Genomic DNA, 110,556 nt, shown 5'->3' with positions numbered 1-110,556 from the left:
TGTGGCGTGGTTACCAAGTTCTTTGAGAGTCTGCTCAATGGCCAGAACTAGTTGGCACTGGAATAAACATGAAAGACTCAGAGAGTCTTTTCCACTTTAAAGAGATTGATCCCAGCTCTCCACGGGGTCTTGGACTGAGGCCATAACGTTACTTTAGTTATAGTGCAGAACACTGCTCTGACAGCTTGTATTCCTCCGATTCCCTCATTCTCCAAGTCAAAGGATGATGGAGGACCAAGTTCTGTTGTCAGGTACACCCAATGATTCCAGCAGCCTTGTCTATACTAGCAAAATGACTGCTTGTACTGTATAACAGCTGTTGCAGTTATGTAGATGATGTAGACAGTGCTCTTACCACACTATCATGCAAATATGCTCCGAATATGTCCTGGCAGTTAAAACGCCAGAGTCCCATCTACACGGGAGGACAAATTCTCTGATAGTATAACTCCCCTCATGTCAAGGGACTCATAGCACCTAGAGCAGTTTAGCACCCAGCAGCTGCACCATTGCTGGCTCCTGCTCTGTTGTGAGCATTTGTTTTTCTATTCTAGATGCACCAAGTGACAGCAGAATCTGGAGAGACAAGGTGGGTGAGGTAATCTCTTTTATTGGACCTTCTGGCTCAGTTTTTCTAGCTGTCAGCCCTGCATCTTCTACCTGGCATCAGAAATTCAAGCTGTGTTCTCCCAGCCCATTACATCACCTTACTTCTACAGTGAGAATTAAGGGGACAACTTGACTGATGCTGCATGAGGCAGATTGGAATCCAGCTTGCTCCCCCATTGGCATTACTGTCCTTGGCTTTAGCACTTGGAACAGGAAACTAATTAAATTTGAACTGGTTTAGTTATACCAGTTTGGTTACATTGGTGCAAAACCCAGGCTGCACACACTTAGTTCATTTCAGAAGTGGCTTATTACAGTTTAGCTTAAACCTGTTCCTAATCAATCTCCTGCTAAGCCAAAACAGACCTGGTGTAAACCAGAGTCCCCCACACGGCCTTTTGCACTAATTTATGTAGATCAGTTTAAAATTGCACCTGTCATTAAACTGGTGCAACTCTGCATGCAGATGAGCCCTGAGTAATAAGACATCCTGGTGCTCCCTGTTTGCTTACTCAGGTTAATTTTGCAATCCAAGCTCTCGCCCTATATCTTTGTGCAAGTGGAGGGGGGAGAGGGGTTGGGGACAAAGGACAGGAATAAAATCCCAGACACAGAGGGCACCTCGAGAGAAGGCACAGAGGGGAGTGGCACAGGATCAAAGGCTGAGTGCTTTTCTAGGCTATTTTTGCACTTTGATCTGCGCAGGGCACCACATTTCTGACATCTCGGCATCTACTGACATCAGAAGTGGGGTTTCGCTGCTTCTGTGGCTGTAGTATTTACCAGTCCAGGCTGGTCTGTTTTGTTGCTTTGGTTGACAAAGGAAAGCAGAAGAACTGCGAGGATGACGCCTTCTGAGCTCAGGGAGGAAGCTTTGGCCACAGAAGGGGATTTCCAGAACATCAAGACCTGGCTATGTAAATCATGCACTCAGATTACCCTGGCAGCATGAGAGGGCTCAGGGACAGAGTGCGAGGGAGAGGGATGATTTGGAGATCAAGTAGGATGGAGGCAGGAACTGAGAGGGAAAGAAGAGAAGGAGAATGGACCATTGAGGAGGTGAGAGAGGGAAAGAAGATGTGTGGAGGGGAGAAGTGATAATGGGAGGAGGGGAGAGGAAGGGGACAGGACTATTAGAGGGAAGAAGAGAAGAGAGTTAAGGTAGGCAATTGCTTCTCCATACCTTTTGCAGCCCATGGCCTATGGAATGCACCAAGCTATTTAGGCTCATGCCTAAAGGGCAACTTCCTCCATGACCCATCCCATCATACTGGGGCTTTTACCCTTTCATTTAATCAAATAACTCCCCCCACTTCCCAGAACGTGTACCAAGGATCTCCACTACCCAGCCAGCAATCCTATGGGCACCAAAAGCTTTGGTGGCATGATCTGATCGTCAGTGATGGGCATAGACTGAATATCCAGCCAGATTACCTTCAGGACCTAGCCAGAGATGGAGCTGGGTGGTGTTCCATCAGCAAGGAGGTCATCATTCCATTCCCATGACTGTAGGTACTTGAGACCATTTGGTGGCGAACAAGAACTGTGAAATCAAGATGAGGCATGGCCAATTCTATGGGCCACATTCTGGTGCAGCTCTAGTGATAGCAGCAGAGCCATATGCAGTAACAGAGAATTTGGTCCCAAGAGATCTCAGATCATGTTTTGCTTTGCTTTAGCCTTTAGCTATGTCAAGCCTAAATTTTCAAGGTCAAGTAACACACAGGGGATTCTCTAACCCCAGAGACTCAGAACTGTTTGCCATCCAATTGCCTTTAACTGGACACGACAACAGGAAACAATTAACAATCATCATCTTCTGGAATGTCGGCACCGCAGAGATGAGCAGGTTCCTGGGACAGCCCTGTGTGGGTGGGGAAGGGGATTTGTCCCATGCACTGAGAAAATTAGGCAGTAGAGACACAACTGAAAGAAAAGGAGTACTACTGGCACCTTAGAGACTAACCAATTTATTTGAGCATGAGCTTTCGTGAGCTACAGCTCACTTCATCGGAAGCTTATGCTCAAATAAATTGGTTAATCTCTAAGGTGCCACTAGTACTCCTTTTCTTTTTGTGCACACAGACTAACACGGCTGCTACTCTGACAACTGAAAGAGTAACACAATGGCATAACATGGTCATGCCTTTACCAGCTTTCTGCAGCTATACTTGTCTGTAAATAACCGGGCCCCGTGGCCAATACACCTCCAGCAGGGACATCAACTTGGGACCCAGCTCTAGTTTCCATCCACTGTCTCTGGTGAGAACAGGTCCCTTTCTGCACAAGCCAGTTCCACGGAGCTGGTTTGTGATGGTGGACCGTTAAAACTGGTACAGGGAGTTTTGTGTGAAAACAGGCGTCAAGAAGGGTTGTCAACCCTCCAGAATTGTCCTTGGAGTCCAACCAAAATTGGCAACCCTAGAATCAAGATTGTTTCCTCCTTATCTGTCTAGTTTGGGAGGGCTGAAAAGCCAGAGAAAAACAAGAATAACCTACTCACTCCCCACCACATACAGAGAAACATGCTGAAATCACTGCTCCAAAATCCAGCTTGCTGGTGTTTTAGTGCACTCAGATTTCTCCAAAGTAGCACAGTTGGTTCTGGCCAGAAGTCAGAAGCTTAATAAGGCCACAGCATGGAATGTAGGAAGAGGGGCTAGGCCCCAAAGCCAGCCTCATGCTGAATACATTCGCCAGACCTCCCAGAGTATGTCAGCAGCAAAGAGGACCTGCAATAGCCCTGGGAACTGACCCAGAGTGAAAGGTCATCCATTTGGGACTCAGATCGCTGGCTTTGGGGGTTTTTTAAGTGTTGCAACAAATGAAATGCAATTTTGCTTTGCCTGGAAACAATCCATCACTGGCAGTGATGCTGCTGCAGAATGCAAAGCAGCTGTGTGTGTCTGGCCCTCTCTGTTCTCATACTTGTACATGAACCTCTGGCCCTCACAGACAGTTTCCTGTGGGAACACCAAAGGCCTTGTTTTCCTGGCGAGGGGGTGGGGGTGGGGGTGGAGGGGAGAAGACAGACCCAGACCTGCATTCATACCTCACCCACGAGTCAGCTTTTGGGTGCTTCCCTTTTTTTATTGTACCCCTCCCCCCTTCCTTCTATAGCGCTGTGGCTCTTAAACCATTAGAAGAGCTTTCCTGTTGCATTTATTTCTGTGTTTGACATGGTTTTCCCCAGGAATTGAAATTAGGGGGGGTGTTCAAATTTTCAGGGGGGTGTCAGGGCCGATGAGGGGTGAGACTGTGAGGGTGAAGGTGGGCTGTATGGCACCATAGTAAAAATTGAAACATGTTTCATGACCATTTTATTAGATTTTTAAATCGTCACACAAATTAAAGTTGGCTACTCAAGCCTTCTATGAAGCACATCATCTACATTCTTCTTGGTTTCTTGTTATAATTTTGCACAACTCTGTTAATGAACTTCTTGAATGCAATGCGTTCATCTTTGGTGGCTTCTCGTGTGTCCGGTACTTCCAGTCCTGCAGTTGATATGCTCATTAGTTCATTCCCATGATCAGGCAGAAGTTTTCTAAACACAAAATTCTATTCAATGATGAAAAAGAACACCCCACTGTGGCTGTTGTGACTGGGAGTAGCAAGAGATGAATTCCTAGTTCTTTCAGCCCAGGAAACACCGCATAAAGATCAGGTCGAGCCACTAATGATGATAAAAAAGAAGTTGAAGTCAAATATTCATTCATTCGTCGTAGGATATTCCACTCTGTATTCAAATTCTCTATTCTGTCCTGAGCACATGGGACCCCCATTGCTGGTAGTGCCTCACTCCACTCAACTGTCGGTGTTTTATAAGACAGGGATCTGTAAAAGCTACGTAGAGGTTGAGTAGAATCTAGAAATCGCTGTTGTAGATTTTTAAGAATCTAGTTTGTGTACTTTTTCAGTTGTCTTAACAAACACTTCTTGTCCTCTTCACTTAAGGATTCAATATAAATGCCTTCATTAGTCAACTTCTGGACTGAAGTCTTTGCTTCTTCCAGTATTTTTTCAATGGATAGCTCTCTGATTGACCCAAACGTAGCTTCTATTGCTGGACAAAGATCTACTAGTGTTGTAGCAGATGCCTGGATAGCATTGTTTAATGACCCAAGTGGTTTCAACAGTAGACTTAGAAGAGAGGGAATGGCAATAGTCTTCTCTAAACATAGTAGCAAAAGTAATCCACCAGCCTCACTACTTAGATCCATCCCATTTTGGTAGATACTTTCCAAAGCCAGTAATAATGGCTGCACTAATTTTAAGACAACAGCCAAGGATCGCTCATGAGAAAGCCAGAGGGTTTTCCCAGGTTGGACTAATATGAACTTCAGTTCCAGTGTATCTTCTATATTTTCCAAGATATTCAGGCTTTTTGGACTCTTGTTGAAAAAAGAATATAATGAAGACATCAAAAGACATTTAAAAAGCCGTAAATTGAAAGAGTCTGCAGCTCATACTAGCGCTAGTTGGAGTAGATATAGTGTGTATAGGAGAGATTAGGGTAACACTTTTCTCTGAGCAAAGCTTGTACTCCACTGTGTCTTCCAGAGAAGTTTGCAGCTCCATCAAATGCACAAGCAGCCATCTGTTTGGGGTCTAACTGACAAGCATTTAACTCTTCTAAGATGTGGGTTGTCACAGATGCAGCCAATCTGTCTTCTATAACTTGAACATCTAGAAATGCATGTACTGGCCTACCACTGACATCAAGATAACGTACACAATGACTTAATACTTGACGACCATTTGCACTGGTGCATTCATCAGCCATGTATGCAAATTTTTTGAATGTGGTGAGAGAATTCTTCACTTTTTCAACTGTTGAGTCTTTCGCTGTTGCACCACATGAATCTAGCCAGTCAGCTGAGTTTCTTGCAGAAAGATAATGAGCATTTGCTGTTCTTGTTCAGAACTAGTGTTCAACTTCAGGATGAACAAGTGACAATGCACTTAACATTGGCCTCCAGTTTGTAGTGTGTGGTATCTCTTGCCTAAATAGAAAGTATGATGCCACAGTCATGTTTGTTCGCATGAACTGTGTTGTGTAACAGCCTCATTAACACTCACCGGTGTTGTCCTTGGTTAGTGGAGACTGAGTTCAGAGGTGCTTTCACATGAGTTCACCTCCCAGGTGGGGGGCAAGAAGGCACCTTGCTCGCTCCTCCAGCTGCTCACTGTTTGCTCTGGCCTCTGTTGTTCGTTGTGCCACCGTTCACTCCATCGCTCTGTTGCCAATGGTCCTGCGCCGTCACCTTCTGCTGCCACCTGCCACTGTGACCTCTGTGAGTTGGTCTCTTGAGGTCCCACCCAGCTCTCAGTGATTTCAGCTGAGCTCTCAGTGGGGGAACCTCGCTGCTAGAGAAGACTGGGCCATCTCTTCCACAGAAACACTGTCCCACAGCAGGTCTGAGCACTTAGACCTGATTCTCAGTGATCTCAGCTGTAGTGGTCACTGAACACAACAAAAGACTATCTGTGGAGCCTAATCAGCTCTGTCTTTAAACAGTGGAGAGGGGCAGGTCAAACAGTACTTGTGACTCAGGGAGACCATCAAGTAAAACACCTGTCCTCACCCTCTCTCGATGCCCTCAATCCGCACAGGCTAAGTACAGTTCTACTGCCCTTTACTCAGACAATAAGAACATTTCTCCCCCCCCCTCCCCCCCGCCCCCCGCATTCAAGTGATTTGTAACCCAACCCCAGCCAAAATCTGTCACTTGGGCAACACAGCTCTATTTGCTGGATACCTAGGTAGATTAGGTGTGAATGTAAATACAATCTGGTCCTGAAGCCTTTCCCCCCAGCCCCCAGCTCATCACTAGCTGGCAGGGAGAGCTCATTTAGACTTTGCTTACAAATCATAATTTGAAATTATTAGGTTGGCCAACATCACCAAAATGAATGCACTGATGTGGTCATAAAAACAACAGCTGTATAAGGAAGCTAGTCTATGTTCATACTTTTCAAATCTCTTATACTTTTTCAGATACACGTATTTTATCATACACTGTATATGCTTTTAAAGTGTGTATTAATGTTTCAATTTCAATTCAAATTTCCAAACAATCACTAAATTGGCAACACTGCATGTAACTAGTTCACAAAACTGGGGAAGGGGGGGTGAAGTAAACACCCCCATGGGTAGGGGGGTGTAGGGAAATCCCTGCATGGCCCTTTTCATGTATTTACTGGAGGCAGGGAGAGAAGCTATTTGGGGTGTGACAGGTGAGAGACGAAATACCACCTAGGACCGATGACGCTTTCCTGGTTACAGGTGTCCATTGAATTACCAGAGGTAACTACCAGAGGTCGCCATTTGCCTTCAGAATCACATACCCTAGTCAGGTGAGGTCCTGAGAAAGGTTTCAAGGCTGGGAAAGTTCAACCCATGGCATCTGAGCTTAGAACAGGCTCAGCTCCAATGCATGATGTGGGAGAGAGAGGTGTACTGGAGGGATAGTCCCGGCTCTCCTCTGGAGGCCAGGACTAAAATCCTAGATGGGTGAAGATGGCCTGGATTCAAGGCTTCTCACCTTCAAATATCTCCATTTGTAAAGGTCACACACACTCCCCCGCCCGCAGACTTGGCCATGAGCCTCACAGGACCAGGATAGCAGGGGCTGCTAGACAGGGACCTAGAACAAGAGTAGCAAGAGGTGCTGCCAGAGGGGGATCAAGATGCATTTAAACCCTGCGCAGGGGAACCACTATGCTTGGCTCAGGCTGCTTCAATTAACCAAATGCCATCCTGTTTGCTCTTGCGAGCACCTTGCAGCAGAGCCTATTCCTTCCCTGAGGCCTTGCATAGCATCAAGAAGTCTGTCAGAAGTTAAATAAGATCACTTCTCCCCCGCACCACCCAATTTCCTGCACCGCAGAAAGTGCCAGTAGTTTACGCGGTGACTGAGTTATCTTTTTGGTACACAAGAAGTCTTAAACCTTGGAGCCCAGAGGTTGTTACTCCCTCATTTCCTCGTCATTCGTTTCAAGTGGGTGCTACTGCACTTTTGGTTTCGGTTACACTTCTCACTGCAGAAATAGCTGCACTTTTCCTCACTCATCCATGATGATGAACAAGGACAATTTCAGGGGGGCTGCCTGGGAAGTAGAGAAGAAGGTGGAGTTGGATTATTTCCCAAAGCACTGGAGGGGAGGGATGAAGAGGGAAAATATTCCAAATGCAGAATGAATCCTGTAGGACTGTGCTTGAGTTCCCCAAACCACTACAGCACTCCTATTGTTCGGGGGAGGAGGGCAGGGATGGGGACCCCACCTCCGACATACTCCAGGCCACCAGGAATTGCTCCCTCCTGGCTTGGGATGCTTTTAGGGGCTGCTGAGCTTCCCACAGTGATGGGACATTGATTTCATGGTCTAGGTCTGCAACGAGGATCTTTGGAAATTCTGCCACCAGCGAGTGCTGGGTACTAACCAGCACTAACAACAGCAGGAGCAGACATGGAGCTCGGGGTGTTACGGTTAGTGCAGATGGTGGTTACAGTGATGATGGCTTGTTTCTGCTGGAGCTATAGCTAGTGGAGCTTCGTTACCACAGCAGTAAGGGCCAGATAAGGACCTAGATCAATAGATGGATGCCCTGGGGCTAAACCGTCAGTGGCAGGGGTAATGTCAGAGAATCGGTGTTGCAAAGGGAGCCCCTTTGAGGAGGATTTCTCCCTCCTATCACTGAGTGACTTTGGTGTCCTCATCCACTCAACAGGGAGCAGCCAGGACTTAACTTCATAGCCACGCCCTCCCAGGGAAATTCCTCACACATGAAAACAAAGACACTGGTCTCAGTGTGTCAGGTTCAGCTGGAATTTCTGGCAGGCGGCGGAGACTGAGTTTAGGGCAATCTCCTCCGAGCACAGGGCCAAAACAAACAGACCTCCCAGACCTTTGGGGATCATCTCTCTATGCTTGGCTTGCCAGTGAATGGAAGCAGCTTGTCTCTAGTTGTGCAGTTTGGGGTGGCCCCCAGCATATGCAGACAAACAGGCCCCACCCTCAGGAGTCAGAGTTACACAAGGATGCTGTGCCCAAAAGGGCAGTGGAAGCTCACCATCACATTTGCCAGCAGTTGCGTGTTGCTGTCAATCTTCCTGTTTCCAAGCGAACAGAGACACTTGACGTGCTGCTCTGGATTCCTCTTCCGACAGAGGTGTCATATCTAATGACACACCTTCTGACAGAGGTGTCACATCTCCACCAAGTCAATGGAATTACTCCGAATTCACCCCCCGGTGACTCAAAGCAGTAACTGCCTCACAGCTTCCACGGATAGATGCCTACTTAGAACATTCTTGATGAGCAGCGCGGAGGAGCGAGTGGGTCAGAGCAACCACTAGACCTGCTCCGTTCTTGAGTCTAACCTGCTCATGCCCACAGGGCTGACAGGCCCAGCACTGAATTGAACTTCATACAATAGCTTTAGCCCCTTTTAAAACATCCTCCTGCAAAATGCTCTCAGCTCTTCCCAACAGATGGCAGCAACATGGGTTAAATGCCAGCTGCTACGTTACGTGGCCCACCCTCAAGCCAGCTGTGTTTTAGGGATTATGAGCTTGCATTGCAATGTTGTCCCTCCGCTTGGGTTGCCTGTTTGTTGTACATGGGGTGGCAGGGTATGGTAAGGTACGAGGAGAGTGGGTTAAAAATTTTTTGATGGAACAGTTTTCCTTTGGAAAATGCCCTTTTGTAGAGCCCTGCAAATCCACGGGTATCCGCTTTATATCCGTGGACCATTTTTGTGGATAGCCACTCGGATGCGGATACAAATTTTGCATCTGCACAGGGCTCTGATGGTAAGAACTGGGCAGGCAGCTGTGAGGAACTGTGGTGCGGACCCTCCACCTGCCCACGGTGTGGGGATGGGGGCGAGGGGGCTGAGAGCAGCCCCCAGCCGTGTCCCTGCCCCCCAGGCTCCCAAACCGGCCAAGGGCAGGTGGAGGGTCAGCGACTCCTCGCTGGCTCCCCCCAGCTGCCTGCATAGCAATCCCTGCCCCGGCTCTGGCGGAGGGGGAAGCAGAGGGGGGACGGTGCCTCGGAGCCTCAGCCCAGCCACGGTAAGCAAAGCCCTGCAAATCTGAGGATATCCACAGACAATTTTTGTGGATTGTGGCCCAGATGCGGATACACATTTTTGTATCCGTGCAGGGCTTTACCCTTATGTCCAAATTGTAATGTTTTGCGGGAACATGTCGATTGCAAAGAATTTTTGGTGGCACTATCTAAACAAATCATTTTGACGTTCTTGTTTTGATAATTTCAAATTTGATAATAGGTTCCACGTTATCATTTCATTTTGATGTTGATGTTTTAATTATTATATTTATAATAACAGTTGGAAGTTCCAAAAAAAATTTCAATTTGGAAACATCAATTTGGCAAAAAAGTTTTGACATTTCAATGTTTCTTTCCCCCCAATTCAGAATGGAAACAATTTCCAAAATGTTGGAATTTCCTGCAGAATGGATATTCGAATTTCCAACCAGCAACACTTACTAGGATCTGAGGGCAATTTTAAAATAAGTAATTGTTGGGTGCATATTACAGGTTTGGCACATGTGCTTTGAATGCCCCATTAGCAGCTTGTAAAGCACATCAAACCATGAATGGGATCAGAGGTGAGGGCAGGAAGGTCAGATTTTTACTTCAGCTTCATTGTACCAATAGCCACACAAATATCTAATATCCAGAATCGTAACCACAGTCCATTCCATAAAGGTACAGAGATCCAGTCCAGATTTTTCACAGAGGAAAAGGGAAGCTTACATAGGCTATTGCCAGGGAATGAACAATGGGTTTAATTAACCAACCTCTTCCCAGTTCAGACAGATCCTGGACTGGATTTCTGTTTCCATTTGGAGCAGACTCTGGGTCACACAGCACTTGGAGAACTCCTGACAGCTCTGTATTTTGGAATTAAACCATGAAGTCCCTGGATGGTTTTTGCATGTACCGTTCCCGCTATTTCCCTTGGGTATTCCGTTCCACACGCCACCAGAAAGAAAAAAGACAGATTTCCCACAGAAAATACCCATGGGAGTGAAGGTAGCAGAGCATGCAGCAGCCAACTTGATCAGATGACAGAACTAGGTGGCACTCAGCCTTACACAAGATTCTGAGAAGATGGGCTCTCTCTCACATGAAGGTCTTGCAACAAGCGAACTGGAGTCGTTCCATGGTCAGCAACATTAAGGTTTTATTTCTGTGGTTTAAAATGTTTCTTATATCACAGTAACTTCCTGGGTTAGTGACACATTTGGACACGAGTCATCTTGCACCAATTCAGACAATAATTCCCCCCCACCCCCCAAATCCCCACCCCTTGACCACCTGGGTGGTCTGCACTGCTTGCAATGTTACACTCTTCTGCGGTACATTTTTCGAGGTGAATCTTCTTCCAAGTGGAACTGAACGTCCTCTGAAGCCCCCTAAAAGCTACAGTGACATCTAGGCTGTGTGAACGTGATGGCTCAGACACAGGGACAGGCTTTCACAGGGCTCCCGGGGCAGCTTAGTCGTCCCCTCCGCAAATGGCCAGCAGAGCTTTGCAGTAATCGCCAGAGGTGTCCTTCTGCAATAAGGAAACAAACGCCAGAGAGAAATGAAAAGCCAGAATCCATCTGGATCTCTGCCTCTGCAAATCAGTCTCACCCTCCGGGAGGGAGGAAAATCTTGTGTCAACCGGATAAGGGGAGTGCAATCTGGCCCTTGAAGCATTTTGATCTCCAGCAGAAGGCAGTGATCAATACTGCTGGGGCCCAGACATTATGGGGACAAGCCTCTTAGAAGTACCTTAGAAATTTTCACTCACAATGTTCACTGCCTGCCTGGTACATTTAAAGCGTGAATGGACAAAGTGCCGGTTACCATCCAGCAGGGCACAAACCTGGATCCCCTGGCAGATGGACTAGCTGGCTCCCCGAAACAGTGGGGGGCCAGACTTTCTAAAGCACCCAGCAGTCACCATGGTGACACTAATGGCCAGCGATTCAGAAGAGCCCAGGACATTCCCCTGCAGTCAACTTTAAGGGCAAAGGCCCAGCTAAGAGGCATATCTTTAAAGCCTGGCCCACTCCTGGTCAATGATAGGGACAGCGCCCAGTGGGAATGTGACAGGGAAGTTCCCGCCTCCGCCTCACCTCAATCATGTGGTGGAGTGACTTCTCATGCATCTCCTTGAACACACGCCGGATGTTCAGCAGATCGATCTCGCTCCTGGACACCATGATCCTGGTGAGGGTTCTCTCATCGGTGCCAATGCCCTGGCAACGTGGGGAGAAAGTACAATAAGCAAAACGGGCAGGGCGGGAGCACGGTGGGGTCCCCTCCCACCGTTCCTCTAGCTGATAAATTAGACGAGTTTCCCAAATCTTCGTGCCCAGGGAAGCATGGTAGCAGTGACACTGTCGTCGGACATAATGCGGGGCAGAGGCATTGCACCTGGAGCAGCCAGGCGGATGCTTCACCTGAACCCACGGAACGGAAAATACCAGCCACTGCTAGAGGGCCGCCCCAGCTCCAGCCAGGCTGCAAAGTGCAAAGAGGGCCCAGTTGCCACGGGAACCCCAAACGGAGAGTTTATGTTCACCTTCATGGAGTCGTAGAGCTTGTCGGCAAAGAAAGCCGGCTTGTCCTTGACGCTCCGCACTGCAAGCAGAGAGAGACAGTCTGGAAACCGTGCCGAGGACCAAGTAACCAGTCCTGCCCCACACCCCCAGCAATAGCAGTAAGTCTCCAGGATACCCCAGTGGGGGCTGGCATGGGGGAATCAGTCCCCACAGTATAGCCCCTCTAACAGCTTTTGCCTTGGGGGCACTGTTTGCTCTCTGCTTGGGTATTTCAGAGGGAGCAACCATCCACCCTGTATGTTAGCGGGGCTGGGATAGGAACGCAGGGGGAAAACTTGATCCCAATGAAATCAATGGCAAAACTCCCATTGACTTCAGTGGGGTCAGAATTTCACCCTAGATCCCAACTTCACAGTTTAGGCCACTCTCTAAGATCTCTCCCCGCCCAAATCCAGGCAGGCAATTAGCAGGCTCTGAATTATCCAGCTGCCTCATCTCCACTGAATGGAGAAGACGGACCAGAACCAATCCCCGATTTTCTTTTGTTTGCCCCTAGTATGATTTTGATTATGGCTTTCATACAGAAAACAAGAGAGAATAAAAGACAGCTTTCCCGATACCATGACAATATTTAAATAATACAATCCCTTCCTAACAATGGGCCCTGCCCAGTTCCCACTGCGGTCACTTGCAAAACTCTCCTTGACTTCATCAACACAGGACTGGAGACTATAGTACAGCACCATGAACTCACTATGGCCCCGATCCAGCCGAACACTCAGGGAGAAAAGAGGCGCCCCAGAGCCAGCCCTAGAGAGGTGTGTTACGTGGGACTGCAGGTCTTAAAGTGGATTGTGATTTGCGTAACCTAGTAAAGGAACCCCCTGCATGGGCAATGGCAGAGAGCCCCACAGGGCCATGCACCATCCCATAGTGGGCCAGTGTACACAGTAGAATCCTGGCCCCCCCTTACCCACTGAGCACACAGCGGGAAACTGACCTATGGCCACGAAGGCATCCCTCACGTCTCCAGACATGTGCTTCCGGATGGTGTGTGCCACGTCATGGTTGGTCATTTTAATGAACTCTTGAAACACTAGGGACCGAAGGAGAAGAGAGCAAGTCACAAGCCAGAGCATACAAAGTCCCAGCCCCCGAGTCCTGAGGCTGCTCTAAGTTCTGCTGCAGGCCAAACCAGCCTCAAGTTGACCCCAAGATTGGGGTGCAGGGGAGCAGGGTACAAAGCCACCTAAGCCCCTCCTTTGCATCCTGCCCCAAGCCACACGCCCCTAGGACCTGAAGATCAAGCCCTCTGGTCTGTGTTAGGAAAGGCTAAGTAGGTGCCAGAAGGAACGGTTACAAAACAGCACATGGGTATTTCCTAAGGCAGGCGCAGTTGGCAACCAGGACCCAAAGATGCAGGGTCTGCCACTCTTTCCCTCGGGTGAAAGGAAAATTTCCACCCTCTTATCAGGGGCTGCATCACTATGGGCGAGGCCATCGAAAGCTCACTCTTCCAGGAAGCCGCGATGTGATCACCACAGGTCAGATCGAAGAATTCACGACTAGTCATCGGGCCAGATGCTGGGGATTAATGTGCTCCTACCTCTGCGGAGATGGGGGTAACTCCGGGTGCACAAAATGCTCAAGAAACGGGTTTCCAGGGATGTGGAGTCGCCGCTGGAAACATCGGATAGTTTCTGCAAAACCAAGCAAGAGTGAAGGAGGAGAGGAGACAGGGCAGAGAGCAGGAGGTGGCATGCTGTACACCCTTTCTTCCTGGGAGAATTGGTGGAAAAATTTATGTCCAAAAAGCTTTTCAGAAGGAAAACAGCTTCTTTGACAAAACTTGGGATTTTCACACAATAAAGTCCATTTCTCTGGAAAATAGTTGGGTTTTCACTGAAAAACAGGAAAACCCAGACACAGAAATATTGTGGTTTTCCACAATCTGAAAATCTGAAAAATTGCAACACAAAGGATTCCCCCCTGTTGTTTTTGTTGAAAATGTTTGACAGGGAAAGTTAATTATTTCCCAACCAACTTGGCTCCCTTGGTTTGATTCTGGTCCAGGGGGCTGAACTTGACGTCCTGAGGTCCCTTCCAGACCCACATTTCTGTGATCTTGTTTTACTCAGGCCTTGCCCACACACAAACACTGTAGCGAACGATACCCCATGTAGCTAAAGAGATACACCTCTGTGTGTGTGTGTGTTGGTGCAAAGGTGCTTTATTCCCGTAGGGAACGGGAATAGCCTATACTGAAGTGAAGCCCCTTTATCTCACCAGGACTGTGCCCACCCTCGGGATTGCACCGATTTCACTATTTCAGTAGAAAGTCACACTGCAAATAGCAATAGTTAACCCGCTCTAAAACCGTGCAGGCCCACGAGTCTCAAGTCATCAGTGAGCAGCGGTCACTCCTGAGCAGTGCTGTGGTCCTGACTGGGCTGCACACAGTCAGAACGGCCCCGCTGGTGTGACCTCGCACGCATGTCGGGTGCGCCATTTTGAGAGCCAAATGGCCTCCTCTGTGCGGCAAAAATGCTGGTGCCACTTCCCCATGCTCCTGAGACCCGCTCCCTCGGCGGGGCCTGAGCCTAAGCTACTGCAATCCGGGGAAGTTTTGCCTTTGACTTCAAAGGGAACAGGACTGGCTCCCAGCTGTTCCACGTCTAGGCTGGAAAGGATCCGATCTCCCTTCTCCTCCCCCTAGTGCAGGACCTTCCCACTTAGTGTGGACCCTGTGTAAGCAGCTTCCATTCAAGCTCCCAAGTGCACCTTGAGGCCTGGCCAGGCTCTAAGGTGGCGGTCCCAGAGCACATCCCATGGGGCCCCGTTGGGCACGGAGAGGCTTGTCGGTCTGTCTGGAGTCTGCAGACGCCTCTGTAGATTGCTGGGAGGGCAGATATAAAGCTTGGGCTAGTGTAAATCAGGAGTAACCCCATGGCAGTCAATGGGGCTACGTGGTGTACAACTAAACTGGGCCCGGGGGCATCATTTCAGAAGAGTTCGGGAGGGGAGGGGAAAGTTTGTGTGAATAAACCAAGGTGTGGGGGGAACTGCCCCTGTTCCCCACAGCAAATGTCTCCCCTGCTTGGGCCCACAGTGCTGCTCCCTCTGAAGTGACTCGGGACTGCCCCGGGACTCTGCCATTACTCACATTTCCCAGACACCCATCATCAGTCTTGTCACTTGGGTTCCCCTGGGACTTTCTGGGAGGGGGTGTGTGTGAGAAATTGAGGAGTTGGACCACTGCCCAGGCTGCTCCCCCAGGACGCTGCGTACACGGGCTCAGGCCTGGAGCCTGCACTCCTGCAAAATTCCCCAGCTGGCGTCGAGGGAGAGCTCTGACAGAGACAGGAGTCAGGATTTGGCCCATGGGAACGAGATGGAGAGCTCCCTGCACAGAGAGCCCCTAGGAGGAGCCTGCAGCTGTGCAGCGGGCAGGCTTTCACTGCCCCCTCCCCCTCCGGCACTGCAAACAAACTAGGTAGGATCCTGTTAATCATGCAGATGGGGGGGTCAAAGAATAAAAGAGCAGGCACTCACCAGGCTCTCAGCAACCACCTGGCAGAGAGAAAGAGAGAGGGGAGGGGAAGAGGAAGGCAACAGGGTCAGAGATGTGCAGCACACTCCCTTTCCTATGGGAGGCACCGATCATTGCCCCCTACCGAAAGAGAAGGAGGCAAGGGTGGCAGAAGAGGACTCGTGTTTGCCTGGGGAGGCACCCACCGTTCTGGCCACTGAGCGGCTTGGCCATTCCCTTTGCTTCCCTGGCTGCTGAAAATGCCAGTGGTCACCAGGGCAGGCAATCAGGCTGTTCACAAGTGCATTAGGTAAAATATAGAAAACTCCATTGCCCCTCCTCTGCTAACAACCCCTTAAAGAGAGGGCCCTCGTGTGGGGCAGAGGAGAATGGCGCGCACAGTGGAAATCCTGTTGGGAGTGGTGGTCTCCCAGCAGGGTGATGGAGCATAAAAACATAAGAACGGCCCTACTGGGTCAGACCAAAGGTCCATCTAGCCCAGTATCCTGTCTTCTGACAGTGGCCAGTGCCAGGTGCCCCAGAGGGAATGAACAGAACAGGGAATCATCAAGTGATTCATCCCCTGTCGCCCATTCCCAGCTTCTGGCAAACAGAGGCTAGGGACACCATCCTTGCCCATCATTATTATTCACAGAGCACCAACAAAGCACCCCGAGTTTTGCAAACACACTGGAAGACAAGGCCCCTGCTCTGAAGAGCTTGCAGGCTAAGGCAATGTCTGGGCTGCAGTCCCAGGGGGTGATTACAGCTTTAATCTCACTGGCTCGGCTTCAGCAGCAGTGAAGGCGGTGGTGCGCACTTCAGCACAGGCTGCCCAACCCAGGGTAATTACAGGGCTAAGCGTGAAGCTGCTGCCACTTCACTGCTCTGGTACCTGAGCTGGTTGGATTAAAGCTAGTTCAGGTACATCTATGTGAGCTGCAATCACACCCCGTGACTGCAGTGTGGACATACCCGGAGAGGGGGAGGAATGAGGACGTGACAGGCCACCTGTGCACATGCCAGAGAGGAGCTGGGTGATGCAAGGCCAAGCCACAGGAACTGGGAGGAGGTCAGGAGGTTTGCTTGGTGCAGTGAGAGGGAGAAGATGTTCCACACACACACACACACACCGTGGCCCACAAAAATACATGGCGATGGTTGTTCTCTTCTGCCAGCCTCGAAAACCTACTCTGCCCTCTCTGAGCCCACGTGGGCGGGGAGGGCATTGGTCTTGCTATCTGACGAAATGGGAGATTATTCCCGTGCATTCCTCCAGGGCTGAGCCATGGGGAGTAGTTTGGCTGGAATGGCCTGAATGGGGGCCTGGGATTTGGAGTTCATCTGCTCAGCATAGGTCATTTTAGCCACCGATCGCTGCCTCTCTCTTTCTCCGGGACAATCAGCAGCAGGTCCGAGTGAAGCACCGCACAGGACAGGCGGAGGAACGCACAGCGGCATGCAGTTGTGATGTTAGCCCCCCCTCTGCTGGTAGCAATGCTAACAACGTCCTCCAGGAGAACAGCGCCAGCCATGCTAACGAAAGGCACATGTCACCATGCTTCAAGCACAGAGAGCAGCGCATGGCGGGGCCACAGAGCTAGGGTGACCAGACAGCAAGTGGGAAAAATCGGAACAGGGGGTGGGGGTAATAGGCGCCTATATAGGACAAAGCCCCAAATACCGGGACTCTCTCTATAAAATCGGGTCGCCCTACACGGAGCAGCCGTGTCCACAGGCATTGCAGCAGCAGACTCTTCACGCAGCCCTTGGAAGCCACCTCAGATAGTTCAGGCCAGTGAGATTCTTAAACAGGCTTTGGCGCTCCAGCTGGTGCAGTGCAGGGGGTGGGGGAGAAGGGAGATGATTCTTGTCACGGGGGGTTGAAGTGTGTGCTCTGTGGAGGGCAGAGCTGTGCCAAGGGGTCTCCACGCTTGACCCCCACCAGGCTAACCGTGACTGGGTCCAGGTGACGAACCAACAGGGCACTCGTGCCATGCTCACTGGGGACCAGGGGCCTTTGAAGCAAGCCCGGGCTGGTTTAGGTGCTGAAAATCATGAATTCAGCAGTTCCTGGTTGATTCAGATTAGGAACCAGGTGCAGCCCAGCCGCTTCAGCTGCCTTCCACTCTGAGATTCGGAGTCACTGTCAGCAGAACGCAAGGGATCAGTAACTCCCACAGATCAAACCACAGCAGCCACTGGTGCCAGCCTGTGCAAAGCGAAAGCCTGAGCTTCTCCCCGTGGGACAGCCTTCCTAAGCTAACTGCAGCAGTGGTGCCCGCAGGGGGATCTGACTTTTATTTGTGTGGCCCGGAAAAATGGTGGCTATTTTGCCAACTAGCTTCTGAACAGCCAAGTGGTGGTGGTGGAGGTAAGGAGATGTTTCCTTTGATAAGAACATTTACAATCCAGGGTGCCAGACTGGGAGCTTCTCAGGAGAGGGACCTTGTCTTCTGTCATGGTTTGTAGCCGTCACGTATGTTTACAGAGCTCTGGCCACAGCAACGGCTCCAGGATATTAGAACTAGGGCTTGCAGAAATCGAGGGTGGCAGTTTTACCCAAACATACACAGTTTTGTCCCAGAAACGGTTTTGCTTCACTGGGCATTTTTCTTGTGGGTTTACGCATGGGAACATCTGAGTCATGAAGGCCAGTCTTTTCAAACACGGGGGCCTGACGTTGGACACCTGAAGCCGTGGCTTGATTTGCAGAGGTGCTGAGCTCTCACAGCTCCCATTGGAGCACCTCAGAAGACCAGGCTCCTTGTTTAGGTGCCGGATGTTAGGCTCCCAGTTTGAACATTTTGGCTTTGTTGGCTTTCCAAGTGCAGCGGCTGGTGTCGTTCAAGGCAGGCGGAAGGAGCAAAGCGAAGGCAGGAGACAAACAGGGAAAGAGCCAGCGATTGCACTAACCAGCGTGGAGCTGTTGTGGAACCCAGGAAGGAAATCCTTCAGGAATGGTCTGAACAGTCTATCTGAGTCAATGCCACAGGGACCTCTGGGCAGACTGGCACACGTTACAGCTCTTCATTCAGGGCCTTGGACACCAACCAGCTCACTAACTCTACCTCTTATTAACTAATAAAATGATTGATTTAAATTCTAAAAGGAAGCCCCGCCCCCACAACTCCTCCCAGTTCTCCTAGCAGTACGATGTGATTTCTGCAAGCCCCAGCTAGACAATTCTCATGGAAAATTTCATTGAGATTTTTCCTTTAGGTTAGGAAAAGAAGAGCTACTAAGCAACGCAAACTCTTTGAAGGCCCTTCACCTCAGCGCTGGGTGCAGGGAACCTAACAGAAACAGAGAGGGTAGGCGGTCTCAGGGTAAGCATTCTCAGATCCAAGGAGCAAAGGAGAGGTTGATAAATAACACCCACTCCCACACCCACGTCTGTGAGCATGTGTGTACGTGTGCATGCCTGCCGGTGCAGTTCTCACCTTGGCATCTTCATGAGCTCGTGTGAGGTCTTCTCCTCCTTCGTCACGGTTGCCCTGTGTTTAAACATGACAGTGATGGAGAAAGGATCTTGGAAGAAATGTCTGCTCAGAGTAGGAAGGGTCCTTGTCTCGGCTGCCCACCCAAACAATATTGGACGGCCGAGGCTACTAGCAGTGGCAGAGAGAGTGTTTCACGTGGTTGGTGGCAAAAGCCTTGGCTTGCTGACAACTGTTTGGTGACCTCTGCCTGGTTCCTAATGCACGCGAGTCTACATCCCAAAGGCCACGCACTTAGCACTAATGGGCACCCTGGGGCCTGTACTCCCTTTTCACCACTGCCAGGAGTCTCTCCAGAAGACACCCGACACACATGGATGGGGCTGGGAAGCCAGCGCTGCTGCTGCCTGTTCCGTATTGAATTAGAGGACCAGAGTCCACGGTACCATCTGCGTGGCAATGTCCCTTTAAGTCACCGGGCTCGCCGGATCTTCCCTGTTCTCTGCAGTGACAGTATATTTATCAGGAGTTTAACTGGGGCACAAAGACTCCAGGACCATCCACAGTCAGATCTCCAGTCCCACCCCAGCATGTGGGCACAGAGGACGTTTCCTCCAACACTCCTTGACCAGCTGGGATAGAGCATCACCAAGTCCTGTTCGCTAAGGACAGGCTGCCTGAGAGCCCTGAGCATTTCCTGTCCAGCACTCAGTTACCATCTCAGAAATAGAGACAAGATGGGGCCAGATCCGCAGCTGGGGTCAATCACCACAGCATCATGGACCTAGAGCAGGAGGTTGGCTTTAGTAGAGCTACACCAATTGACACCAGCTGAGGATCTGGCCCAGGGACTCTAGAGACATTTTTGTCTGGATTTATAGCTCCGTTCCCCACTCTAAAAAACGTGCCCTAGAGCGTGACCTTTTCAACAGCCTGCAGTCTGACTGGATGGCCATTTGGCATGTTGCTTTCCTATAGGCCACAGGAGCTAGAAGTGAAAGATTTGAGTGGGTACAGCCAACCAAAGGGCACACACCAAGGCATCCTGGTGTATTCCTCAGTTCTGCAAGCTGTCTTAGATTCTACCTGAACAAACACAACCACATCCCTGTTAACTGTTGGGGAGAAGGGGGGCTATGAGGAAACTGGAGTTTTGCGAGGGGTTAGATTGGAAAACCAGAGTCCCACAAACAAAGCACACTGGACAAAAAGTGACCCTACCAGAGCCAGGGAGACAAGAATCCTCTTGAAGTGTCCTGATGTGTCAGAGCTCAGCGCATCCTCCAGAGATTTGTGATATGCTGAGGAGGAAGGAGTGCAAAACCAAACACAATATAAATGTGCATTCCACCTCAAAGAATCAGTCCCCGCCTTCCGCTTACGCATCCGTTTTTGCTCAGGCAGCTAATCATGCTTGCCACACGGGCCCCGGGGCTGGAACAGGGCAGGTGAGAGCGGTCCTTTGCACCTACGGCCTGTGTATCCAGCTGCCTTATTTGCACACATAAAATGGACGCACAATAGCTTTTCCAGGCACAGTTTTGGACACGGAACAGTGGGTGCTCGGAATTGGAGGCTGGCTGAAAAGCCTTCACCTGGATCCCACATGGAAAAGGACAAGCCCTTTGTTCCACAGATTCCATAACGAAAGGGCCAGATGGAGGAAGAGTGGGCGAGGAGAGGGCAAGGGTAGGACATGAGTCATGTAACTGGGTCATGGCGAGGCTCCAGGACGGGCATGTACTGCTAGTTACTATGGATGGAGCTGCCTGGTCCAGGGCAGCGGGTGTTTGGGAGAGAACGGGAGGGGCTTGGAATCGGATCCTGGGCTCTCCTGTTTTCTCATGACAGACGCTCAGGGAGAAGCGATGGTGATGGGCACTAAGACAAGAGCCTGCGTAGGCAGGCATGGATCCCGTTTGCCGAGGATGGAGATGCAGGAAATCCAGGACTTGTGCCAAGCACCTCATACATTTCTATTGCTCCTGAATGGAGGCAAGGGCCATGTGGGAGATGCTGGCCATGCCTAGAAGGCTTCAGGCCTTCATAGAGCTGTGTGAGGAACCCAAGCCTGGAGCAGCAGTGGTTCATAGACCACTTACCCCGGCAGAGCTGTGCTGGGGGGAGCTTGGGCAGCATCGGTCTTGAGTCCCTCACTTTCAATAACGCTGAAATGTAGCCCTCTTCTCCCCAGGCTCACTGCCCATGCAGATTCCCCCCGGCATTTCTCTAAGATCTCTCCTCCAGCTTCCTTACCTGCTTTATATGCCTCGTTAATAGCCTGGATCTCCCGATTGTTCCGAGTGGCCAAAATTTCAATGAGAATGTTCTCATCGGTGCCAACCCCCTGGAAGCACAAAGGGAAGAGAACAGCACGTCCCTACGTTAGCGACGCACAGCACACTGCAGGATGGGAACTGCCTTCCAGAGGGATGTTGCTGGTGAAGTTAGGATGAAAACCCTCCAGGCTGGGCATTTCCACATCATCTCAGTCACACAATAAGGAAGATCTCTTTAATCACAGCAATGCTTTGTTTCACGAGACAAAATCCATAAGCACATGGTAACTCCAGGGTAAATACCCTGCTGCTATGTCCTCATTTCTGTTTATTTCCTCTGTATTTGTGGAGTCTGGAGAACCCCCCAAGACAGTGACACCTAACGCTGTGTTTATGGACCTCAAGGCAAGTCATGACTAATTCACAGCACAGCAAACAGAAGCTATTCTCCTTGGATTGCTGGCTTGGTTCCTCTCCCGCATAGTTATCAGGGGATTCTCTCATTGCAGTTAGGCATTCAGTGATCCACTGGTCCTTGAAGAGCTCTCAGGATTCAAGAAGGCAAGAAAAATCCCTTTTGCCCTGAAAATCCTACAGGTGCCCATTCAATTTTTAAAGGGAAGTTCTGCTGTTCCAAATGCTGAGAGCTGCAGCAGGCTCTGGAGATGGTAGGATGATAGGTTCTCTATCGTCATCATGTTTTCTTGTTGGGGTGGGGATATTTACGACACAGGGGATCCACAGCAAGTCTCTGAGCTGCATCTGACCCAGGGCTGCTGCTCTCTCTCTTCACTGACAAATGGTGCTGTCCCAGGTTGTCACATTTTGCTCTCCCTCCCATTATAGCTCCTATCCCAAACTCCTGCTGGCATGGCCCCATGGGTAGAGCATTGCACGGGCCCTCAGGGAACCTGTGTCCTATTCCCAGCTCTGCCCCTGGCCTGCTGAATAACCATGGGCAAGTGACTTCACCTCCCCATGACTCATTTTCCCCACCTGTCATGATATTGACCCCCTTTTGTAAAGTGCTTTGAGATCTACTGATGACAAGAGCTGTATGACAGCTAGGTATTCTGATTATTTCTGCTTTGGGTCTGGGCCCGTCCCCTGCCTCTCTCCCTGTTAGTTTGTTGCAACAGGAGAAGCAAACGGAAGTCGCCAACTGGATGAAAGATGCCACCCTATGGCATTGCTCCCGTGCACTGGCCATGCAGCTCTGGAAGCCTGGCTAGAGTGCAGCGGGAGCACCATGTCTGACTTTCAGACACAGCTGTGGAGAATTTTTCGACCGAACAATTTACCTCCATGGCCTTCTTCAGCTGCTTGGCATCAAACTGTGCTGGTGTCATCATCAGTCCAAGGATCAGCTTGGCCAAGCTTCCCGACAGCTCTGATTTCAGATCGGCCATCAGATCCTGCAAAAGGGATGGATGTCAAGACGTTTAACTCGGTCTTCCTCACCAGTCACAGCTCAGAGCAGCTAGTGATGGAGGAAGTCACAGCTATCCCCTAATCTTCAGTGCTCCCTGCTGGCCAGCAAGGGGAAAGGTGCAGAACGCAGGAATAAGAGAGGGGAGCAAAGAAGAAATACCATGGGCAAATACTTAGGCTACCCTGTGCCTCAGTGCCCCATCTGTAAAAAGGGACTAAATACTTCCGCACTTTGGGTGGCATGACGAGAAAGTCCATCAATGAGTGTGAAGTGCACCTACTATGGAGACATGGAAATAGTATATTTAGGCCCAAATTCTCAAGTGTCTCCTCTCATTATGAGTGCCTCCGTTCTGGGATGCCCCACAGGAGACCCCATTTCACAGGCATGAGCTCAGTTCTTGGAAGATCAAACCCCAAGTTGTCTAAAGTTGGACACTCAAAACTTGAGGCATCCAAAAATTGGGGTCATTTTGAAAACATGGCCCTTAATGATAGGGTTATTTGGGGAGAACGGACAGAAGGGCTTTCCACTAAAGACCCAACTCCTTCCTGGCTGGGATTTCTCTCACAGGAAAGGGATAGATAGAAAGATGCTGAACTCTGTCTGAGTCTTTCCCCCACCCTTCACAGTTTTGTCAGACCTGGGGGAGACAGAGGAGACAGTAATGGGGAAAGAGAAGGTGAAAATGAGCAACCAGACGGAAGGGAAAGAGCAGAAAGGAAGGGAAGGCGGCAGGAAGCAGTAGGGGAAAGGAGCCAGCGTCATTACCCTGCCAAAGTGAGACTTGTAGGTTCTCAAGATCTCCTGTCTCTGGGCGTTGCTCCTCTGTGTGACCACATCGATGATGGCACCTTCGTCAGTGCCTGCAATGACACAGAAACCAGCCCATGTGAAGACCAGGGGACCTCGCACTAAAGGGATGGGCATGGAGGACAGGTAGGCACAGACTGAGCCAGTCCAGGCTCTAGACAGGGCCACTCAGCAAAGTCCAAGCTCCTGAGATGTGTTTGCTGCCACAAGGCCTGTGAGGTGGGAAGTTGGGTTTCTAGGGGTCTGGGAGCCCTGCTATCTAGACCCTTCTCAGCAGGAATGCGAGGGGCTTGGGGCAGAGGCCTTCCCCACCCTAAGGCCGTTTCTAACAACAGGCCTGGTATTCAGAGTCAGTCTGGAATGGCTGGGACACTATGCTCATGACATCCAAGGCAGTGGTGTCACACGATCACCCCAAATCGGCAGCACTCCCCAGAGGTGCTTGTGCAGCATCTGCCAGCCACGGGGGAGAACCTGACCAGAGAGCTGAGCAAAGCTGGCAATGGCAACTTCTGCCAGCAAAACAAACGAGCACGCGGGGGGAGAATTTTCAAGTGTCTAGACAAGGACAAGTCCCATTTTCAAAAGTGACTTAGGTGCCTAAATCCCACTGAAAGTCTAATGGGTCTTTTCTAGCTCGGGTAGCTACGATTCTGGGATTTTCCCCTACGAGGAGAAAGGTGAGGCTACAGCTAACTGTTAGGTTGACATTAACCCTTCTTCCTCCTGACCCACAGTGTGTCAGCCATGGCATTATGACTCAGGCTCGTAAGGCTACAAATAGGAGAGCAGACGTACAGACCTGGGCTGGAGTCTGGGCTGTAAGACCCTCCCCCCTTGCTGGGTTTCAGACGCCAGGCTCCAGCCAGAGTCGAAGTGTCTACACTGCTAACTCTGAGAGCCACAGTTAGTTGAACCAGTGTCAGGTATCCCAGACACTTTCCTCAATGTAGACACCAAAGGGCTTGATTAGTTTATCAGCCTGCCAGTGAAGGGGTTGTTCCCTACTGTATGTTCTCCAGTCTAATTTTCAATGACCTAAGAGATGGGCTTTAGCTGTCCAGAAAGAGAAGCACACTCCAGAAGATCCCACTGGCAGGACATGTCCTGATATTTAGTCTAAATTTCCCTTTGGTCACATTTCATCACATCCTCTGACACCCCTCCTGGGCCACCCCAAACAGCCCCTCTCCTTCCTACTTGTAGACCAGAGCTGGGTGAATTGAGAGCAACTATTCACAAACATCTCAGTCACCCAGGTACTCATCTCTTCCTGTTGTTTCCTTTCCACAAAGATGTGCACAAGCAAAGTGCAGGAACCCAGGTGTTCATGGGAAGTGGATTTGGGGCCCAGGGTCCAGAATCATCTACTCAGGAATCAGAGTTTGTTCCCTAACTAAATACAATTCATGTTGGGTGTAGTAGCTTCTAAAAGTTAGGCCATTCAATGGTGGTGGTGGTAGGGGCGGGGGGGGGGGGGGACACATAAAAAAATCACATGACTTTCGTGACCCGTCACACACGTGCAAATCTCTAACGCTTGAAGGCATACTCCCTGGTGTGAAGAGTTTGCAGATGCCTTTTAGGCTGAAATATGTTTGCAGAAAACATGCAAAACAAAGTCCGTCTGTTGAGGGACAATCAGCGATATGGAAAATGGGCCAAATTCTCTGAGTAAATCCTTCACTACAAGCTTTCCACTCTACGCAGCTCCAACTCCAGTTGCCTGAGCCTAATTCAGACAGTTCTTCATTCCAGTTGATCTGCAGAATTATGTTTCTAGATCTTTATTCAGATAGCCTCAGTCCTTCATGGGTTTTCTGCTCTAGAATCCACTAGGGAGTGGAACATTTCCCCAGAAGACAGAGGAGACAGGGCCTCCCACCTTCCACCAGTGCCCACAGTGTCCTACTTACCAAGACCCTTCATTGCCTTCCTCAGCACCTTTCCATCACCATCAGCATTGAAGTCTGAAGCCGGGCGCACGGTTCCTCTCAGCTGCAGAAATGTTAAGAGGTTTTAGATTAAATCCAGAAGCCCATTGGGCCAGGACAGGAGAAGAAACAGAGGAGAAGGCGTGCTAACCAGCAAGCCAAAGGCAAAGCAAATAGTGGGATTAGAAAGCAGTTGGGGGTCTGTGTGTGGATGCCAAGCCAGCAGTGTCCAGATACTGGCCCCCAGGGAAGAAAATAGCCAAAGAAGCCCCAAAGAAGAGGTGCTGTTGCTCGTATAAATACCATCCTCATGTCATGCTGCCTGAGAGCCAGACTAGGTTTCACCACCTCACACGCCAGGCAAAGGGACAGAGCTGAGAACTGGGAGTCAGCAGCACAAACGGGATGAAAGTCTTTCCGCTCCCGCATTAGGCCAAATTCTACCCTCGGGTGTCCTCATGCAGCTCCCACCAAAGGGAACGGAGCCATCCGTTCCCTCCACAAGCTGACTGGGCTGGGAAGGTCCTTGCCACCCAACCCAACTCTGCTCCTCATCTAATACTCTGCCAGGCAATGTTTCTATGGGGCTCCTTGAACAGCCTCGCTGCTGGGGACAGAGCCCCCTGGTCACACACACCAGATCTGGAAAAGGTTCCTAGACGGTCTGCCGCGCTGCCATTCCTCAGGGGGTTAAAAGCATGTCCACCCCCATCACCACCCCCCATAGCCCTGGGATGCCTCACCATACCTCATCAGTGCAACACCATTAATGTGGTGAACACGAGGCCCCCTGAGCCACACTGCTGCATGTGAATGGGACCTCCGTGAGGCACCGAAGCCAGCCTGCAGGTTGCACGCAGTGAACTGTGCTGACATTGCACTGGACAGCACCAGCATGCAGCCGGATCCACCAGGCTTGCATTTCAGTGTTAGCAACATGTGTTAGTAGACACACGTGCTGCCGCTGGGCATGGGGGAGCATCCAGCACCTCAGGGGTTAACTCATCACTGCAAATCAGAACCTCAAGGGAAGCCTGGTGTTAATATGCACGGTAAAGACGTCCGATTGGCCAGGGCAGCAGCCAGTTAGAAGGTGCCAGCACGCAGAGGGAGGAAGCTGTGATTTCCAAGCTAGCAGGGAACAGAGGAGGAGGGATTGGAGTGGGTTCTGACCTCTACTTTAGCCACTGCACTAAGCTCCCACATCCGATAGGCCACCTGCGCAGCTTCAGGGAAGAACTCACCTGCGGCGCTGAAATGGGAGGGGATAGGACACAAGGAGAGTGAGCAACTGGGGAAACTCACCAACACAGGACAGATCAGCCAGCACCATAACCCAACCGCTGAGTGCCCCCAAGCCAAACCAGCCCACACCATCACCCGATCTCTAGTGCCCCCAAGCCAAACCAGCCCACACCATCACCCGATCTCCAGTGCCCCCAAGCCAAACCAGCCCACACCATCACCCGATCTCTAATGCCCCCAAGCCAAACCAGCTGACACTGCAATTCAGTTCTTAATGCCCCTGGGTGCAAATCAGCCACCATTCTAACCCAGTCCCTAAATGCCCCTCAGGACAAATCAGCCAGCATCCCAACCCAAATCTGCAGCCCTTTCCCCACAGCTTGAAGCTTAATGTGACCCAGAGCTGCTGAGAGACTAGTGGGGCTTTTGTGCATTGTCAGGATAAAGCGACCAGATGAGGCGGGTGAGTTGAGCCTTGGGGGCGGAGGTGTGTTTCACACTAGCATTGCCAGGACGCGGGGTGACTAAGCTGACACTGCATCTGCTGTTCAGCTGCTTCACTGCGCTCTGGGACACTGGTAGGTGACGAGACGCTGGCTCCAGAACCTGAGCGATTGGTGGGCCGGGAACAGGGCAGGGAGGTTTCTCTGCTCCTTGCACCCAGCACTGGGGGGACAAGGACAAAGCATTCTCCCCACCATTGCTTACAGCATGGGACCCACTCTAGTCCATATCCTGCATCTGCTGTGCTCCCCCGGTCACGTCCCTGCCTTCCCCCAGCTGGCAGCAATAGGGTGCCGCTGGGGGGGAACGCAGGACTGCGAACAAGGCTGGTTTCTCATCAGAAGGTGCCTGCCGGTGCTGGGGCTCACATGGGTTTGGACAATGGCCCCGTCCCTGCAGGGTGGGGGGAGTTGGGTTGGGTTTTTACAGCTGTGTTCAGGGGCAGCTCCTATGAAAGGAGGCTGTTTCACGCTGGCATATCACCAGTGGGAGAGTGACTCCGCTGCAGATGTGGAGGGGGCCCCGTGCCAATGCAAGCTGGAGATACGGGAGAGCCTGGCATCCCTTCAGCAGCTCCCTCAAGCCCACGGACCAGGCAGCTACAAATGCTTCAGCTCAGGTGGGGCTGCCCCCAAAGCCAATGTCTGACAGGGGCCCCTAGAGGCAACGATTCGGGGGGAGGGGGATATTAGGGGATTGGGACAGGACTACAATCCCTCTGGTTGCGCTGACCATGTGGACTACGGGACCTGCTCCTGCTGACGTCAGTGACAGAGGATCAAGCCCATGATGTGGACGCTCCACTTTGGCACCAGACCAGCGCTGCGTGCCTTTCCCTGGACTGCGGTGGGCCCCAGACGGAGCTCCAGTCAAGGAGGCTGGAGAGCCTAGTGTCTGACCTCCTCATAGACCCTGACGGAAGCTGGCGGGACAGTACAAGGTAGGCACTGGGTGAGGCGGGTGTGCTTACTCATCGTCTCCCCCACACAGCTTCAGCAGGGCCTTCTTGTACTCGCCGGACGTGTCGTCCTGCAAAGGAAGAGGCAAAGGGAGACACTAAAACCACACACTTGCACAGGGCAGACCTCGCTGATGGGCCTCTAGCCACATCGCGGAGCCAGGCCTCAGCTGGGGTTGTCTAGCTTGAGCAGGTCATGTGGGCGTGACGCTGGGTCTCACAAAGTAGCTCATGAGCGGGAGGGGATTTCCTGTCTGCATTCTCCAAAGGAAGCCGGGGCACAAGGCAGAGAGGGGTCGGTGGGGGTGACACCATCCAACACACTGTGGATTCAGGAACAAATCAGTTTGGCAACATATTAGGTGGAGCTTTAACCAGCCTGGGGCGGTGGAGCCCCAAAGCTCACTGCAGTTCTGGGGGTGTTCTGACCAACAGGGGAAAAAAAATCTAGTCAGAGCCTTCCAAAAATGCCTGAAGGATGATTCCAGGGAGCATTGGAGAGTCTCTCCCTAAAGCTGCCTCAGCAGCGAGTGGGGAGTAAGGGGTTCTGCACGTCAGAGAAGAGGCTTTTTCACAAAGCCAAAATCAACCTCAACAGCTCCCCAACGTTCTCCTGTTGGTTTTCCAAGCCCTCCTCCCTGCCGCCCCTCCCCACACTGTCAAAAGATGGGGCGAGGATGGGATTCCCTGGCACCATGTGTCTCCTTACGTATGTGGTTGGGATCAAAGCTGAATTACTGGGTATTCTCCCAGCCCTGCCCTCTGTTTACCTTAATCATGCTGTGCAGGGACTTCTCATACTTCGTCCTAAACACTTCCCGGATATCCAGCATGTCGATCTCGCTGCGGGAGACCATGATGCGGATCAGCGTGTTGTCCTTGGTCCCCAGCCCCTGGAATGGATGCCCCACAGGCCACGGCTTAGTTACACAATCATGCCAGAAAGTCACAACTTGTTTGCAGACAATTCGCCAGCTGAGAAAGAGGTGAAACCCTGGACGGGGGCGGTTCTCTCTGCGCTAATCACCCAGCTGGGCTCCCAGTACCTTGCGAAACCAGCCAAATGCCAGCTAGGCAACGTCCCTGTGGCCCATTGTCAGAATCTCTGCTCATGCACACTGCTAGTCCCCAAGCCTCCTCAAGGTTAATTCTCCTGGAGCTGGAGCTGTGCAAATCTTCTCCTAGGGCTCAGTTTCAGAGGAGAGCAATGAGCACAGTATCATTATGCTCGCCTGGGCTAGGAGTTCCATGGCCAGAATGAATCTGCCCAGATTGCTCCCACCCCTCTGTCCCATGCTCTGCTGAACTCTCCCTGCACCCGCCCGGGTGTTAGAACCCTGCCAGGCCTGCGCCCGGAAGAGAGAGCCCCTTTGCCTCTCACGGACTAAAGGAAACGGGGCTTGTGCCTCGCTAGTGGGGTTTCCCTGACACAGCATCTGCGGAGCCGGGGCTCCTGAGAACCTCCTGCACCACTCACCTTCATGGCCTTGTAGAGCCTTTCAGCGAAGTACTCCGGGGTGCTCCGGATGCACTTTACTGCAGGAGAAACAATGAAGGTGAAAAAAACAAGAAGAGTCACAAAAGTCCAGTGACCTCATTGGCCAGCAGAGCAGAGTGGCTTCCTTAGCCCTTCAAACCACAATGCCCCAGCTCAGGACACAGCCGACTCCTTCAAATCTTCCAGGCTCCTGGTCTCTTCCCCCACACCTCCACCACCACATTAGATGCTGCTCCCAACCCCCGCCCCCCCCGCCCCAGCTTCCCCAGCCTCAGTTATTCTCTCTGTACTGGGTCTGTTTTCCTCCTTTCCCAGTATAATTCCAGAGGCTCCCTCTAAAGTCTATTGTAGCCCACCCGCAGGACAGTGGTCTCCCTCTAAGATGTATTGTAGCCCACTGCAGGACAGTGGTCTCCCTCTAAGATGTATTGTAGCCCACCTGCAGGACAGTGGTACCCCTCTAAGGTGTATTGTAACCCACCCGCAGGACAGTGGTACCCCTCTAAGGTGTATTGTAACCCACCCGCAGGACAGTGGTACCCCTCTAAGGTGTATTGTAACCCACCCGCAGGACAGTGGTACCCCTCTAAGGTGTATTGTAACCCACCCGCAGGACAGTGGTACCCCTCTAAGGTGTATTGTAACCCACCCGCAGGACAGTGGTACCCCTCTAAGGTGTATTGTAACCCACCCGCAGGACAGTGGTCACCACTAAAGAGCCAGGATGTTATTGTGTTGTGGTGCCTCAGATGTCACAGCTGTCGGCTAATCTAGTTAGAGGGAAATGAGAGTAGCATTGTAGATGCTGGTGTGAGGTAATAGCTGGTAAAGGTCTTTTTAATGGTGGGTCAAATCTTGGAGCTCTATTTTCCTGCTGCAGATTACAGGTCATTCCTGTAGACATGGGACCTCACAGCTCTTCCTCCTTCCTTACCCCCTGCAATAATGGGGGTACGGACTGAAGGAGGACTGCAGGATTTGGGCTTGCATTTACACGCACGGCGTGGAGCTGGCCCCATGGCACAGCAGAGATTTGCACATACTTCCACGAGTCAGCCTCGCCACGGGCTCCTCTCCACTGTCCGGGGCTCTCCAGCCATTCCCTGCACGCTCAGGGGAACGTTACACGTTTTAGCACGAACGATTGTCCGCCCAGAATCTCTTTCTGAGACAGGACACCAGACTTGACAGACCGTGGCCTCATGCAGTCGGGCAAGTCCCACATTGGTATACGTGGGGGGACCCAGTGTGTTTTTCCACAGGGATTAGCATCAAATATTCAAACTTGGGTGCCTCAAGATGGGCACCTGGGGCCTGATCTAAAGCCCATTGATACCAACAGGAATTCTGCCATGGACTTCAGTGGGCTTTGGAGTAGGCCCCATAATCCATGTTAAGGCACCTAAATAAAAGTGGCCCATTTCTGAGGGGGGTTGAGCACCCACAACACCAGGTGACGTCAGTGGGATCACGGTATCAGAGAGTGCTCAGGTCTCTTCTTCAGCTGTCAAAATATGGAAACGGGCCCTTCACTTTAAGTCCCCACATTAGACCCTTTTGGCTTGAGTGTCTCCTCCAGCCCTGCCCCTCCACAAGACAGCACCAGCTCACCCACTGCCAGCATCAGCTTCTCAATGTCCCCGGACAGCTCGCCCCGGATGCTGTCCTCGATGGGCTTCCCGGAAATCTTCAGATACTCGTCAAAGACTGTGGGGTGAAAGCAGGAGAGAGGCCCCGTCACAAGCCACACTGGCATGGCCCACAGGCGGGGGAAATGGAGGCCAGCGCCTTTGTGGGGGAGCAGACACCACTCTGCACATTGGGGGCTCTCAGAGGCAGGGATTACTGCCTTTTAGGTGTTTGGCTGGCAAGAGGCCGCAGAGCATCCGGCTGTTCTCAGTAACCCTGCCCGTCGCTGCGTGGGAGGAGGAACTAATCTGTTGTGTTTTCTCTTCACTGCCATATGCCAGGGTTGCAGCTGTCCCTGTGGTACACCCTTGCTGGCCACAGAGAATGTGTCAGCCACCTGAAATCTTCAGCTGACATGCTGGGGATTGAACCAGGGACCTCCAGAACTAAAAGCGTGGGCTCCTACAGCTTGAGCTAAAACCGCCAAACCCTATAGCTTGGGGCTGTAACCACTCATATCCTCTGTGTACCAGCATAAAGGGTCCCTGTAACCTGCACCCCCTGGCTTGAAGTGGTTTCCATCATATACAGGGTTTACAGTCATGTCCAATGGCTCTCAGCACCCCCACTATACAAATTGCTCCACCGCCACTGTAACACACACTCCCAGTGGGCTAGACAGACGTACTCCCGCCCTTTGTGCATTAGCCAGATTGCGAGTCATTCGGACACCACAGCACGAAGGCAGCCATCCAGCGGCTGGTTTACTCTACCACGTGCACAGCAAGTCTGCTTTTAAGGCAACCACCCAGCAGCCGACTCACCGATGTGGGTTGTAATCAGCGGAGGCACCAATGACAATAATGAAAGCTATGAAGCACTTCTACAGAAACAAAATCTCTTGGGGTGAACAAGTTATTGCAGCCATGAGGCCTGAGCATTCAGGGCTCCCTCAGCAACACCCCCGATAAGATTTTGCCAGAGACGGAATGGGCACCGGGGTCTCCATTCAGATTCATTAGATCTCATGGAAAACGGTTACTTGTCCTTCCCAAGCGTGACCACCAGATGGAGCCCAGACTGGCCGGCATGTAACTGCCAATCCACAGAGAATCTGCAAGAACCAGCTAGCTGCTTTGTGGGGAGCGAGGGAGGGGCATTGTGGTTTGGTGATCGCATGATCGCTATGAAAACAGCTTACCCAGCCGGAGATGCTGTTTGCTTCGGTTTCCTAGGATGTAGATGAACTGGGCCTCGTCTGTGCCCCATTTCAGGTCACCAGCTTCCAAAAGATCCTTGTAGAGAGGCGAAAAGAGCAGCAAAAGCCCAGAGTCAGAGAGTGCTAAACTCCTGGCCATGCAACCCAGAACGAACACGCTCAACACCTGCCTTCAGCGCCAGCTCCAATCCCTAATGCCACTGCTTAAAAAGGCAAAGCTCCTTCCCAGTCTCACTCAGCTGCATGGAATGCTTCAGGCTCGATCATTTGTTTAACTGACTTCATCTATAGGGACGTTGTCAATTCAAAATCTGATCTGTCTTGCCTTCCTTCTCCCATGCTATATCTGATTGTGTCTGTGTGCAAAAAACCAGTTACAATCTTGCGAGATCACATGGAAACGGAGGCTGGTGTGTGTGTGTGTCTGTGTTTGTGTGCATAAAACCAGTTACAACTCTTGCAGGATCACAAGACTGGAAGTAACAGTTGCAGAGGAGGGCTCAGTGGCTCAGTGAATTAGATGCAATGGCCTTTGGTTGCTGGAGACCTAGGTTCATAACCTGTTTGGCCCACAGCCTTGCGTGTTTGTGAAGCTTTCTACTCAGTTCGAAAGCAGGTCCTGGGTGGCTCTTGCCCACAACAGCATTTGAGAGGCTGAAGAAGGGGTGATAAACGTGGGCCAGAGGTCAGAGCTGAACTTTTCCGGTATGGGGTGTCCGCAGCCAGGGCTTTGGGCCCCTTTCCAGCTGCCCAGACACACAGCAGAGCAATGAATAAACTACAAAAAAAATGTGTTTAAAACTGAAGTCGGAGGGGCCAGGTTCTCAGCTGGTATAAATCAGCGTCGCTCCGATGTGAACTGGCTGGGGATCCAGCCAGTGCCATAAAAAGCTCGTTCTTTGGCCCTGACCCATCATTCTTCCTCCCAGTCACTGGCTGTGCAATAGTGATTGCCAGGGAAGTGAGCCAATCTCAATTCAGCGACACTTACCTTGGCATCCTGCTCCACCAGGTCCTCGCTCACGACATCGTCCTCCTCTCGCGTGCCCTGCATCAGAGACAAGAGGCCAGCGCCTCAGTCACAGAGGAATGAGGGCAGCGGACAGACAGAGGGGATCGGGGAGGGGCGGACAGATCAAAGTGTACCTGAAGCAAAACGATGAGCATCTTCTTGAAGTGCCCCGAGGTGTCTCCCAGGACATCCGCCTCCAGCTCCCTCTCATAGGCTGGAGCGTTGGAAAGGAAAACGGAAAGCACGTCAGCTCTGTATTCAGGTTAGGCCGGAGCCCAACACAAGTTACATTCCTTGGCTCCCAGGATCCAGACCCCGGGTTCAAAGGATGTATGGGGCACTGGGCTCCGAGGAGCTGCTGTCCAGCATGCCACCCCCTCTCAGGTGCAATCAAAGCTGCCCTGCCTCTCACAGCAAGTCCAAAACAAGCCAAACCCATTTCAGAGGCACTGCCCCCTGCCAACAACTCCCTCGCCCCCACAGACCCAACACCGGAGGCCTAGTTTGACTTCTATATTTGGGGGGCTGCTCCAGTCAAGCCAATTGCGCTGGGCATGGGCGGGGGGGAATTCCGTGCCTGCCCACAGGGGCACCATTTCAGGTTTATTGCGGGGAGGGGAAACTTTAACCATGATTCCAGGGGCTACTTATACAACTGAAAACTCTAATTTTTTTTTTTTCAGATAATAACTTAGAAATGATCTGACAGGAGCACTGTATCGAATTCCTATATCAAGAAAGAAAGAAAATTAAATAAATAGTAGACCCACTCAGCTCTAATACTAACATGTTCCGACATCTTGTGGGAAGTCACTTAAGGGATACTGGTTAGGTTGAAAATGGTAATGTCTATTCTTACTCAGCTACTCCTACTAAAGTCAGAAGGGACCATTGTGATCATCTAGTGTGACCTCCTGCATGTTGCAGGCCACAGAACCTCACCCAGCCACTCCTGTGATAAACCCCTAATCTCTGGCTGAGTTACTGACTTCCTCAGATCGTGGTTTAAAGACTTCAAGTTACAGAGAATTCATAGTTTAAACCTGCAAATGACCCTATGCTGCAGAGGAAGCGAAAAACCACCAGGGTCTCTGCCAATCTGACCCAAGGGAAAATTCCTTCCTCACCTCAAATCTGCCAATAAGATAGACCCTGAGCCTGTGGACAAAACCCACCAGGCAGATACCTGGGAAAGAATTCTCTGTAGTAACTCAGAGCCCTCCCCTCGAATGTTCTGTTTCCAGCCGTTGGGGATTTTTGCTACAGGCAGTCACCGCTGGGCCACACACCATTGTAGGCGGTCATGTCATATGATCCCCTCCATAAACTTATCAAGCTTAGTCTTGAAGCCAGTTAGGCTTTTTGCCCCCACTCCTCCCCTTGGGAGGCAGCTCCAGAACTTCGCTCCTCTGATGGACAGAAACCTTTACCAAACTTCAAGCCTAAACTTGTTGATGGTCAGTTTATATCTATTAGTTCTGGGGTCCACATTGGTGCTTAACTTAAATAACTCCTCTCCCTCCCTGGTATTTGTCCCTCTGATGTATTTATAGAGAGCAATCATATCTCCTCTCAGCCTTCTTTTGGTTAGGCTTAAGGGGTTCTCAAACTTCATCACACCACGACCCACTTCTCTCAAATTACTACACGACCCCAGGAGGAGGGACAGAAGCCTGAGCCTCATTGCCTTTGGAGAGGGTGGGGGCAAAGCCAAAGCCCAAGCCCTACTACCACAGGTGTGGGGGGGAAATCCCAAGGGCTTCAGCCCCAGGCAGAGGGCCTGTAACCTGAGCCCTGCTGCCCAGGGCTGAAAAGCCCTTGGGCTTCGGCTTCTGCCCTGCATGGTGGGGCTCAGGCTTCAGCCCTGGCCCCCAACAAGTCTAAGCCAGCAATGGCAACCCCATTAAAATGGGGTCGCAACCCACTTTGGGGTCTGAACCCACAGTTTGAGAACCACTTAAACAATCCAAACTCTTTGAGTCTCCTCTCATAAGGTGGGTTTTCCATTCCTCAGATCATCCTAGTAGCCCTTTTCTGCACCTGTTCCAATTTGAATTCATCTTTCTTAAACATGGGAGACCAGAACTGCACACAGTATTCCAGATGAGGTCTCACCAGTGCCTTGTATAAAGGTACTAACACTTCCCTGTCACACAGGTCTTTCCCCTCCTCTGTCACTTCCAACTGATAAATCCCCAGCTTATAGCAAAAATTCTTGTTGTGAATCCCTAGATGCATGACCTTGCACTTTGTGCTAATTTCTCATGTGGAACTGTAGCAAATGCCTTACTGACACCTGGGTAGATTAGGCACAAGGGCAACAGCAACATTTGGGAAGCGCGAGGCCTTCTCCCACCCATGTGCGAGGTGCCCCCAAGAAACTTGCACAGAGTTTGGAGTGGAGGAGTCTATCTCAGGAGCGGCGGGGGGAGGGGGAAGCCCACAGGAAGAGGCTATTGGGGGATGTTCTAGTTCTGGTGAACCTGTATCCCATCTGACTTTAATCCTCCCCTGCCCACAGGGCAGTGACTGCTGGCCTCCTGGCCCCAGAGAAGCCGGGACGCCCTTGTCCCCCATGCTCACCATCTCTGTAGGCTTCCACCAGGTTGCGTATCTGCTGGTTGGTCCGGGATGCCAGGATCTCAATCAGGCACTTCTCGTCGGTGCCAATGCCCTATAGGCAGGAAACACAACCACCACGTGAGATGCCATGCGCTGATGCCAGGTGGGTATCACCCAAGAAGGGCAACCTCTGGGGGACTGCATTGGGGAGTGGGGATAAGTACACCTGCCCTTAGAGGGTGCACAGTGGTTCTCAAACTTTTGTACTGGTGTCCGCTTTCAGACAGTAAGCCTCTGAGTGTGACCCCCACTTAAATGCTGGAGGTGAAGCGGGGTTTGGGGTGGAGGCTGATAGCTTGCAACCCCCCATGTAATAACTTCACGATCCTCTGAGGGGTTCTGACCCCCAGTTTGAGAACCCCTCCTGTAGCACATACTGTATTCCAGGATGGTCAGAGAGTGCCCTTTCCTGCCCCTTACCTGAAGGGCGTCTTTAATCTCCTTGGCATCAAAGTATGCCAGGGGCCGCATCAGACCCACAATCAGCCTCTCAAATTTCCCTGTCAGCTCCCGCTTCAGGTCTGCGATCAGGTCCTGGCCGCCGGGCACAGAAGGGAGTGCGAGAAGGAGAGAGAGAGAAGAATGCATGAGTGGCAGACTCTCCAGGAGAAAGGACTTATGAAGACAGCCTCCTCAGATGTTTGGGAGGAGGTCACGACCTTCTCAGTAGGGCTGCTGGCAGAGTCCAGGCTGGCCATGGGTATCCAAAGGCTTTTCCCCACCCTACCATTAGCTAGTGAATTTTCCCAATGATTTTACTTTGCTTTGTATGCCCATTGACAGTCTGGCAAGGACAGGGTGAAGCAGGGGGCTGTACACCCTGCATGCTCTGGTTTGGAGGAAGCAGCAAAGGCTCCCTCTCCTGCGGATCACAGAGCAGGGTTTGGCACTGTCCAATTCTCTGGGGTTACCTTTCCATAGAGCGATTTGTAGGCCTGGCTGATCTCGATTCTCTGCTTGTTGTTCCTGGATGTTATCAGGTCCAGTATGGCCTCCTTGTCACTGCCTGCAGGGAGACATGGTCAGTCACCCTCGTCCCACTGCCTAGATTTGGGTCTGCTCTAAGATCCAGCTTTGCCTGGACCAGAAGCAGATTCCAGCTCTGTGCTGGAGTTGGTAGGACAGAGAGCTGCAACCAGGGTGCACCCATCCACAGCTGGCCTACCTGGGAACAGGGCAATGGACTGACTGGCCTCAGGGGCATCACTTGGGGAAAGGGAGGGGTTGGGGGGCATAGCATGCTGCCACAGGGAATGCCCCATTCATTCACTCTCCCCATGGGAATCCTGCACTTGGGCACCAGAGACTGTCCCAGGTCAGATCCAGACTGAAGCGCTGTGCCTTCTGCCTGCCCCCCAGATAAATTGCAGACATGTCCTGCCTTTCCCCCCGAAAAAAGATAAGCTATGGGGCATTTCCCATAGGAAGGGTAGTTTGTGCATCATGAAGCCACTCCGGCGCCCTACAGAAACAGGCAGCAGCAGTGCCCTGAAAACACATGCACTGTGCAAGGGAGGCACAGGGAGGTGATGCAATGTGCACTGCCTGCCAGCGCCAGAGGGGGCAATACTGAAGGGCTAGGAGGTGCTTTCATGGCCTTCTCCCCCTAATGCTCCCCCTTGCCTTCAGAAAAGGGACAACCAGGGCATCCAGTGTCACCCCTCCATTCCGCTCACACCCGGCCGTGCAGCCCCAGCGGCTATTAGCAGGATGCTCGCACAAGGCCTGCTCCAAAGCCACTAACGTCAAGACCCCTGGAGACTCGACGGACATTGGACTGGGCCCATAGCGCGCCGGCAGCAGAATGTACGCACCGAACCCCTTCATAGCGGTGTACAGCGCCTCCGCATCCTGGCTCGCGTTGAAGTTTGGGAACTCCTTCACGGAGCCCCTGTACCTGCCAGCCTAGAGAGAGGAAACGAGAAAACAAATGGGGAAAAGCCAGCTGGAGGCGCCTCTCCACTGCCTGGCCAGAGCTGGCATGAGGGCGGCAACGTGAACGTGTGGGGCAAACCCAACATCTGATCCACCCAGCTGAATTCCACCACTGGGTTTGCCATCCAGCCTCCACAGGGGAACTCTGGGAAAACAGGGCCCAGATCTACCAAGAGCTGGGGGCTTCCCAGACAAGTCACCTCCCTGTGCCCTGATGGGACCTTGTCTTTGTTTCTGCTCCAGCCTGGCCCTTCTCCGGAACGAGGCAACTCAGCTCGGCCAGCAGCCAACGGTGCGGCAATCATCTGTGCTCCGGGCCTCTTCGGGGGTCTCGCTGAGGCAGCTGGGCCTGCTCTAACTACAGGGATCAGGCCCCAGGATCCTCCCTTAACCCTTTGTCTTAACCCTGCTCCAGCGTGCGCGGCTGCTCTGCCATTCTAGCACAACTACCCAAGCCAGGCTACAGGTGGGCTTGGCCATCGATATGGACGGCAGGCCCAGCCAAATTTGTTCTAGTGAACACTCAAAAACAAAATGCTTTGGAGAGATGCAAAGCCTCCTGCCTTATGGCATATGCCAACCTCCAGCCACGGGGGGCTGAGAGGAGGCTCCCTGAAGGGCAGGTTGTCCCATCACTATCTCCTTTGGGGTTTCATGCACCTTCCTCTGAAGCATCTAGTACTGGCTAAGGTCAGCGATGGGATCCTAGACTAGGTGGAGCCCACGGTCCAACCCACCATGGCAATTCCTATGCACCATGTTGCTAGCAAGTCACCATGCACAGTTATAGCAGAGGAATAGAGTCTAAGAATGAAGAAGTCAAGTCAAATTGGAGAAACTAGGATTTCTCTCAAGGTGCCTGGCTAATTTTTAGCCACCGTCCTCGCAGGCCAGTGCTGAATCAGCCACTACAGAGGCAGAATCATCTACAGAAGAGCTTGTGCAAGAACACAGAAGCAGGACAACTGTAGACTGCTGTCCAGTAGGGCCTCAGCTATGACACCCGATTAGCAACACTCAACCACCACAATGGTTCAGTTCAAGGAACAGAAGAGAGACCACAGCAGGGGAGAAGCAAACAGTAGGGTCTGGTGACTCAAGCAGGAGACTGTGAGCCTGTTCTTAGTTACATGTGTGCAGGCATCTCTGCTCTAACCACCATCCTCTCCCAGAGGCAGTGTGCAGAGCCTCTGGCATGGCTAATAAGAGATGCCGATCGATTGCTGTCCCTGCTGCTAGGGACACACTCAGCGTCCACCACTCGGGCAGAGACTTTAATAGTACCCAGCACTGACAGGGCACTTTGTAGTCCCAATGTGCTTTACAAACATTAACTTGTTCACCCTCACAGCCACACCCCTCTGAGCCCAGTGGAGAAACTGAGACACAGAGAGGCTAAGTGCCATGGGCAAGGCTGCACAGCGCATCAGTAGCAGAGCTGGGAACAGCCCGCAGGAGCCCGAAACTGTGCTGTATATATACACACTTAGCAGGAATGGAGGGCCCCTTTGGCACTGAATGGGGGGAGGGGAAGCAGAGGCTGCTCCATGCTAGTAGTGAGCTTTCCTGGGGCAATAACATCCCCCACCCCCTATTTCCTGTCTTGCTGGGCAGCAGCAGAGCGAGATGCTGGGAATGAGGGGAGCCTTCCTTCCTCCCATTTGCTCTGCTGTTTTAATTAGTGCATAGGCTATAAGACTCCCTCCTGCTCCCATCCCCCACTTCTGAGTCACACCAGCCTCTAGACAGCTGGAGCCATTGAGGCTATAAATAGGCAGGCTGCTCCATGCTGGGTGGAAGCCGAATTCCCTACACAGCTTCACTCGCTTCTCCTCACACAGCCTCAGCATCCACCTGGGCCCAGTGATCGCTGGGTGCACATGCTCACCCGCCCAGCACCCTAAGCTCTTGCCACCTCTCTCTCGGGGGTGGGGGTCACTTTCTTTACAGTGTGAATATTTGTCTGTCGCTTTAAGGGATTCCTCCTGTTTTGGGGACAGGACTTCCCCAGTGGATGAGAGGAGAGAACGCCAGCTTCCCCCCCACCCCTCCTTCCTAAGTGTCCTGCGGGGACACCTGGACACTCCCAGGAAGTGAAGTGGTGCTGACCCCTTGCCAGTGTGACAGCCACCATCTTGGCCAGCACCGGGATTGAACTGGGTCCTCTAGATCCAGGAGCACAAGGCCCTGCAGCCTGAGCTAAGGAGCTGGGCTGTCTAGCGAGGGGCTCTAACAGACCCACAACCTGTGTGGATCAGGCACGCAGAGGGAGACATAACACACGCTGACCAGTGGCTACGGGATGCGTTGCAGTGGGAAGAAGCGCAAGCCACAGGTGCCCATGGGGGCCGCGAGGGATCAGGTGGCAGGAGTTGCCCTCCAGCAGTGACAGGCGTGGGTGTGTGCAGACCTCATTGACACCAGAGACAGGGGATTTTCCACCTCTCCGCCCCGCTGGGGCTCGGCAGCGAATGGGTGTTGGCTTATGGAGCTGCCAGATGGCAGAGGGTGAAGGGACTTGCTCTTTTAGCAGAAGGGAGTCGTTCTCCTTCAGGGGAGTTGCTAGATCGGTTTCCTCTAGGTGTGATGAGAGGCCAGGCTGGGACATGGTGGGATCGCTGAAGTGCCCACTAAGGACAGGGCCGAGCAGGCAGAAGGACCCTTCCCTCAATCTGATATAAGTGCAGGGTTTGTAGCAAACAGCCCCCCACCTGTGGCTGTTAAAGGTCACGCCCAGATGGCTGTCCCTGCTCCAGGCTAGGGGAGCTGTGGTGACCCTTCCCTTCGCTCACACTCCTCCCCCAGTCTACACAACAACAAAAGGTTTGGCAACAAGCTCTAGATTAGAACTTCTTGAGCTTCCAGCACCTGACCGACGCTTGGCATCCAGCCACAACCGTCACCCCCAGCATTTTAAAAACAGGGGTTGTACCACTTGCTTGGAAAACCAGGGAAGTGGGCCAGGCTGTGATCTCCATTAGACCAGTGTAAATCAGGAGTCAGTCCTTTGGTTTCTGTGAAGTTGCTCCAGATTTACACTGGGGTAGCTGAGACCAGAATCTGGGCTACAGGCCATGAACTGATCTGATCTATAACCTCCCCAGGCTGAATGAGAAGTTTGTTGTACACGCCACTTCTTTTGTCCCCATAGAGACTCCTGACTCCCCCCCCCCCTTTTTTTTTTTCTATTTCTACTTTCCTTTCTTTCTTTTCCTACTAGTTCTTTTTTTCCTTCTGTGTTCCCCTCTGTCTTTCTTTCCAGCCCCACTCAGATCACAATCATTTGGATCTTACTGTGCGTCTGCTTTGTGTTTATACAGAGTGCTAGCCGAAGGACGAAGACTGTAAACAGTGTCTGTCAGCAAGATCTCAAGCCGCATGGATGAAAAGCAACGCCAGCTGCCAAACTTGTGACTGCTTTCCTGCTTCTCAGCCTTAAAGCTGTGTGAAACAAAGAAACTGCCCCCACCCTGCGCAGAAATGCTGAGTTAACCAGTACTCCTATGGCAAGACGGGTCAGTGAATAGTACCAACGTGCTAGCTTCACTAACATGGCCCCCTGGCAAAATATGGGATGGATTCTTGGTAGCCAATCCTTAAGCCAGAACTGTGGCTGCTTTACATTGCCAGAGAGGCACAAAACAACCGGAGTGAACCAGTGAATCTGTCCCAAGGACAAAATGGTGCACGGGGGATCCCTGAGCCTCTCTATGTCTGCAGAGGAGTCGGCAGGAGGTAACCAGCGCTACGATACGTCCCACGGGCTGGAGCTAGTACAATACCTTGCCGGTGGGCGCCATGGCTTCTGGATCAGAATCAATGGGGGAGGAGGAAGAGGAAGCTGCAGGAAAAAAAGAAAAACGTCAGGCAAAATGTCCTTTCACCCAATAGCTACACTGGCTTTCGTGGCGCTTGTGCACTCAGTCACAGCAATGTAAATCCGGAGTGCTGCCACTGAAGTCAGGGAATCCACTCCAGATTTACACCGGCGTAACTGAGGACAGACGTTTGGCCTGTTATGTCCTTTATTGGCCCCTATCCGAGGCTTGGCCAGGCTCACACACACAATACAGTTGCTGCAGGGCACGAATGCCTCTGTCGGGCAGAGATGCTGCCCAGATTTGCTCTGCCCTTCATCCCCTCTCTTCCCTAGAGCCATTCTGCATGTATTGATAGACCTGGAGGGCGGAAATCCTGCTGCCCTGTGCTGGCTTGTGGAGCATCATTCCAAGAAATCACCAGCATTCACCAGTGAGAGCAGCCCATGCACATCTAGATACACAGTGCCTCTTTTTCTGCGGCCAGTTTTGCTTTGCTCTCGGTCCCTGGCGTTCTGCTCCACGCCAGGCAGCCTGGCACAGACAGACACAGGAAGGGGACAGGAGGGAGGGAAGAAACACAAAGTAAGTTGCCCTTGAGTCAGCAAGGAGCAGAGCGTGGTCCCAAGGGGACCAGTGCCGCATCTGGAGCGCCATTGGCAGCCCCCTCCCCAAAGGAAAGCCTGCTAGAGCAACTGGATTTTCAGCACAGAGCACTGAAGTCTCGTGGGGCTGGGGACCTGGTTACCTAGGAGACCCCTTCTCCCTCCCTGCATCCTGAGCGGTGGAGATGCTCTTGCTGTTGCTTCGTAGGGTTGAGCTCTCCATGGCTGGCAGGAGATGATCCCTCCCCAGAGCCCATGTTTGGGGAGCATCACGCAATGGCCCATGGCTGCTTTGTCCCTGGCTGATCGCGTCAGGGTGTTCTGTCTCTTGTCGGACACTCAGTCTTCATAGCTTTGCTGGTAACAAGTCATTGTCGTGGCCCAGTTCAATTTTTAAGACCTCCTTCTGCTGGCACTAATTTACATAGGCAATGGGCCTAACCCAAAGCCCACTGAAGTCAATGCAAAGTCTCCCACTGAATTCAATGGACTTTGGATCAGGCCCTGTGTGTTTTCATCTTATTGTAATTAAACCTCAGCGTTCCTATGGCAACAGGGGTTACAATAAAACAACCAGACCCCACAGGAGCAGGTCAGGAAGATTCAGCTTTTGCCACGAATACAAAAGCTCCCCTGTTCCTCCTCCAGTCACCTTGTATTCTGCTCTCCCTCTGCTTTCCCTGCTATTCTCGCTTACGCACCTCATTTACTGGAGAACTCCTCTAGGGGAGGAACGAATTGCTCTGGACAGGTACAGAGCAGGCAGCGCTGAACAAGCTTCCCCTCCAGGACTCTGACAACGCACCTCAGGCCGGGCCTACACCACCCCCTGCTATCCCAGCGCTTGGCTTCCCCCAGGAAGCCACCTACCATACCAGCAGACAGGTTTTATTTGGAATCTAAGCCCCGTTCAAGCCCAGGATCATCAGGAGTGGAACCCAAAGGCCAGATCCTGGCATGCTCAGCCATTTTTACGAAGTCCTTGAAATCAACTGGAGTTTGCCTGAGTGAGTGCACTTGGTATGAGGAGCCCGCGGAACGCCAACCGTCTCAGCGGCATTTTCCTCTGGAACAGCGTCACACCATCGTGGCTTGGCATCATCCTGTGGTGAGCTCACCTTGCGGGTCATCCTCCTTTGCACTACGATAGCGTCCAGATGCCCCAGGCAGAGTTCGGGGTCCTATTGCTGCATCCCCATGAGGAGAGGATGCTGCGCTGGCCCCAAGAGATCGCAAGACATTCAGACACATCTTACAAAATCTTGGGGCAGCCCTACCAGGCAGGGGAGCCACCCAGGGAAAGGGCGGGGGGGCTGGTGGAGCAGGGCAGTGGTCCCCGGGTGCATACGCGTCCCAGTGCACCAGTTCCAATGCTGGCCCTGTCAGAACACAAGGGAGTTGGGCTCAGCCGCGCCGGGTTTGGCAAGTGAGTCCCGGGCGACAGTGAATAGGGGGCCTGTGAGAGAGACAGCGGGCTGGAGAGGGCTCTCCAAAGCTCCCAGGCAGAAGTCCTGGCAAGCACAAGCCTGCAGGGGGCAGGAGCTGGAGAGGAGGGGTTAAGGGAGAGCAAGCCCATGGCGGGAAGGCCACTGCAGGGACAGAGTGAAGAGCCCGACACCGAAGGTTGTGACGCACAAGAGGCTGGGCGGACGGCTTGTTTGTTGAACGCTGTTAATAAACCAAACTCCCAGAAGGGGAGGGTTATGATGACTAGGCCTGCAGTGGGATGCTTACCAGGGGGAGAAGGGAAACTGAGGCAGCAGCAGAGGCCAATGGCAGATGGGGAAAGCCCCTGCTACAAGTGACGACCTCACAATCCAGACCCCCCTGCAATGCGGTGTTGTGTTCAGAGACCCAGCAGGGCGGGACGGGGCTGCTCTGCGTTCTGGAGCATGGCTGGTTCGCTCCCTGTTCCCCATTTCATCCCGCAGGCCCTCGAGAGACAGAATCTCGCCTCGGCTTCGATCAGTCCCTTATTTCTCAGGGGAGCTGGGGGCCAGAACCAAGTGCCACATTTCAAGGTCTGCTGCGCACCGTGCAGCTCCCTCTCAGGGGCCCCACACTCTGTCTAGACTAGAAATCAAGCCGGATGCCGGAGACATACAGAGACCCGACCCTAGGAAATACAGTTTGGTTTCCATGGCAGCTCACTGTACTCCTACTTTAAGATAGATTTCACACCAACAGGAACAAGCCCTCACCGCTAAAGTCACTGCCGGTCACCGTGCAATGGACACCCTGTCCCCACAGGGAGGAGATTCACCACAGAGGGAGAGCCATTTTCATTTTCCTCAGGACTAGAGAGAAGCAGAGGATGAGAGAGGGAGAGGAGCAGCTGGATAATGGAGCCTGGAAATGAATGAGTCTATTGAGTGTTATCTGACACCCATCGGGTCTCGGGACAACTGGTATCCCACCCGCCCCCCAACACACACACAATTTCCTGGAGCCAACGCTCCGTGTTTCAGGAAAATTCAATAGTGGCAAAGCCCCAGAGCAGCAATTTGGAAGGGGCTCTCCTGCTGGGAGCACTTTTCAAAAACATACTTTGAATGCATTTTACTTTCCATCCTGTCCACTTCCACAAAGCCTGTGTACGAACAACCAAAGCTAACTGCATTCAAATAGGGAAGCTCTTCTCCTGCACAGCCCCAGAGGAGCCTGTGGGGAGGTCGTCCGGCTGGATTTCGGACACCACAATCATGTCCAGGGGCAGCAGGAAGGGTGGGCTTGCCTCATTGTTCCTCAAGAGGCGAGGAGTCAAAAGTTCTGGGTTCTCTTCTCTACTGATTGCCACCGACTTCCTGGGTGACCCCAGGCAAGTCACTTAACCTCCTCCAAGCCTCAGTTTCCCCCTTGCTAACAAGGGTGATAACAGTATTGTCTCAGGAGTGCTCTCCAAACATGAATTAACTGCTTTGAGATGCTACAGAAGCATCCGGCATCGTCACAGTTTTACTTGTGATTCTGAGAATTACTTATGATTCTTATGCTCTGCATAGCAGCCTCTTCAGCCCCCTTTGCTTTCCTGTTCTCTTTCCAAAAGCACACTCTTGGCTGCAGCGCTGCCCAGAGAGGGTGGGAGAGAAATGTTTGGTGTGGGTGGAGAGCGCACAGCTCAGATCGCCAATGGGAGAGCTCGGCTCGCAGTAAAAGGCCTGGCTGGCTCCTGGCTGACAGCCTACCCCTGCATTGCAGGCAGGCTGCAGGGCAGGGATCCAAGAGCCAGTCGGAGCCACCCCTTGGCCTCCAGGCAGCATGGGCTGCATTGTCTGGCCACAAACTGGCCAAGAGGCACAGAACTCTGCAGTTTTGCTGGCCAGCCCCAGTGGGGTGCTGACGTGTTCTTTCACTGAGGCTCGTCCCCTGCCATATTTTCTCAGGGCCAGCTCCAAAAACTGGGCTTTTATCCACAAATGCTGAAGACAGCAAGCCCGGAGAGTGAAATACCAGGAACGTGCAGGGCTCAGGGCTGAGAGCAGCTGAACTGACAGGCTTTGCAAAGGGTGACCAGCACCTGCCGTGGTGTGACGGTGGGTAGAGCTGTGCTGGAAGGGGGTGTTGTGCAAGGTTACTTGCATAGATGGGGCCCCTCCCCTGGGCCCTGGGTGGGGGAGGGGGCTGCTTGTGAATACTGCAGCAAGGAAGTGAAGAGACTTGTACCCAGTGGAAGCTTCCTGCCTTACTTCCTCTGATACAGATCACCTACCCGGGCCTGGCTCCCACCTGTGCATGCAGCCCCACAGAAACGTGCAGCAGAGACAGCCAAACTCATCTCACTGGTGTCTGATAACTCCCGACAGCACCTGGATCCCCCCTGGGGAAACACCACCTCCCTGGAACGAGCAGCTGCTCAGGGTTGCAGCTGGCCTTCCGCATTATCCCTGTTCTTGAATGGGAGCAGGCCCAGGCCAGCGCCACCATAGCTCCATCCAGCACTGCTTTTTAACATGCTCCTGATCCCCCTGGCCCTAGGGGAGGCTCTTCTCCCATGACAACTGCCTAGGCAAGGTCCAGCTATGAAAAGACAAACGGCAAGAGCCGATCACCACTTGGGACACTCGGTGGAAGACAAAGACAGGCCCATGGGGATTGAATTTTTCAACGCAGCACGTGAGCTGACGAGGGGCAGACGGGACCGCTACTTGGGGGGCTGGCCCCACAGCACAATTCGGGCTGCCGCCTCTCCTGGCAAGCTCAGCTCGTTCCCTGATTGCTGAACACCAGGAAGAGCGACCTAGACCAAGAGAATCAACAGAAAGCCCTGATGGCTGGGGGGGGGGTTGGAATCTGGGAGGTGGTGCTGGAGTGTCCATGTCTGCTGGCTCTTGGGCAGACAAAAGGATTCACCACTCATTATGCTTTAGGAGGGCTTATAGGGATTTTTTCACAGCACCTAGTAAATAATTTACCAGAGCGGAGAGCTCTCTGCTGTTGCATCCAGAGTCTCTGGGGACTCAGCAACCCCTCCCCACATCCTTTAAATCCTTGGTACAGTGGCAGCATAATTGTCCTGAGCTCCCCTTCCCCAAAAGGGCCAGTGAAAGCCATGGTGCACGGGCCAGCCCCTACAGCCCCTGTGTTTTACTGACGGATTCACAGCTCCTCTAAGCAGCAGGGCTTTGGTTTTACAGTGTTCCCAGTCCTGCAGATTCATGCCAGGGTGAAGCATGGACAGAGAGGCAAGAGACCTAGGGGTTATTTTTAAAAGCTTTCAGGCTGGCAGCGGTACTGTGAGCACACACCCTGCCAGCTCTTATCCAGCATCGTACCAGGCTGCAGCCTCAGGAGGGTTTACTTCTGCTTTAGACAGGAGGGGTTTTCCAGAAAGTAACTCCCAGAGCAAAAGTGAAGCCCACGGGCTCCACCCAGCCCCCTGGGAATTGGGGCGTTGGCTCAAGGACCTCCTGCATCAGCCCTTTGGGGCTCTTCTCGTTAAAAGAAGTGCCTTGTACGGTGGCAAATGAAACATTGGGAGGGTTAAAAAAAGATGCACAAGCCACCTCAGAAGGCAGAGACACCGGACGCTACAAATCCAATGCAGTCTGTTTTTTTAAATTCAACCTTAAGTCTTAGTACAAGTGATCCCAGCTCCCCAAGAACTGGCCCAGAGCTCAAGCATCTCCCCGCCGGGTCATGAATCTTTTAAAAACATACATCATAAAATAACTATCGCATGGGACGTTTTATGAAACAGGAGGGCAAAATTCCCTGGGGATCCGCTTTCCCCAAACCAAATTCACAGATTTAACCCATATCCCAAAGAAGTGTGTCACGGGGATTTTTGTCTTTTTCTGCCATCTGCCCAAATACGGGGACAAGCAAAGCTAAGCAAAGCTCATCCTTGTGTCTGGGTTTTGCACACACACCCCGGGGAAGGGGCCCCGGAACACACCCACCAGCTCCCAGCCATTTTTGGTTACAGAAACACCACCCAATTCCCCCAAACTCCCAGCGAATTGGAATGGGGCTTGCTCTCAGTTTGGAGAGTGCCAGGAAGACTTATGGTGATTTTCATTAATAATAAATAATAATTAATTTACTCTAAAGAGAAAATAACCCTGAAACTCACCAGCACGCCAAACAGTTTGCAATGCACACAGGAGGGGCTATTCATTTGCCTTTAGTCCAGTGGCTTGCCAGACCCCCTTGCCCTCAATCAGCCCTGGCACTCTCCAGCTTCCCCTCTCACTAAGGATAGACCCTTTTCCCGGGCCCGGTTCAGACTTACATGTCCTGCCAAGGCCTCTTCCCCTGAGCAGCCTTTCTCAGACCTGCAGTGAGACAGCCCAGGAACTGTGCAGAACAGCGCTCGGTATGGCAGTGTGCAGCCTGCCCTGGTTGCAATGCAGCTGTTTCCTCTCCTCCGGTGGAGCAACGTCACACGCTCCAGAGCCTTCCAATCCGGGCTAGCCCTTGAGTGTCACCCAGGCAGGGGCAGAGGCCACCAGGAGAAGCATTGGTTTGCGCTCAGCGGCCCGCACCCATGGCACTGTAGAAAGAACATGCACCAACAGACTGACATAGGTCACCCTCACCGAGAAAAGGCAACAGGGGTCAGAGAAATAACCCAGCTCCTGCCCCAAGCTGATTTACTGTCTCGCTGCACCAGTGGGAGCAGAGCTCAGCAGCAGCAGCAGCTCATTCTACACACCAGGATGTCCAGGACAAGAGCAAAGAGAGCGATAAGTTGGGTGCCTCTCCAGGCTGCAGAGATAGAACTCCAGCCCCCACGTGTCGGGCCCAGCATGGTGGGAAAGGCTAGCCCCGGTGGTTTTCACAGCAGCCGTATGCCACTGCCCTCAGCCTCGTGATGTGCATTATGTGCCACGTACTGGAGTGAATGCTTATTTCAGTTTTATGGCATGAGTCTTATACCCTCTTAATACACGAGCATTTAACACAATTAAGTCCTTAAAATATAGATCAAACTGTCTGTGCCACCCCTGAGCTACGTCCACCAATGACCGTAATGCAATGATCCCCTCTGCCCCATCAGCTCATTCCTGACCCTCGTTCAGGGGAAATCGCAGGCTGCTGGAAAATTAACTAAGGAAGCCGGACTCTGACCCACTATGGAGGGAAGCAAGTTTTGGGGCTTCAGGGAGAATGCCCTGCCCCTTTTGAACTATGGGGGCTCCCATCTCAAGCACCTCTGATGGTGACTCGCGGTGTCAGCATCACGCCACCTGGGAGTGAATGAGAGGAAAGAGCAGGACAGTGGAGGGCCAGAGGGATGCATCCTCCGTATAAGTGAGGAGAGATCTAGCAAGAGCCAGACCATATATGGTGCCTTTCCCTTGTGCTCTCTGAAAAGATAAAAAGCCCAATTTCTTCTCCTCTGAGAGAGAAGCAGCCTCTCGGGTCAGACACCAAGGAGGGTTTTCAGCCATTTGCAAGCACCAACAATTGGGCTTGATCATGGAAATACTAAGAGTCTTAACTTGAAGGTGGCCATAGCATACCGCCTGCCTGCAGGGTGACATGCCAGGCCTGGGTTACAACAGGTCTGGGGTGGGCAACTGGAACTCTAGGGCCTCCAGTTTTCAGTGTGTTGCACCTTGGCAGTTCTAAGCCCTCTGCCTGTGTGCTGTTTGCAGCAGCCATTTCCAGCTCCAGGCTGCTGCAGCCACAGCGGGAGGAAATGTAGAAAGAAACAGCCTTATTGGGGATCCAGGAAGTGGCAGGCAGTTTCCTTGCTCAGAAATCCCCCTGTCTGCTGCTCCAGCATGCCCAAGAAGCTCCAGGTGTCTCTGCTTTCTGGCTCATGCTCATAGGTTGTTCTGCCTCCAACCAAATAGCCTACAAAGGATGCAAACCAACAGTCTACCCTAGCCCCTGCACTTGCCCCTGGGAAAACCCCTGTTAATCTACCTGGATTAGCTCTACTCAGGCCTAGCCATGCACTTTAGTGCCTCGGGCCCCAGCCGCCATCAGCTGTACCTGTTTTACTACCCACCCCTGGACTTTAATAAGGTCTGTGATTGGTCAAAGGCTCACCTGATGGCAGCCATTAGCACCTTTCAGCAGCACCTCAGGAGGGGGATAGTGGCTCCCAGAGCAGGGATTTTAACCCAACAATCCCATCAGCATTGCCCTGTTGGGAGCTGAGGTCCATGCTCTAGTGGGGGCTCTGTTCCTGGCTGGCGGGACTTGCTCCAACATCAGGGGGCTCTTGGGTCCTACCAGAGAGAGACTCAAATGACGCGGTGAGCGCCCAGCCCGCAGCAGCTGTGTCGTGGGCTGTTGCCAGAGCTAACGCAAACAGCTAAGAGAGGGTCCCAGGCACCAGCCTGGCCATGCTCCAGAGAAGGGCAGGAAAAGATTCCTACTGAAATCGCTAGGGGCCTGATTCTCATTGACACGAAGGGCCTTCTACACCCCTCGAGTGGGGTAAAGAGGCCTGCCTGCTTTGAGGCTTCTCCATTGCCTTAGTGTCAATGAGAATCAAGCCCTATATTTCTTTCCAAGAAGTGTGTTCTGGGCCTGCTGCTCTTTATTGCACAGATAGCCCCTAGAGCGAGTCCATTTCTGAAGTGTTTTTAAAAGGGTCAACGACCAGCCCCTGGCTGTTTCTTTGGCACTTCCAGTCTATTTGCTGGTGTTTTCTCCTAGATGTAGGAAGCACAAGGGAGGAAACAGACGACAGTGCACACAATCCCTGCCTTGCACGTGCAGAGGGAGGTGCACGAGTTCATGCACAATTCTTTTGCCTGCAGACCTGTGCCCCCATTAAAGAAAATATTTGCTCCATCATGATCATGAATGGCCAGGAAATTGGTTCAGTCTCTTGTGAAATAGTGTGAACAAACTGATCGTAAATAGAGGGCTGGGGGCCATTTCTATATTTGAAACTGAAATACATCACAGTTACAATAAACTCCAGGCCCACCTGTGCCACAACAACTGTTTTTCTGCCTATAAAAGCCAGGGCTGGTGTTAGGGGGTAGCAAGCAGGGCAGTTGCTTGGGGGGCCTCATGCCACCGGGGGCACTGCAAAGCAGCTCAGGCTTCATCTTCAGCTCTGGGTGGTGGGGCTCAGGGTCCCAGGTTGCAGTCCCTTGAGGCGCGGCTTTGGCTTTCTGCCCTGGGCCCGGAAGAGTCTAATGCCAGCCATGCCTGGCAGCCCCCCTGAAACTTGCTCATGGCCCCCTAGGAGGCCCTGGACACCTGGTTGAGAACCACTGGTCTCGTGGATTGAGCAGTGGGCTGGGACTCAGGAAACGGTGGTTCTATTCGCAGCACTGCCACTGCATTGCTGGGTGACCTTGGGCAAGTCACGGCTCGCTCTGTGCCTCAGTTTTCCCACCTGCAAAACGGAGATAATGATAGCGACCTCCTTTGGAAAGCACTTGGAGAGCTGGGACGATGATGGTGATCATGGCTGAAGGCAACGGCAGAACTCACATTGACGTCAGTGGGGCCAGGGTTTCACCGTTAGTGATTAACAGGATGCGCTCAGGAGATGAGCGGCAGATCTTGTTTGCAAAGGGAGCACCCTGCCTGCTGTCGCCAGCCAGGCCTGCATGTGGGACGATACTGCCAGAAGGAATGCCCCCAAGTCCAGCTCAGCGCCTCCTGCCCCTATTTTCAGTGAAAGAGCAAAGCAAGAGCCATCTACAGCGGCACCACACATATGGCAACAGGGCCTGTGGCAGGGGATGGGCCCTATATTTGTTGGCAAAAAGTCTCCTATTTTTCCACTCTACTCTCAGACATGGATTTAGGATTCAAGCCGCCCAGCTGGAAAATTCACCAGGAGGTGCAGCAGTAGGGCCCTTGGAAAAGGATTCGTAAAGGCTCCTCCCCAGCAAACCTATGCTCCTCCCCTGCAGAACAGGAGTCAAGAGGGAATGAACAGAACAGGGCACTCTGGAGTTATCCATCCCTTGTCGTCAGTCCCAGCTTCTGGCAGTTGGAGGTTTAAGGGTGTGTAGAGCATGGGGTTGCATCCCTGACCATCTTGGCTAATCGCCATGATGGACTGATCCTCTCCGCAGAATACAAGTCAATGGGAGTGACTCAGCGTTGCCAACACGAAGCGTTCAAAAATCACGAGTCAGGGTCCCCAAATTAAGAGATTTGCTTAAAACTGATGAGATTTTTATCAGTAATAAAGGTTGGGATCTTTTTCTTTGCCTGCTGGTTTCTGAGCCTTTTGGTTGCGCTCGCTACATGTTCTCAAGCTTTCCTCTGCATTGACGGGGGCTCGAAAGTTACTTGACTTTTTTTTTTTCCCCCAAAGAACAGTGGAGATTCTCCCGCAAGTTCCTGATTCCTGCAGCGGGGGCTTTAAGAGAAACACCAGAGCTCACCAGAGTTGGCTACACTGCGTATTAGGGGATGGGGTGGGAGAAATAAGGCACCTGGTGAGGCGAGCACGTCCGTGAAAATCTATCCACCCCTCTCCATCACGCTTTCAACCCAATGCGTGTCACTGAATTTTCTCTTCTGCGGCCTGTCCCTGTCCATCACTTTCAGGTGCTGGCAGGTCTGACTCAGGTGCCCAGACATCCCGATATTAGAGGCTTTCTCTTATATGCGCAACTACACCCCGCTCTCCCCCTTCCAAAAAAAAGGGGGTCCTGATTTTTCACCCTTGCTATCTGGTCCCCCAAGGTCTGACGGTGCCTGACACTATCACTGGGCTCCTTAGCTGCCAGAGACACAGACAGTTCTCCCAATGGGAGCTTTAGTGTCAATGTGCAAAGGAGTCTCCCTCTGCCTCCTGCACTCCCCCGGACCCCAGCTGGAGAACTGCCTCCCCCACCCAAGGCAGAACAGCCAGCCCTGCGGTATGGCCTCTGGCCCGTGTGTCGGTCCACACTGCCACCTGCTGGCCCAGCAAAGCCCAGCAGCAACCCAAGGCATTAGCTCGATGTACCCCAGAGCAGGACTCCAAAGCAGTTCGGGGTCAGCCCGGGGAGCAGAGGATCACTGCAGATGAGTAGAGAGGAGCAGAGATGAACACCCCGCTGCCAACTTCCTGCTGTCGGCAGTTAGAGTGGCATCCTGGCAATCATCAGAACGGGCATCCTGGTGACAACCCCCAGCCGCTTCCCTGAGCCCATTTCCCTTCTCTCGCTGAGCCGTCGGGGCATGGTGAGAAAGGGGCAGAGAAGGGGGCAGGGCAGAGGGATCGCACAGCCTGAGGGACAATGCTGCTGGGAAAAGGTAGGGCTTTCCCTAGTATAAAAAAACGAATTGAATCCCTCCTCATCCCCATCCCCCACCTAGGATCTAACGACACCCGTCCTAGTACTGACAGATTGGCATTGCTACTTCCCTGTGGACAGGTCACTTAGCTAGCATTGTCTTTTATCATTTGTATCGTGGTCACACGGAGAAGCCCCCATCCAGCTAGGCGCTGGGCAAACACAGAACAAAGAGATGGGCCCTGCTGCAAAGAGCTAGCTATCTACGTACAGGACAAGAGACAATAGGTGGATACTGACGGACAGACTAGGGAGCCCAGTGAGACAACACTGGTCAGCAGGACAGGCAGCGGTCTGAGCACACCCACCAGCTGCCTAACCACTGTGGTTTTGTAGGCACCACAGCAGGGGAGCGCTTGAAGGAGGGATCTGAAGGACAAGGAGGGAGTTGGGTTTATAGGGAGCACAAGTTTCCTTTAGTTTGGTTGCTCCCCACTAGTCATTCCAATAACTCCCCTGGCCGTCACCCAAGCCTGGTTTTCTGGGTAACACAACCCTGTCTGCTTTGTATAACCCAGTTGGCTGGGGTGACAGTCACGCCTGTTGATGCGATTAGGTGCGTGAGGAGCAACTGCTCCTTGGAGATGGCTGCAGGAGACAATAAAAGCTTTGTTATAACTGCCAGGCTGTCCCCTTCTCTATGATGGAAAACAACATTTGTCTCCACCCCCTGCCCTTTCACCAGCTAGCACTCCACTCCAGCACAGCTTGGCCACGACAATTTTGCAGGGCACGCTCTAAGCTGGTGAACGCGGCTTCTCACGACACAATCGAAACGGTACCCTGGAATCCGGCAACTGACTCTGTCAACCAGCAATGCCGAGGACTTACAACTGTGCAGCTGCGGTCTGCCCAGCTCCCACTGGATTGGTCCCCTGTACTTTCTGCTGCAGATTTTTCAGCCTTGTTGTATTTAGGCTGGGCAGAATTCCATTTTTTTTTTATGATTTTGAAAGAACATCGATGTTTATCTTAATGCATCTTTTTCTCTTTTAGCAGATTTAAATTTTCACAGCTATGCAAAATTATGGGGGAGGTTAACATCGCACGTCAGCGTATCAATAGCCTCACGTCAAACTCGAATACATTCTCAAGCAGCATCTGCCTTGTCTTGCCTATCTGTACGTTTTTATTATTATCGATGGAAACATATTTTTGTTGGGGTGAGCGTGTGTACGGTGAAATCAACATTTACCCATAAAAATCTAGTCCTTCCAAGCCAGGTGTGATGCACACACAAATATTATTGTGCACATCAGGCAGCCCTCTCAGCCTCCTGACCTGCTTCTTCCTCCTCCCATAAAGTCCTCATTGATATGGTAGCTTCTGTAAGTAACCTAATGGTTTATTCTGAGGGCATGTGTTAAAGAAACAGGACTTCCAGTTTAAAAGCTTGGGGGGTGGATGCATGGTCTTGTTGGTTCAACATGGACCTGGGAGACACAAAAGTGGACAAAGAGAGTCAAGCATGGAAGAGAGACCTGCTGTATCTTGCTTTAATGCAGGGATATGTGTTTAGCCTCCCAATGCTGGCATCTTTGCTTACCTGGCTGCCTCTTCCCAGGTACCTCCAGCGTCTCCCAGGCCTGGAGTGCCACATTTCATGAACTCCTCCACAAAAAGATGGGGAGGTTTTTTGGCACCTACATGGCCATGAGGTCTCTGGGACTGGCAGAGTACGCAGACATCTTCGCTGTCTGCCTCATCGTCATGCTGGCAGGTACAGTGTTTGCATTCAGCTTAGCCTGAGGCATTGGATTCGGGAGCTGAGTCTTGCTTTCAAAGCTTTACAAAATCGTGCCCCCTTCTGCATTGCTGTCTGCGTCCCCCATGTCTCCAGTCCTATCTACCCTCTTCCTTTACTGCCCCCTTTCTGCCATTCTCCTGCAACGCGTCCCCTGCACTTGGCCCCCTCTTTCTGTTCTTGTCCTCCAAGCCCCCCCACTCCATCCACCTACTTCTAGGAGCTCCCAACCAATAACCCGCCCTGCCCCTTCCTGAACGCTGGTCCTGTCATAGCTCTCCATAGCTCCCTTTCTCAAGGCAAGGAACCTGTGCAGCACAGTGTACATGTACAGCACTGGAAATGTGGGGTGAACCCTGGCCCCACTGACTTCAATGGGGCCAGGATTTCACCTGTGATCGTTGTTAAGACCAATAACAAAAAAACGATAATATAGCTTAAACAAGATAAACCTCGAGTCTATATGGGGTTTGGATAGGCTCAGTCAAAGGCTGCCACTACATCCTCAAATGGGCTGGGACCTTTATCCAAAGTGCCTTATGCCCTATGCACACTGTTAGGACTGGCTGGGGGGTTCCTGTGGCCAGACTCTAAGCATGCACCCGCCTTGTTAGGCAGCCGGTCACTCTGTCTACCTACGGGACTTATCTGCTTCCCCTCCCCCACTGTGTCTGGGCACCGCACAACCCCCTGCACTCCTGTGAGGTAGGGAAGTGCAATTGTTTCCATTGTTCAGCTGGGGAACTGAGGCAAGGAAAGACTAATTTCCAGCTCTGGGAGACGTACCCTCATTAGCTCTGATCCAGCTAGCATGCTAACAAGAGCAGTGTAGTCTCTACAACATGGCAGGCTAGCCACCCTGAGTACAACCCTGTCTGAAAACCTACATGCATACTCAAGCGACGAGCCTGTCCCATTGTTCGCACCACTGCAATGCCACTGTTGGTTTTAGCCCGCTACGTGGGGGGTGTCTACCTGGGGTGGAATTTACAGCTCCAGCATGGACACTTAGCCATAAGTAACCTGCCCCCGGTCACAGGGGAAGCCTGGGGGATTGAAGCCAGCTCTAGCCCCAGGCTAGCCCCCTGGACCATCCTTCCTCACCCCCACCCCTTTCTGGAATTCACTCCTCTTCGCAGCCTGTCAGAGACCAAGTCCAGGGCATGAGGCCTGGGTTTCGTTTAGCATTCGGATGAGCTGGTTTTGCCTTCAGCCTTAGAAATGAGGCAAATACAGTGAAATGCTTGGGCCGGAGGTGCTTCCCATGCATGTCAGAGCCCTATGGGCCCCGCTTTCTTCACACCCCCCACTCCCAGCCCTCACATCACAATGGCTCTCCTGGCATCTGAGAGAGGAGGGGCCAGCTCTTCCTTCAGTGAACCTCTCGCAATGACCCCCAGGGGTCGCAGCCCGCTGCCAAGAGCCAGGGGGTCCGGTTTGCAAAACAGGCGTGTTTGTTGCAGCCAAATACTTCCGCTTATTTGACACTGTCAGTAACTGTCGCCTCTTGGGAGAAGCAGGCAGCTTAGCAGCATAGGTCTGTAACGTGTTCTGTGGATCCTTGCCGTGTGTGATGCAAACCAGCCACCCAAAGTGAGCATCTCAACACCCATTTGAAAGTGTCACCAACGCAGGTCGGCCCCCCTGCACGTTCCAGTCCAGGTCCTCTAGGCCCGGCCCGGCCCATGTACCGCAGTCCTGGCCAGCTGCGTCTCTGCTATGGCGGTGCGACAGACTGCCGTGGTGTTTTCATGCACCCAGCAGAGGAGAGGTGAGATCACTCGTTCATGTTCACATACATGACTTGGGGCCTCATCCAAAGTCAATGGGAGCCCTTCCCTTAATTCAGTGGGCTCTGAAGGAGCATCTGAACTCAGCTTCCCAGAGAGGAAAGGCTCATGTGCTCCCCTGTGCTCCTTTTGGGGTCTTTCAATGGTTCCTTTGGTAAAGACACACAGATCTCATATTCGGATCCCTTTCCATATGGTGGCACCTGGCCCTGATGCCCCGTGCGCCCCCAAGGGGACTGACCAGCTGGGCATGTTGCTCTTCTGTTTTGATTCCCCAGGGCTCCTTTCCTTTGGGGTGAAAGAGTCTACCACAGTCAACAAACTATTCACAGCCATCCACGTGCTTTTCCTGCTGTTTATCACAGTGAGCGGGTTCAGCAAAGGGGATCTGAGGAACTGGAGGATGAGTGAGGGTGACCTGCTGAGGTCCGCTGCCCACCAAGCCAGGTGAGAGCGTGGGTGGGCCGGCCCCAAGACCTCTGCATGTTTTAGAATCACCTCACAAGGAGGCCTCCCCTGAGAGCCAACCCTGGGTCTAAAGTGATTGTATGAAAGTGCCCCAACTGTACTTTCAAGTGCCATGTGGTTGGACATTTAGTAAAGACCCTGCCTGCAATGCAGCCCATATTTGCTGGGCCCATCGGTGAGGCTAGGATATAGTCACGGGTATTTTTAGTAAAAGTCATGGACAGGTCACGGGCAGTGAACAAAAATTCATGGCCTGAGACCTGCCCATGAATTTTACTATATACGCCTAACTAAAATTTGGGTGTGGGGGTGGGGGTGGGGGTGTTCTGGGGGGGCAGTCTGGTGGCGCTGCAGGTGCTGTGGGGGTGGCCCGGGACTCCCACTGGTGCTGGGGGCGGGGCGGACCTCAGCGTGCGGGCCGGGACCCCTGCTGGTGCTGGGGGCGGGATTGGTGGGGCTTTGTCAGAGGCAGGCCCTCAGCTTGCCCCCTGGTAGAAGTTCCCCCTGGCTGACTTCCTTTTTCTTCCCAGTAACCAATCCCTGGCTGGCAATAGGACCGGTGAGTTTGGAGTTGGAGGGTTCATGCCCTATGGTTTCACTGGGACACTGGCCGGAGCCGCGACCTGCTTCTACGCTTTTGTTGGGTTCGACTGCATTGCTACCACGGGTAAGCAAGAAGGGGAAAAATAAGAAAAATATTATCCCCATTGGACAAATAGGGAAACCGAGGCTGGGAGGGTCAGTGACTTTGCCCGAGGCCACGGAAGGAGTTGGTATAGGTGCCAGGATCAGAACTGAGGCATTCCTGGCTCCCAGCCCTGGGCCAAACCCGCCCGAACACACTCCTTGCTCTAACTGCTCGAGCAGGGAATGGGCCACACAGAGGCCTCGGATGCATTCAGGAGGCTGGCTAGCAGGAGGGGAAGGGAAGTCTCCAGTCAGTTATTTGTAGGTGCCACAATACTGCAGCTGCCAGCAGGGGCCATAGGCCCCAAAACAACAAGGATTGCTGATGCCTGCATTGACCCGCCAAGCGTGCCTTTCCCAGTGGAGGAAGTGAAGAACCCCCAGAAATCCATCCCGGCAGGGATTGTCATCTCCCTCTTGGGCTGCTTCCTGGCATGCTCTGGGGTTTCGGCTGCCCTGACTCTCATGATGCCGTACCACCTCTTGGACCGCAGGAGCCCACTGCCCGGGTGGAGCATGGCCAAGAACGTTGTGGCCGTGGGGTCGCTGTGCGCCCTGGCCACCAGGTGAGAAGGGAATGAGGGGAAAGAAGCACATTGGGAAGAAGCTATTTTTGCTGAGTTTACCTCAGACTCATTCATGTTCCATAGGCCCAAACAAAGTTTCCTGGGCATCGATAAAGCCTTGGGTGAGCTTTAGGCCTTGTGAAAGTCAGAGATGGATAGAACTGGCTAGAGCCATGCCTGCTTCCCCTCCCAGCCCCAACTCAGCTCAGCCAAAGCACCCCCGTCATGACTAGCAGAACCCTGCTTTTCCAGTCCTGGGCCCCAACAGAGCTCTGCCAACTCACCCCAATGTGACCTGACCTACCGCCTGCTACTCCCACCCTTCCTGAGCAAGGATCTGTACTCAGGCCCATTCTGTGTGCAGGCTTTATCATGTGAGCAAACATCTGCTGGCCTCTAAGGGAAGAGATCAGCACGTCACTCGTGACCACACCTGAACTCAGTTCTAGAGAGAGGAAAGGATAAGGTCACACAGCGCAGCCGCATATGCTATCCAGCATACCTGCCTTGTAGCCCCAGGCCCATTCCTGGTCAGGCGTTCAGTGATGCTCGGGCAGGGCAGTGTTAGTGGTGTTTTGTGAAGGCCTGTCCCAGTACACAGCACAGATCTGCCAATGCTTACTCCGTGTGTCCCAGAAAAGGAAAAAGAAGCAAGGAAGGTTGCTTGGGTCGGGCTACACCTGTTTCCCCATCTGTCTCTTCCCTCCCCTACAGCCTGCTCGGCTCCATGTTCCCAATGCCACGGATCCTACTTGCCATGGCCAGAGAGGGGCTCCTTTTCAGGCCTCTGGCCACAGTCAGCAGCCGCCAAAGCCCAGTGGTAGCAACTCTGGCGTCTGGCGCAGTGGCAGGTAGGTGCCCTTACAGTGAAGGTGCTGCCGTGGGGTGCCAGCCCTTAGCTGTGTGTGGGGCGGGAGGAGGGTCTGCAGGGTCTGTAGAGGGTAAAGCCTGCAGAGACAGAAAGGCGGGGTGTAATTTTCAATAAATGGTGGTCTTTCCCAGTGGGTTAGTGCTCTCACCTGCCATGCTGGACGGGCATCTTTAGGTTCAGTTCAGAGTCCATGGTCTCTCTCACACCTGGCTATCGCACAGGCTATGGAGGCAGTAGGGCCAGTATGGCGAGGGAGATGGGCTATAATGAGCTATCACGAGACACTCGTGTAGTCCTTCCGGGCTGGCCTCAGCATGTGAGGAACAAGCTCTGGGCAGAAGGCTGTGCATGGACTGACAGGAAGGAGCAGAAAATATCTAATCTGAGGCCAGCGTCAGTGAGCTAAAAGCCCCTCTTGTCTCCACAGCCGAGATGGCTTTCCTCTTTGATCTGAAAGCCCTGGTGGACATGATGTCCGTCGGCACTCTGCTGTCCTACACCCTGGTGGCTATCTGTGTCCTTTTTCTCAGGTAATGGCCGAGGAGCAGTTCTGATGCGAGACGAGAAAGGGAGTGTCTATTCAGCACCATCATTGTCTTTACTTTCTTGTACGGCATGGACAATGGCAAGGGGCAAGGGCCTGGGCTGGTGTGTGGCTTTCAATACAGTATAGAATAAGCTTCCTCCATCCCCCACACCTCCCCATTTCCTTGCCCCTTCTTGCCTTTGCTCCAGGTTTTCGTGGCACAGGTTTGCCTCTGAGCAATTGTCACGAAATGCTGCACGAGGGGCAGCGGGTGGGGCGCAGTTAGTGCCTGAGCTGTGGGCCCCGTGGGTACGGGGACTAGAATTTTGATATGGGTCAGCTAGAGAGCCAAATGAGGGGCAGGAAAGCTGGAAAGCTAATGGTCAGACTGGTCAAGCAAAGAACTTAGCAGGATTCAAAGGGGGATTGGATATCAAGAATACCCAGCGTGATCCTAGTTAATGACAACAAGCATTTTGGAAGGGACATTATCCCACATCTGCCCATTGTGGGTTTGCTTGCACCTTCCTCTGAAGCGTCTGGTACCGGCCAATGTCAGAGCTATGGGCCTTGGGTCCGATCCAGCCAGGCATTTCCTACGTCCCTAAGTCCAGTGCTAAATGGGATGAGTTGCCCTCCCACACCCCTTTGCATGCTGCACTCTGCAAGGGCTGCCATGAGGTCAGACAGGGTAACAGCTTCCATCCAGATACTTCACACAGCGAGGCAGCCTTCTGGCAACCAGCCATGTCCTGTAGCCTCTCCTCCAGAAGTACCGGCCTGAATCCAGCACTCAGGACCCCTCAGATGGAAAGATCCCCGCCACAAGGCTCTGGATGAACTTCCTCATCCGCCCACCCGTGCGTCCAACTCAGTGCTCCTCCAGCCTGGTGTCGTATGCCGTGACACTAGCCGGTAAGTGCTGGGGCCCTAATACTGGGGATAGCACAGGGAAGCAGCCAGGCCTGGGTTTGGAGGATAGGGTGGCAGAACCAAGACTCAGCCACCTTAGGACAGAAAGGAGCACTGTGTCTGCTGAGAAGAACTGGCCCATCCAGGACATCCTGGAACAGCAGCTACATTGGCAAAGCACTTGGGGAGGTGGAGGGAGATCTGGTTTGGGGGTTCGGGGATATCTGGTCATTAGCCAGCCCCTTTTCACAAGCTGTTCATGGTCCAATTCCCAGCCATCCTGGTCTGCGCTGTGAGCATAGTGACCACAGCAGGGCTGGAGTGTCTCTCTTCTGGAGGAGCCTGGTGCATTGCCTGTCTGGTTCTCCTTCTGCTGGGGATCCTCGGTGTGTTGCTGGCCATCTGGAGGCAGCCTCAGAGCCAGAGGAAAGTGTCCTTCATGGTAAGCAAGAGCCAGAGCATGACACTGGGGGACTTTCAACGTCCCACTCCCCACAAAGCAAACGAGAAACGGTGAGTGACCAGAGATGAGAGACCCTCCATGTTCATGCGTGAAAAGGCCCTCGCAGGCTTACGGTGTCTCATTAATGGCTTTGATATAGGGATGTTCACCCCATCTGAGCTCAAGATTGGCTGGACCTCTTCCATAGCTGTGTTAGATAGAGGTCCATAGAATGAGCCTGGGGTTCATTGGACTCTGCCATCGCAGAGCTGATAGAGTCATCGGTTTTAAGGTCAGGAGGAACCACTGTGATCATCACCTCCGGCATAACACAGGCCGGAGAATTTCGCCCAGTGATCCCTGCATTGCGCTTAATAACTTGTGGTTGAACTAGAGCATTTCTGTTAGAAAGAGACAGCCAGTTTCGATGTGAAATGCTGAAGAATCCACCATATCCCTGGGTAAGCTACTCCATTGGGTAATTATCCTCAATGGTAAAAAATTGCACCTTGTTTCCAGTTACTGGGAGAGGCAAAGCAGACGTCAGCCTAATAATTGTTTCCCAAGCATCCATTTGAGATCAACCCTAGCAGTATTTACTAGGAACTTTGGATTCTAATTACCCAGCCCTTAGCTGTTCCTTTCATTCCCTGGAGTTGCTGCATACGTGCTACAAACCAATGCTCGCTCCCTTGCACGTGCGTGTTCCCTACAGGTGCCTTGTCTGCCATTTCTGCCCCCTGTCAGCATCCTAGTCAACAGCTACCTGATGGCCAAGCTCAGCAGTGTCACCTGGCTGCGGTACATGGTGTGGATGGCGATTGGTAAGCCTCTCAGAGCTGGCTCTCAAAGACACTTCATAAGCCACAGCACTGGGCAAGTGAGAATGCTGTGTAGACAGCAAGAGACCTCCGCACTTGCTGCTGAGGCAGGGTTGTCCAGTGGTTGAGACAGAGGCATGTGGGTTAGGAGACTGTCATAGGGTGGCTGGCCTTTTAAGGGTTAAACTGAGGCCCAGCCCCACGTCTGTCCGCTAAGGATCATTGTAAGGTGATTGTAAAAGTAGCACATAGCCCAGATGGGCAGAGAGCTTCCAGGAGCAGCGAGGCTCCGGTAGCAAGCCCTTGGGCCCAGCAGGGAGCAAAGACTGAGAACTATGGGCCACAGGTTGATTCTCAGGGAAGTGAGAATGCAGAACATCCCAAAGTTCCTGCTCTCCAGCTGAGTGACCCACAAGCTACCCCCATAGATGCCCGTCTCTCCAGCCTTGAATGGATCCATTCTTGGGAGCTGGCAGGGAACTGAAACAGGATGTGTGTGGACCTTTTGCAGGGTAGAAGAAAGATGCTGGCCGTGTCTGTTTCCGGAGAGAGGAATGGTACCTTTTGGGAGGGCAGTGGCAGTTATGTGACCTCCGAAAGAAGGAAGAGGTCACCCTTCCCTGTTTTGCGTGCTGCCAGGTCTCCTGATTTACTTTGGCTATGGGATCCGCCACAGCACCGAGAGACGTGGGGCCATAGGGATGTCTGCGCAGGAGAAGGCAGAGGGCACAGCAGGTGATGTGGATGCAGACACTAATACTTGAAAAAACTAACTCTGGGGAGCCCATGACTTTGAACAGCAGAGCCTCTCCGTAGAAGTACAGCCCGCCTCTGACCACAGCTGATTTCTCCCAGTTATTAAAACTGGTGTTTAAACAACCCCGCACCCTTCCTCTGATTGTACATCGGAATATTAGCCATATGGGAACATGCCCTGCTCTAGGTGGTGGTGATGGTTGTCCTTTGGGTCACTGCTTTCTAGAATGGGGTAAATATCCAGGGACTCGTCATTTAGGCAATGGATCTCACCTCTTTTTCTGTTGGCAAGCTGGCTGCTGGAAACGGAGTGGGATTGTCTGGGGTTCATTCATTGTCCCGCAGTTCTGAAGAAGGAAACCCCTAGCAGGTTACCATGGTAACAGACTCACTTCCCTCCCCAAGGGTCAGTTTGTCTGTTCACAAGGTCCCATCCGTAGGAGCTGGCTCAGGGATGAAACTCTCTCTAAGAGATTCCCCCCATCACCCTGTGGTGGTCATTGTCCCCTTCATGGAAAAGGCAGTGGGGTCTGTTAACAAGCATGTCAGCTCCTCAGGGATCCATGGGAAGCCAGGCCCCATCCACATAGAGGCCATGTTCCTCCACACCAGCCATACTCCAGTCCTGACAGCTTCCCCACCCCAGCTCCAATGGCGTCACACTAATGGGGACCCCCTGGGCTGCAGCTGTCCATGTGGAGGAAGGGGTGTGCCCTGGGGCAAAGAAAATACAGCCCCTGGCTGCATTCTCTTTACTGGGGAAATTCCATGGGGCTGGTGGGGAGGACATGGGAGAGAGGAAGGAATAGAGTTGATGGCCATACTTGGCCTTCCCTTCCCATTCCTCTGTGCAGAACATGCACCTGTGAACTCCCTTTGTGTGTGCGGGGAGGGGGGTCGGGGAGGGGGGAGAGGGCATGCAGCTGTGGAAGTACCATGAAGGATGGGGAGAGTCACACATGGCAGGTTCCTTCCATGTTCTCCTTCCCACTAAATTCGAGAACAATTAAATTAAATGGTGGCAAATTCAAAACCAATGAAAGGAAATACTCTTGCACGCAACGCATCATTAGATGGTGGAACTCACTGCCACAGGAAGGTCATTGAGGCCAAAATGCACACAGAAGGGATTGGACACTTGTATAGACAACCGGGATGTCTGGAGTTCTAATACTTAATGCTAGCATCAAGTTTGGACAAGACATCAAACCTTATTCTTCAGGGCTAATGCCATGCTCTAACTGCTAGGGATTAGGAGGGTTCTTTTACCTTCCTTTGACAACTCTGGTGCTGGCCTCCATCAGGGACAGGCTACTAGGCTAGATGGTCCTGGATCTGATCCAGGCTGGCGATTCCAATGTGAGGCTCTAAGTAGGGATGATCCAGGATCAAGTGTCCTTGCACCAAGCAGGTGCTGTTACACACTGACTCTGTGTGTGTGTGTAAATGGGCTGAGTCCTTACCCTACGCTACCAAAACCCCACAAACTTTGTGTGAGGGCCCGAACTCTCCCCTCCTTCTGGCATCTCACCTTTATTGGCTGTCGAAACACCAATCACACAGCTTAAAGCACAGCCGCACTATTGCCTCCAAGCTACGCTGTGACTGGTCTACACTGGGAACTCACATCGGCATGGCTACGTCTCTCAGAGTGTGAAAAAAGCCACAGAATTCTTCCGGCGACCTGGATTAACTACAGCCGTGGGCAAACCCCACCCATAGGCGTGAGGAGTGTCTACACTGAAGCGCTCTGGCAGCCCAGTTTCAAGTGTGGACAAGCCGTCAGACCCTCATTCCCTCTGCCTGGAGAGCCACGCCCAGGGTGCTGATCATCAGGGTGGGGCTGACGATGAGCCAGATCTGTCACAGTGAGTCAGCGGCAATCAGCATCTCCCTGTAGGCTCCCAACACCTGAGCGTGGGTTGGGGCCACAGACACTCCAGTCACACAATCGGCCATCTCATCAGAGAGGGAGCACGGCTATCCGCAGCTTGTCCCGGAAGGCTGGTGCTGCACTTTGCAGCCTCTGGACCAGTGCTAGGAGCAGCTGCGTGGCTTCCCGACCTTCACCAGATTACACATAGGACTGCTCCCTGGAGTGCAGGGGTGGGGGCAAAAAACCCAATGGGAAAATCTTGGGGAAGCTGCATTTCTGGGCTGTCATGGGCCCAGGCTCTGCAGCTGCTTCACACGCAGAGCTCCCATGAACATCAAGAGCAGGCTTCGGTGTGTGGGGTGGCTACAGAACCCGGCCTGTCTGCCATTGTGCTAATAATGCAGTGACAAACCTTTGCCCTAGGGGGCAATGCTAGGCAGGGCTTACGATTCCAAGTGGGAGGAGACCTCTGGGTGCCATGTGGCCCTCATAGAATCATAGAATATCAGGATTGGAAGGGACCTCAGGAGGTCATCTAGTCCAACCCCCTGCTCAAAGCAGGACCAATCCCCAATTTATGCCACAAATCCCTAAATGGCTCCCTCAAGGATTGAACTCACAACCCTGGGTTTAGCAGGCCAATGCTCAAACCACTGAGCTATCCCCCCCCTCGTGCGTCGTCCCACAGGGAATTAAACTGCTGCTCTCCATGAAAGCTCAGAAACGGGGCTTCTCCAGCAAATATAGGTAAAAAGTCAACACTGAATATTTCCTCTGCCCCCAAGCGGCTCTAACCCTAACCCTAAATCTCCCCTAAACCACAGGGACACTCCACACCAGGTCCTGTCCCCCTTTAAGGCCCCGCAGCCCCCATGTCTAGTTAATATGTGCACCCATCCTCCAGGTTGCGGGGATGGCCTTCGGTCCACAAGTTTGCCCAGCATCCTGCAGAACTGTCCTACCATGGAGAGGCCACATGAATCAGGGCTTAATTTGTAATGAAAGAGCGGCCGGGGCAATGTTCCCTCTAATTTTTGACAGGCCGTGTGTGCAAAAAATGTCTTCTGTGCAAATTTTTGACAGGCCGTGTGCGCAAAACATTTCTTCTGTGCAAATTGTTGTGCGTGCGGTGTTTCGCCGTGTGCGCGGGGTTTAGGATCTGCGTGCACGCGCACACGCGCACAGCTGAGAGGGGACAGTGGCCGGGGCTCAAGCAATTGTTTTACATCCATAATGGATGCAGCAAACCCAGAGGTGCTGGGGCTCTGAACTGCCAGACCTCTCCTGCCACTGTCTCACTGAGTTTCCTTGGGCTAGTCAATTCATCCCCTAGTACCTTGGCTTCCCCTGCTGTACAGTAGGGATGGTGCTTTGAGATCGGAGGATGAACAGGGCTGTGTTGGAGCTAAGTATTCTATTAATCCAGGCTGCTGGCCTGCATTGTGTTGCACTCTGTGACATGATCTTGTACTGCAACATTTACCCTTTAATACTGTGTATCAAAGGTAATAGCTGGAAGGGGAAGCAAACGGCAGGATTCAAGCAAGAAGCTCCCCTTCACCCACACTGTGTTATCACCATCATCGGGGTAGTTGGTACCCAGTGTCTTCCCTCGGGATTTGCACCCCATTGTACTAGGAGTTTGTTCAAACACTGGGGTAGAGCTGGCCCCTTCCCCAAAGCGGTTTGCATCCAACCACTCCACCTGCCCCATGCTCTCCATAGCATAACCGGACCGGGCACAGCCTGGAAATGAAGGAGGTGGGAACTGTTTTCTTTTTAAGCCTGGAGTGTGACTGCTGGAGCCAGGCTTTGAATAGCTCCATTCACCTCCTCTGAAGGAACCTTGAATGCCTTCATGGCACGTGGGGGTGAAAGGAATTTTGTTTAACAAGGCAAAGAGTCAAGCCTTTGATTTTCTTTGAAACCTCTCCCCTTCATCTCCTGAGCCCCCCGGACTCTCCGTCCCCTCACGCGCCCCCTCCTCCCTCTCGGAGAGGACGTGAGAGTGTGGAATTGCTGCCGAGCTGGGAACGTTGCAGCTGCTGTAGCCCTCAGCCGCTCGCGCTGCAGCCCCACCTCAGCAGCGCAGCTCCCCGGTTTGTGCCCGGCTTGCCCCAGCATGAACTCCAAGGCCCTGGCTGCCCTGGGCTGCAGCCTTCTCCTCCTCATCTTGGGTAAGTCTTGCTTTTCTGACTCTTTCCCTTCCTCCTACGCATTTCCCAAGCCCATACGATTCCCTCCCTAGCAGGGTGCTCCTTGCATTCCTCAGTGGCCTACACAAGGATGCTTTGTTGGAGGGCAGCATGCTGGAAAGGCATGGCATGAAGACAGTCACTTATTTCCTGCAATACCAGCGGGAACTCAGGGACTGTGGCTGTACTGGGACTTGCTTCTGCCACTTTGGCAAGGCCGTGGTACTGGAGCAACTTTGCCAATGGGCCGCAGCCCCAATTATTTTGGCTTGAGTGTCATCAAGGGAAAGATCCCAGGTTTTGCTGGCTTTATGTCAGCATAAAAAGGAAGCTGGATGAGCTTCCCTTCAGACATGCATCAAGTACAGGAGCCATCTCTTCCCTGGCCAGAGAAGGATACATAGGAGGGCTGTGAGCCAGGCTGATGGCTTGGCAGATTTGGGAGACCCACATTTAAGTTAGGACGCCTGATCTCTTGCTCTCTGCCAGGTGCATCCCAGATGTCCCGTGCTTGGGTGCATGTGGGGATGACAGGTAGGAGGCAAAACTACTTGCTACACAAATGCCTCCCAACATCAATGAACAGAGAGCAGGCAAAACAGTGAGTGAACAGAGAGACCTCTTGTCTGCTCAGCTACCATATTTTCACAGCATCCTCCTCTGCCAATACCCAGAAGCAGCTTAGAGTAGGAAGACAAGTAACCCTACTAGGTAAAGCCTTGTCTTATACGGCACAGGGACCCTGCCAGTCATGTCCTTTGCATGGTGAGTAGGTAAGAATTTCCTTGGTAAATAATGTAACCCTGCAAGAATTGCAGATTTCTGCCCTTTCTGGGGGGATATGACATTTGGGACCAGGTTTCCAGAACTGGTCTCTGATTTTGAACCCGCTATTGATTGTGGCCATTGTATCAGGCACACTCCCATTTTGAATACGCAAACAGCCTTTTGTGGATGTGGATTCAGGGATCCAAGAACCTAGGGCCAGATGCTCGGCTGGTGTAGCTTCATCAGTGTCAGTGAAACGACACTGATTCACGTCAGCTGAGGCGCTGGGCCCCAGCCCAGTCGATGTGTTGTGGTCAACGCGTGCCTCCCCCCATTTTGTGGGCTCAGTTAGCTGCACACACAGAAATGGGGCATCTCATAAGCCGACCCTTAGTGTGTCCATGGACCCTGTGCTGTGGGTTAGGAGGGAGAATAAGCATCCTCGCAGTGCCTGGGTCCTGACCCGGTCCTGTTGCTGAACAGCCTTTGTCATTAAAGATCAATGCAAAAACCTGCAAAGCCATGCTGCGCCCTCTGCCCCTGCGGGCCTGCTGCTGCTCTGCTGTCAAACTCGTCTTCTCTGCCCTCAGCTGAATGTCGGGAGAAGGAAAAGCCCCCCAAAGCCACCGAGAAGAAGATCACAAAAGAGCCTAAGCCAAACAAGCTCAAACCTCCCAAAGCAACAGGTCAAAAGCTCCAGCAGGCAGCAGCCAAGCCCCGGAAGGCCACGGCCCCTCCCAGCCAGGTGCACCAGCCTGCGTCCATCCTGACTCGGGTGGTGGCCAGGGGGCGGTTCCAGAAAGTGCCTGACTCCCTGACACTGAGGGCAGGCGACACCCTGGAGCTGCGCTGCAGAGGGCAGGCCGTCAGGTGGAGGTTCCCTGCCTACCTGGAGGACGAGGATGAGGGGCGGCTCAGGTGCGTGTCCGTGATGTGCGACAGGCTCTGGGAGGCTATCCAGGCCCGGGGTGTTTGTCAAGGGCCTGTCATGGATGAGGGGTGAGCAGGGCCTGTGTGGGGTCCATTCCCCCGAGATGCGAAAGGCATCAAATGGCTTCACTAAATTACATGCAGGAGGCCTGGATTTGGAGATCCGGGCAGACCCTTGTTCTGGAAGCCAAGCACGGGAGAGGGCATGCAGCAGACATATTACCTGGGCATGGACAATCGGAGCTCGTTTAACAGGCACAAACACACAGACACCCTCTGTGAGATCCGCCAGGGAGCAAAGCTGGCAGGTGCTCTCCCGCTGTGCTCAGCCAGGCTCAGGGATGTAGAGCCCAAGCCGCACATTCAGCTTGAGCCTGGCTCCTACTTCCATTGCCCGTCCCACCGTTCACGCCCCAGGGCCCTGGGCTGGGGGACATTGCGAGCTACACAGCAGTTGGGAGCATGTTAAGGGAGGGGCTGTGCCATGCACTATCCATCTCTCAGCATCTGGAGCGCACTGGCCAAGTCTCCTGTTATTAACCATCTCCGGACTTCACCCCTCTGGGTGGGCAGGTAGGCCAGAGCGGGGGAGCGTGACACTCAGTGCCCATTGGGAATCGTTACCGTGACCCTGTCATCACTGTCTGTGCTTGGACACAGGCAACGGGGTCACAGGAAGCCCTTCCCCGGGCCCAGGCCATCACCGTGAGCGTGAAGATAAGTGGGTGTTTTCCTTCCTCACGCAGTGCACAGTCAACCTGTGGAACTCATTGCCAGGAGATGTTGTGAAGGCCAAAGCTATAACAGGGTTCAAAACAGAATTAGATATGTTCATAGAGGATCAGTCCATCAAGAGCTATTAGCCAAGATGGCCAGGGATGCAACCCCATGCTCTGGATGGCCCTAGCCTCTGACTGCCAGAAGCTGGGAGTGGACGACAGGGGATGGATCACTTGATAACTGCCTTGTTCTGTTCATTCCCCCATTATCAGAGACAGGATACTGGGTGACACAGACCATTGGTCTGACCCAGCCTGGCCGTTCTTATGTTCTAAAGTTTGATGCAGAGGCCCAGGGTGACTCTCCTGGAGTCTGAGCGGGGCCCTCTCCCCTCTGTTTCAGAATCAAGCACTTTGAGAGGCACAGCCAGCTGCTGGTGGTGAACTCCATGGCGGCAGACACGGGCGAGTACAGCTGCTGGTCCTTCCAGTGCCGGGACAGCGAGTGCCAGGACGGAGAGGACAGGACGGGCAAGGCTTTCATCTTCTTCACAGGTCAGGCTTCTGGGCTTAGACTGGTTTGGGGCAGGCAGGGGACTTGAGCCAGAGAGCATCAGCATCTGCTCTCATTATCCAGTGGACAGGGAAGCCCTGGGTGAGGCCTATGCGGGCTAAGGCATGCTACACAGGAGGCCGGCGCAGGGGGAGAGCCGGGAAGTGTCTCCCTGCCTCCAGTATGTCACCCCACTGCCCTCCTCTCTCCCCAGACCCCCAGGAGCTGTTTGTGCCAACAGAGGATTACTACGAAGTGGTCCAGCTGCGCACGAACCACCCCACACTCCTACCATGCCAGGTGACCAGCCCTCTGGCCAAGGTGACGCTGCACCGTGAATTCCCCCCCGAGGAGGTGGCCGTGGATGGGATCGACATCTCATATGACATGAAGAGGGGGTTCGTGATCCACCGCCCGCGGCCCTCGTATGCAGGGTCGCTCTTCTGCATGGCCAGCCTGGATGGCATGCGGCAGATATCCACCAAGTACATGCTGATCTACATCAACTGTGAGTGACCGCTGCCTGGCAGGGATGGGAGATCCAGCTGCCAGAGCTGGTTCAGCAGACCCTAACCTATGTGTTCCTTTGGTTTCGAGACCTCCACCTGCCAGCTTGCTGACATTCGCTGCCTCTACCCGAGCCAGTTCCATTGCTGTCAGCTCAGGAACTGTGCTAGCTAGCCAGAAATGCTCCGTGACACTAGCAGTGGGGGCAGGAACGGGGACACAGAATTCCACCCGTCTTCCTTAGACCGAGCGGGAGGAATTAGCCCACGAGGCTGTGTATCGTTACCCTCTCCTCACCGTCACTGGCTTTTCTGGGCACAGCTGCCCTCATACAGATCTGCTCATGCAGAGCAGTCCCTCTGCCGGCTGTGCTATCAGGGCATGTTAACTGAGCGCCCCTTGTCACCTGCACCAGTCTGTAATTATCGAGGACCATACACACGCTGGCGTACCATTTGTCAGCCGGCCACATGTACACACGCCATCCAGCACAAGGAGATGGTAGGTTGCTACATAGACCGAGGTCTCTAAGCAGAAGCAGTGACCCTGTTAGGTGGAGATACCTGTTAGCAGGCCTGTCCCTCCCTTAACCCAGCCCTAAAGCCCAGAAGGGTTGGCAGGGAGGTGATGGGGCTGATGGACTCTCAGCGCTACAGCTCCCTGAACTGCCATTGGTTGACTAGCCCGTCTCCTAGGATCAGGAAGGGAAAGTGGCTAATCCATGGTACTTTGCCGCCCTTCCTTATCCTGCTTCTCACCACTTCACTCTTTCCCTCGCAGACCCTTCCTCTGCTCCCAAACCCATGGTCAGCACCTCAGCCAGCATGGTGAGGACTGGAGAAAACTTCAACGTGACATGCACGGTTTTTGGAGAACCAGAAGTCGCAGTCGATTTCACCTGGGAGTATCCGGGGCAGCAGGTAGGGAAGCGAGGTGGCTGGGTGGGAAGGGTGTTGTTAGCCTGACCATACTGTAATACCGAAAGGCTCCAACCAAGATCAGGGTCCCATTGCACCAGGCATTGTACCTACAAAGAGTAAGAGGCAGTCCTGGGCCCGCAAGACTTACAGTCTAGACAGAGAAAGTGTGTGTGTGTGTGTGTGTGGGGGGGAAATAAAGGCCAGAGAGGGAGAATGAATTGTCCCAGGTCACACAGGAGGTCAGAGCCAGAAACAGAACTGAGGTCTCCTCACTCGCAGACCATGGTGCCTCCCCAGCTGGAAGGGCACAGGGATAAGCATGGGGCTTGTGCTGCGCACAACTTTCCTTCTTCTCTGCAGCTGACCAGAGGCATTTTCCCCACAGAAAACAGGACAAAGGGCTGATGTGACCTTTGCCCTAGCACGGTTCACTCAGCACACCAGGGCCACCGAAACAGAGCTGAACAGGACATGGGCTGGGGCCTGCAGAATGATGGACGGTGCCAGTGAAACCAATGACTGTGGGCAGGGGGTTGGGGGAAGGGGGAGGAATGGGGGGATGGGAGTTGGGCTTCATCGGACATGCACACGACGCCCTATTCTTAGTCTCACAGAGGGCGCTGTATGCTCCCCAGAGGCAGCTTTGGAGCACGTACCAGCCTGGCCGCTGTCCTCACCATGACCATCCTTCCCTCACACCACTGGCCCATGCCAGCTCCCAGGGAGGGTGTGGCACAGAGGGGTGTGACGTGCTTAATTCTGGCTGCTCAGTTGGCATAACACATGTCCATGCAGGCTCAGCTGGTGGCCGGCCTGTTGTTGAGCTGGAAGCGGGTGGAGTCCAGAGCTCGCACGACAGCCCAGGGCTGGTGCTGCAGGGTAACACGAAGTGTGTGTGCAGGGGGTAGTTGGCGGGGCCGCCATGCAGACCAGGTGTGAAGCTGAGGTCCCTTCTGCCCATCTCTGGTGACACTTCGGGGGGAGATACAAAGACCTCCGTAGTGCTCCGTGCATGGAACAGGGGGTTGGCTAATATGCCCCCTCTTGCTGCAGCAGTGACCGGGGCTAGGCGTGAGGGGCTGTTGAGCATCGGATGAGCCCTCCAGCCCTGCATTTACCAGCCCCTAGCTCTGGAGGTTCTGCAGGATGCCTAGGAAGGGAGCTCTCCAACTCCCATTCCTCGCTTGCTTTTCAGATTGGCAGGCCCCCCTACATCCGCGAACGCACCGACCTGGCGCGCCGAGGCGGGCAGGTGCAGCAGGAGTCCGAGAGCATCCTCTATGTGGATGAGGCACGCGCCATAGACGAGGGGCTTTACACCTGCAGCGCCACGAACCTACAGGGCACCACCACTGTCTCCACCCGTGTCCGGGTACTCCCAGCCACCCTGTCCCCAAAGGGGGCCCAGTCTGGATAGCCAGGCCATGCTTCAGACAAGGAGATCACCTATGGCAATGCATAGAAGTAATAAAAGGACCGGAGATCTCTTGGTGACACAGGGACCAAACTTGCTTCCATTCTCCCTCCTCCCCTTCATGTGATTTATTTACTCATTAAACTGACCAGCTTCTTCAAAGAGGAAAGACTGTGTTTTGTCCTCAGGGTGTACTGGTGGGAGGAGAGAGGCTGCTCCAGGTGAGTCTGGGTCAACCCTGAACAAGCAGAGCCTTTCAAGAAGATCCGAGATGGGAAGCCAGTCCCTCTGAGCCACAGAGCCTTGCTGCCAACGTGCCCCAGAGCCCTAGAGAGTCACATTGCCTGCTGGCAGGTTCCCTCACTGCTTCTGCTCTTGAGTTCTTAACACAACACTATGGGGAGCTGGGCCCAGGGTAGCAGAACCACGTCAGCTGGGTCACAGCTGCTGGGAAAGAAAGTAGATCTGGGCAAAGCTCTCCGAGGCGAAGAGAGAGATGGGTGGTCTAAGCTGTTACGGTCCAATCCAGAGGGGGGTCTGAACTTCTGCCAGGTTCAGGGCCACCTGGGTCTGGGATTCTTCCCAGGGCTCATTGGACATAGTGGGATCAACAGCAATGTTCAAAACTGTGGGCCCAACCTATCCCAAAGTTCAGGGCTGGTTGGATCCAGGATTTTGGGTCAGGCCCAGCTCTAGTTCAGGCCAGCAGATGATCATATCATTTTAGTCACCCGCGTACTGTGCGTGATCACTTTTGTGCGTGGGTGTGCAGCGTATGGGAGCCTGCGCGGGCATATGCAGAGCAGTCCCTTGGGTATAGCAAGTCGGGGCGACCGCTCCGGGCCCTGCGCTTTGGGGGGCCCCACACTTCAGAATGCATGTGTCTTGCGGGGGGTGCTAGGCCAGCCTGGGAGTGGGGTGGGGCTAGGGGTGCCTTGTATTTCTTTGACTTGCTTGACATCGCGGGGCTCGGGCTCAGGCTCCAGGAGCAGCAACTGCAACCCCCCCACCCCCATGGCTCCTGGTGTTGCCCTCCGCCGCACTGGCCGCCAGCATCCTAGCACCGCCAGAACACGCCAGCGCCAGGCTCACCCTATCCATTGCCCTTCCATCCTTTCCCGGGACCCCCCAGCACAGGGGGGGCCCCTTGCCCCTAGCACAGTTGCCACCCTGTGACTCTCCATCATCCCTCACCCCCCACCACTAGGGTCCCCTCCCCACACCAGATTTCACCTGTATAAAAAATGTTACGGGGGCCCCATACAGGCTGATTTGTCCTGGGCCCCACAATCTTCTAGGGACGGCCCTGTGCATATGTGTAGGCTCATGAGGGCATGCAGAGTATGTGTGCGTGTGTGTGTCTGCCTATTCAGCTGTACATGTGTTTGTGCAAGCATTTATGCGTGCTCGCCTACACGTCTGTATAGGCACACGCCTCCATGTGCACCTACACCCCTGTGCACGCATGTATACGTGCAGTGCATGCGGGTACTCACACAGGAGCAGGCTTTCCCATGTGCCGTCCTGAACAGGGACCATCGTATGTATTTCCTAGCAGCCATAAACTTTAATTCTAACATGGCACCAGTCACGCTGCCCTCCCTCGTGGAACCATTTCACGGGGACAGCCCAAGGGGGGACAGCCATGATATAGAAATACACCCTATCTTATTGCCTACATCTGTTTTTAACACCCAGTAGGGGCCCTGCCTGCAATTCTTACACTAAGGATTGTACCTCCGGGAGGTGACAAATACCCCCTTATATATCAGGCCAGAGAAATGTATCATAGAAGATTAGGGTTGGAAGAGACCTCAGAGGTCATCCAGTCCAACCCCCTGCTCAAAGCAGGACCAACCCCAACTAAATCATCCCAGCCAGGGCTTTGTCAAGCCGGGCCTTAAAAGCCTCTAAGGATGGAGATTCCACCACCTCCCTAGGTAACCCATTCCAGTGCTTCACCACCCTCCTAGTGAAATAATGTTTCCTAATATCCAACCTAGACCTCCCCCACTGCAACTTGAGACCACTGCTCCTCATTCTGTCATCTGCCACCCCTGAGAATGACTGATGGCTGGAGGCCTCGTCTCCCCCTACCTCCCCTGACTCCTTCCTGACCGAGCAGGCTGAAAAGATATTAGCAAAATACCAATGTGGGAGAGAACAAGTGAGCTGTGCAGTGCATCCCGCAGCCTAATTGGTCCCAGGCATTGGGGAGAGCTGGAGGCATGACAGAACGGCTGGCCAGACTCCAGAGATCCTCTTGGTCAGAGACCAGCAGAGGCAGCCTCTGTGAAGGTTTGCTCTTCCAGCCAGCTCTCCTGTGGATGGGATCACTCATGTTGCCCTGATGCATGTGAGTGCTGCTGTCCTGAGGGTCAGTGCTGGATGCCCAGCAGAGTCTTTCCATGGCTGTGACAGCTGCAACAGCAGGACTCAAGCTGCCTTTCCGCCCCTGCCCATACTTTCCTGTCTCCTGGCCCACAAGGAGCTGAGACTTCTCTCTGTGGAAGCTGTTTCCTTTTAAAATGAGTTTAGTGCAAGTGACAATTGCCTGATTGACAGCTCTGGGGAGCCACATTCTCAGGGTCTCTGCGGAACGGGGGTAAGTTCTTGTGGTTAGCACAATGGCATAGGACTCAGGAGATCAGGATTTGGTTCCCAACTCTGCCACTGATGCCCTTGGCAAAGTCATGGAGGGCCAGGTTTTCCAAAGAGCTCAGCTCCCTATTCTATCTCGGGGGTTCGTTCTGCCCATCCCCATGTGCTCTCAGTTCCTTCCATGTACAATCAGTGGCAACAGAAAGGCTCGCATGAACTTCTTGGTATCTCTGTCAACTGCTTGCAGGAAGGATTTTTTAAAAACAAGGGTTAATTTCTCTCTATAGTGGGGTTTATTTAGGCTGCTTCATTTCAGGGTTTACTTTGATTGGGGAATAAGGGGTGTCTTTTAGGTGGGTCGATAAGGGGCAGAGTTTCTAAAGTGCTCAGCAGCCAGAAGCTCCCATTGCAACACCGGTGGCCAGGTTTTCAAGCTTTCAGCACCCCATAGACTCCCAACCTGCTGCGTTCTTCCGAACATCCTTAGCCTCAGTGCTGCAGTTCCCCATCTGTATAATGGGGATAAAACTGTAGTCCCCCTCCCACCTGGGATAATTTCACCAGTGCTCGAGGGGCTAACATACTGTCATGATGGGGGCCAGATCTGTAGCTAGAAAACAATGGGTGCGAACTCTCGCCGCCCGCCCCCCCCCCACACACACTGAGCTGCCTGTGTGTCTCTGTCCTAACAGGGAAGGGCAGGAGATGGGTAAGACGGTAGCTCAGTCAGTCTTTGGCTTCTCTGCCAAGACCGCTGACAAGGAAAGCAAATCGTGGGGGTGCTTCCTATGGAGATCTGTGCGCTAGCCACAGACCTGACACTCAACAGCTCCTTTCTGCGGGGAGGTGGCCCTCGGGGCCATCCAAGCCCACCCAGCATGCTGGCGGAGGGTGGGAATTTCTGCAGTACTAAGCGCATTAGGAACACGAGTCCACACTGACCTCTGCTCCAGGGAGAATCCCACCCAGGATCCCTTCCCCTCCCATCTGAATGTGAGCGCTAGAAAAACTTCAGCCAGCTCCAATGGGATCTCTGGGGCAGCTAAAGAGAAAAACAGAGGCCAGCCCTGAAACACCCTCTGCTTCCAAAGGGCCCATGCTTGCATCGCATACGTTGTAGCGTAGGGCAAGGCACGGGTGACTCACAGCGGGAATCTGAGCTCTGTTCTCATACAGGAAAGGGCTTCTCACCGACCGCACTTATACACAACACCGGAAAGGGACCCTTGCAGCCAGTCTCCCCGTACTGTAAGGTCTTGGTAGCTGGCGTCTTCCCCTCTCTCCCAGTTTCAGGGAGGGTGCAGGCTGGGTTCTGCAGCTTCTCCTCTGTTCTGGGACGAGGGTTTAACAGCCTCCCTCCCAAACACAGGGCAGGTTCTCTGCACCCCATCTGTGGTGGGGCAGCTAGTTATAACCCTCCCAGCAGTCAAGAAAAGGCTAAAGAACTCCTGTGGTCACAATCAGCCCCAACCGGCCGCACCTGTGCGGCTTGTCAGCCCTGGGGCTGGGCCCTCCTGAGACCCAGCCCAGCTCGAGCTCCGGGACCAGGGCCCTGGCTCACATGCTGAGGAGCAGCTTGGGAGCGCCGCCAACCTGAGGGGAGAAGATGGGCCGGTTTGTTTCTTTTGTTGAAAAGCCTTGGCCTTTAGCCACGCGGAGGGTGGGGGGCTAGCGTTTCGTCCGGAGCCGGAGAGACCGCTTCCCTCCTTTGTGTGCGGGAGGGGCCAGGGGCCCTGGAACTACTTTCTTTTTTGTCTGGACTGTTTTATACCCCGGGAAAAGGGTGGACTGTAAGGGGTGCAGCCAGAGGGCCAGGCCACAGGACTGCTGCTGCCCAGGGAACGATCTATGAGGTGAGTAGCTGCCTGCCCTGACCCCAAGGGGGGCGACATCAAGACACAACCGTCGACACCGTCCCATTGCAACCCCCCGAAAGAGCTGCTGAAGCAATCCGTGCCATGAGCCAAGGAAAGGCACACACCGCCACATGGAAAATACTGACATTTCATTTTTTGGGAATCTTCCCCTTCCAGAACTGTATTGTTACAGCCTTTAGCACACAGGTCTGTTTCACACACGCACGCACGCATGGCTCCACGCTCCTGGTGCAAAGCTCAGGGGCAGTCTGTGGCACTAGCTAACGCTCCTCTTGGTCTCTCCTGAAAGCATTCGCACGCCCAGTGGAAAGTGCTTGCGTGCATCCAATTAGTGCGCGTCAGCTCCCCAGCCACGCCACACTGGGCCGCCGTCTCCTCTCACCCTGATTTACCTGTCTGCGTGGGCACATTAGGGCACGGAAGAGGGGGGAAGGAAAGAGAAGACAGCCAGCGACGGGGCTGGCTTTACACACACCACTACAAACACAATGGGGACTTAGAAAGAAGCCACCCCTAGAAGAGTAACAGATACCCCAAAGTTAGCAGCCTCTGTTCGGCTTCCGCAGCAGGAGCTGGAGCTGGTATCTCTGTGGCAAAAGGACAGCAGCCAAGTCTTAAGATGGATGCCATGCCCTGTGACGACTGGACAGAGCACCATCCCCAGCAGAGCGCAGGCCCAGGGGTTCTCTTCCCGGCCACTGTACTCTGAGCAAGTTGTAGGGTGGCACCCAAACATGGTTCAAGTTCTAAGTCCGCGGCGTGTGGATTAACTTACTGCCACCAGCGCAGACTTTGCTAACGGCTGGTTCCTCAGCTAAGACAGGCCCTGGGAGAGTCTCAGGGCTCTGAGCCCTCGGCGAGGGAAGTAGGAGCACACAATTCAGGGGGCCACGTTGTCGTGATGCATCCTATGACCGTCGTGCTTCTCAGAGCCAAGATTTGTAGACTTCAAGGCCAGAAGGGACCACTGTGGTGGCCTAGTCTGAGCTCCTAGACAGGTGAATCTCTACCTAGTTCTTAAGCCTGCTTCAGCGCTCCCTTAGGCTGGTGTAACTCTAAGACAGTTGCTCATGTCACGTCAGTGTAGGCGAAAGGAGAATGGAGCCCACCAGAGCTGCTCCTGCCTGCTGCTATGTACAGTCTCTTTCTAGGCCAACCCACTCGGAGTGCCCTGGGCTCTGTAAGAAATGGGGCTGCAAGGAAAGGTACAGGATGGGGAAGCTGGGGAGTTGTAATTAGTCAGTACTGAGTGAGCAATGACTTCTTCATTGTTCTCGAGAGCCCCGCTAAGTTCCCCTCACTCAGGCCCCCGGGCTTGTGGGGGTTCTAGAAAGACTGTCAAAGGTTTGAGACATCTTCAGGGGATCTTGTCTACCCCTCTCATAGGCTGAGCTACGCAGAGCAGAACAGACTGGTTTCCCCCCAGCCCCGTTGTGCCAACATAGGCACTGTGCAGACACTCAGCTCTCAGCGAGGATTGACCCTGTCGCAGTTCACATTCTAGACACAGCTTCCCCCCGCCCCATTTGCTCTCAAAGATGGTCGAGGAGAACTGCTTGTTAGTTGTGGTGTCAGTGATCTGGAGCATTTTTGTGCAATGTCTAAAAATCTCTCCTAGGGCCTGAGGTTTATAAAGGAAAGAGGCACAGAAGAGAACGAGAAAATAGAAAGATAACGAGGAAGAGAAGGGGCAGGGAAGGGTGGGAACGATCTTGAATTTCCCACACCCATGGAAACAGGTGGCTCCCAGACACAGAAAGGCCTCATTTCACTGTGAAAATGGTGACCCTTCTTTGGGAAAATGGCCAATTTTCACCTGAAGCAAATTGCCCAGGTTTCTTAGGGGGCTGAACGGGATCTTGTGATTCTCCAAGCGCTGCCTGCTAGCACACAAATGACAAGATTTCAGCGTGGGCCAAACTCTCACCAAAGAAACAGCCATTCTCCCAGGTGAATCACGGCCAGGCCGACAGGGGTGGGTCTGCCCAGCCTGGCAGTCAGGTTGCGTGAGAAAAAACTCTTTCCACTTGACAAACAGGACAACGGAGCCAGAGGTAGCACTGTTCATTGGCGGAGAATTTTCAGAGTTCAGTGGTGTATGGGACCCAGCTGACAAGATGCCTGGTGCTTTGTGTTACCAGTGACTCCAGTGTGAAGTGAGCGTGGGGTTTTTGGAGTGCACAGCTGCTTGTTTGCAGCCATCATGTGTTCTTCCAGGGTCACCGTCATTTCCATAGCGACGGTGGGGAGGATTAAAGGTTCATGTGGGGAGTAAACAGCAGGAGCAGGTGAGCTCGCAAGGAACAAATGTTCTTTTCCAGGAGGTGTCCTGTAGCTATGAGAGAGCGAGGGGGTGAGTCTAGAGTGCAGTGGACAATGCTTTGCAAATGACCGGAGGCATCAGGGGCTTATTGTACAGAGCAAATCTGATATGACATCAAGGGGCCAGAGTCTTATTTACAAACAGGCTCCCTGACACCACACTGGCAAGAGGAAAGGGGTCTTAAAGGGGGAATAAATTACATTTGTGCCCTCTTTCTGGCCCTTTTGCCCTGCCAGAGCGGTGTAAAGGAGCCTTAGTGTAAGAGGAGATCAGGCCCTGTGATGGCGTATAAACCTCCAGCTTGGTTAACCCAGCCTGAGACCCGTTAGGCCACTGGGTGGCACCTGGAGCAGTGTTAAGTGTAACTGGAGGTGGGCCTTCATAAGGGAAGGAGCACAGCAGAAAGAAAGGCCAGGGAGGAGACCCAGGAGAGAGGTAGACCCAGGACTGTTCTCTCTTGGGCTAAGGGCAGAGAGGAGGCTAGAGCCAGAACTAGAAGGAGCTGGCCCAGGAGGAAGCCTGGGGCAATAGGACTATTGTCCTGAGCCAGGAGGAAGCAGGAGGCAGTGACAGCAAAATCTAAGGGGGATTTGGACTGAAGCTTGGAAGACTGTGAAGAGGAGCTGCAGAAGGGGACAGGCACCTGTGGCAGACCCAAAGAAGGGGAGATTCCAGGGAGGGAAGCCCTGGGAGGCAGTGCTCTGAAACAAAAGCAAGAGAGAACTTGGCAGGCCGTGGGCTGAACTCTGGCAAGAAGCCAACAGGAAGGAGGGCATGGGACCTGGAAGAGAAGCCGAGTCTGTCAGGGAAAGCCACCAGGGCCATGGACAATCAAAAGGCGAAGGCTACAGGAGATGGTGATTCTCACTGCAGCAGCCCCAAGGAAGGTTCACTATGGAGCTGGGAACCAGAAAGGACCAGCACGGCAGGAGACAAGGGGTCTGGCCAGGGTGAGCCCAGCTCAGGGTTCAGGAAAGTACTGGGAGCTTAGCGGGACTACACAAGCAGCCCCGCTCACAGGAGCAAACTTTCCAGTCACCCTCCATGGGCCCATGTAACCTAGTCACTGGGCACCAGGAGCTCTAGGCACCCCATCTCCTCCCCAGAGGTGTTACTGGACCACATGTTCCATCTGCAGGCAGGTCTGGGATTTCTGAGACAGGGGCATGCAGCTGTGCATCTTCCCCTCTGCTGCTCCCCAAACTCCTGCTGAAGGCGCTCACTGGTCCAGCTCTGGTTGCCACTGCCAGGTGGTTTCCAGGGACAGGGGGTGCGTGGGCAACCCTATGGAGCTGGAACCATCTGCTCCCAGAAAGCCTGAGCAGTGAGCGCACCAGGGAGAGACAAGCTCTGTCCACCTCTCGCTCACTGTGTTACCTTTCCCCATCCTCACTTGGCCCAGCAGACATTCCCCCCTGTTTGCCACCTCGGGCACCACTTCGGGTGGCTGCTACGGGCCATCGGGGCCGTTTCTCCAGCTGGGAACAGCAGGCTTGCTGCTTCTTCTGAAGCTGGTATTGCTTCTTGGCCAGCAGCAGGCACAGTCTTCTGGAAGCCAGTGCCAGCCCTGAGCCTGGGTCACACAGAGCAGCATGTTCCAGCTCCAAGACTCTCAAACTTTCCTTGTGGGGTTGTTCTTGAAGAATACCAGAGAGAGAGACGCCAAGGGGTCGCCTCACCCGCTGCCTGCCTGTGTACACCACAAAGCCACCCGTGGCTGATGCTGGACTCAGCTAGTTGCTGTTTTAAACAGCTCCATCTGAGATGAGCATCCTTCACTTTGTTTCTGGTTAGAGACGGACCCGAGCTGCGAACTTCAGCCCCGGAGCCTGATCCAAGCTTCCCCAAAAGCTGAGGTTGTTCAGATGCAGGGCTCCGGTTCAGCTTCACCTGGGCAAACCAGTGCGTGAAACAGGCCTCTCCTTCCTGAACGCACCGGAGAGCTCCTTAGCTTTGCTAGCGTGTTCCCCTTGTAATCACAGCTACTGATTGAGATGTGAAGCCAGGGGCAGCCAGGATACCTCACACCACATGTGTCTAGGTTCTGGGGTGTCTCGTAAGCTCCCCCATGTTCAGAGTCAGGCAGGGGGACACACAGGAGGGTTAAAAGCACATTGAAAAGGTTCCAAGAAATACTGCACTGTCCCCTTAGAGGGAGGCCGTCCCAGGGTTGGAAGTCTGAGGAGCTCCCCTTCTACTGGACAGAGTCCCCATGACAGCAGCTTTGGACCTGTGCAATAAAGGAAGCGCTAAAACGAGGGGTGGAAGAGTCTCTGGTGCCCCTCGCTTGCTTCCTCATCCCAGCAGCCTCCGTCGCCACTTCCCAGAGCACTACGTGGCAATGAGCGGCACCTCACTGGAGGGGATGGGGAAGGTAGAGGAGGAGTCACCATTCAGGACCCTGTACAGCAGCTCTTCCTTCTCCCGGTGCTCCTGCTCCCGCAGCTGGGACTCCTTGTCCAGGGCCTCCCGAACCACCAGGAGCTCGTCAGACAGTTGCCTGCAAAGAAACAGCAGGTGACGAAGCTGAGCCGGTAAGAATCCCGGAGTGAGATGGAGATCAGGGCCCTGCCAGCTGTTCTGATCACTGCCAAAGGAGGCCAGGGCAGTGGGGACATGAAATGGGCTTGAAAAGGGGTGGGGTGGATTATAGAGCCAATTAGGTACTGTGCCAGGTCACGGTCTCCCTCACACATACACTCTCACCAGAGCCAGATGGGTGCAATGCAAGCCCAAGTTCTTGAATGCACATACACCCCACATATTCACCCGAACCAGATCAGTGCCGTGTAAAGTCACGTACCCACAGGAGGCCTGGCTAGTGCACCTCAGCCCTATCATGCAGCACCCCTACTCTCATAGCTCTTCTCAGCTATCTCCCCCTGACCTGCAGCTTCTGTGCTCGCTTTGATGCCATCATACCTGCTGTTTGTGTCCTGTCCCAGCATCTAGTTATCGGCCTTGCATTCAGAAAACAGCCTCTCTTGAGTGCAATTCATACCTAGCCCAGCGCTCAGCCCCCGTGAGCTCCGACAATGGCAGCAGGTAGGTTGTACTGCACTAGGCTGCACATGTTACCTTGTCATTGTCAAGTGGTTCTGTGTCCGAACGTGCAGATCCTCATTCTCCTGCTGAAGGGTTTTCACTTTCTCCTCCAGAAGCAGGTTCTTCTCCATCTGTGACATCCCAGAAGGGTTGGGGAAGGGAGGATTCAAAGGAGAGGTCAAGGGTCAGAAGTGATATGAATTTGGCAAAAGACGATCCCCTATGCTGGTTCATGAGGTCCTGCCTAAGGGCCAACGTCAGAACATTGATGGTTACTGACAAAAGTTGCCTCTATGCAAGGTTAGTGATGCATAGCAGCAACCTGCTGTGTATGCCAGCAAACACCCAGCACTGTAGCAGCCTGGTCCAATTAGTGCAGCCCTCCATCTGCTGGCTGCCCTCCCTGTGTCTGCACCCTACATGCTAGCTCGGCTGAGAGGCCAGCCAGGACACAGAGCTGCCCACAGGTAGCAGGTGAGCCAGAGGGGAATGCGCCTGGAGAACGCTGTTTGCATTCAGGTAGGTGGCGCGCTCTCCTGTAGGCTGTGCTTTTCCATCTCTGCCCCTGGAAAGGAGTGCATGGACTTTTTGGAAGAAGAACATCAAACCCACCACTGTTTCCAAGTTCAGCAGCTTCTTGTCCAGGTCATGGATGCGTTCGTTCTTCATCTCTATGACAAAATGCAGACTCTCCAGTTCTTGCTCCCAGAACTGGCTGGGGCTCCCATAATCCTAGAAGGGGAGAAAGAAAATGCATGAGTCCCCCACTGACTGGAGAGGTTGGGGGGGGGGTGCTAATGCATGGTTCTGGTTTGGTTCTTCATTCCAACGGAGGTGAGCCAAAGATGATGACCGTTAGTAGGCATGTGTTCTCAGTCCTGGATTGATAGGATTCTTACCCCCCAAAATGTGCTTACTAGTGTTCATTCAGTGCCTACATGCATGTCTTTACGGCATTTGCATTAGCCACCTGAGTGCAAGGAGCTTGAACTACCTTCATAATGCACAGAATATGTACCCTTAATTTTCTTATGATCTACTTCCTATCCCTTTGCTTACTTCAACCGTACTACAGGTTTACCAGGCACCATGAACACTACCCTCTCCAGATCCAGTGATGGGGAGTTTTCCAGGGAGGCCTCTCTTTGGCTTTTATTTTGGTGACAAAGCATTTATAGCATACAGATGCTTCTATGACTCTGTAAGTTTGAGCTGTCCATTGCCACTACTGTGAATCTAACAGGCTTGCTCGGAGACCCTGGCAAATGATGGGTTAAAGAAATATCCTCCCAGGAGGCCACAGTTCGCTTATTTCCTGCACCTGAATATGTTTCTTATAGTCTCTGCTCAAGATCGATTCCTCCACCCGTTTCATTTTGTCCTGGAAGGATTTCAGCTGGGAATTCAACCTGTCAATCATCTCCTAGGGCAGAAGAGAAAGGAAGAGGGATGTGATTATGAGTCCTGTTTTATGACCTCCCCTCCAGCAGGGGCACTGTTCATATAAGGAAAGAAAATGACCTACTGCATTGTACGGAGGTGGCAGGAGTCAAATGGCAAGACATTTCACAATGACTAACGAAGCCCCATGCAGCAATTCCCTAATACAGTATTTAATGGCAGCAGGGAGCAGTTCCCACTGTAATGCCTTCTGCCATCCTGGCTTCCTTGGTTACAATGGGTCAATCGGTAACCATGGGAGAGATCTCTTTATAATCAGCACTTCCTGGGTTGCTCCTATAAGAACAGACTCCCTGACTCTGCCAGTTCTGCTATGAGCCACAGTAAGGCAGTTAGGCAGCTTGTTCGCACCCGTTTCACGTCTGGAGTGTTCAGGCTACAGGCTTGCCTGCCAGCAGAGATGTGCCCCAACCAAAACCTGAGCTCTGAGCGCCATTAACAACATGGAGCCATTCCAAACGCAAGCCACCTGTCCCCTGTGTCGGTAGTGGTGTGATGGGGTGTCTGCCCCACACTGGCATGCAAGGGGTTAATAAGCTCTCGGGAGGCTACGCAGGAAGCAGCCAATAGGAGAGGGACTGTGAGCAGGATCCCTGACTCCCTGCAACTCAAGGAGGGAGGACTGGGTGCCTTGCAGGTGGAGGGAAGCTAGCACCCTGGACAGAGCAGGGCAGGAACAGGGGAGCGCCCGGCTGGCTGCTAGGACTGGCACGTGGAGGCGAGGGCAAAGAAGGTGCTGGGGCTGCAGGGAACTCTGCACTTTTTTGATTGAGCCAGTGAAGGACTGTTTTATACTTTGGAACTGAAAGCCCAGGTGGCCATTTCGATTTAAATATCTCTTTGACTGCTGCAAAATTAAGGCACGCTCACTTTGTGAGAGGCCCCTCTGGGCTCAGGTGAGCCAGTCATTCCCACAAACAGCCAGCCTGGATTACCCAAGGGTGGTGGACTCCGGGCAGCTCGAACAACCTTTGCTTTCTCAATTTGGCTCTCATGAAAAGTAAGGGGCAGACAGTGCTGTTTTGCCTCAGGGGTAGTTCAGGCAGGTCCCTTGGAAGCTTCCCCCAGTGCCCTCAGACCTGTGCACTGAATCTGGAGAGCTCTGCTCCACAGGGAATTTCTCAGCAAGACAAAGCAAGGGGGCCAGCACCTGTAAGGAAGACTGGGACCTTTGGTAGGATTCCCTTAAGAGCATCGTCTCCTGGTCATGGACCCTCTGGAGTTCTGCAAGGGAAACATAAAATCAGTGTCAAAAGCAGGAGACAGTGTCAAAAGACAGGAAAGCAAGCCCTGCCCAAGCCCCTTACCTGCACAGAATGGCAGTAGATGGACCTGCCACAGGGGGGACCAGAGTTACTCTGGGCTAAGAGTCAGCAGAGGCTTGGGACTGTAAACAGAGGAAATGCAGTTTCTTGGAGCAGCCTTGCAGCTGGGAGCTCCCTGGAGGACTCGCTCAGCTAAAGCCGCAGGGCTACTAGCTGAGTGATTGCCACGCTAAGGAGAGAGGCAGTATGCCAGCCGTAGCGAAAGGAGAAAGAGAGGGAATGACCCCATCACCATTCCCAGCCTTACTGCTGAGACTGGGTGAGCAGATCTCGCGTTGTTGGCTGCAGTGTAAACGCTACCAGCCCACAAGCTCCCTGGGACGCCTCCTGCTCCGATGGAAGGGGTCTCCTTTTTGAAGCATTTTAGGTTTATTTCAGAGGCACTGGCACTGCAAGTGTAATACCTCAGTGGGGTCAATTTTCCAAACGTTGGGCTGGGTTTCTACAAACGCTCCATGCTAGCTAATGAACTACAGAGTAATATCTCCTGCCAGCATTTCTCCATGCCCTTCCTAGGGTACCCTCCCTCTTGGCTTGAAGAGGTGCAGGCCACAGGACAGTAAGCGAGCACCATCGCACCTCTGAGAGCATGACAGGTGACAGTACGGTAATCCAGAGGGCATGGTAGGTGATTGCCAACGGGGCCAGTCAAAACATGGGCAGATCTCTCGGACACATAACATTTAATGACAATGCTGAATATTCATTACAGGAGTGATCAGCCTCTGCTCAAGAGAGCCACGGAGGCTGGAGAGGAGAAGAGATGCAAGAACAGCCCTGTGAGAAGTTTAAACCATAGCGGTGGTGGCGTAGAGGGAAGCCAGCGCCTAGCAAAGGAGAGACTCGGGCCTTACCTCGGAGGTTCTCTTCATGCTCTCTCTTCAGTGTGTCGAACTGCTCTGAGAGCTGCTTTTTAAGCTCTAAATCTCTTTCCTTTTCCACCTAGAAACAAAGTGAACAACAAGCCCTAAGTATCTGGGGAATTCAGAGAAATTGAAGTGTACCTGCCTGTGTGGTCTCCTATTTATCTCCTGGGCGGCAGATCCAGTTTCCTGGTGCTATTTTTATGAATTAATTTAACTTTGGTACTTATGACAGTGAGGGGTTAATATCACTGGCAACAATATGTGGGGGGGAGGGGGAGAGCATCACACACAGCTCTGCTAGGACAGCTGACCTGCAACACCCTGGACTTTTCCAGGATTTCCTGGACAACTGCCCTTTTTGCTGAGCTCTGTGGTATCAGTAAAAGGGGGACAAGGAGGAGTGAACCACTGAGCTCAGTTTCACTCACAGCTAAGGCTATGATTTTGGCACGTAAATTTCACAACAGAGTGCCGGGGGGAAAAAACAAGTCAGAGAAGGGGGAGAAGTTGGAGAGCGAGCTCACCTTGCAGCAGGTGGGACTAGGCACAGCCTCCTGCTCTGGGCATTCCGAGCTGGGGAATGGGTCACAGCCCCTCTCAGGTTGGGTCTGTCTACCCCGCCATAGGCGGGGCTGGAGGGGCCAAACCTGAATAATGCCGTGACCCCAGTGCACCAGGTCAAATGTGTTTTTACAGCCATTTCTGAGATTTCATGGACTTTATTCAAATTCACGATTTCCGTGACCTTCATGACAAAACTGTAGCCTTACTCATGGCCTTAGGTGTCTAGAGGTGAAATCTGAGGACACTAACCAACCATACGGAGTCTGCTAACCCTGGGGAAGGCAGACAGGTGTCTATAACTGGGGGAGCAGGCCAGCTGGCTCTGAATGCGAGATCAGGGCTGAAAGGGGAATGTCAAAGCCTGCTAGCTGACCACCAAAGGATCTCATGCTGTCTGGTGTCTTTGGAGACCATCAGGTCATCAAGGTCCTGCTGTATACTACTGCCTAGCTCTGAACCAATGATAGTGGTGCAGTTCGAATGTCAGTAAGCAGAAGCATGAATGCCCAGGACTGAGGTGACTGTGCTGGGACACTACACAGACACTCCTGGGGTGGGGAAGCCACTTTGACCCAACCTGGATTTTAATGTCTTGGGTCAGTCTCTGGGTCTCTGCCTGGTGGGCTTCCTTCAGCCTCTCCGTTTCCTCCTGATGTCCTTGCAGGAGCCTCGCAATCTCACTCTTCTGATCCTCCAGCAGCAGCGCCTTCTTCGTCTCCACATCCTCGTGCAAGGGAGCTGCGGTGACTGCAAATTAAACATAAATGGCTAGACCATGGCCAGCTGGTTTTGCTGACAGGATTAGAATTTCTGGGGCTGTTCTCCACTCGGTCATGTTAGGGGGCTTATTCCTTCACCCACTTACTTCCCTGGTCCTTCTCGCATGAACAGAGAGCAACAATACCCGAAGTCCAAAGGTGCAAACAATTCGATTTTTATTGGGGTGAACTTCCAGCAAGCATGATTCCAGTTTCCTTCCTTAGTGTCCCCCTTCCCAGCTCTGACACGACAGAGGCTTACCTGTGTCCCTGTTCCCATTTCCCCCTTTAGCAAAACATGATTCCAATGTCCCCACCCCCATTCCCTGTTTCCATTTCTCCCCCCCCGACACACCCCCACCCACTTCCTGACTGACTGCAGACTATGTAGTAAAACTTGAGTTCTGCTTAGCTATACCTTATCATTTTCCTGAAATTTAACTAACCAATCCTAACATATTGTAACATGATTATTTAACCAATTATATCCCACCACCTTAATTAGTTTACACCCAGCAAAATTAATTATACAGCAGACAGAAACAATCACAGAACCAGACAGAGATTATACAGACAAACAATGGCAAAGTGGGAACTATAATGACAAAACAATACAGAAGTGAGGATTTCACATCCCAGCTATTGATAAGTGAGTTCTTGCCAGACAGGATGTTATCAAACTAAGTTTCCTTTTACATCTTCTAGGCACTTCCCTTTCTCTGGAGGCAATAGGCATTATCAGGACAGGACTGTATTCCTAACAGCCCAATAGCACTTTATTTCAATGTGACTAGTTTGGGATATGAGGAGGTGACCCGTCGCTTCCCAGCTTATGGCTGCCTCTGTTGCTTAGCCAAAGGCCTTAGCCTAAGAACAGGGCCTCAGACTGTCACAGTAAGAGAAGGCCCTTACACTGGCAGACAGTGATTTTGATTCTTCCTTTTATACCTCTAACTAGCCAAGTGATAAGAATGCACCTAAATTCTTAGGGTATAGGCCTTTACAGATAGGCCTGAATATCTATAACCTAACAGGTCACCAGTTTGAATTGTGGCCTGGTCAACTCATTATCACTTGGGGGTGATTTGGTGGCCCACATAAAATATGATCTCAGTCTAGTTCCTATTGGACAATTACCCACACTACCCCTGGCACTAATTAGCACCAATGGGCAACGTGTTGGCAGTCTCCGCAATGGGGACAAGTTTTGAATAGAGACAGGAGACAACCTTGGCCTCTCAGTCCTGGGGATGACCCTTCCAGCTCAGTTATTTCTCCCTGCACTGTCTCATTTAGGTCTTTGTTTCCTGTCAATCGTTCCCAGTTTCTGCGAGTGCATTCATTGCTCAACGACTCGTTTGAGCGAATCATTTCCAGCCACGGGGTGCTTTGCAAACAGTCTGCTACAGCTGACTGCTGGTCACAATTTGGTGTGTGGGAGTGGTCACATGGTATCGTGTCCACTTCCTGATTGGGTGACTGAAGCTATTTAAACGGGACTTTGACGGATGACAAACACTGCCTGCTGAATAACTCAGCTGGTAGAGAGCACTTATCTCTGAGCTTGTCTGTAGTTCTCTGCCTGAACCAGCCCTTCACATAAGGGCTAGAGTGTGTCAACTCTGAACAGAGCAACAAGACACATACCCATAAGGTAATTCATCTCACTAGCATACAGACACCATCCTCTCCAGCTCCATGCAATGTCCTCCTCACTACTGCACCGACTGCTTCCTTAGGGGTGGGATTGTTCGTCTGGTGGGACGTTTTGGTCAGCTAGTGCAGTTTTTGAGCTGGCCATCTGTGGTGTTCGCCTGGTCATACATATTACTAGACTTCAGTCATCGATTTCTCTGTCCATGAATAAACACTAAGGCAGCTTCCTAGAATTCTACCTACCCACTTCCCTTGGGCAAGGAGCTTTGTTTTTTTACTTGCTTCCCTTATGAATTCATGACATTTTTAGAATTTGCTCAGATTTTCACGAGCAGAGTTGTCACCCAGGCATTCGAGAGTGACTAATAGGGTCAGTCCATGAACAGGAGCATGTGGAATTTGCTGTTCATCTTGGAAACTGCTTGTGAATCTCTTTGATTCTCATTCCTGGGCAGCACAGGGAAAACTTACACTGATGCCCTGCCAATACCGAGCCTGCTCCGTGGGTAGAGGGGCTTCTGTGATGGCAGCATTACACTCTTCGTCAGCATGAGTTGGACTTTCAGCATTAGATCCCCAGCTGATGTAAATCAGCATCACTGACAGGCTAATTTATGCCAGATGAGGATACAGATCTTTATTTCTAGTCTGGCTCTGCATTGTGCGGTTTGTCTCATACAAGTTTGCAATATTTCCACTAGAACAAGGATGCATTTCCAGGAATGTATGCCAAATACTCTGTCAATTTCTAAGGAACCATCCGTGATGAAGTGGGAATCTTCTGTAATATTTTATGATTCCCCTGCATGCCTCAGTTTCTCTGTACTCTGCACTGCTCCCCAGGGGGTGCAAAAGGGTTAAATCTGCTCATGGGGCAGAGAAAGAGACATGAGCTGTTGTGTCACGTACCTGTTTGGGGTGAAATAAATGGGTCTGTCAAGTACTGGCTGAAACCGACCCATATCAATGGAGGGTCCATAAAGACAACGGAAGCCCCAAACACTGAGCAGCTGACATTTATACATGGGAATCTCCTGCAGGTGGAGCCGTGTGAACGCAGCACGTGTCTGCAGGAGGTAGACACTGGATCGAAAGGTTTCAGGTAGCTGGGATAAGAGCTGGCTTTTGGAGGGTCTCGGCAGCTCTCACCTGGGCGTGACACAGGGACATGGAGAGCCAGAGCCAGAAAAGGACACTAGAGGGAAGGCTGGTGTGGCCAGAAGAGATGGTGTTTTAACCTTTATTCCTCTATGCTAATCTCAGGCCTTCCCAGTGCTGGGTTCCATCTGCCTCTGTTCTGAAAAGGCTGCCTGGTGTCTCTGCCAACACTTGCTGAGGTGCCCTGGTCCCTGAAGTGTGTCCAAGACTCTGACCAGCGGTCTAGCTCAGTGGGACTCGCTGGGCAGAGCTCACGGTGTGACTCAGGAGTGCTGAAGCCCAGAGGCTCAGTTTTGGAGGCACTGCGTGGCCTACCTTAAGGAAGAGTGGGACCCCTTTCAGGTCTGCCACACAGAAGGGGACCCGTCAAGGGCCTGTTTAAAAGCTGGCGTGTAGCACCAATCCTGTGGCTCTGTGACACCATCTCAGGTGGGACTCATGCCAAGACCCCCAGGGAAACTGGAGTGAGAGAATCCACTCTGATTTAACTCAAGTCAGTAAAGCCCCTTTAGCCCAGTGATCCTCAGACACATCGCCTCCCCATCCGGAGGAGCCTTCTGAACAGACACAGGTGAGATGACCTGGGCATGGACCAGAATAGAAGACTCACTAGTCACAGTGCCACTTTGGCCACATCAGAGTTCACAGTGCTGCAGAAGGTACCGGGTGCATCTGTGCGTGGAACACACTGGCCCATCTGTTTGGACCCTGTCTTAGCTTAATGCTTTTAAAGGGGTAAGGGCATTGAAAAGCCCTGTGAGGGAAAAGATTTACACCTCACCATGATTCTCTGTCTTCAAGGCCGTCAGCTCCCGGGAAACCTGCCCCTTTGGCTGCTGAGCTCTTAGTCGTTTCTGTGGGGAAAATAAGAAGACTGGAGTCATGAAATGCAGGGAAGAAAATGTACTTGCTGAGGTGCATTGGTCCCTGAAGTGTGTCCAAGACTCTGACCAGTGGTCTATCTCAGTGGGACTCGCTGGGCAGAGCTCACGTTGTGACTCAGGAGTGCTGAAGCCCAGAGGCTCAGTTTTGAAGGCACTGCATGGCCTGCCTTAAGGAAGACAGGCCATGCAGTGGGAAAATGTAAAACCACGCGGGTTTGTGGCAGAGCTGAGACCCGAAGGGAATCGTGTCATGGATGATACACCCTGAAATTAGTCCCCCTAAGAGAAGGACATTTTTAAATGGGTCCCTATGAGGTGGAGTTATTTAGCAGGCCCTCTAAATGAAAGAGCTGCCGCAACATTAAGAACCCAGCAGCTCCGCTAGGTCCCGTCCAATCCAGAGCACTGCTGAAATGTACTCAGCACCTTGTATTTATCCAGGGGTAGTTCAACCTGCAGCCCCAGCCAGCGACCCCAAGCCTCTGTCACACTCCATCCTGTTTAGCCAGCTCTGAATCTGTGCCAGTTCTCCTCCTAGGGAGCTCAGTATCTCTGCTATCTCCACCTTTGGCCTCTGATTTTAGGCTGTTCCATGTCCACTTAGCCCACTCTGCCCTTCCGCCATCTCTCTCTCCTTTGGGTATGATGGAAAGTGACACGTTGGCTGGCCTTATTGCTAACATAGTACAGCACACGAGGGGGGAAGGTGTGACCTGGGAGCTCCCATGCAGAGGGGCCCTGCCCCCATTATAGTGGAGATATCCTGTGGCATGTAAAGGGCCATTCTGGTGAGAAATCCCAGCACAGGGAGGCGAGACCGGATCACACGTGCCCACTCATTTTCTCTCCCTCCTCACTCCTGGTTACTCACGTTCCCACTTGGCCCTGGATTTCTGTTTGCAGAAGTGCTCCGTAGAGAAGGCATGTACCAGCGAAGGGAGGAGACACCCACACCCCTCCCTTCACACTCCCTGCCGCACACAAATACACCCCCCCTCCCCACACACACAAACAGACACTCTTCCTGTGCAGCCGCCCAGCCACACGGATAGGCTAGAAGATTTACTGCCCTTCCACCTTTTTTGTGGGGGGCCCCGTCAGTCTCACCAGCAGGCCTTTCTGCTTACCAGGACCCTCCTGGCTCGAGGTCCAAATCTCCACTTTTCCTTAGTATCATTATCAGCTCCACACTCTCTTAAAGGGCGTCTGGGATGGGGGCACTGGACAATGTGATGGACACGTACAAATCTGTCCAGCAACCAGTCCACGTGAGCTAGAGGGCTGGAAACATTTCCCAGGGCTCTTGCTGTGCCCCTCCCTTAACCCCATCTTCATGCCACTGGTGCATGCCCGGGACCCCGGACAGCTGACTAGCCAGTCAGAGCCCAGGCTCAGACAGTGGGTACAGGTCTTTTAGCAACACCCACAAACTTGTAGCTCAACTGATGCTTTTGACAGCCAGACTCAGAGCCTAGAAATAGGGCTCTGAGCACGGAGCCTGTGCAGGAATGAAAGATGAAAAACAACACTAAACCAAAGGCAATTACAGGGATAAAGCCCAGTTCTAACAACGTCTCAGAATATCTGGCACCAGCAAAGCTCTCCCTTTCCCTCCAGCTCAAACAATTACATCATCATCAGAGGAATGCTTTGTTATAGCATCAGCTCCTGCACCCAGCCCCGGTTGAGCGAGTGCGAAGGTCCTGTCACAGTTTCCATCCTAGCCTCCCTGTTTAACAGGGTTTATAGAACTCAGATTTAGGAGCTTGCTTAGGAGATACAGTCGCAGCAGGCCATGTTCCAGCCCCGGAGCAGTTTAGTTTAGTTGCATTAATAGCACTGGAAGAAAAAACTAAATTATTTTTAGCGATTGTTCAACTGCCAAAGAGCAGCTCTGCTCCCCCCCAACCCCCCTGCCTCAAAGCCCTGTGCGGATCTGACTGGTGTCCATCAGGAACGGTCCCACTGACACCAGCGGCGTTTACACCCGTGTGGAGTGGAATGAAGAGAACTGACCTCCGTGCTCTGGAGCGGCCTTCACTAGAAACACTGCAGCTCCGGACAACGGGAGAATTCTTCCACTGACCTGGCACGGTCTACACCCGGGGTTAGGCGGGCTTACCCATGTCACGCAAAGGTGCAGATTTTCACCCCCTGCCGTGATGAAGCAGGGTCAGCCTAACTCTGTCGCGTCAAGGAACGTGAAGGAATCCAGCTGGTGCCACTTACGCTTTCTTCCACCGGCTCTGCCGCTCTCAGCCTCAGTCAGACTCCTGAAAATTCACACCCACTGCCCAACGTGTATCTCACACCTTCGCCGACCACCTCTGAACTGGGCCTACGGAGCCTGGCTGAATGGAGGGCAGCACGCGGGCAAGGGTGTGTAACTTAGTGCACATGCCGAAGGAGGCGCAAGTCACTCCAGGGGAGGCCCTGTCCACATTCGGGAAATTCGTCCCAGTGTAACCACACTGATGGAGTTATGCCTTGTTATAGACAGCATCTTAGACTGGCTTGTTGTGCTTTCCTGTCCCAGTCTCTAACAGAGCAGACGAATGTGAGTCCAGCCATCTGGGTTCTGTTCCTGACTGACACCAATTTGCTGTGTGAGTTAAGCAAAGCCCTGGGTCAATGTCTCTGCCGCAGCACCCCTCTCTGAAAAGTGGAGATAGGAGATTAGGAACCAAGGGTGGTTTTGTAAAGTGCTTTGGGAGTCCTACTATTGCTTGCAGTGAGGTGGCTGTGCCCAGAGCGCCACTTGTAGAGCAGGACTCCGTTGTGCTAGGAGCTGTACATACAGAGAACAGAAATGTCGCCAGTCCCTGCCCCAGCTGAAAGGCAATCGATACTTGCCTAGTGTTTTTATTATTTTATGTCCCAGAAGCTTCAGACTGACTCCATTTATAGCAAGGGCAATGACAGTTTAAATCAGAAAAGCTGTAAGGAAGTAATCTGTTGTAACAGTGTGTAAATCACCTCTAATTTTTTTAAAATCTGAACCTCGTGTCTAACAAACCAACTACCAACAACCGCCCACCCTCTTATTTAGAGTGAGAGCAGATCGCCCTATGGGCAGCATCTGCATTAAAATTCCGTAGCTTATCTATACCTCGTGCACGGTGGAGATGCACATCTGGAAATGAAAGATTCCCAGGGAAGTAGCATGTGCAAAATCAGGAATGAAATATTCCCAACCTGGCACACCTGCTGCTATGGGCAGGAAACAGTTCCCAGAACAGGGCAGGTGCAGACATGTGTAATGCATGCAGATGCAGATCCCCTCCCACCACAACAGAACATTCAGCTCACGGAAGTCTGAAGAGGGCTTATACCATAGATTTTCAAGGCCAGAAAGGACCATGGTGATCATCTAGTCTGACTTCATAACACAGAGAATTCCACCCAGTGATCCCTGCATTGTAAACTGCCTTCCATCATAAATTTGGCATTCACAGACTCCTACTTGGATTAGTGGGTAACCCGTGGGGTTCTCTGCTCCGGGTCCCTCTCTGCATCCCTTGTTTTGACCTTGTGCCCTGCACCCCTGTCCCTGGTTTTTTCATTCTCGGTTCCGGGTATTTAGCTGATTTGCTGGGATCTGTGGCCCAAAAGGACTTGTCGTTGCCCTAGTGGGCTCTGCCCTGGAAATCAAATAGGCTGTGGTGAACTGTACCCAAACTGGCTGCCTACCTTTCCCTGCAGACAGGAGGGTCCCTACAGATTGAAAGGTGCAGTACACAGAAAACAAAGGCATAATAGTCGCATAGGTAAAGACACCTCAGGGGTGATCTGTGCCCAGCTCCTCCCATGCAGACAGATTTCAGCGTAGCAGCTGTGTTAGTCTGTATTCGCAAAAAGAAAAGGAGTACTTGTGGCACCTTAGAGACTAACAGACAGAGAGGTATGCAGACACCACTTACTGAATGGAAACTGACAGCTGCTCAGGACCCAGATCTGGGCAAAACAGGGGCCTTTAACTGACATAGCCCTCCCATCTGCACTAGGAACCTGAGAGCCAAGAAAACAAAGCTCTGAAAATTATCTGAATTGTACTGACAATGACTCCATGCCAGAATGGGAGGGAGGAGAGATGGGTTCAAGAATAGAAGACCTGGAAACGGGTCAAGAGTGGTCACAGTCCCCTATGTTTTATGAGATCCCTCCTGCTCTAGCTACCCTTGCTAGGAGGATTTTGGCCCCAGGCTCTCAGTGTTTATGTGCTGGAAGCACATGGCTTGTTCACTTGGGCCAGGAGGCTCCATGCCACCAAAACATACAGAATGCGAGAAGGAGCCAAGTTTCATCTGAAGCAGCAGCACAAAGCTAATAAAGCCTGTCCAAAGCCCGAACTGGGGCCTGCATCCTCCCCAGAACATCCCTAGAAGGACTTTGCAGCAAGCACTCTTATCTCACAGCAACAACTACGGAAAGAGAGAGGAGACAAGGAGAGTCGTTTTCTGCTCACTGCCATGCTCTCCTGGAGGGTGCTTGTAGGGGATGGATTAGAGAGGACGCAGGCTGGAAAAGAGACTGAAAACTTAAGGGGGGAGGGGGAATGCCCAGTGCTGCAAAACAGATTAGGGCAGTGCCACCTTTCCTAAAAGCTGCAGGACCTCCCTGAATTCTGAACACTGGGCTGGAATGCTCCCGACCTCCAAGCCACAGCGTGTGCAAGAGAGAGACTGAGCGCAGTCCAGAAATATCAAACAGCTACAGGGGCTGCTACTTTACAACCTGTGAAGTGTGATAGCCACATTTAGAGAGCGGTGAAAGGAAGGACAGCAGGGTTTTGTGCATGATTTCCCAGGACAGGCAAAGATCAAAGAGGTTGCTGTCATTGCATCACTGAGTCCCTGGGGGTGGGGAATGAGTGACAGACAAGGAGACAGCCAGGAGCCTGAAAACCCTGAAATAAACTGTCCACCTCTTCTCCAAGCAGTAAATTACCCCGAAAGGAGTGATCCTCGTAGGCACAGGGACTGCTTTTTACAGCAGGATCATATGCTCCTACTAGGCCTGGAACAATAAAAGATCACCAAACGCTCTGGCCTGAGAACCACAGTGGACAGCTCTGCTCCTCAAGGACAATGGACCCTTCTACCATCAGAGTAAAGTTTTCCATGCAGGAGGCAGAGCTGTTTCAGGGGCCGCTTGGAGCAAACTCGCCCAGGAACAAAGGCCCATCACAAATCTTCCCACCTTCTGACCCCAGCGCCGAGGCATATTTAGTTAACTGGACTCCTCTAAAATAAACACAAAGCTGCACGTACACTTAAAAAAAAAACCCTCTCAGACAAAACCCTCCCCTGCGCATGCGTCTCTTCGGCATGGAGCACGACACAGGGAACGTGCCACACGTGGCAGATGTCAGCCTCATCACTTAATGCACTATTGGAAGCTGCTCAGATACTACGGCGATGGTGATGCAGGGGCGGGGCACACGAACCTGTACCGAATTCTGTCAGAGGCAAACCAGCGAGCTCCTGTGTCTGTGTGCCGCAGGGGCTGGCAGGAGGGAGTGGCACCTCCGGCCCTGGGAGAGGCATTACAACATCAGATCAAGGGGAGGGGCGTGTAATTGCTGCCTGGACCCCAGGTATGTTTGGGAGGCAACCTGTTGGTTGGTATCGGCTGCACGCTGTAAAAGCCGGGGTGTTCCCAAGTGCCGCAGTCTCTCCCAGCAGCGATTTGTGAAGCTGCATGAAAGTTTTGCTGAATTAATCACAGACTTGAAAGCACAGCGACAAAGGCCAACACGCGGGAAACCTGAACCCATGGCAGAGCACCACAAGGTTCCCCATGGCACCTCTGGCCAGGCTGGCTGCCGTTTGCCACCACAGCGTCCCCTTATGGCTGGCTCTTGAGCTGCAAAGAGAGGACTCGGGGGCTGTAACAAATCATGGGCAAACCTTAAATCAGGCCCCTGACTCCAGGCAAACTTCCCCGATCACAGCTGAGAGCCAGAAGTGCTACAACCCATTCCCAGCCCACACCCCAAAGGAGCAGTCAGGGGAGCGATCTTCTCCCAGCCATGCCCTGTGTGGCAACAGCCTTTCGAAGTGTGCAGCAGGGTTCAGATCAGAAAGTGGCACCTGATGAAACCTCAGCAGGGGATGGACCCTTCTCTGTCTAGCTGCCTGCCTTCTCCAGGGGCTGGCCGCACCTTCCCAGGAACACACCTCATCTTAAGCCATGGTGAAACAGTGCATCCCCCTGTGTGTGTGTGTGGGGCGGAGATGTATGTGTGTGGCATAGGCAGGGAGGGATCTGACCAGGCCCCTCAGTCCCCACCTAGCCCTGGAACCAGCTGATGTCCTGTAAGGATGGGAGCCCATCAGGCCATATCAGCCCCCAGGGAAAAGGAGGTGGCAGCTCAGCTCCCAGGATTACTCCACTCTCCCCAAAGGCAGCTGCTCTTGGTGGGTTTGCACTAGGCTCCCCTCAATCCCAGGTGCCTTCTTTCCATCCTCATAGAGATGGCTCCCGAGGGCCCACTTCTGCCCTCAGGCAGCAGCAGCTTCCAGGGCTCCTGCCTAAGGGAGACCTAGCGGTCAGGCTATGCAGAAGCCTGGTGGAGGGGGCATTTGCATGAGCTCCTGGTGCCCTCTTGGGCTTGCGAGGATCCTGACCACAGAGCAGCTATCTCCCATCCTCAGCATTGGTCAGGCCACCATAGACCCCCACCCCTGCCTAAAAGCAGGAGGGGGCCTGCACAGGCTGCAGAGCGTGCGGGTAAACAAGGCTTCTTCCTCAACGAGAACAGCCGCTCTCCCTGGCACCACGCCTGCCAGCTGCTGCTCCTGATCCTGGTGGCAGAATGGGCTGTCCAGTCGGGGATTCCCGGACAGAGCCTCTCTTATCCCTGTGCACTTTGATAGTCTTGAGGGGATGGTTGGGCCCATTAGCTAGAGCTGGGCAATGATAGGCAGGCCCCAAAGGCCTTTCCCCTGGCGCAAACCTAACACAGAGACTGATGCCCTATTGCCATTTGGATTCCCCTCCCCGGTGAAAGGAAATGGGAACCTGGGAAATGGAAGAAAATCTGGTTTGATTTATTCTTCTTTTCAGCTCTTTCTGGCCTGCTGCATTTGTGTCTATCACATCTAGATCTGATCCCCTCTCTCTGACATGACGCTGTACACAAGTGATGGGGGTCTATTCTCCCGACTCCGCACAGGAGAGGAGTAACTTCCATGGAATGCAATGGAGCGGACTGCGCCTTTGTCAGTCCCAGTTGTGGCACCCCCCAGGAGGTGCAAGTGGCTGGATCTATGCAGGGCAATCTCTGAGCAAGCTGCAGTAAAGGGCTGTTTGTTGGAAGCTCCTGGATTGTGCTGCTGTCCCTGTGTCCAATACCAAACCAGGGAGGTTACACGACTCACGCCCTGCGAGGGGGGAATAGGGCCTGAGGCTTACAATGGGAAGAAAAGTCGGAGTATTCCACATGTGCTAACAATCTCTCTCCATTTCCGTGATAGTCTCTCTCGGAGTATCCCATAGAGACCATTCACTGCTTCACAGGGGCCAGAGTGAGCACATGCCCCTGGCTGCAGTTTCTGGTGGAACGACCGTCCAAATAAATAGCACAGCAGGATGTCCAGCAGCGCAAGCAAGCTGTGTTTCACGAGCCTACTGCTCCAGTCGTGTAAAGAGGCCTTAAAGTGGGTGTCTGTCCCAAGGTGAATTATTTTGCAGCTTGGTCCAAATGCCTTTCACTAGTTTTGGATGAGGAGCGTGGGCCGAAGAAAAGCAAACCACTTTCCCCAACGTCAAAAATTACTGTCATGTTCCGCACCCCCTAGAGGTAACGCCAAGCTGTCTGAAGCTTGGGAACTTGATTCTTAGGTGTCCGTTCAACTTAAGTGGGGAGAAGGCTCATAACCAAGCCTCAAAACAAAAGCTGGCTGAAAACAAAGAACGTTTTGGATGTGCCTACGGAGCACTGGCACGTTGGCAGAGATACTTGGAGCCTGTGCACTGTTCAGTGAGTATTTGCTGTGTCCCTTTGTTACTCTACTCTACTCCTCACGAACTGAAGAGGCACCAGTCAGCCTTTGACTGAATGACCCCTGCAGTCCTGCAATTGAGCTGCCCTGTGGAACCAGTGAGTCTTGGTGTGGGTAGAGAGATGCACCCAGGAGCAGTCAATGCGCAGGATCCGGGCCTTAGATTTTAGAGCAAGATTTTTTTCTAAAATTGCATTTTTTAATGCATAATGCAATCTTCGTGTTGCAGAATGAAATCACCAAAAACCAAGGAATGTGTGTTTAAATCCTGACACTGCTCTCCCTAAAGTCACCAGGAGCTTTGCTCTGTGACTGCTGTTGACGTCAATGGGAGGAAGGTTAGGCCAATAACTTCAATGGGAGCAGATGCTCAGTGCTTCAAGAGCAGTGTCTGCAGAGGCGTGGTCCACTTAAACCCCATTGTCTATTCATGGCTTTTAACATACTACCGTTCGCGCAATTAAATCTGCACCATAAACATACAAACTGAGATTTGTGGCTGAGTTAACTGTCTTGTTAGCATCTTAATTTCTGACCCTTTCTGATTTTAAGTGAATAAAGAATAAACACCTTGAGAATGGAGCTTGTCTGTAACTCTGAAATGTTCCTAACTCTGAACAAAACGTTATCGTTGTTCTTTCAAGTTTGCAACTGAACATTGACTTAATCCAGTTTTGAAACTGTACTACGCAAAAGAAAAATGCTGCTTTTAACCATCTTAGTTTAAATGAAACAAGCACAGAACCAGTTTCCTTACCTTGTCAAATCTTTTTTTAATTTTTTCCTTTTTTTCAGTCGTTTACGTGGAACACAATACTGTACTGCATTTGCTTTTTTTTTTTCTTCTTTTGTCTCTGCTGCTGCCTGATTGTGTATTTCTGGTTCCAAATGAGGTGTGCGATTGACCAGTCAGTTCGTAACTCTGGTATTCGTAACTCTGAAGTTCTACTGTGTGTGTGTGTGTATCATTTAATTATAATGTATATAACCCACTGTTGGAATGATGTCAGGCCTGAGCCCTGATCTTTCAAGAAGACCTCTCAGCACCTCTCCTGGTTGGATGTCAGATGAAATGCAGGTTGCATCCTGTTACTTCAAGCAGCGGAGTTTCAGAGCTGATCACATTCCAGTGGTCTTATGGCTACAAGATCCCAGCTGGGTTCTTGCACTTGGCACCTACACAATCACTTTCTTATCTTTTTGCTCTTCTAAGAGACAGAAATAGAATGACACGAAGGACTGAGGCCTGGCAATGCCCTTCTCCCTGCACTCAGAAGATGTGATACGCCCACTTGATCTGAATAGATGATCCCTGGTTCGTACCCTCGAGAAAGGTGACGACTCCCCAAGGTCATTTCCAACATGGGTCCGGGGAAAAAAATCCTTCCCATCCCCAGTTCTGGCAATCAGGTTTAACCCCATGCAATGGTGAAAGAATCACAGCAATTAAAACATCCACTCCCATTAAAACATCAGAACCACTGGTGTCCAAGGGACTTTTCCCAGCCTGAGAAGTCACTAAACATGAATGGAATCAGGCCTGTAGCATCCAACTTTATTTTTCTCAAATTCTAGCATTGAGGATTCGTCTTCTACTTCCTTGTGACTCTCCGAATTTCCCCCACCTTCAATCCCTTTTACACTCCCCCTTTCAGGCTTTCTGGTTTTAAACCAGAAGCGACCACTGTGAGCATTTAGTCTCACCTACTGCTTAACACAAGCCACAGCGTTTCACTCAGTGCTTTCTGCATCAAGCCCATACATTCTGGCTGAGCTAGGGATACAATTGAGAAAGGCATCCAATCTTGATTTAAAGATGTGGCCAGCAAAGGCTGCATCCCCTTCCTTGACCCAGCTAAGTTTATGGTATTTACTGGACATATCGAAATCAAGGGAAGAGTCTCCAAATGACTCCATCTCATGTCAACGAAATGCCCTTGTCTCAATTCCTGGGGCCTTTCGTATGCAGCATTTCTCACCCAGTGTCTCTTTTGTACAGGGAGCCCTCAGAAGCATGGACTGGCCTAGAAGTGTTTGACCTTGTGCATAAGAGATGAGTACATTTCTTTAATATTCAGCTATTCATGTGCATGGGGCTGAAAAAGAATATTCACAGACCTTTGTCTGCAACTCCACCGTGAATTCTCTTGGACATTAGGTGTGTCCTTTTGTTTCCGTTTCCCCTGAGTATCTGTACAAGTGGGTTTTTTTCTGTCTCAGTGTTCCCGGAAGTCTCAGAACTACTCCCTCGTGCAAATATTAATTTGTGCAAAGCTTTGTGCAGCCATCTTGCAATCTCTGTGATTTCCCTCCTCCTTTTAAAATCATCCACGCAGGGTGCACTGCCTGGCTCAGCTGACCAATCACAGGCCCCGAATAACAAATAGCGAATAACTGTAAGCACAAGGGAAACCAATAGTTCACAAACAACCCAGAAACTGACAATGAACATGTGACGTTTCAGTCAAATAATGAACACGCTCGTAAAGATCAGTCTGTTGGCAGATAATTCCAGAACTGGAGACAGGCTAAAGCCATAGAATAAATAGTTCACCGAGAGTACTTTGCTTAAATGTAGTTAGCACCCTTAGAATATCAGCTATTGCACTTCCTGCTTAGCAGCTCAGGTAGCAAAGCAAGACAAGGAAGACTCTAACCATCAGATGCTTGAGGGTGAGGTTTGCAGACATCCTGCTCTGGTGCTGTTTCAACCTTCTAGGCTCACGTTATTCTCTCCTATTCCTTCTCCCTGGCTGCCACCCTCCCTGCTGTAGAACAGTTAGTTTCCTTAAATCTTAAAAGCATCTTTCTCTCCCCCTGCCCCGCTCCCCCCAGGAACCAGCGATGGGCGGATGGAAGGAACGCTCTTGTTTAAACTGAAAGGAGAATCAGCCAGATTTTGCTGCCTCTGGTGGAATTCACCCCTTCTCTGGGTACTGCTGCTAACCCTTTCCTGGCAGAGAGAGTTTTGCTGAGAGTCAGGGAGACCCTTCGGACAGGAAGTTTTTTGTTGTGCCTTTGGGATTCACCACAGTTTACTCATGTTGTGAATAATTATATATACCCAGTACAGTGGAAGGAACCCCTAGTCTCTCTCAAGACCCTCCCCCCCCCCCCATTACTAGAGAAGGAACTCCTAGACCCTCTTCACCATACACACAACTCTACAATCAACACAGGCCCTGCAGTTTTCAGGAACAACAGCGTCACCCCTTTACAGCCTGGTACTCTCCCCAGCAGTGGGCCAGCACCTCTTCTCCTGCTCATGGTTTTGGGGAAGGGGCTTTATCTAAAGCAGGGGGAGAACAGACGCCCAGCCCCCCACCACCCCGCCCCCGGGGTCACTAACTGCGGTTCATCAGCGCACTCCATGGGGCCGCATGCTAGAGGGCAGGCAGCCCGGCAGCGAGCTGGGCAAGGGCAGAGCCCTGGGGTTTGCTGGTAAGCTCGGTCCCAGCGGGGCGCTGGCAGGGGGGCACCCCAGCAGGGGCAGGCTCTGGGGGCCGCCACCCTTCCCCGGCGCTGGGATCGCTGTCAAAGCGGAACCCATCACAAACCCAGCTGGGGGAGGGGGTCGCTCGCCGTTACCTTGCTCCTGGCTTGGCAGCGGCCGGTCGTGCTGCATGTGCAGCCCATGGCCGGGCGGTCGGGACCCGCCGCGGGGCGCGGAGCGCTCCGTGCCCGGCGCTGCAGCTGCGAGCCCGCGAGCGAAGCGCGAGCCGTCTGCTTGAACTTCTGCTGGGACCGCCGCGCGCCGTAAATACCCGAGCAGAAGCCCCCCTGCAAAAAACCACATCCCCAGCTGGCAGGGCTGAGCCTGGCGGCATACCAGGCGCCCGTTTGATAACACGTGTTGGCATGGCCAGGGGAGGCCGGAGCCCTCTGCGGAGCCCAGCGCCGCAGGGAACCTGCTCTTCCAAACTGGGGTGGCGGGACACAGCCACCCGCCTGAGCCCCCAACGTACAGCTGGTCCCCCCGGGCAGCTCCGGGGTCTCAATTCCTCTGTCTCGGGGCTGCACGTGCCCCCACCCCCGAGGGAGGAAGCGGTTACTAGGTTTTAAGGCCAGAGGGGACCATTATGGCCATCCACTCTGCCCTCCCCCAGGCCAGAGGACACCCTCCCAGCCAGTGATCCCTGCATCAAGCCCATAACTGCTCGGGGAGCTTTTCGGAAGAGTCCAGTGGGAGTCACAAAGCAAAATACTGGCATGTTTGCCCTGCACATTTACCCCCCAGGAGTCGCTGGCTTCATCTGTTAAGCAACAGATGGGGAAAGAGCCAGAGCGTCCCATATCCCTCTGGGCAGAGGGCAGCCCCAGCTGTTCTGGTAGGTCAGGTCTAGGCCAGAAACTTTTGCCAATCTTTGTGGTGACCAGTGATGTTTTTACATTTTTAAACCAGCAAAAGTCTTAGTGTAGATGCAGCTGTACGGCATAAAAGTGCACTGGCATCCTTTCTTTCACTCAGGGAAGCAGCATACCTGACACTGGGAAACACTTTTGCCCATATAAGCTGTGGCTTGGGCTGTGCGGGACTGGACTTTCCGGTTCGCAGGAAATTCCATGCTGCTGTTGGTTTATTTGTTTTGTTCCGAATTGGACTGGAATTTAAAAATTTCCCGCACCATGACATTTTCAGGGGGAAAAAATCATTTTGTGTCAACGGAAACATTTCGTTTTGATTTCAACATTTGAAATGCTTTCAACATAAAATAAAAGAAATGCCCAAATGAAAGATTGTTGTGAGCAGAAAAATCAAAACGTTCCCCTCTGAAAATGTCGAAACAGAATGTTTCAACCTTGTTGAAACGCTTTTTTCCCCCACGCCACAAAATGTCCTCAGAACGAACATGTTCGCACGGCAAGTTTCCATATAAATCAGGGGTGGCCAAACTTTCCGACCCTCCGAGCCGCGTACGACAATCTTCTGAAGTTTGAGAGACGGGGTGTGTCTGCTGGGGCTCGGGGCTTCAGCCACGCTCCTGCTGAAGCCCCGAGTCCCAGCAGGCGTCCCCAGTGGGGCTGAGGCCCCGACCCCCTTCTTCCCTCCCCATGGGGCAGAAGCCACTAGCTCCACCACTCTACCACAGGGCAAGAGCCCCAACCTCCCCCGCAGTCTGTTAGGTGGAGAATGGTCGGTGGCCTGGGGGGCTCTGTGAGCCACACTTTAACTGTAAAAGAGCCGCATGTGGCTTGCAAGCCGCAGTTTGGCCACCCCGATATAAATGAAACAGCATTTGCTAATGGAAACCCATGCCGCAGGAATATTTCCAACCACCACTCGCTCCATAACACTATGAGGGTTTACAGGTATGGATAGCTCTATTGCCAAACAATTTCTAGCGTAGACAAGGCCTTTGGGAAGGCACTAGACTAATTTTTTTCCTGCTCCTGCTGTGAATGGAGAGACCCAAGAAGTGCTCCTAGTAAGAACAGCGTGGCTTGTGGGTAGTTTTCCTGGCTGACGCATGCCACAGCTCGCTTTGTCACAACCACAGGAGGAAAAAGCCCAGAGAATTGTGAAAGGTTGGTTTGATAACAGGGTGGGGGTGGACACACTGCAGCAAGCCAGTCAATCTGCAGTTCTGTACATCAGAGAAGTCTTCTTGGGACTGGTACAGCCAGCTTTGCCTATTCTCTTTTGGGTCCGATGCTGCATAATCTTTATCTTCTGCTGCAAATTAGCTCTGAGCTCAGCTTGTGAGGCACTTTTGCCTCCCAGCATTCAGCTGTCACCAGCTTCTCCTTTGCCAAGGTGATGTGGGAGCCATAGATAAGGCCAGTGTTCTGAACTCTTCCATGGCTGCCATAAGGGAAGCAGGTCCTGGCAGTGCTTTCCTTGGGAACATTAAATATACTGGGCAAGACTGGTTCATCAGCTGAGGCTATTTGCTGGATGTGCCTAATATACCATTTGGTGGGCAAAAGTTCAATCAGCACAAGGAACTGGACTCAATGATGATTAAGAGTTAATTAAAAATACTGGCCCAGGTTTTCAAAATTTAAGGCATGCAAAATGAAAATGCAAAAATACATGCACGTTTCTGTGTCTAATTTGCACACAAGGTTGCTGTGATGGTGCACAGAAACATGGGAATTAATTGCATGGGCAACTGACCAGTTATGTTTCTAACTGGTCACTGGCACTTGAAATGATGGCAATCGCATGTGCATTATTGGTAATTGTGTCCACAAACGGAGTGCCCAAATCTGCACACAATTTTATGCATGTACATTTTTTGAGATGCCAGTTCTCAGACTGCCAGGCTAAGGTCACTGGTGGGCTAGGATATTCAGAGGCATCTTTAACTTACATATTAAAAAAAGAAGAAGAAATCCCAGGCATCGTTCTGGTCTTACTGCCTTTTAAATATAACATGAAAAGGGATAGCGGAGTGGACATTGTACGCAAGGAGGCCCCCAGAAGAACCAGATCTGATGGGCCAGATTTTCAGAAGTGCTCTGCACCCAACAACTCCCAAAATTCTCCATGGCAGCTGCTGAAGAACTGTCCAGTGTTCCTAAATGCAGCCGGACGTCTTTTGGAAATCTGGCCCAATATTTCTTTAAACACCATAAAAAGGCACAGACACAGTCCCACACCCCTTTGCTCATGGAAAATCCTACAGAACTTAATTATTAGGAAACGATAACTCTTCTATGGTTTTTTTTGGCCTGAAATAGAAAATAATTTCTGGCTGCTAAATCATTCTGTAAGACATTTTAAAAAATCCTATAGATTCAGTAGCTTTTTAGAGTGATTTCTCTAGAACCTTATTACATTCTATAGGGCTTTGCCAGTCACCTTTTAAATGAGCGCTCATGTGCCATGTGATGTCAATGGTTGTGCAGGATGATGGGTATTTGAGACCCCCCCCTGCTGGGGACTCGTTCCATAAATGCCTCTGATTTTAGCAGAGTGGGGCAGGGGGGCTGGTAGTCTGTACAAGACATAAGTCTAAACCACACAGTGTAGATCCAGATCAAACTTCCCCCAAATTCAGGCATGTCTGGCTTCAAGAACCCAGATGCAAAATGGAAGTCCAGGTGTAGGCTGTCTGGATTATGGGAAGAGGAGGGATGATGTATGGCAAGAGCTGTTGGAGGACCGGGGGGCGTGCAGTAGGGCATTAGAGGACAGAGTGGAGTACCGGCAGAGTGGCTGGTCACAGGAGAAGAAAGAGTCCCTGCTGCTCTCATGAACACAAAAGTGGTCTTTGGAACTGACTGTCTCATGCAAGGTCTGTATCTGGGCATTGATCTGTACTGTTGGGAACATCTTTACCTTGGCAGGGAAGTGCACTAAACGACCAGCTCTAACAACTCTGACTCAATTAAGGCTCCACCCTCCTTGCCCGCAGAATCTGTGAGCAGATGCCATCTGCTGCTTAGCGCCCATCCCTGGTCAGTTCCCAGCTTCCCAGCGTGTCCGTTCCCACCTCGCGGCTTGTGGAGCTGGAGGGCTGGTCTCACCCCGTCGGTCAGGATTCATGGTGACCCGGCGACGGTTTTGCGGTGAAATGCGGGCTTGGATCCATGTTTGGCTCTCGTTCTCTGGGCTGCTCTCGCCTGCTGCTCGGCGCACGCTACTCGTTGTAATACGATAACTATGTTGGATGTGCTGATAGGCCAGGCTTCCTGTGTTGGGCAGCAGCATGGCAGGGAGTGTTATGGTTACTGAGTGCAGTTACAACACATGTTTGCTTTTAAAATACTGCCATTTAAATCAGGGGCCTTGGGCCAGATTAGGTTACATCCCCGCAGGCCCTCCCCTCAGTGAGGCGGTTGGCTCTGCACTGGTGCCTGGTGGAGAGCTGGTTCGCTGTGTAACTTTGCTGCACCAAAGATCTCTGCATTTCACTGGCAGTAAATCATTAAGAAACCTCGCCTGTGCGGGCTACACAGGATGTGTCCTCACTGGCGAGATTTCACTTTTCAGGCCTGTTTCCTATGTGGCTTCCCCTGGTCCAATGCACTTGGAGTTTACTCCTTCCTCAGACAGCCATTTAAAGGGGATTCAGTGTCTTTCGGTGCATGCATTTTGGTGCAGGGAAACAGTCACTTTAGGAACATAGGAATTGTCAGATGGGTCAGATCCAAGATTCATCCAGTCCCGTATCCTGTCTCTGACGCTGGTCAGGACCAGATGCTGCAGGGGAAGGCATAAGAACCCTATGGTAGCAGATGTGGGGTAATCTGTTCCCTCTCCTCCCCCACATTAGGCCTCATCATGGTCTCTAATAGTTGGAGATGAGCAAGATGAGCAGAAGCCCTGAAGCACAAAGCACCTTCTAACACCTTCCTGTCCCGGCTCACTCCAGGATCCCCAGAGCTACAGAGGGCGCCTCCCGCTCATGGGCCCATGGGACTGTTTCTTGGAGATGGAACACACCCCTTTCGGGGAGGTGGGAGATCTGTGAGCAGAGGTGTTCTCTCCCCAGGCAGATCACAAGGGCACAATCTGGCACTCACTTATTTTGATTGTTGCTATCTGATAAATGGCTGCGTTTCACAATGGGCTGATTCTCGAGCTGTGGCCGCGGCATCACAAGAGTTGTCAGATTCACTCCTGGTAGGGAAGGCAGGGAGAGGGTTTGGTTTGTTTTTTCCATGTTTCTGTCATTCAAAATGGGCTGGAGAGATTTGCACAGAGCAAAGGGACCTAAAAGTGGCTGGAGATGGCCCCTGGAGGATACCCTGCCCTCTGCCCAAAGGGCCTTCCAGAGTGGGCACAGGGGTTCTGTACCAGCCCTGCTCTCAGCTCCCTGGGGGCATGGCATCATGCATGGCACTATGGGTACGTGCGTACTGCAGTCACAAGGTGTGATTGCCCCTGGAGCTGACAGACCCGAGTAGCGAGTTCGGGTCCCGGAGCAGTGATGCTGTAGCAGAGCGCCTTTCAAGCGAGGGCGGTGCAACCATGCCTGGAGCCCTGCGTAATTACTCGCAAGGCTACGACTTTACTCTGCTGGGACCTGAACTAGAAGTCAACAGACAATGGGAGGGAGGGTGAGGAGAGCACAGCAGGGGCCCATGGGCATGCAGACGGGCTGCATGTGCAATTTGCCAGGGTGAGGCCTTTTTTGATAGGCTATAAATAAACGAGATATTAAGGCTGTCACTGATCTCTGCTGGCTGCTTACCGAGCCTGCCTATGTTTATGGGTTTTGTCCAACCAGCTGAGATGCTGCAACTTTGACTGAGCATGTGAGTTTTCAGAAGGTCAGTCGGCCCGAGTAAGAGCTCAGGCCCACCGGAAATAGGCCCACAGATTCCTGCAGATGGAAACTGTGGAGTCTTCTAAGGCCTCAGGGCAAGTGTGGCTCTGGTTTTGGGCTGGGGCGGTGATTTCAGAGCCTTCCTGTCATTCTGGGGGAATAAGCTGTGTTTTTGCAAAAGGTGGGGAGAGGAGAAAGCCAAAGCCAGTCACCTGTGTTCCTTTTCTGCTCTCTCTTTTTAAGGGCAAAAAGGAAAAAAATAATTCAGTAAAAAAAAAAAGAAGAAGAAAGAGAGGATGAAATTCACTTTGCCTACAAAGAGCAATAAGCTAGGCTTGCACAAGGTGAAAAGCACAAGGCTTAGGGCAAAATCCAGCCCCCCCACCCTCCTCCCCCGAACCTGGGGACAGGGATCTAGTTTCAAATGTTGGTCTTGGACACAAGTGAACTGAGTGTGGTGTTCTCAGCCTAGCCACCGGTACAGAATTGGTCACAGCATGGAGCCACCATACACTCTCCATCTCTGCTCAAGAGGGGCCTAGAATGAGAGGAACGCGGGTGCTGTGCGTCAGGACTGGGGGCGCTGGCAGAGCCGCATGGAGTCTCAGGACTGTAATCCGACAGGTATGGCAGGCCAGGGGTGAGGCGCTGGCAGAGCCCTGTGGTGAGGACGCTGACGTGGCTGACTAACCTCTACCGTGTTGGCTTCTGCCTCGGTCTAATGACAGGTCAGTTGCGGGGTGTGGCCGGCCCACGCACAGGGCCACTTCCCAGGTGAGCTGTCTGCATGCTAAGGGGCTTCCCTGGTAGCTCTTGGGCCCTGAGCGTGAAAACCGATCCATGCTGGGTAGCTTACACTTTCTCGCCCCTCCTGCCAAGGGCATGGGAAGATCACGGCTGCCTCAAGGGGTGGGTGGGAGGAACAGGTCCCTGGGCCTGCTGCTATTTATTCCTCAGCCTTAAGCCACTGTAGGATGATAAGTGAAGCAGTTGTCGTTGCCTGGCTGGTGTGGGGCGAGGTAATACGTTCCAGGCACCCCTCCCTGGTCACCCCCCTCCACATCCCCCCGCGCTCCCGCACGCAGGCGCTTGTTCGGCTGATGACTAAATAAGGACGAGCTGCAAACCCAGGGCTGCTAAAAATAGAGCTCCGCCAAGAGCTCTGCTGACCTTCGGGACCCTTCCCCTACCGGAGTCAGTGACTGGGCGTGTAAACTGGGGCCCGTCGGAACATTGCTCCCCCTCCTCGCGGCCGCACATGCAGCTCCGCAGCCAGAGCAGGCAGCCGGTCGCGCTGGGTCTGATCTGCCAGGGAAGGAGGGAGGCACCTAGGGAAAACTGCATCTCCCCTCCAGTCTCCAGCCCCCCCCTGCACCCGCATCTCCAACAGCTCCTGGGGGTGTTTCTCGGACGCGTGGGGATTAATTCTAATGTCCAACGCGCTTGCAGATCTGCCGACACCGGCAAAGCGCGGAGCACATTTGTCACTGATCACTATCGGCTGGATGTCCCTTATATTCATTTCTTTCTTCGCCGCATCGTTCTGCATGCTGGGGGCGGGGCAACTATTGAGCAAATAAATGTAAAGTCCCACAGTGCTGTTTCTTACCCCCTTCCTGAGCTACCCGCCCGGACGATGCTCCATTCCCTTGGAAAGCAGCTAGGACAGTGAAAGGAGAGGATGGGTGTGTGGGTGCTGGGAGTTCCAAGGAGTTCCTCTAAATGTGAGAAATAAACCCCAACATTAGTCGGGCTGGAGCACAGCGAACTTGCATCAGAGACACCCGGGAAGAACTAAGAGTCTCTGTGTAGGTGCGTGCATGTCCCATTCTTGTGAGGTTCGTCATTCCAGATCTCCCACCTCCGAAGCTCCCACTCTCCAGCACAGGCAGATTATCTGAAGCCTAGAAATGCACAGCGGGTCCCTAATGGGGTAGGTCCCACAAACAGAGCAGAAGGTGA

At 52.5% G+C, this 110,556-nt stretch overlaps 4 protein-coding genes across 5 annotated transcripts; 2 read left to right on the top strand and 2 right to left on the bottom strand.

Moving 5' to 3' along the window:
* Nucleotides 1-10,803: 10,803 nt before the first annotated feature.
* Nucleotides 10,804-48,505, bottom strand: ANXA6 (annexin A6). 2 transcript variants are annotated; one of them, XM_077824756.1, is made up of 26 exons: nucleotides 48,404-48,505; nucleotides 42,032-42,090; nucleotides 38,129-38,219; nucleotides 37,226-37,320; nucleotides 36,735-36,848; nucleotides 36,276-36,366; nucleotides 33,827-33,906; nucleotides 33,672-33,728; nucleotides 32,663-32,756; nucleotides 31,444-31,539; nucleotides 29,812-29,870; nucleotides 29,105-29,227; nucleotides 28,347-28,405; nucleotides 26,801-26,879; nucleotides 25,610-25,691; nucleotides 23,652-23,746; nucleotides 22,750-22,863; nucleotides 21,426-21,516; nucleotides 20,391-20,470; nucleotides 19,173-19,226; nucleotides 15,753-15,770; nucleotides 13,807-13,900; nucleotides 13,201-13,296; nucleotides 12,221-12,279; nucleotides 11,772-11,894; nucleotides 10,804-11,203 (listed from the first exon to the last, which is right to left on the bottom strand). In XM_077824756.1, the coding sequence occupies exons 2-26, from the start codon at nucleotides 42,047-42,049 to the stop codon at nucleotides 11,144-11,146; spliced, it is 2,022 nt and encodes a 673-aa protein (XP_077680882.1). In that variant the 5' UTR covers nucleotides 42,050-42,090; nucleotides 48,404-48,505; the 3' UTR covers nucleotides 10,804-11,143. The 2 variants fall into 2 exon arrangements, with proteins under 2 accessions (XP_077680882.1, XP_077680883.1); XM_077824757.1 differs by lacking the exon at nucleotides 15,753-15,770.
* A 3,035-nt stretch (nucleotides 48,506-51,540) lies between these two features.
* LOC144269170 (cationic amino acid transporter 2-like) lies at nucleotides 51,541-62,978 on the top strand. The gene is made up of 12 exons (XM_077824669.1): nucleotides 51,541-51,700; nucleotides 54,952-55,107; nucleotides 57,200-57,368; nucleotides 57,920-58,056; nucleotides 58,438-58,642; nucleotides 59,357-59,493; nucleotides 59,941-60,046; nucleotides 60,621-60,720; nucleotides 60,810-60,954; nucleotides 61,227-61,393; nucleotides 62,109-62,217; nucleotides 62,854-62,978. The coding sequence occupies exons 1-12, from the start codon at nucleotides 51,541-51,543 to the stop codon at nucleotides 62,976-62,978; spliced, it is 1,716 nt and encodes a 571-aa protein (XP_077680795.1).
* Nucleotides 62,979-64,819: 1,841 nt separating this feature from the next.
* Nucleotides 64,820-72,855, top strand: LOC144269169 (platelet-derived growth factor receptor-like protein). Its single transcript, XM_077824668.1, has 7 exons — nucleotides 64,820-64,838; nucleotides 66,796-67,023; nucleotides 68,400-68,727; nucleotides 69,862-70,013; nucleotides 70,226-70,519; nucleotides 71,299-71,438; nucleotides 72,634-72,855. Exons 1-7 carry the CDS (start codon nucleotides 64,820-64,822, stop codon nucleotides 72,853-72,855), a joined length of 1,383 nt encoding a protein of 460 aa, XP_077680794.1.
* A 4,675-nt stretch (nucleotides 72,856-77,530) lies between these two features.
* Nucleotides 77,531-103,092, bottom strand: CCDC69 (coiled-coil domain containing 69). The gene is made up of 9 exons (XM_077825059.1): nucleotides 102,965-103,092; nucleotides 91,268-91,340; nucleotides 87,492-87,661; nucleotides 86,339-86,426; nucleotides 85,310-85,383; nucleotides 84,020-84,121; nucleotides 83,311-83,430; nucleotides 82,732-82,829; nucleotides 77,531-82,153 (listed from the first exon to the last, which is right to left on the bottom strand). Exons 1-9 carry the CDS (start codon nucleotides 103,010-103,012, stop codon nucleotides 81,985-81,987), a joined length of 942 nt encoding a protein of 313 aa, XP_077681185.1. The 5' UTR covers nucleotides 103,013-103,092; the 3' UTR covers nucleotides 77,531-81,984.
* Between the last annotated feature and the right edge of the window lie 7,464 nt (nucleotides 103,093-110,556).

This window comes from Eretmochelys imbricata, chromosome 8, assembly GCF_965152235.1.
Source record: "Eretmochelys imbricata isolate rEreImb1 chromosome 8, rEreImb1.hap1, whole genome shotgun sequence".
In the NCBI taxonomy this organism is placed as follows: Eukaryota; Metazoa; Chordata; order Testudines; family Cheloniidae; genus Eretmochelys; species Eretmochelys imbricata.
The sequence above is the reverse complement of the archived record's forward strand: the minus strand, read 5'-3'. Positions and strand labels throughout refer to the sequence as shown.

What these genes read in the sequence shown, in the direction of transcription:
- ANXA6 (XM_077824756.1), bottom strand. An exon ending in TGCTCATCGTTTTGCTTCAG is followed by an intron (nt 33,729 to 33,826) that starts GTACACTTTGAT and finishes TCTCTGATGCAG; the next exon opens with GGCACGCGAGAGGAGGACGA. An exon ending in TAACGAGGCATATAAAGCAG is followed by an intron (nt 20,471 to 21,425) that starts GTAAGGAAGCTG and finishes CTTCCTCCTCAG; the next exon opens with CATATCACAAATCTCTGGAG.
- LOC144269170 (XM_077824669.1), top strand. Translation starts at nt 51,541, where the DNA reads ATGATGGTGATCATGGCTGAAGGCAACGGCAGAACTCACATTGACGTC. An exon ending in CCTCATCGTCATGCTGGCAG is followed by an intron (nt 55,108 to 57,199) that starts GTACAGTGTTTG and finishes TTGATTCCCCAG; the next exon opens with GGCTCCTTTCCTTTGGGGTG. An exon ending in TCCGCTGCCCACCAAGCCAG is followed by an intron (nt 57,369 to 57,919) that starts GTGAGAGCGTGG and finishes TTTTCTTCCCAG; the next exon opens with TAACCAATCCCTGGCTGGCA.
- LOC144269169 (XM_077824668.1), top strand. An exon ending in GGCTTTCATCTTCTTCACAG is followed by an intron (nt 70,014 to 70,225) that starts GTCAGGCTTCTG and finishes CTCTCTCCCCAG; the next exon opens with ACCCCCAGGAGCTGTTTGTG. An exon ending in GGGAGTATCCGGGGCAGCAG is followed by an intron (nt 71,439 to 72,633) that starts GTAGGGAAGCGA and finishes CTTGCTTTTCAG; the next exon opens with ATTGGCAGGCCCCCCTACAT.
- CCDC69 (XM_077825059.1), bottom strand. Translation starts at nt 103,012, where the DNA reads ATGGGCTGCACATGCAGCACGACCGGCCGCTGCCAAGCCAGGAGCAAG. An exon ending in CTTGAAGACAGAGAATCATG is followed by an intron (nt 87,662 to 91,267) that starts GTGAGGTGTAAA and finishes TTTAATTTGCAG; the next exon opens with TCACCGCAGCTCCCTTGCAC. An exon ending in AACCACTTGACAATGACAAG is followed by an intron (nt 82,154 to 82,731) that starts GTAACATGTGCA and finishes GTTTCTTTGCAG; the next exon opens with GCAACTGTCTGACGAGCTCC.